At 40.9% G+C, this 142928-nt stretch overlaps 8 protein-coding genes across 10 annotated transcripts in view; 1 reads left to right on the top strand and 7 right to left on the bottom strand.

Annotated features, from left to right (window-relative positions):
* Positions 1-8898, bottom strand: part of cyld3 (cylindromatosis (turban tumor syndrome) 3) — a 14609-nt gene extending 5711 nt beyond the window's left edge. Inside the window, exons 1-9 of one of the 3 annotated variants that reach the window (XM_085396159.1) lie at positions 8806-8898; positions 8337-8559; positions 7734-7851; positions 7239-7396; positions 4019-4519; positions 3734-3839; positions 2005-2465; positions 345-510; positions 50-191 (exon numbers count right to left, since the gene is read on the bottom strand). In XM_085396159.1, the coding sequence (XP_085252285.1) occupies positions 50-191; positions 345-510; positions 2005-2465; positions 3734-3839; positions 4019-4519; positions 7239-7396; positions 7734-7851; positions 8337-8504 (1820 nt within the window). In that variant the 5' untranslated portion in view covers positions 8505-8559; positions 8806-8898. Of the gene's footprint in view, positions 1-49; positions 192-344; positions 511-2004; positions 2466-3733; positions 3840-4018; positions 4520-7238; positions 7397-7733; positions 7852-8336; positions 8560-8629; positions 8770-8805 lie in introns of those variants that run through there. The other 2 variants (XM_085396176.1, XM_085396168.1) reach the window with 2 other exon arrangements.
* A 195-nt stretch (positions 8899-9093) lies between these two features.
* LOC146674475 (adenylate cyclase type 2) lies at positions 9094-38605 on the bottom strand. The gene is made up of 26 exons (XM_085396151.1): positions 38322-38605; positions 35523-36773; positions 32683-32880; positions 32322-32483; positions 30172-30321; positions 29341-29495; positions 27873-27984; positions 27628-27755; positions 24336-24494; positions 24095-24254; positions 20944-21081; positions 20770-20795; positions 20571-20624; positions 19681-19744; positions 19474-19571; positions 19289-19373; positions 18588-18725; positions 17485-17562; positions 16982-17157; positions 14950-15034; positions 14682-14840; positions 13290-13436; positions 13066-13173; positions 12758-12872; positions 12401-12525; positions 9094-10477 (listed from the first exon to the last, which is right to left on the bottom strand). The coding sequence occupies exons 2-26, from the start codon at positions 36417-36419 to the stop codon at positions 10343-10345; spliced, it is 3852 nt and encodes a 1283-aa protein (XP_085252277.1). The 5' UTR covers positions 36420-36773; positions 38322-38605; the 3' UTR covers positions 9094-10342.
* Positions 38606-48996: 10391 nt separating this feature from the next.
* On the bottom strand, positions 48997-66818 carry khnyn (KH and NYN domain containing). Its single transcript, XM_085396138.1, has 9 exons — positions 66504-66818; positions 64277-64535; positions 61021-61155; positions 57253-59069; positions 54878-55008; positions 52836-52932; positions 52590-52697; positions 52262-52363; positions 48997-52175 (listed from the first exon to the last, which is right to left on the bottom strand). Exons 2-9 carry the CDS (start codon positions 64496-64498, stop codon positions 51782-51784), a joined length of 3006 nt encoding a protein of 1001 aa, XP_085252264.1. The 5' UTR covers positions 64499-64535; positions 66504-66818; the 3' UTR covers positions 48997-51781.
* A 4930-nt stretch (positions 66819-71748) lies between these two features.
* On the top strand, positions 71749-86700 carry ripk3 (receptor-interacting serine-threonine kinase 3). The gene is made up of 13 exons (XM_085396126.1): positions 71749-71819; positions 72659-72822; positions 72899-73064; positions 74044-74199; positions 75669-75820; positions 76224-76273; positions 77731-77892; positions 78578-78660; positions 79102-79165; positions 80404-80468; positions 82639-82690; positions 82814-83004; positions 84782-86700. The coding sequence occupies exons 2-13, from the start codon at positions 72665-72667 to the stop codon at positions 85001-85003; spliced, it is 1521 nt and encodes a 506-aa protein (XP_085252252.1). The 5' UTR covers positions 71749-71819; positions 72659-72664; the 3' UTR covers positions 85004-86700.
* Positions 86701-92976: 6276 nt separating this feature from the next.
* LOC146674472 (cerebellin-1) lies at positions 92977-97061 on the bottom strand. Its single transcript, XM_085402397.1, has 3 exons — positions 96505-97061; positions 94262-94381; positions 92977-93194 (listed from the first exon to the last, which is right to left on the bottom strand). The coding sequence occupies exons 1-3, from the start codon at positions 96808-96810 to the stop codon at positions 92997-92999; spliced, it is 624 nt and encodes a 207-aa protein (XP_085258523.1). The 5' UTR covers positions 96811-97061; the 3' UTR covers positions 92977-92996.
* Positions 97062-98711: 1650 nt separating this feature from the next.
* LOC146674471 (E3 ubiquitin-protein ligase TRIM39-like) lies at positions 98712-105134 on the bottom strand. Its single transcript, XM_085396093.1, has 10 exons — positions 104924-105134; positions 103585-103819; positions 102619-102985; positions 102398-102493; positions 102070-102303; positions 101834-101981; positions 101723-101749; positions 101563-101627; positions 101287-101409; positions 98712-100997 (listed from the first exon to the last, which is right to left on the bottom strand). Exons 1-10 carry the CDS (start codon positions 104937-104939, stop codon positions 100596-100598), a joined length of 1713 nt encoding a protein of 570 aa, XP_085252219.1. The 5' UTR covers positions 104940-105134; the 3' UTR covers positions 98712-100595.
* A 7696-nt stretch (positions 105135-112830) lies between these two features.
* LOC146674470 (zinc-binding protein A33-like) lies at positions 112831-120367 on the bottom strand. The gene is made up of 10 exons (XM_085396103.1): positions 120342-120367; positions 119072-119302; positions 118887-118980; positions 118684-118788; positions 117680-117913; positions 117378-117525; positions 117058-117084; positions 116672-116736; positions 116136-116258; positions 112831-114036 (listed from the first exon to the last, which is right to left on the bottom strand). The coding sequence occupies exons 2-10, from the start codon at positions 119296-119298 to the stop codon at positions 113650-113652; spliced, it is 1410 nt and encodes a 469-aa protein (XP_085252229.1). The 5' UTR covers positions 119299-119302; positions 120342-120367; the 3' UTR covers positions 112831-113649.
* Positions 120368-129382: 9015 nt separating this feature from the next.
* LOC146674469 (nuclear factor 7, ovary-like) lies at positions 129383-134127 on the bottom strand. Its single transcript, XM_085402396.1, has 9 exons — positions 133900-134127; positions 133715-133808; positions 133512-133616; positions 132508-132741; positions 132207-132354; positions 131887-131913; positions 131500-131564; positions 130964-131086; positions 129383-130576 (listed from the first exon to the last, which is right to left on the bottom strand). The coding sequence occupies exons 1-9, from the start codon at positions 134124-134126 to the stop codon at positions 130190-130192; spliced, it is 1410 nt and encodes a 469-aa protein (XP_085258522.1). The 5' UTR covers position 134127; the 3' UTR covers positions 129383-130189.
* Between the last annotated feature and the right edge of the window lie 8801 nt (positions 134128-142928).

Below are 142928 nucleotides of genomic sequence, written 5' to 3'. Positions count from 1 at the left end.
GTCTTCTTTCTATGAGATGTAGGACAGTAACTAATGTCTCAGATGTTACCTGAACAGCGTGGCATCCAGGTAGCAGGAGTTGAGGTGACCCTGGATGCCTTTCTTCCAGCCCTGGTAGAGCTCCCGGGCCTCATCCCCCTCCACAGGAGGAGTGTGCTCCTCCACGCGCTCACTGCCCCACTCTGCAAAGGCTGGCAGCCACAGACACAGAAGATGGTATTAGATATCAGAGCGTCATAAATGCTGCTTTAACAGCGATCATCAGCATGTATGCAAAAATGAGACAGAGAGCTTTGACGGCGAGGTGCTGGCGTGGCCTTGTGCCAGATTACAGCCTACTTTACCTATAGAGTTGCATCGCTCCACTTGATTGACAGGCATCTCGGGGGCGGGGAATCTGGAGTCCCGTCTACAGTTGCGAAGCTTTACGAAAAGCCCCTTGTTGGCCGGGCAACGAAAGTGACGCTCCCCGAGGTAACTGCCATCCGTTCCAGCAGACAGCTCCTGTTCCTGACACACACACACACACACACACACACACACACACACACACACACACACACACACACACACACACACACACACACACACACACACACACACACACACACAGTGGGGATTTATTAGCCTATTGCAAACCAGCATGATAGGAGGTCATTAAACTAATGGAGTGAAACCTGTGACCTGCTCCAGGCAGGCAGCCTGAGCCCTACGTACTGACCTGCCTTGCAAATCAAAGACATCCTCCCTCTGGGGCTCATATCACCCCCCTGTGTGATATGCGGCATATTTGTGCCTAGAGCCCACACATCAAACTCCAAGTTTCCTCTGCTGCTGTAACAAAGTATTTGATTCAGCTGTTGATGGTAAAAATGAATCCATTGGAACAATATACTGGAAGAAATCAGTTTCTGTACTGATGCTTGATGCGCCATTACAACTGCTATAGATTAAAAAACAAACAAACAATTAATGTAGCTGAAGCTGTAACCTCTGTAACAAAAAGGTGAAACCACAGCACAAGTGCCAAAAACTGCAGTACCTCTAATGTCCACTTGAGGCTGTCTCTCAGGATGAGTCAGTCCCCACAGACTCCTACATAGCAGATCTATCTCTATAACCTTAAGCTAATCTATACTTGGAGTGATTCATAGTCACATGGCCACCAGATACCACAGACAGTGAGCAGCATACTGCAACTTCAAGTGCAGGGGGCTAAGTAGTTGATGAGTTCCTGATGCCTTCATCTCTTCTTTTCAGTGCATGTGTAGGTCAAACATTTGTATATCCTCTTTTGAATCTGCGAGTTCAGCAACTCAAACCCTGCTTTGTTTGACCTATTTCACTCTTAATGGGACGATAATTTACAAAATGGACATCATGTTGTAGTAATTCAAACTCCTTACTAAAGACTGGGCCCATGAACCCGCCAGGTAAAAAATTGCTGAGGTCATGGATCAAGTGACAAGAAAAATATATACAGAGTATTTATGTAATAGGAGCTGTCCTCCAAAAACGCAGCATTAAAGCACTTCTGCAGAGGCTTCTCAGACCACCTGCAGCCAGCAGAACACAGAACAGGATCAAGAACAGGCAAGACTTTATCAGGAATCAATCCACAAGAACTGCCAACAGTTTCTTTGAAAAGAGAACATGCAGAAACATGGATGCTTGGTATGAAAGGTATCCTTTAACAAAGAGCGAATGATCTTCTTAAGTGTAAACAAACTGCGGCTTCCTTTTCCATTGCCCTCATAAAAGTTAACAGGAAGTTTGTGTAATAATGAAAAAGGATATGTGGTGACAAATGTGGTGATGGAAATAACCCGTTTTTGTTTAAATAATAATGCTAACACGACTTTACCGGCATAAGAAAACAATGATTCAGTTATAAGTAGCAACTGCTTTCAATCCGTCTGGGAAGTAAAAAACTGATGTAGAAAACTCTGTATGAGTGTACAACCTCAATAAGGGAATAAAAACTGAGGCACAAACTGTCCTTACCAGTTCGATTCCTGCCACTGGCTCTGAAATCCCGTTTATCCATCCAATCCAGCGGATAACTCCAAACAGCGGCGGATCATTCACTTCAACCATCGACCCGACCTCCAGATTGCTGCCCGATCCTGCCTCTCCATTCTCTGCTGCGTCGTCACCGTTACCCGGAGCCCTCAGCGGTGAGGCGGGTCCGTGAGTACCATTGGTGTGCTGCTGCTGGCCGGCTGTCAGGCCTTGCGGTTTGGGAGGGGGTAGAGGAGGAGGGGGAGGAAGCCCGGATTTCTGGGCGGGTTTTGGCAGAGGCAGAGGGGGAGATTTAAGTGCTGGTTTGATTGGGGGCATCAGGGCTATCTTTGGTGCAGAGGCAGGCGGCGATACAGGGACTGATTTAGTAACTGGGGGGAGTGCCACCTTCAGGACGGTTCTGGAAGATTTCTGAGTGGGGTTGGTTCGATGGGACTTTGGTTCTGAGGACGCAGAAGTGAAGATGTTAGACGTTTATTTTTACTGTTATGCTCCTGCAACGCTTCGTCTCTACAAAGCTCAGGTGTAAACACAGTTGTGTCCACATAGCCCTCATTCACGTCCACTCGGCCCTTATGACAAAACACAATTCCTTGTTTTGACTGCGTTTTCATTTGGTTCAGTTACACATCTCTGTATTGCTTTTACTTAGTGATTGTTGGTGTTAATTGTTTCTTTTCTGCAAGATGTTTATAAAAAGGTGAGGTCAAAAAAAAAATGTGGCAAGTGACCCATTACAAGCAAAAACACTTCACAATTTGATGTAAACTTGGTAAGTGCCTCCTTCAAAGTTGTCATTTGCTGCTTTCTAGCTCTTCTAGCATAAAGAAAAAAGACAGCGACTTATCGAGCTTCGTTTCATTTTAGGAAGTGTATTGATTCACAGTTCATTTTAATTCCATATTTATTCATATAGTGCCAAATCACAAAAACAATATTGCAAGTGAAAGAGCCTACAATAATACAGAGAAAACCCCAACAATCATATAACCCCTCTGAGCAAGAGCTTTGGCAAAAGTGGGAAAGAGAAACTCCCTTTTAACAGGAAGAAACCAGAACTGCTGTCAGGTCGATCTGTGCACGTTAGGTGGACAGAAAAGAGGCACTTGTCTTTTCCCTCTTGGTGACTTCAGTTTATGAGGGAAAAGCAAAATTATTTCATCACCTCATGTAAACAGTTTAAACGTGTCTTAGTAAACCAATGAAAAGAATCCCCCTTAAGACACTGTGTGGTTATGTAGGCCCAAGGTTTATATGGTTGACGTGATGCAGGTAACACAAAAGTAATACAAGTATTGTAATGACTTACTTTCTGTAATGAAAGAAAAAAGCTAGATTTGCGTAGTTTGTAAAAGTTAACAAAGTCAGGTGTAATACAGGGTTTTTTGTTTGTGTTTCTGACTCAACCACAGAATCTAAAAATGGAAGCAGTGCTGAAAAAGGCACAAGGAAATTACCTTGATGTGGACAGCTGCCAAATTTAGGCAGGTTAGCCTTATTGTTTCTATGTTTCTCGGTCTATTCTCATTTGACCGTATTAATTGTGGAAAAATACTGGAACTAAATCTGCCATTTTTTAATTAAATTTTTCTATATAGAAGTCAATTTATGTTAAGAAGAGTGATTAAAATCTAAAGTTTAAAATCTAAATTTGTTGAGTAACCTGAAATAACTGAGGCCTGAACTTTCTGAGTGTAAACAGCTGCTTTACCTAAGGAAACCTTGTTGACTGACACCAGCGCTCCATAAAGGACTGAAGGAATGTGGCAGAGCTTCTCTCCCTTGTAAGTCCCGTCCCAGCTACCATCAGGAGTGTCCTAATGTACAACACAGAGTCAAACATTAAATGCAAATAGAACGGCTTCACCATTACACTGTATAAGACCGTCAAAGCGAGGGAAAATATTTTTTGCTAACAGTTAAAACATGTCCTATTTTCTACAAAAAAACAAAACAAACAAACAAACATCTTCTCTCTCTCATGGGTCATACTGACCAGAATGGCTCCCACGTACATTCCTGATGAGGCCCGGCCTGGCAGGGGCCCACAGAACACCACTTCCCCTGCACAGACTTTGTCATCCAGGGGGAAACACACACGCTGACCAGGGCGAAACAGCGGGGGTGACGCAGGGCCTCGGACATGGTTTTGAGCTGTGATGGGTGCTGAGTCTGCAGTTCGTGGAAGGATGCTAAAGGGGGACACCTGAGAAGAGCTGTTGGGTGGATGCTGGTGGAAACTAATGTGACGACTGTGCTGATGCTGCTGCTGCTGGGGCGGCAGCTGAAAATGGTTTGGGCGGCCATTGCTGCTATGGTGACCGTTGCTGCTGCGGTGTTCTCGCTCACGGGGTCGCTGGTGTCCCTCGGAGCTGCTGGACCACTGGCGGGGCCTGATGTGACTGGCCGGGACGAAGAGGGCGCAAGCTTCGGGGCAGGTGAATAACCTCTGGCCTTTGTAAGTGCCGTTGCTTTTTCCCCTACCCACCGCTGAGCCCTGGAGGACAATCACACACACAGTTAACATAGTTACACTGCAAGTGACACAGCAACTCAGCTCCTACATCTGTGGTTTGTATATAAACCTATGATTTGATTCCCCGGATATTTTGGTGCAGTTTTATGCTCGCAAACTTTGGAGCTTTATGTATGCAGTAATTGTGATGATTGTGCCAGCCACTGATTATTGTTGGCAATGGCACTCCCTGATGGCTGCAGCCTCCCCATCAGGACAGCAAACTGTAGGAAAAGTGTGAATTAATGAGTTACATTATTTATTTTTATGAACTTCCAAATGTTTCTTTTCAGATAAATGTAGCTTTGGTTAGTCTCCACCCTGTTCATTTTAGCTTTTATTTATTTATTTTGTTTTTTAGAAATGTTCAATAGAACACATTTAAGAAACTAATAACAAGTACTACAACATAAACACTTGAGTTAAAGTCACACCAAAGCCTCCTCACACAGGTTGACATAATTATCTGAAGAGCGTTCATGTGTACTATTGTTTTATTTTAGTGAGTACACATCTAGTTTTTATTTGTATTTCTGATACCTGTATCTTTTTGTCATATTTCATTTTAGTTAGCTACAAGTCAAAGTCAGAGTCAACTTTACTGCAGCAGACATGAGGACTGCACAGTGGACTCAACAGCTTTACAAATATAAAAACACAGCACAACAGCAATGAAGGTTAGTCATCATATGTGAATGTCTGTACTGATGAATATTAAACTAAAGTTATGCAAACAAAACTATTGCACAAGCCAGCAACAGTTAAAAAGGAAGCATTGTGGAGGATGACTGTGTGTTTTCATGTATACAAACAATTATAGGATTGTGTGTCTGTAGTGCATGATTATGTGTATTTAAAATGAGTACACAATCCTGACTGCCTGTGGGAAGAAGCTCTTGCAGAACCTGGCAACCTGGTGCCTCAGGCTGTGACAGCGTTTGTCAGATGAACAAGGTCCAAACTGGCCAGATCGCAGCCTGATCAAGCATTGCTTGAACGAACCTCATCCATGGAGGCCTCACCCAACAACAACAACCTTTAGGACACAAAGAATCAGCTGCCAACACCACACTGCCGAAGGTATAGGACACTCCCAGAGGTTCACATCCCAAAGGTCTGCAGATAGTTTGGCAGCACAGGGGCAACCTGAACAACATTAGGAAGGATTTTTATAAATATCTGTGGGTCACTTGATTTCACACACAGGGGTGAGGATCCAGTGGTTATTTTATGTAATCTGATGTGAGGAAAATACAGTCAATGGACGACATGTATAACCAGCATTTAAAGTGGATATTTTCCAAATAGGTTTAAAAAAAATTAATTTCTAATTTAATTTCTTCCTGTACTTAAGTACAAGGATTTCAGATGTGTCACCATTTTGCCAATGTCTGGCAGAAGATGGGAAAAACAAAAACAAAACAAGAAACCTCTGATGGAAGGAAACTGGTTGGGATGTTTAGGAGCCACCAAGGCTCAAGCCTGACATGGAGTGGAAACTGCTGCATGACCAGTGCTTCTGTCCACAGTGAAGACAGCGTGACCTAACAATGCACTCAGAGGGTGCTGACCAAGAAAGAAGCCCCTGCTCCATAACTGACACCTTCAAGCGCGATTGAAATGGGGAACTTTTTTTATAGTCAGACATGCAAACCAAAGAACACTGTAACAACTGTAAAGCATGGTGGTGATAGCATCATGCTCTTAGGCTGTTTTACTGCCAGTGATACTGATACATTGTCCTAAGTGGATGGAATAATGAAGGAGGGCTCCCTCCAAATTTTTCAACTTCCCCTCAAAACAGCTGGACAGTTGAAAGTTTACATAGTTGGGTGTCATCAGGACAATGTTCCCAAACACACATTAAAACTGGAATGGATGGATGAAGCTCACACTGAGCTTCTTGAATGGTATTCCCAAATCTCTCACCTCAACCCTAATAAAAATCTACGAACTACACTTAAAAGCTGGGCCTTGGCCAGGAAACCAACAAGTTTAAATAAACTCTACCAATTCTGCCAGAACAGTGGCCAAACATTCAACCAGAATAATGCCAGAAGCTTGCTGATGGCTACCAATAGAGTCTGGTCATGGTGCAACTTGCAAAGCGATCCTTAAATATATATTAGTGGGGTGTATGTATATATTTGAGCCTGTATTTATACTTTTGACAATGTGCATATTAGAGAAAATCCAAACATTTTTTAAAACTTGTGCACCCAATTCTTGTTTTTTTTTAAGTCATTAAAGATGTATGCTGTACAATTATCCCACCCTGGAAAAAGAACAACTGAAAGATATAATTATGAGTCCAAAATTACCCTGACATTCAGTGGATGTAAACTTCTGACCACAACTGTAAATATTCTGCTGTGGAGGGTGGTTTTAACAGTGTAGCTGACTGGTGTACAGCTAGCACCCACAGAGCAATATCAGCACTGATCCTGTGAAGCTTCTGGGTAATGAGTCAAAAAAAGATCCCAGGAAGTCTCTTCTTTTAGCGATTTTATACTCTGGCTCTTTAGCTGCCATCTTTTTTTTTTGCCCAGGTTTGGTAACGAACAGCTATTGTAGGTAGTGAGAAACCGCAAAGCAGGTTCAACAGTATCAGCTATACCATGCAACGCATAAGTAGTTCAAACTGCTGATTAAAGCAACTTAAAATATTTGAAAATTCAATCAATCCAATGATTAAGCCAACCTTGAGTTGGACCCCAAAATACACAGCGCTGCTTCCTCTGGTTAAGGGCCCGATGTACTTCAGCTCTGCCTCTGCCAGCTCATCCTGCTGACCTATTTGGACCCACAGCGGGGAGTCAGACGGCAGAGAAGCCAACTGCTGCAGCTTCCCAGGCTGGTCTGAAAAACACAGAACAATACAACAAACAAACAAATAATTAGCAGATTACAAACTTCTAATTACATTTGATTAACATCCTCTGGGACAGTTTTTGGTCACATTTCAGGCCATAAATGTACTTATAATAGAGAAAAGCTTCAGTGTGCTCTACAATTACTGCGATAAACAGCCATTACAGTGTGCACAGTGTGCAGTAAAAACAGGGCAGCTTATGAGTAACTGGCAGCACTTAAGAGACACAAATCTGAACTCTCTCTCCTTAGAAAGTGAGTTAAATCAAGCTTCGAGCACATTTTAAGTAAGCAGCTGTAAAATCTGCAGTATTTTGCTTCTTACTTAGAAGTTTTATTCGAGCCTCTGGATCTCTAACAGCCTCCAGCAAGCCAGTGAGGTCAGTTGGGACATCAATTAAGACTCTCCTTTCTATTTTTCCCATGAAGTCATTGTCCAACACCTGCAGGAAAAGAGGAAAAACACATGTGGGAGAAAGAAACAGGGAGAGGAGGGATGGTGGTGTGGAGTATGAAAGAAAAATTAAGAACAAAACAACAGGAAATTTAACTCTGACGATTTTAAAAGCAGGAACTCAGCAGCGGCTGGTGGATGCTCGAATCTGAAGTGGAACATAGTGAATGTGTTAGGAGCAACATAAGACATGGGCCACCCAAGTGATGCATAATGTATATAATTAACTGAGATTGCACAAAAACACCACTTTAAAAGTCTTTTCGAAATATTATCGCAAAATACTCAAGATTACTCCACCAATGTTAATTAATTTTAATCATTCTAAGTAAGAGAAATAAAAACAGCTTGTATTAGTAAAGTTGACGCTGACAAATGGTAGCACCTTTCAGACTCTCCTCCTAGCACTACACAACAAGTTCCTCCATGTGTCAAATCTTGTGTAAATCTGTGAATGCAAATATATGTTAATACCTTAACCCAGGGGCTGTCCCCTTTTTTATCCAAATCTTGCTCCTGGCAGATGAACCCCCGCTGTAGCGAAATGGTACCTTCCAGCTGGTCGCGCACCTTTATGTCGGTCGAGATCAAGAACGTTTTGGGGGGGCGGCGCTTCCTGATCTGCTCATGGGCCCCTGACATCTTACGTGTGTGTGAAGTGTGGCTGGTTCACAGTCGAATTAACCCCTTCATTTTTCTAAAAATTTGAGAAAAATAGTTAATTAAAAGATACGTAAAGAGGGTTTAAAAAGAAAAAAAGAAACAACCTGTCTGTCGGGCCAAGTGGCAGCAGCGGCAGGTAACGTTTAAATTTTCCTCACTGGCGTTCAAACTCAAGGTTTGTCAAAAGAAATGGCAAAAGGCTAACTTTCCGTCATTTCCTCAACAGACAAAGACACACGGTTAGTTTTGTAAGTTTTGTAGGCGTCTATCAGAAACTCACCAACTTCATGGGCTCCGACCGTCAACATTTCCCCTCACATTTAAAGGAGCTTCGCTGCAATAACAAACCATACTGTGAAGCAGGAAGCGGGCTGACTGACACCGGCGGGGGCCAATAGCAAGTTAGAAGCCATAACCGAGGGAGGAGCGTAGACCAATCAGAGCACTTGTGGGCGTTACCATGTTAGGCAAAGGGGGAAATTCCACAGTTCTTGTTAAAGTGCTCACTGATGCACGTAGGAAGCTTCCACACACACACACAAACACCACATGTGTTTTTTTTTTAATTTTTTATTAGCTTATAAATAGAGTGAATTCTTCAACTTACACAGAAATACACATCCAAAAAAAGAAGACGAAGAAATATTCTGAGCACAATCAGAATAGGATCCTTTAAAACATAAAATAAGTCTTTTTAAAGTGCAAAATTTCCAAATGTGCATCATGTGACTCTTTTTTAATGGCGTAATTATACTGATATTCTGATGTTTTACAGCATAATTAATGACAGCTATGGGGCCACACTCGATAAATAAATCATATTTCAGAGCTATATGGTTTTATTAAATCTCTCTGGCTCCAGCAGTGAGGACATATGACCAGCCAGTCCTTTTTTTTTTCAGAATTTCACAATAAAAGCACAGGTTAGAGAATAATAACAATAACTAAAAAAAAAATCGCAAAAATAAATATATTTTACACAAATATTTTTCTTTCCTATCCCATGGAACAGCTTGTGATTCCCTCAGGTTAAAGCAAAAATATTACCAAACCTGTTTCCAGCTGCACATATAAACCCTTTTCACAGGCGTAGCTAAAGTTATGAGCAGTGCCAGTGTTTTTCCTTCAATGACGAGTCATTATATCAGAAAACAGCAAATGCAGCAATACAGTAAAAAAAAAAAAAAAAAAGTGAAAAATGTAAAGATATCTGAGCTAAAACCTAAATGTCTGTAGTGAAAAACATAAATAATCTAAAATAAAATCCTCTAAATGTAAATCCTATATGATCCTTCATATAACAGCAGTGATCTTTGGTACCTTCTAACTTCATACACGAGTACTGTGTGATTCAGCCACGACCAATGTACCAAAAAAAGCATATTTCATTTAATGTTTTGATAATAATACAATGAAAAGTGTCTGCAGCAGTTTCACATGAAACACAGATACAGTACAGAAACAGTAGGCAGCATGCGTGGAAAGCTCCCTGCTTTCGGCTGCTTGCTCGCAGTTGTGCGCCTTCCTTTGACCAGTCTGAGGTGGCTTCTCTTCGGTGAATGTGAATGATTGCCGGGTGTTGACCTTTGCCGTCACATCACACAGAGGCCGTGCAGGTGTCTATAATGACTGCCGGCCTGGCTGAACATACAGTGGTGTTTTATTTTAAGTCCTTCACACTGATTGTGTTTCTCCGTGTGGAAAAAGAAAAAAAGAAAACCCCAGAATGAGTCATGCAAGTGTGAGCTTGGCTGCTACAGACAAACAACAAGCACCTGCAGCTTGTGTCTGGGCCGTGGCCTGCAGTGAAGGCTTGATCAGAAATCAGGAGACGTGTGATCCGTGTTAACAAAGTAGGTGGTGAGCTCCCCCTTCCCCTTCACATTCACTTTTCCTCTGAGAGTGACGCCGTATCCCACAGTCTGAACCATCTGGGACGTCTCCTCGGTCACCTGCGAGCCAGAAAATGACAATAAAAAGAGTTAGGTTATATGTCTCTCCAGGCATCTTTAAGCTGCTGTGCCAAAAAAAAAACCACACCTGAGGCAACAGAAAAGCACAAGAGGCAACGAGCTGCCAAGGCAGAGCTCACAGCTCAGTATGAAAGAAAAGATGGTGTTGTGCTGGAGTCACATTAAGAAAAGTCCTGACCCCAGTTAATTCGATTATATGAATCCGACCACGTCCTGTCACTCAGCACGTCCAACCAATGACGAGGGGAGTAGACATCAAGACCTTATTGTAACGAGAACCCGATGGTGCTATCTATCTATCTATCTATCTATACATGGTACAGTATGATGTTAAAGCCTTAGATTTGCTTCCAAAGAGTCAGCTTTCTTGTCATTCTTAAAATGCTCTTGGACAGTAGTTCTCCAGGTTTTATGAAGGTATTTCAAAGTTTTCTTTGGACATTGGCTGCTTTTTCACTCGTTTTCAGTTCATTCTTTTTGCCTTTTAAGAGTAATGTTTGTTGTTTTTATGCTTGAATCCTTCAAGCATAAAAAAGGCTCCCAAACAAAAAGCAAGGGACCAAATTTAGCCACTTTGTTACTAACAACCTGTTGTAAAAACACTTAATTTGTTTTTCATTTCTTTAGTTGAATCTATTGAAAAAAAGCCAAAGATAGCATAGCTTGTGTCATGGTTCTGGGTCAATTTGACCCTACATTTTGAGTCTCTTGTGTTTTGGTAATATTTTGTATTATGGTTTATGTTCTGGTTCACTAGTAGTCTCTGTTTAGTTCCTTGATTATTAGATTCCCTCTTGTGTCTTGTTTTTCTTGCGTTCCACTCTACGTTTCCCCCAGCCCGTCATGTCCCCCCTTTGTCTGCCGTTCCTCCGCTCTGTCAAACTCCTGTGTCAGTCTTGCATTCCTTCATTTCCTGTTTTATTGTGAAGGTCTTATGTTCCATGTTCAGTGTGCTTACTTTAGCTTCCCTGGTCTCGTCATGTCTAATTTGTCTCAGCTGTGTTCCCATGTGTTTTCTGTTCCCTCGTCGTTGTACTGTGTATCTAAGCCTCTGTCTCCCTCTGTCCAGTGTTGCGTCTCCTTCATTCCCTGCTGTGTGTTCTGCCTGCCTGCCTGCCTGCCTGCTTAGTTACTTGTACATTCCAGTTTTAGTTAGTTTTGCATTGTCTGATATTCTGCAATAAATTATAATTAACTTAAAAAATTTATTATTTGCCTCCATGAGTCTGCGCTTGAGTCCTCTCTTGCCTGCTTCACACAACCAGCACATGGCAGCTTGACATACATGAAATAGTGTTTTTGGACCAACAAGGTGATTCACAGGCAGCTATTGGCTGAAAACTTGGCATATCTCAGCCTGATGAGCGGGATGTCCTTAAAATACTGAGGAAACCGGACAAAGGAAGAAGTTGCAGGCCTAGAAAACCATTACATTTATTGTAGTGTTGTTGTGTGGCATTCTTACCAGAAAACTAAAAATACCCCTAAAAAACACACAACAAAAATAGTCTCCATTAAAATTTTATTAGATTTTTTTTCTATCTAATAGAACTTTACCTTGAAATATTTGTTTTGTCGTATTGTGTCCTTATGTCATTTTATTGAGCCATATATTTTGTTCTTCTTCTATAAGCTATTTTAGGTCGTGTTTGAGTTGTAGCCGCTGTAACAAACGACTTTCCTAACCTTTGAGAGTCAGTAAATAAAGTTTATCTTATCTTACTGAACAATATTGAAACTTTCATCAGACTGGCGTCCTTTAATAATGCATTAATGCCTTTACAAACATCAATAAACCACCATACAATATTTTATTATCATATTATAGGCTTGTTACACCAAATCCATCAAACACTGGTGAGAGAAACAGACTCAGGATATATTCCAAAAAACAAAACTGACCTGGATCTTGTCCAGTACTCCTGTACTGTCCATCCTGCTGGCCACGTTAACAGAGTTCCCCCAGATATCATACTGAGGTTTATGGGCTCCGATAACTCCTGCAATCACTGGGCCGTGGTTGATCCCTGAAGGTGAACAGCAGACAGAAGTTATTTCAGGGTTATCAAGACTGTCTGAGGAGGTGAGATCAGCACCATCCATGCACCCGTGTTGTCTTTCTTTAAATCATTTAGCTGTTTATAAAAATGAAAAATAAACAGACATCATGCAACTTCTGATTCGACTCTGAAAATAACAATAAATAACCAGACTATAAATAATCTGTAACATCTGCATTATTCTTCTGCAGAGACTCACCAATCCTCAATTTAAAGCTGTTAAAAGAGTGTGTGTTGATGTTTTCTAGCTTGGCCATCAAAGCGATGGCGAACTCCACCATGGAGCGCACGTGGCTGTAGGACATGTCACATTTCTGTAGGGGGAGCCAGAGATCACAGTATTCAGTCAGAGGGAGCGTGTGCAGTTTGTTTACACTTTAAAAGTGGACCAGAAGACGGCTTTGCAAGCCTGGATTTGCAAATCCAAATTCCTTTCCTGAGTATGTCAGTCATCCTGTGTGCAACCTGCAGGTAATAACCTAAAGCTGTGACTTCAGGGTCACAAACCTTTCTTTCATCCCCCGGAGCCAACTGTGTCAGCCCTGCAGCGGCCATGTAGGTGCTGCCGATGGTCTTAATCTTCTCCACCGAGGAGAACTTGGGCTTTGAAAGAAGCTGCGTGAAAGAGACACAAAGAGGAAGAGAGAGTGAGAAAGAGGCAGAAAAGACAAAACGTTCCAGCAGGCTGGTGCTGACAGCAGCAGGACTTCACACCGTCAGCTTCCTCATACCTCATCGAAGTCTGATATGATTTCGTTGAGGAATCGCAAACACTCCAGGCCGTCTTTGTTTTCGCTCGTCTCGTTGTAAAACTCCTTGAACTGAGGCACCGATGCAAACATCACGCACACGCAGTCATATGACTGACTGTACAGGTCCTGAAAGGATGTAAAATAAAATTATGATTAAAAAAATAATTCCAGCATAAGCCTATTTTCATCCAATTTGCATGCAGGAGCCAAGTCAAACCTGCTCTGCTGCTTTTTGCACATGAAACTCCAAAAAGGTTTCATAACTGGAAACTAGCGTGTTGGTGCCAACACTCAACTCACTCAACATCCAAAAATCATTGATTTTTTTTCCCTCCACAGTGTTTTCAGACTAACTACTCTCAAATATGGCTGACTGAATGATTGAGGTGGTACAAATAGTAAGAAAAATATATGAAGCAGAAACTTTTTTCCCTTTATTTCCTGTCAAATATGTGCTGTTAACCAATAATTCACACGAGGTCAGAGTATGTACAAGTAAAGGCCATGAGAATTAAAACCACTCTAAGCACTGTTTTTGAGATTGTCGTCTACTCTTTCACTGTATGATGTCAAACAGAGTGGACATCCGTAATATGGCCATCTCAGCCAAGAATGCCCATCGTTCACAAACCTTCTGTTTGCAGGGGACAGCCAATCAGAAGAAAACTGGCTTAAAGGCAGAGATAAAGCAGCTTGTCTTTGATAGAGGATGAACTGAGGAGCTGCACCAAAGCCAAAAGACAAATATAGGGGTGTGCAACCGACTAGATTTAAACCTAAATTCTCTTTTTTGGCTTTCAAATAAAGTTTTTTTTCCCCATCAATCCATCCGTCTTCTGTCATTTATCCAATTCAGGGCTGCAGGTGGGTGGCCGAAGCCTATCCAAGCTGCCACAGGGTGAGAGGAAGGGTACATCCTGGACAAGTCACCAATCTGTCACAGAGCTAACACAGAGGGAAGAACATGCAAGCTCCACACATAGAAAGACCAGATGGTGGATTTAAACCCAGGACCTTCTTGCTGTGTGGCTAAATCGCTAACCACTGTACCACCGTGCCGGTTTGTTAAAAATATTCCTTAAATCTATGTTCAATTGTGCCAAATAATCAAACGGGATAACTGATTTTTGCCTCAATCGAGCAGTTCTTGATAAATAAGAATTATTTTGAACTGTGAATCATGCAAAGCTCCAAGGACAAAAATGTGGTGCTGCAAATCCTCCTTACACACCCACTTTCATATTTCCTCATTAAATTCCTCGGAATGTCACACAGTGGAAGATAAATATGAATATCAGGCTTGTTTCCAACTGGATCTGTATTGAACAGATAAAGGACAGAAGCTGTGCACCTTGGGAATGTCTTACTTACCTGGTTATTGATGTTTTTGCCCACGAAGAAAGAGGCGACGTGGAGTGGCAAGACGTTCTGCAGGAGGAGCTTGTTGACGTTCTCCATGGTCTCCATCTCATCTCTCTCTGTCTTGAAGCAGCGCTCCAGCAGGAAATCTACACGGCAGCTCAGCTCATCCTGAGAGAGAAGCGAAGAAGCATTGGTTTAAACCCGGATGTGACATGCACGGCATTTCCTTTGTTAAAGAACTTCTTGCACACGGACACACACAAACACACACACTCACCTGTCTGGCCAGTATGATGCATACAATGTAAAAGATGGACAGCCAAATCCCAGACATGATTTGAGGGTCCTTCAGGACTCCGGGCCTGTGGAAAATCCCATGCATGTTATTATTTGTAGAACCGTGCAGGCTTCTAACATGTTTCCATTACATATGTTCAAAGACCAGTGTCTTGTATCACACACAGCCGATGCGGCCGGCGCCCCCAGGCGGGCCTCAGTCGACGTGGAGTGAAAGCCGATGAATAAGTAATGCTGATGTGAAACTCCAGACCAGGATTCACAATCTGGACTCTCAGAGGTAGACAAAGAGTAGGAAATCCAACACTTTGGCTTGGCAAAGCACACTATGGCCCAGTTCCACCTCATCTCCTACACCCTCTCCCTGCACACTTTTACTTCCTGTGGAGGCTCGTCCACATTCAGTGCTGTTCTAAAACAAATAGCTTAAAGCTGAAGTGGATAATTAAGACCCCCCCTATTAAAGATTAGCAGCACACTTCTAAAGTGGAGCGGCTGATTTGTGTCCGATCATTTATAAACCAAAATCCTGGTGATGTGTTTACCTTTTTTTTTTTTCAAAAAGGTCATGCTTCTCAACTGGAAAAGGGTGGAGGACTTAGGCTACGTCCACACTAATGGGTTTTCATTTGAAAACGCATCGTTTTCTCTCAGTTTTGGCCTCCCGTCCACATTGACATCGAGCATTTCGAAAACGCTCACGAAAACACATACATTTGAAAACGGAGCTGTCCCGTCGCAGTGCGGACACTCGAAAATGGAAACTTTCTAAAACGATGACGCATTTTAGTCATGTGATGCCGTCATGTGACCAATTAAACAAAGATAGCGGAGGGCATTATACAGCAGTTGTTTTGATTGCTCTCAATTTTGACAGTCCTAAAAAAGATTAACATCAGTTTGTACATGCTCCGGATAGCTTTTCAAACTCTTTAATTCTCACTCGCTTTTGCGCATGCGCTGTACTGGAACGTAAGCGTTTTAGCCGTTTCAATGTGGACGCACAACTCTGTGAAAATGACTGAAAACGCTAGTGTGGATTTTCAAATCTATCCGGGCGAGTGTGGACGTAGCCCCAGAGTTAGGAGCTCAGGGGCTCAGAGTAGACCCAATACTCCACATAAAAGGAGGCAGTTGAGGTGGTTCAGGTATTTGACTGGGATGCTTCCTACATGAAGTGTTTTGTTTGTAGATTACATCTGTCAGCCAGCTTGAGAACACCAGGGTGTCACACTAGATAAACTGAGACTAGAGGAGGCAGCCTGGGGGTTGAGGGAGGTCTGGGCTTGTCTGCTTAGACTATTCTTATTGTGGAGGGGAGGGTGGTGGTGGTGGTGGGGCTGGGGGGTGTTAGTAAAATACTGTTACACTTTTCTTTCATTTTTGGCTTTTTAAAAAGACACATGAAAACACATGTAGATGTTAGTTGCAGCTTTATTTATCATGAAAAGTTTAACATAAGAGGAAAAGTTCTGTCTTTAAAATCACATTTACAGCTTAAATGTGGTTGCCAACATTTAAAAATACTAACCACCACCCCTCATGTCCTGTTATTTGAAAATCGTTCCTTCCCAGTCATCGTGTTCACAGCATTTTCTGAAAACCTGAGATTGACCTTGAGGTTAAGATTCAAACTCATTCAAGATTTATTTATTTTATAATTAAATTTTATCATTTTATTTTATTTATTTGTTTATTTATTTATTTGCATTTCATTATTATTATTATTATTATTATTATTATTGATCGTTTTTACAATTCTTTATTTTTTTAAACATATTTATTTTTATTATTTTTTTCATTTTCATTTAGACACTATGGTATCAACTGATGCAATAGTGCCTTTTGAAATCTATTTATTAAAATCTGCTACAAACATGAGATATTGGAGGACTTGAACCTTGCAAAGTTATTGTAACCATTGCTCTGGGAAATGTGGAGAATGAGGCGAGTGCTTTGCTTGTTTATCAGCGTTGGCTTTTTCCATATGTGGAGAAGTGAAATGTACTCACTTGGAACCATTATAAAACAGTTCGATGAGGCAGGTTGATCTTGACTCGAAAACATAGAGGAAGAGGGCGAGGTAAACCACGACAGCCAGCGTGAGCAGCAGTGTTTTCACAGACATGCACGTCCTGGTGAACACAATCACTCCCAGCATGGCCAGCAGGCAGCAGTACAGGTAATACTGCATGTTTGGACAGAGGGAGGTAGCAGGAGAAATATGTGAGTACAACAGGTTAGGCGTGACTTGGAATACTTCGAGTGAAATGTTCCAATAAGTTCAAGCAGCTATGTAACTCTCTTGGCCAAATATCTTTCAGAAATGTAGGAGCTAAATGTCAAGTATTTTAGCAACGTTCAAGTCTGTGCAGAGACAAAAAAACAAGTCACATAGATCTATAGATAACAATGTTATGAAGAAATCTAACAAACTATCATACTGCCCCAAAGAAATGATAAAGTACATTATTTAACATGTAATAAAGGTGCAGTGAAGCATTTATTTACTCACAGGCAGCGTGTGGAGTTTCAAACTTTCCCACACTGTGGTGTTGGCTATGCTGGTGCAGTTATTTCCAGGAAGGAAGTGCTGCAAGAAATTTAAAGTTAAAACAGTAAATGAGATATAACAGAGTAAAGAGGCCCATTTAGTTAATCTACAAAAGATCAATAATTATTTAGCCATAAACTGTTTTGTTTTGAATGAATTTATAGCTAAACGCTATTCTGTGCCAAAGTCTTGAGTCACCCCTAATTTCTTTTTATTTTGTTAGGAATATAGGAAATAATTGCAGTGATTTACTGAAACAGATGCAAACGTGCTTTGAAATACATTATATAGGGCATATGTTGAGATCTGGGAGAGTTCTGGGGAGGCTGATACTGTTTCTACACTGAACAAAAATATAAACACAACACTTTTGTTTTTGCTCCCATTTTTCATGAGCTGAACTTAAAGATCTGAAACCTTTTCTACAGACACAAAGGACCCATTACTACCAAATACTGTTCACAAATCTGTCTAAATCTGTGTTAGTGAGAACTTCTCGTTTGCCGAGATAATCCGTCCCACCTCACAGGTGTCAAGGTGCTGATTAGACAGCACGAATACTGCACAGGTGTGCCTTAGACTGCCCACAACAACAGGCCACTCTGAAATATGCAGAGAAAAGTAGATTGGTGGATTTTTTCTCTAAGGATCATCTGCTGGTGTCCAGTGTGTCCTTAAAAAAGGTAACACTCATTATAATGAGATATAGCAGGTTTTCAGCTCTTTGGCAATAACCTTGTTGATACAAAAACACAATTTTTATGTCTGTCAGACTGAGTTATCTTTCACATTTTTAATAGATTCAACTAAAGAAATGGGAACAAATGTGTTTATTACGACCAGCTGCTAGTAGAAAACAGAAAATTTCCTCTAAAAGTAAAACGACTGGACTGAAAATGAATGAAAAAGCACCCGATGTCCAACTTTGAAAGAACTTCAGGAAGCCTGGAGAACTGTTGGTCAAGAGCACTTTAAAAAAATAAAAATAAATAAAAATGAAACAAAAAGAGAGTTGTTTTTTACTCTGAGACGTTACTGGCAGAACGACCGATGAAGGAACTTACAAGGTTGAGCATGGCCATCAGCAGAGTGATGAGCACACAGATAATGATCACAAACAACCGCAGCACAGCCCTGGTGGCGACGCCGCGGGATAGCCCAGATATCCACTGGACACCCACCGGCATCTTGGAACGCCATTTCTGTGAAACAATAAAAAAAAATGCTATCTTAATAAAGCTATTTGCAGCGATTTTAGTTGCTTTAACTGTGCATAAACAAGTGTCTGCATATTGAGACGTTTGCACTTTCCATCCAAACTGTGAAGCACTATTTAATTAAATTAAACTGAATTTAAATCGCTGCTCTTTTCAGAGTTAAAGTGAGATGATAACGTTGATAACACTCGGTAAAAGTGAAGGGGTACTCTTGTGCAGAAACGGACTGAGGAGATGGACAGAGGCGTGTTAAATGTGTCTCAGCGAGAGTTGGTATAAGATTGGGGTGTGCATGGTTTGGTTTTCATTGTTTTCTTTGCTTTTGTCTTGTATTAAAAATAAAAAATGCAGGACTAAATGTGCAAAAGCTCCTGTGTGTTCCTCTGGAGCCGTCGGTCAACCCTGAACCTGGACCGTTCATACCGCAGGTGCACGTACGCGTGTTTTCTCTTCATTTGAAGAACCACTGACACTGAAACCTGGACTGTCGATAAAAGGCGGATCACCTGTTGATATGTATTAAACACAGCCCGCCTGGGTTTGTTTACCTCCAAGTATCCAGTGAAAGCAATGAACAAGAACACCACCATCACTGCAAAGGTCACACCGTAGGACACCGCCATCACGAAGTTCCTGTGGAAGAGTGAAAATTCATAGTTCACACCACTTTCTCCCCAAATAATAAAAGACGTGTGCGCTTGTGAGACGGCAAGCAGGAAACAGTATTACTCACGTCTTAGAGACCAGCATCTGGACGGTGAAAAGAGCGACGAAAATTAAACCTAAGCAGCTCATTGAGTGGTGCAAACCTTCCACTTCTGAAAAGCGGAACTGAAAACAAACAAACAAAAAAATAGTGTAAATGGCTTAAAAATGCTCAATAGAACCTTAAAGGCGCTTAAAAGTCCAGTAATCTCATCTTTGACCTGAATGAATCTACCTGTTTCTCTAAGTTGATATCGTTGAACAGCAGAGTCAAACAGTTGAGCTTCTTTGCTCTCTTCCTGAGTGAAAGATTGGAAAACAATCAGAGGACGAATCACAGAAGCCAGAAATATTCAACAAATCAAGTTTCTTAAATTAATTTTAATGAAAAGCTACATACACCCCCACGGCGTCCACAGGAGTTAAGAGGGTACGGTTGGAGTCAGGCACTGTTAATGTCAAATGTCCTTAATTAACTGAACATCAGCAGGTGTCAGAGCACCTAATTTGCTGCTCTGGAGCAGTCAGGTGTTTGTTAACACAATGACATGATCTGACAGCAAATTCACCCCCGAGGTCAGACTGTGCTATGTTCAGAGAAACTGCACAAAGCTCAGACTCTACAGGCCTCAGTTGGCATGTTAAATGTTAAAGTTCATGACAGCACAGTTAGAAAAAGATTGAACATGTATGGAAGGCCTCTTCTCTCAAAAATGAACAGGTTAGGTTTACAAAGCGCAGCCAAACACAGACTATCAGCTGTGAAGCACGGTGGTGGAGGGGTCATGATTTGGGCTTGTTTTACAACCACAGGGCAACTTGTGCTCGCTGAGTCGACCGTGAACTCCTCTGTTTGCCAAAGTGTTCTAGAGTCAAATTTGAGGCCATCTATCAGTCACCTAAAGCCTGGCTGAAACTGGTTGATGCAACACAACACTGGTCCCAAGCAAAGTCCAGACCTCAACCTGAAACAAATGCTTGACTGTGCATAAATAAATCCTCACTGCCAAGAACAGTGGACCAAAAAAGTTCTACGAGCGACTGAATCGTGGGGTGTGCTGAGTTTTTCAGAGGACTGTTAAAACCGTTTTAACTCTACAGGAGCACAAAAACAATAAATCTTACCTTTTAATGTCCAGCGTGTCCAGCGATCCCCTAACACTGTTATCAATGACCAAACTGGGAAAGAAAGAGGAACATGTTAGACACATCCAGGGATTAAAGGATGGATGTTATTGTTCTATTTATTTCTATTAAACTTGAATAAACAACTAATGCTTTTTTGCATGACTTCTCTAGTGATCTTTGGTGATCTTTTACTAACCAGTCATCTTGTGAAACCGGGCGTTCCTGAATCAATCACACAAACAAACAAAGATAAACACAATGGAGTTAATAATGAAACGCTGATTAGAGGCCAAGCAAAGGAGGTGATGTGACACGCTGCATTTCTGAGGGAGAAACTAAGCAGCAACAGCACAAATGCACAGATACGTACGGTGGTTGACTTCTTGGGCCGTCTGGCCTCGGGGTTGCTTAGGCCTTCGAAGGGGTTGACGCTCTTCCAGGACTGGAGGTACTGAGACATCCGCAGTGACGCTCGCTGCCTGTTCTCCCCTGGTGTAAGATGGCTGGGCTGAAATTGGGGCAAATATTACAGCTTAACATGATTTGAACTGTGATTCATTTTCCTAACAGCTACAATACACGCAACAGAGGGTTTCCAGAGGGGACACCACTATCATCTTCCTTTTTCTTTTTTTTTTTTTTTTTTTTGCCTGTCCCGTTTGGCTCTTTTGCCCTCAGAATTGTTGTCTAAAGGCAAAGAAAGATGCCCAACAGATTTACTTTACCAAACTGACCATCCCAGCCTTGCCATAATGGTCCATTTGATTCACCTTTTATTGTTTATTTTATTTTCACTTACTGAATACGGGACAGACTTGACTGGGGGAAAGAAGGGGAGAAAGAAAGAGGGAAAGAGAAACAGCTGAGAAGAGGGACGGGGGAGAAGGGCAAAAGACAAAAACCAACAGAATGAGCAGAGAAAAAAAATGCATATATCAATCACCTGGATCACCTGCTGAGAAAGAAAAAAGAAAGCAAGCAGAAGAGAACAAGAGTAATAGAATAAACAACATCACAATGATATATGGGAATATGACAGTAAATACTAAATGTTAAACATTATTGTGCAGCACATAAGATCAACAGAACACAGTGTGCTTTGAGGTAGGAGCCAAAAAGGGTGTAGTTTGTGGGTGTGATCACCCGTGTGTACACCTGTGAGCATGGACGTGCTTGGTTTTTTGTTTTTTTAAAAGGTTCCTTCATGTAATAATCTGCTAGAGGGTGTGGGGGGGCCACAGCCCCGTCCTCCAGGGCGTGAAGCAGGTGTGGAGGAGATCAAAACTCCAGACATCCAGAGGCCCCCAGAACACAAGAGACCAAGGAAGACCAACAGAGGGGCAGCTGCGCCACTGTCCCGGAAAGAGCTGAGGAGAGTCCCAGATGAGGGCTCACTCAGCAGCCGCGGAGCAGAAGCCAGGGGGAGTTGCAGTGACGCGCCCGTGAGCTCCGCCGGCAGCCAGCTGCGCCTGAGTGACCGAGCCCCAGGCCGAGAGGCCGGGGGCACCCCACCTCCGAAGTGGCCCGAGCGAGCCCCAGGCTCCAGGCCCCGATAAGCGGCCGCCAAGGAGTGAGCCGGTGTGTACCTGGACGCCCACCCCCGGACACAAAGAACCACCAACGCACCGATGTCTGAGGGGGTCCGCCACTGGCAGGGGAAGTGGTGGTAGGGGGAGATAGGCCTCCAAACCTTGGAGGGCCTGAGATGTCCCCAGAGAGGTGGTGTCTGATACCCAACCTGACATATAGACACAGACATACAGGCACACACAGATACAAACATCCATTCCCACCCTCATGCTCTCATATGCACTCACTCCACACTCAACCAACGTGGAGACAGACATAAAGAGACGTTGTACACACGATCACACTCCCCAAGCGTACTCTACAAACCGGGTCTAGGTGCCCCCGCCCCTGGAGGGGGGAACTGCACCCAGACCCAGGTGGTGTTTCCCTTTTCCCTGCGGTGGGGGGAGGCAGACCGCCCCGACTCCGCAGCAGCAGGAAGGCTCCACACTCCAGACCGCAGTCGGACGGCCAACTCCTCCTCCTAGTCCTAGCCCCCCTGCTCCAGCAGGTCGCAGAGAATGGGGGTGAGAGAAGACTCCGAACCTCCCTCCACCCGCTCATTGTAGTGTTGATGCATGTGTGTTCTAAGGTGCATTTAAAACCCAGGAGGGCTTGGAGCTACCTGCCAGAGAGCAGCAGGTAAGCGCATGGTCCCTCCTGCTAGCCCTCAATGTCTACGTGTATTTAACATTGAGAGGTGGGCAACGATGCCAGGGGTGGGGTGTACACCCTGATGGTACTTTGGACTCCGTGTATCGTGCCCACCCCCAAGATCCTATATGTATGTGTAATGAGAGTGTGAGTAATGTGAATGTCTAAGTTGTGGGATAAAATTGAGGCAGAGGCAGCCAGAAGGGGACAGAGGGGGGGGGGGGGGGGTAGCCTCCTCTGCACCCTGGTGACATACCCCTACTCCAAGGCCCTGCATGTGTGGGTGGTTGTGGTGGAGCGGGAAGAGGGAGGCAGCTGGAGATGGGGAGGGAAGGAAGGGAGGGGCAAGTGACCCCTCCCTGGGGCCAGCTCCCCCGCTGACCCCAGTAGGCACCCCCATACTCCGCGACCCGCCAGGGAAAGGGGGCCCAGGCCCATCAGAGCCCGGGACAGTCCACCCAACCCCACCACAGAGAAAACTGCACCCACCCCACCATCCACTCATCTTCCAGACTACATAAGACAATAAACACCCAGGCTGAGATCTTCCTCCACCTCTCCTGTATCTCCCCCTCCTGCAGAGGGAGCTCCTGAGGAGAGGAAAGCTCTATCATCTTCCTAACAGCTTTTAATCTAACAGCTTCCCTTTTTACACGTAACGGTTTACATTGTGGTTGCTGTTGTGAAATTACATATTACAGCAACGTGTTGATTCCTTAAGCTGGGCACAAACACGGCTGAAATTCCTAACATGGAATGAGGCACAACATGTTTGATCTTCTGGCGCGGCACTAGAGCGAGAAAACACTCGAAAGATTCAATCTGGCACCTTCTGCCTTTTAAAGACAACGTGTCACAAGTTTGTTTAGTCGCGGGTCAAGTGAGCGGGAACAGTGATGGTATTTTCACGAGTCCTTTTGAGATGATTTCCCCGCAGTTGTAAAGAAATTCACAAGAAGACAAACACGTGTTTTATTTGAAGTCAGAGGTTGGGATTTCCAAGGTTCGAGGAAATGAAAGGTGTTTCAGCTTGATTGGCTGCAGTATTTTTAACAGGAAAATTTAATGTGGGTATTAATAAGGTTACCAGGGATCAAAAATACTACAAAAATTTGACTGATAAAATAAAAACATAACACACTGTAAACTGAAAACCAAAGTATAAGAAAAAACCAAACAGCTTCTGTGAATATCTGTATTTACCACATAGTTTATAAACTTGGAAAGGAGTAGGATGAAGTTCACATTTGTTTGATATAAATACCTGACCCGTGCCTCATAGATGGGCAGACACCTACCAGTCCGTGCCTCCTGGGAGGACGGTGTGGCTTCTTGGGGTCGATCACCAGGTATGTTTTTCTGCCCTTCAGAAGATGGTCCCGACTCCCCCCGTCCCCATCCTCAACTTCGTACGCTCCGTCCAAATGTTGGAGCGTCTCCTCTGTGATGTGGACCCGCCTATAGATGAACAGTAGAAATAATAAAATACACACAGCTCAGAGTTTCATTATGTTTAAACTGACTTTAAGCGTCTCTCACCCAGGGAGACCTCCGGACTCCATGTGGTTGGCTAAGGTGACGTCATCTGACCACACGTCGTACTGCCACTTCTGCAAGCCAATTACGCCGCAGAGCACGTTGCCCGTGTGAACGCCTACTCGCATGTTGATCTGCACCCCGGTTGCCTCTCGCAGGTTACTACAGGGAGACAAAGGCATGAATCAAATCAGTAAAGTTCAGCCCTGATCATTTCTGGCCTTGTTTCGTCCACAGTGCTAAGAAGATAAAAAAAAGTACCAAAAGACAAATAAAACAATATATATAAGTGTATACAGTGGGGCAAAAAAGTATTTAGTCAGCCACCGATTGTGCAAGTTCCCCCACTTAAAATGATGACAGAGGTCAGTAATTTGCACCAGAGGTACACTTCAACTGTGAGAGACAGAATGTGAAAAAAAAATCCATGAATTCACATGGTAGGATTTGTAAAGAATTTATTCGTAAATCAGGGTGGAAAATAAGTATTTGGTCACCTCAAACATGGAAAATCTCTGGCTCTCACAGACCTGTAACGTCTTCTGTAAGAAGCTTTTCTGTCTCCCACTCGTTACCTGTATGAATGGCACCTGTTTGAACTCATCATCTGTATAAAAGACACCTGTCCACAGCCTCAAACAGTCAGACTCCAAACTCCGCCATGGCCAAGACCAAAGAGCTTTCGAAGGACACCAGGAAAAGTATTGTAGACCTGCACCAGACTGGGAAGAGTGAATCTACAATAGGCAAGCAGCTTGGTGTGAAAAAATCAACTGTGGGAGCAATCATCAGAAAATGGAAGACATACAAGACCACTGATAATCTCCCTCGATCTGGGGCTCCACGCAAGATCTCATCCCGTGGGGTCAAAATGATCATGAGAACGGTGAGCAAAGATCCCAGAACCACACGGGGGGACCTGGTGAATGAGCTGCAGAGAGCTGGGACCAAAGTAACAAAGGTCACCATCAGTAACACACTACAACGGCAGGGAATCAAATCCCGCAGTGCCAGACGTGTTCCGCTGCTGAAGCCAGTGCATGTCCAGGCCCGTCTGAAGTTTGCCAGAGAGCACATGGATGATACAGCAGAGGATTGGGAGAATGTCATGTGGTCAGATGAAACCAAAGTAGAACTTTTTGGTATAAACTCAACTCGTCGTGTTTGGAGGAAGAAGAATACTGAGTTGCATCCCAAGAACACCATACCTACTGTGAAGCATGGGGGTGGAAACATCATGCTATGGGGCTGTTTTTCTGCCAAGGGGACAGGACGACTGATCCGTGTTAAGGACAGAATGAATGGGGCCATGTATCGTGAGATTTTGAGCCAAAACCTCCTTCCATCAGTGAGAACTTTGAAGATGAAACGAGGCTGGGTCTTCCAACATGACAATGATCCAAAACACACCGCCCGGGCAACAAAGGAGTGGCTCCGTAAGAAGCATTTGAAAGTCCTGGAGTGGCCTAGCCAGTCTCCAGACCTCAACCCCATAGAAAATCTGTGGCGGGAGTTGAAAGTCCGTGTTGCTCGGCGACAGCCCCAAAACATCACTGCTCTCGAGAAGATCTGCATGGAGGAATGGGCCAAAATACCAGCTACTGTGTGTGCAAACCTGGTAAAGACCTATAGTAAACGTTTGACCTCTGTTATTGCCAACAAAGGTTATGTTACAAAGTATTGAGTTGTATTTTTGTTATTGACCAAATACTTATTTTCCACCCTGATTTACGAATAAATTCTTTACAAATCCTACCATGTGAATTCATGGATTTTTTTTTCACATTCTGTCTCTCACAGTTGAAGTGTACCTCTGGTGCAAATTACTGACCTCTGTCATCATTTTAGGTGGGGGAACTTGCACAATCGGTGGCTGACTAAATACTTTTTTGCCCCACTGTATATATATTATATACATTGCTTCAAAGACCCTTCAATAATACGGAGAAAACGCCAACAATCAGACAGCCCGTATTTGAAAGCACTTGGTGACAGTGGGAAGGAAAAACTCCGGACCTGCTCCAGACTAGGTTTTGTGTTCAGCATCAGTTACCATGGTGATTTAGCTAGGTCAGAAACGAGCAATTTTCCTGACATGGAAAACTCTGACGTCAAGCTCAACACAGCTCGCTGAGCCGTTAATCTCATAGTGCACCACTGTGGACCTCAACAAAGGGCAGAGACGGAAAGACAAGTCAACAGGTGACAACAATGAGTGAGGGGGAAACGGGAGAGGAAGGAATAGAAAGTAAAACCAGATCAGGTCACATGCAAAAGCAAACCTTCAAAGTAAAACAAGGAGCCAGTGAGACAGACAAACCCAGAAACAAAAGAAAGGAAAATAAGAAGAAATCAAAAATCAAAAACATCCAGCACTTCCGTTCCTTTGTGTTTTATCTTTAAAACATCCATTGTGTGTGTTTTATCTTTTTCCTTTTTTTTTTTCTTCCGTTGCGTTTAAAAAAAAAGAAACTTCTGTTCTGTTATTCTCTACTTCCATTTCTATTTTTTTTACACTGTATTTTATTAAACTTCTGTTCTTGGGAACTGCTAATGATGAAAGCAACAAAAATAAGAAACAAAGGGCTGCAAATACTTTGCAGAAGTGGCAATCCCCTGTTTGTGCAGTGAAACACAAGAAAAGATGGTGATGCAGCGGAAGAACATTATAATCTCATGTTAACGTTTCGTTAGTTTAAACAATAACCCACACTGACCGCCCTGTAGAAGCTGCTTCTGTACAAAATGTTGTTTTTAATTTATGCCTTAGAGGGGAAATCAAAAATGAAAGACTATTAAAATAACCCCCAATCATTAATGTCAATCACTAATCTTCCCATCAGACTGACACATGACACTGTAATGTAAATTTATACACCTATTTTTATCCAAATGTGAGCAAAACCGTGCAAACAAAGCCAGATATTTTGACATTTCATGAACATTGTGGGACAAAATCACACAAGACCTCACTGAAATAAACAGCACCAGTGTATTATGGACTCTTTATAGTTGCCACTGTATGCTCCCAGCAGCAGGATAAAGTCTGCTTTCAGTCGTACATTTGAATATGAGCGCAACAAGCACAAAGAGGAACTTAAACAGGGTACATCACATGCAAATTCACAAAACCGACGTGCTTCACTCAGATGGAAAATTATTTTTGGCACGTCAGACGTTTTAAACAAACGTAAAGCACATTTCTTTTTCTTACAGTCGTCTGTATGTGTGGAGAAAAACAAAATTGCCTGAAATACATATGAGTAAAACTTGAAATAACTTGAGATAAACTGACCTGATGGCAGTGCACATGTCCAACCCCATCTTAACACAGTTCTTGGCGTGGGTGGGAATGGGGTCAGGCAGACCAGACACACAATAGTAGCAATCCCCCAGGATCTTAATGCGAAGACACCCATTCCTCTACATATGAAAAGAAAGGGACGAGAAAGTGAGTCCGGGAGGTCAGAGCTGACACAAAGCAAGTCTTTGTGGGGAAATGAAAGGGTTATTTCAGGGTGGGTGAGCTGGTATTTGCACCTTGGCGATCTCGTCGAATCTGCCGAAGAGCTTGTTGAGCACAGCGACCAGCTCTTCGGGTGTGCAGGTGCTCGCCAGCTTCGTGAAGCCCACGATGTCGGCGTACAGGATGCTACATGAACCCACACAGACAAACACACCACTTTACTTTAAGCCTTATTAACTGACACTCATCCATTCATTAAAGGATCTGTTCTATGCCTTAAAGTCCTTCTAATCATCATAATCATTGCACGCCACCCTCACACCTTCCCATTTCTGGCGACTAACGAATAAACTGCCTTCATCGTCACCTCTGAGGTTTCCACAAGTGCACTGCAAGACTGTGTTAGCCTGCTACCAAGCTAAAATCAGGATGTTTTATAAGCATTTAGATAAAACTGCTAAGATACCTTATCAGCTAACTCAAACTCTTTTTACACACATAAGAACAGGTGTGTAAATGTTAAAGGTGTAGCCCTATTGTACAATCTAAATATAGACCTTTCTATGTTTAGATTGTACATTTGGTCATAATTTGGTAAGTCTGAACTAACAGCACCCTGCGGTAATGTTAAAGAACAACGTAAATATCACATATATGACGCCATAACAAAGTTGGTGCCATGTGGTTACAGATGATTATGTTTCTCTAGATCAAAGTGGTTCACAAACACAGCGCTGTGTTTGTGTTGTCTTCAGGAAGGGGCCCGGGCCTTGTTCTCACGTCAGCATTATGTCATTTGATCAGACATCAGACACAAACAGATGACGCTACTACTACATTTGTTTGTGGAGGGGGGGGTGGTATAAACAGCAGAACCGTGTGCTGGAAACTTTCACTGTGACCTCACCCGTCCACACCTGAATTTGAGACAATTTAATACAGGCGTGCCAAACATAAGGGCCGTGTGCCGGAATTGGGCCGGTAAAGACGCCAATCGAATCTGACCCACTTTTAACTGTATTTTCACGAGTTTTACAGCTTTTCTGTCAGCTAACAAAAACCTTCTGTTTTATAATTACGGGTCAGTCTCATTAATGACCACCCAGAGCTTTTTCTGATATTTGACACATTTACTCCTATTAGATTTCTTACAGCAGCATTGCTTTGTCATGTAAACCTTCTTTTTCTTATATTAAGGTATGTCAGCGATTCAAAGAGTAGTTAAACGTCTTCTTAGGAGAGTTTCTGACCCCCTTAAGATCAGTGCTTGCGTCCCACGATGCAAAGTCAGCTTGACATCCCTGATTTCCTACTTTTGAAGTCTTTTCTTGGTACACGTGTGTACAGCCGGCGAGTCCGCCCCACTAACCTGCTTGAAAATGTCTGCTATCTCTTATTCTGATGTCATTCACTGCATATTTTTACATTTTCAGGACTTTGTGTACTTCTTGAGATAGTTAATCCCACCAAACATGAATAATAGAACGATATCACAGTCGACATCACGAAAGGACAATCAGCACTTTCTCCGGCGATGCTCACCTGACGTCTCTGTGCTGCCGTACATACAGGCTGTGAAAGTTGTTTGAAGTTGATTTATTCTCGTCGTCGCTCTTGGGATTCGACAGCCTGCTTATTACCTCCGTCTTCAGCTCCACGGCGATGTACCGTGGCAACACGGACAGCAGGAGCTGCTCCTGTTGCCGGGGAAACAGACAGGACGGGGGTTACGTGTGTGTGTGTAGAGAAGGTGGGTGAGGAGTTCACAATGGCTGTAAAAGAAAGAGATGGCCATCAAAAGCCTCCTTGAAGCGCTGCCATGTTTACTCGGTGGATCAAGTTTCATCTATTTGTTTACTTGCTGTAAATGGTTCCCATTCAGGCTCGCCTATTATATACACTGCTCGACTTCAGACAAGTGAATGATTAATCTATTGGAGTAATAGCAAGAAAAGCATACAGTGTCACATAAAGAGGACTTTAATGAGAGCGATTACACATACGAGTCAATTAAATGAGCTGCCCCCAAGAGGAATGGAGGAGAGATTAATTTATCAAATTATCTCATTTGTTTATTTTACTACTTTAGCTGTAGGATGGATTAAAGCACACTCTTGTATCTTTATTTCGGAAATTTGAAGCAGGAGCGAAGAAAATTAACTTTCTGGCTCGTCACGCTGGCAGCGAAAGAGACATCGAAACAAAATTATATTTCATTAAAGTTTTGTGTCATTCATGTAAGCAAATAACTGCAATGTGCTAAACAAAGGTAAGCAGAGCGGACGAATGCTCTGCCCAAATGAAACGACAATGAAACGGGTCTGAAAGGAATTCGTGGGCCTGATGTGAGTCACGTCTGTTTGAGAAGCTGACCTGCTGATATTTCTTTATTTCCTTCTGGGAGCGTATGGCGCTGAACTCCTCTCGCTTCTGATTGGATATCCGGAGGTCTTTCTCAGTCCTGTACAGGTGAAAAACTCCCACGGCGTTCACGCATGCAAACAGCACAGCGTTCGCCACCAGCTGAGAGAAGAAACAGTCAGAGGAGAGGGGGTGTTTATACTTAAAGCCGTCCTCTCATATGCGCTGTTATATGAAAATTAGAGACACAGATCACGAGATATGTTTCACTAACTGAGAACTGCAAACTGCACAGCTGCTTACAAACACATTTAATTTGATTTGATCCATGGATCATGAGCTTGAATGAATGCCGTGGCAATTTTTGGACTTTTAATGATTTCTTTGAGCTGTTCTTTGTCCAGGGTGGACAAGGTTGAACATATACTGCTTAAAAGTATACATAGAGGCTCAAATATATACATGCACTCACTTAAACATTTAATATGTTCTACAGTGTCTTCTCACTAACTTCTCGTAAGTGGTCATGACTGACTCCAACTGGTAGTTTCTCTTTGCAGCATAAAAATGATTTGTTTGATAGAACTCATCGAGAAGATCTGAGAAGGAAAGATTGTAGACTTACAAAAGCTCATCAGTTTAAATGATTTTATGTAAGTACAAGTTATCCGATGTGTCACCACTAAGACCTGAGAGAAGACCCACGGATGTTCAGGAATAACCCACGAACCACCAAGGCTCAAGACTAACATGAAGTGGAAACTGCTGGAACACCAGCATCACTGTCCACAGTTTGAAGCCAATATTACATCATGGATTGAGAGGGCGTTGACCAAGGGAGAAGCCTCTGCTTCAATCTCGACAGGAATTTGCAGCTCTCCACATGGACGAGCCAAATGCCATCCAGAGAAAAGTTTTCTTGTCAGATGAGGCTGTTATGAATTGCAAAGCACGTACCCAAATACAGACTCAAAAGCTGAGCTGAATAAACAGACACTGACCTTTGTTTACAGAAGCAGAAAAATCCCAGACCCCCAAAACAAAGTCCTCAAATCCAAATGCGGAAACATGCAGGCAATGTACAGGAAACAGAGGAGGAAAAACAGTAAAACAAACACAGGCAAACAAAGGCTTTAAATAGACACGAGAGTTATCGGGAAAAACCAAACAGCAGGGCAATTACGAACCAGATGAACCTAAACCAGGACAGGAAAGGAAGGAAAACTAAACACAATGTACATGAGGCAAAAGACTAGCAAACAAAACAGAAGGGCCGCTAAGCCACTTACAAACAACTTGACATGAAGTAACCCTAGATACTGAGATTTCCAAACATACATAAAAACTGGTTTTGGATCCGATAGAGTAGGCTAACATTAAACTTCTGGAAAGACCTTCAAAAGTCCCCTCGACCACCTTATTGAGGCCAGGGGCTACTTATCTTCGCTAGCAGGCCTACCACTTATATTACTGCAGAGGTCCATGACCTTCGTAACACACAGTTATTACTGCTTTCTAGGGGATGCCTTCTTTGGGGATCTGCCAGGCCCGGGAGCCGCTGCCAGTCCCCATCCTCACTATGCTTAAAAGCCGGGTCTGTGCCAGGAAACCAACTTATTTAAATGAATTCTAGTGATTCTGCCAAGATAAGTAGTCACACATCTAGCCAGAATTATGCCAGAAGCTTGTTGATGGATATCAAAAGACCCAACATGTCAAGAGACAGTAACCCAATTATTAGTGGGGGGTGTGTCTATATCTGACCCTTGAAAATCCAAAAGAAATCATTAAAAGTCACGCACATGATGAGTGAATATGAACATCTGACCACAACTGCATGTGTTTATGACTTCACTAATAATAACAACAGGTGATTTACATTTTTCCAAAGTAACTGAGCCCTGTTGATACCGCTGTATCACTCTATTTGAATTTGAGGTTTGTTTTTTTTCTTTTCTGGCTCATGCAAAAGGAAGCATCTCTCCAAAATTTACATATGAACTTCCAAAGCACACACACCAATTATAATTTCAGCACGACCAAACCCTTTTCATTAATAAGAAATAGGGAAAAACAATTAACGTCACAAGAGGAAGGTTAACATGACCCTCGTGCCGTTAGAAACTAGTTTAAATATATTCAAATATGATATGTGTGTGAACCTGCACAGCCAGATCTGGTGTCTCTGGTCTGGTGACAGGAACGTAGACGCTGATGATGATGACGTGCGAAACACTGGTCCCTATCCCGACCATGAGGGCCCAGGCCAGCGAGAGAGGCAGCACCGTGTACACGCTGAGAGAGAGGAAGAGGAAGAACGCAACCTAAGAAGAAAGAAACATGCAGCAGTTTAGAGCTTATCCCAGCTGTCCTGGGCGTCTTTTCACTTTTAACTTCTCCTTTGTTTTCCAAGGAGTTGCCACCACGGATAGATGTGTACGTTTATTTGGCGCAGATTTTACACCGGAGCCCATCCTGATGTAACCCTCCCATTTATCTGTGCTCAGGACCATTGGGACTCACCTGTTCCCACGCTGTCACTTGTCCGCCCGTGAAGACGAAGACCATCGCAGTGATGTATAGTATCCCCCAGACGAAGAGGGCCAGCGCTCCTCGACAGCGCCTCACCGTGGCCAGCCAGGGCAGGCAGACGAGCAGCATCGTGCTCAGGCAAAGAACAATGCTAACAATGGACAGAGCGCCCACATGTTCGCTTATTGTCTGTGAAGCGACAGAAAAAGTGAAATAGTGCTTTAATGTCACCAACATCTTAGCTGTTTGAAAGTTTTAAAAAATGCTCTAAAAGAAAACTAAAGTGTCTGCTCCTGCACAAACTCCTGCACAGCATTAACAGTGGCAGGGAAAGGAGCACTTCCTATTAATATTAATGCATTTGGAAGAGCTTACTTTGCTGTTTACTATATCCAAAAAACACCTGCCTGCTTAGCACAAAGGAGCAAAATTAAAATGCTTGTATTCATCAGACGTGAAAGCCGGGCTCAGCTTCAAACAGGTGGTGCCATGTTTTTAATCTGCTTCAGCCACAGGAAGTAAAGGTATTTTAATTTTCACAATGACAGGGAGGATTGGTTATTTTTAAAATGGAAATATTAGTTTTGACTAAGGGTTATGGTCATCTATCCACTTTAAAAGTTGGTATTTATAAATTAAACAGGAGGGAGATTAACATGCTAGCTTGGTGATGCACATGCAGTGTGCGGCTAGCGTTAGCACTAAATACTGCTGTGCAAACACAAGACTGGACAGTATTATGACTCAAATGTAGGTTTATGTGTTTCAGAGAACATAAAGTGAATTGAAATTCACGAGTACAATGAAAAGAAGTGCTTTCTCCTTTGTCATTATATAGCTTAGCTGGGCTATAAATGAGAAGCAAAATGTGATTATATCTTATTTAACTTCTTAGATGTCTTTTAGACCTCAAAACAGAAAACTTGTTGAGCAGGTAAAGGTGAATAGTGAATGTTTGGGATAAGCTCGAGTGAAAGCCTCTGTTCAAGCCTAAAAAGGCGATTAATCAACTTTCTCCCCCCCACCCAAAATTTAGACATAAAGGGAAGCCTTTGTAAATACCATTAGCGAAAATGTTACCTTGCATATATGTACATTTTATCTTGTATAATATTATTGTTCTTTGGTTATACTGGATCTATTTATTCTTGCTCTGTCCAATCTACTGCTGTAATGATATGAATGTACCTATCTACCTATCATTTATGGGACTAATAAATAGGGGTGGGGGAAAAAATCGATACTGTGTAGTATCGTGATATTTTGTTTGCTAATAATGTATCAATACAGGGACAGCAGAAATCGATATTTTGTTACAAAAAAAGTTTTTGTGGACTGGAACATGCTCTGACTTCAGAGCATGTTGATCCTTTTTCTGAGCAAGAATCCTGACATTCCTTCACTGTCCAAATGTGTTTAACTTTTTTTATGGCAGCAATAAACATGACAGTTTACTTATTTTAATTTAAGACATGTTTTATTTTAATTAAGTTTAAAACTTTTTTATTTAATGTAAAATTATATTTTGTTTTAATTTACTTTCAAATTCTTCAGTTGCTGAAGGGGCTGCATAGTTTTCATAAATTGCATAGTTCAGAATAGCTATAATTGTACCAGATGGTTGCATTGAGTTAAGTTGGAGTGTGAGACTTTGATATTAGATAAAATGAATATTGATAAAGTTTACCTTTATGTACAGAATCTGAATATCGCAAAATATTTTAAAAAATTGCAATAATATCATATCGTGCGTTAAGTATTGTGATAATATCGTATCGAGGAATGTATGGTGATTCCCACCTCTACTAATAAAGGATATCTTAACTTATATGATCTTATCTGAAAATGATAATTTTTTTTAGCTTTTTAGATAATTTGATGTTTTACTTTTATTGTATCGTCTGATACGATAGCAACCGGTTCTTACAGATCACCCTTTTTTAGAGACAGAAAACAGTACTTAAAACAGACTTTTCAAAGGCAGGTAATACTTGTATGTACGGCTTTCATGTACAACAGTGACTTGCAATTGTAAGAAGTCATGTGGTCTAAGTGAAGTGCAACAGGAATGCTGTTGCGTTTTGGTGAAACAGGTTTAATCCTCCATTTTCTTGGTGCCGCTGGCTGTAAGATTTCTCCTTTGCTTACGCTCATGTTGATAATCTCAAAAGTGGCAGTTCTGATCTTTTCTTTTAATTCTTTGGCATCTACGTGACTTGCACTTATCTGACTCTATATGCTGGCTATGTTTTGCTGCTTTAGGTCTCAGTCACAGGCCACCTACTGGCAACCATCTGCGCAACAGAAGTCAGATTCACACACACACACAGTTATAGAGCTCTTTACTGTTTACTGAACTCTAAGAACTTTTAATCTCTCACCCTATCACACCTCGATGGATGCATTTTGGGGTGAAGTATCTTGCCCAGGGAAACTTGGACTAAAATAGCCATCAATGAGGCTACTCTGCGTTAAGATAAGATAAGATAAGATAACCTTTATTAGTCCCACACGTGGGAAATTTGTTCTGTTACAGCAGAAAGTGGACAGTGCAAAGTTACATAGCAAAAACTAGAAAAAACTCTGAATACGGTAAGAATAAGATACTGATTATGTTGTCTGATCTACAATTTCAATCAAATTTTGAACTCAAGAAACTACAGATCCACGTTCTTTTATTTTGGAAACAGCAACTGTGTGTGATGTGGACATCTACTTCCCTCTTGCATCAAAATCAGACATAAAGGGACCAGGAAATGGACCTCTGGTGCTCAGTGGGGTGCATTTCCCAAACTGAAGCATGGCTGGTTAGTGTTCACTTTAATTCTCACCCTTGTGGCGGCGAGGACGATGATAATGACCAAACTGAAGACCAATGTCAGCACCAGTCCAGACACCATTAACGGAGTCTCCTCCACGCACTGCAGACAAGCCCTGTGGGTGGCCTGATAGCAGCAGCACACGCCCTCTATCACAGTCTGCCTGGACAGGTTGCTTCGTCGGTCGTCATCTTCGTTGGCCCACCTGATGTCGATGCTGTCCCCGGATTGGCTGGCCCTGGGGGAAACACTGGGTAATTCTGGTGAGCTTCCACTCAGTGAATTTTTCGTTTTTGCTTTAGTAGTTATGTCAGTTTTAGAATCAATGCTATAGTTGTCATGACTGTTTTTAGGGGTTTGCTCAAGCTGAGAGGTGTTCAAGCTGGATTCAGACAGATTGATGGGAGAGATCCGGCTAGCCTTTTCGAATACATTTCCATCGAGCTCAGACAGCTCTTCATCACAGGAATCAGCGCTTAAACTTGCGCCACCGTAACCGGGAAGGGATTTTGAGCTGCCGTAGTCCGAATCACTGCAGCTGTTCTTTTGCATCGAATCCCTGCTGTCACTTTGTAGCTTATCACGATCTGCACCTGCTCCCCTCACCAAAGAGTTGGCTTTGTTTGGTTCGGGGGCCTGTCCAGTCTTGGCCACTCCCACCTCTACGGAAACCTGGGATGCACTGAGTCCTGACTCGCCTCCGATGACAAGGCTGCCTGTGCTACCATTTCTGCTTTTAGCAGAGCGCTTTAAGTTGTCTGTGAAGTCCTCCAGCTCAATGATGTTGCGCCCGTTGACTTTGCCCTCCCCGTCGTTGGAGACGACAACAATATTTGGCACCAAGGACAGCTGCGAAGCTTCTGCTCCAGGCTTCCCCTCGTCCTGGATGCCTCGGGACTCGTCTGGCATGGTGACCCAGTGTGAGTGCGAGGGCTTTCACAGTCTGCCAACCTGTCACTTTGCTTTTCCCCTTGTGCCCGTCAGCTCCTCTGCATGACAAAAACACACTAGAACAGTGTTTGTTTGTCTTTACTTTCCCTTGTCGGATGCTGTTAACGTCTGAGCAGCAAGGAGAAGAGTCAGAGAGTATTTCAGAGAGAGTCCAGCTCCTCTGTTTTCAGCACTCTGCAAGTCAGGCGATGAGGCTAAAGACGCTCCCTCTGGATGTGTTACGGACCCAAAGATTGTCGATAAGGAATCTTAAACTGCAAGATAACCTCTTTAGATGAGCTCTGATCCATACTGGGGGGAAGAAGGGTCTCCCTGTCAACAAGAAAAAGACAGAAAGACCACACATTCAGCAAAGGTTAAACCAAGCCAAGCCTTCACCTTCAGCTTCCAAAGCCTGATAACACGCGCACTCAGTTTGTACCTGCCCTCGGTTTTAATGCTATTTTAATGACTGACTTCTTCTAGTCCTTTCCCCATTATGCAAAAAAAACTTGTTAGTCTGGCTGCAGGCACTTCCCCAGTAACACACTGTTACCCTGTTCAGGTGTGTACTGGAATGACACGCAGCTGACGCACTCACTGAGCATTGGAAACATTTTTTCAAGCCACCACCTAGATGCAGTGGTTTGCTCTGATCTGCCTCTTCCCCTTTCCTCACTCTATCTGATTAGTGTGCAAAACATCATGACTGTCACTTCCAAGTCCCCATCAATTCACAGATTAAAATATTCTTTTGATCTGTCCAGTCTGCTGCAAAAAAAACATCAGATATCAGATTTAATAGCAGAGTCATGGAGGGATTACCCAGTAATTCATCTGATTCAAACCGCTCACCTTGACCAACCTGCACCCGGCGCAGGAGGTCAGCTTTAAGCCGCACACTTTGAGATTGAATGACAACAGCGTGGTTTCTTTCATTCACTCTCTAACACAGGAGCACTGTGTCTGCTCATGTGGCAGAGACAGCGCAGTTATTGTTCTTACTTTGTGGTCCTTTTCCCATGCCTGCTGGTTTCACTACTCTATTCTGTGTCTGTGAAGCACTTTACAGAAAGAAGAAGGGGCTTTCCAAGAAAATCAATGCAGATACCTGGTCCAGGTTCTCAAAACTGTGTAAAAGACTATTTCATAGTTAAGATTGACAGTTTAATAAAGTGTACAAAACAGGATCTCTTTTTTAACACTTACAGGACACTTAAAGCCATTTTAAACCACCTTTTTTAGGTTATATAACAAAGAAAGGCAATTTGAAAGCATACAAAAAAAAATCTCGTTATAAAATTATTTTAAACTTAATTCTGTGTGCTGAATGCCACAAACTCGACCCACTGTCTTGACTTTGGCGACTAAAAATCATTGGTCAAGCCAAAGAAAGTCCCACAATTTAAGGATTTCTCGCACAAGTTCAAGGGCAGCTGGTGAAGTTTAGAAAGAGCCTCTCACAGAGAGATTTTACCTGCACGGAAAACCTGGAAATCAGAGTTTGTAGAGAGCTTTAAAAGCAAATTCAGACAAAAAAGATAAAAGGGGGAAGGTAACAAAGCCACCTCTGTCTCTGTTTCTGATGGATGATGGAAGCATCTGTCAGAGTTTAATAAACTAGTAATTGGCTAAAACGAGAGGGATAAAATATTAAGGAGTGAGAACAGTTTAAAATAGGTCTATCCGTTTGACGTGCGGCTCTTGCTTTTGTTGGGTGGTTATTGTCGCTTTAAAACCGATTTAACTGTAATAAATTAAAGCGGCGACGTGAACTGTGCGTCAAGGCGGAAAAAAGGCGCTTTTGCGCATTAACATCTGCGCTACAGTTACTCGATTTAAACGGCGTCAGTGTGTTAGAAAGACAGGTGAGATTCTTACCTCATTTTTTAATGATGTTAACGTCTCACTCACTGTCACTTACAGCCTTAGATCCCCACCACACAGTAAACCTCATTTCCCTCTTTACGCGTAACTTCCTCCGTCATCCACGGAGCGCTCACACGCAGGCTTCACTTTCACAGAAGTTCACAAAAATTAATAATAAAATAAAAAAGGTGAAAAATATCCTGTGAATTTAGTCCTTTCTTTTCGAGAACAGACGTCAGAAACTTGCTGTATGTCTGTGCGCACCGAGCGACCGCTGGATTGGTTCTGGCGCGAGGCAGGCAGGTGAGCGGGGGCGGGGGCGTGTGTGAGCACGCGAGGACGAGCGCTCCGGTCAGGCAGCAGCAGCTATGCAAATATGATGAAGGTAAACAGAGAGGCAGAGACTGTCGAGGAGGACGGGTCAAAGGTCAGGCTGCAGGTGTGTCGTGTTTTCCTCAGCGATCCTGCGTGGAAGCTGAAGATCTGACGCTGTTTCGGGGTTTTAGAGGTGATATTAGCTAATGAGAGAGCTGCAGTGAACCTGGACTGTTTTCAGCAAAGCAAACCTCAGCTCTGGAATTTTGGATTCTTGTTTAAAATAACTGAATTCTGACTCCTGTGTGGATTTCACAGATGCCCCCCCCCCCCCCCCCCCCCCCCCCCCCCAGTTGCTGATTCTAATCTTTAGCTTTTGTGATCTTCCCGATTTCTTTGGGTCCCCCCCCCCATATTTATCATGACTTCAAGTTTCAGATCACGAATCAAGTTTTAATATAAGACAAAGATAACAAGTAATTAAAAAAAGCAGTTTTTAAATAACGGTTTCATTTATTAGAGACAAAAGCTACCAAAACTGAACCCACACTTCATGCAGAAACTCAGATGGGATCTTCTCTTTGGTCAGAAAAATGGTTCTTCTATTTCTTTTGTAACTGTAGACTGCAAAACAACTGGAGACATGAGATGAAAACAGTGCAAAAAAGAGTACACTGTGTGGAAAACTGGTGACAAAAAGTGGCCAACAGGAAACGCAAATATATGATGAAAACAGTATAGCTCAGCAGAAACAGCAAAGATGTAGGAAAAGAGAGAAAATGGGAGGTACAAATAGTTCACAAGGAGTAAAAATATGCAACGAAAGGGGAAAACATCACAGCTGTTTCATTGCATAGATGTAAGAGGTCGAAATCACTGCACCAACTTGCAGGTATACATAGAGCCTGTTTGTTGACCCCTCTCAGAGGAATATTTCTGCTATTTGTTGAATCACTTCACACTGACCTCTGAATCATTCAAATTCAAATTCAAATTTTAAATTTTATTTGTCACGTACACAGTCATACACAGTACGATATGTAGTGAAATGCTTGGACAACTGCTCGTGACCTAAAGAAAACAAAAAAGGAAAAGGCTATGAATAAGATAGGAAATAAATATGAAAAATTAAAAAGGGTAAATTTAACTAGGAAGGAATAGAATATAAATTAAGGTTAAAAATGAAATAACTGTACAACACAAATTAGAATGAAGGGTAAATTTAACTGGGAAGAATAAGATAAAGATAAATATATAAATTAAAGTTGAAAATAAAATAACTGTACAACAAAATACACAATACACAATATAGAACTATATAAGAATGTATGAAGAAATCTAAATCTAAATAAATATATACACAATAACAGCAGCTGTACAAGTATTAACCGGAAATGAAGAATATAGTGACCAGTGACCATTCAAGCATAAAACAGGGATGAACCAGTGTTGTGACAGCAAATAACCAATTTTAAATTGTATCTTTAGGCCAAAGATATAATAGATTGAAAGGCACACACCGCACATATAGTACGTAAGTAATATACATTTAAATCTAGTATCTTTCAAATCAGGTTTATTGGTCAACTAATATTTTTTCTATATTGGCAAACCAGTCATTTTATGACATCAGCAAACACACACATTCGTACCATGGTGCAGCTGCTGGTTTTACAATCCTGCAGAGCGTGCGTGATGAATGCGGGTGCTAAGATCAGGTATGCATGATAACACTAAATCTCAAATTACAAACACACAGCAGTGTGCTAATTGTGTACTGACAGGGACTAGAAAGAGAGAGCAGATTTCTCCTGTATTGGCTTCCTGTTAAATCCAGAATTGAATTCAAAATCCTGCTCCTCACATACAAGGTCTTAAATAATCAGGCCCCATCTTATCTTAATAACCTTGTAGTACCATATCACCCTATTAGAGCGCTTCGCTCTCGCTCTGCAGGCCTACTTGTTGTTCCTAGAGTATTTAAAAGTAGAATGGGAGGCAGAGCCTTTAGTTTTCAGGCCCCTCTTCTGTGGAACCAGCTTCCAGTTTGGATTCGGGAGACAGACACTATCTCTACTTTCAAGATTAGGCTTAAAACTTTCCTTTTTGCTAAAGCATATAGTTAGGGCTGGACCAGGTGACCCTGAATCCTCCCTTAGTTATGCTGCAGTATGCCTAGACTGGTGGCGACTTCCCACGATGCACTGAATGTATCTTCCTCAGTCATCTTTCTCACTCACTATATGTTAATACACCTCTCTGCATCGAATCATTACTTGTTATTAATCTCTGGTGGCAAACCTGACCTGGTTCTGCTGGAGGTTTCTTCCTCTTAAAAGGGATTTTTTTCCTTTCCACTTTCACCAAAGTGCTTCCTCTTAGGGGGGTTTTCTCTGTTTTCTTTCTATTATTGTAGGGTCTTTACCTTACAGTATAAAACTGAACTGACTTGATCTGAATTCTAAGAAACAGAGAAGAAGTTTACTTGATGTGTTTGATTTATTTCAGTGAAACTTTGTTTTTTTGCTGAGCCAGTTTAACGTTTCCATAAAAGCAGTCAGTTTCTCAGGAGTTGCTTAACGCAGTTGGGTGGAACCACATTACACAACTTCTTAAAATAAAACTAAAGATGATTCTTTAAACCAGCAACAGTGAGATTTCATGTTTTTTGAGTGTATGCAATCTACAGTCCATGTCAGCACATTTGAAGCTCTATTATGAAACCTCATGTATAAATTTGTTTGCAGGCTCAACACTTTTGAGAATGGGATCATCATGGCCCTGATGGATATCAGGTTAATGTTATCGGTTTTTATTATGGAGACACTGGTGTGGATGTCTCGTCATGGTGATTACGCTGTCTTTTTTATTTTTATTTAACTTGTTTTTTGTGTTTTGTGACTTATTTTTGGCTTCTGGAATAAATAAAGAATGATTATTTTTCTTTTAAACTTTTTATGTGCTAAAGGTGGCACTGTGGTGCAGCTGTTCTGGCTTTTACATGAGTTTCCTCCATCCAAAGATGTAGCTGAAGCTTAGATTCGGTGTATCCTATGTAGGCTGGACGGATGGCACTTCTGATCAGCTCTATGTAAACACCAATCAGTCTCAAGACGACTCAGAGTCAGAAGTGTTTTGGGGTGAAAATGCTGAATTGACAATGAGGCGATCTGTCACTTGACACAACTGTTAAAGCAGAATCAAGGTCCTACGCTTAAAAAAGCACTTTTAAAAAAATGTTTTGTACCTCTCAGAAGGAGTTTTTAAAAGCAGAATGGGAGGCACAGCCTTCAGCTTTGTGGCAACACCTCCCAGTTTCGATTTTGGGAATTTGCACTGTCTCTACTTTTGAAATTATGCTTGAAACTTTCCTTTTTGATAATGCTTATAGTTGGGGCTGGATCAGGGGATCCTGAATCAACTTTTTAGTCACGTTGCTGTAGGTTCAGATTACAGCTTGATCTTGCATGATGCACTCCCAGCACTACTGCTGGCGACAGATGGCCGTTCCTACCCGAGCCTGGTTTTGCTGAAGGTTTCTTTCTGTTAAAAGAGAGTTTTTCCTCCCCACTGTCACCAAGTGCTTACACATGTAGATTTGTTTTATTCTTTGGCTTTATCTAAATCGGTGTAAGAGGACTGCTGTTGTGATCTGGCGCTATGTAAATAAGATGAACTCAGAGCCAGCCCAAGGTTTCATGGAGCCCCGAGGTGAACTTGATTTGCAGCCCCTGTCTCTAGCGAAACCTATTACCATCCACCATTGTCCATACCTGATCATTTGTGTATTATACAGCTAAATACAGCCATTATCGTGGCTTGCTAGTGTGCTAGAAAGAAATAAAATAAACAGAGTGCATTTTTAAAACAAATGAAGTGTTTTTGAAATGTCCCAAAGGGCAGAACAGTCGCAAAGAATTTAACATAGACCTGAATTTATGATTTAAATAAATGTAAATAAATGAAACAGACACTACGTAACTGACTAGAGAGCTAACAACATCATCAGCATCACCTAAGCGCACCACACCTTGAATGACGTGAATGTGCGTCTGGTGCTTCTGTTGAACCCTTTAAAACCTGAACCAAGTTAAATATCAACTTGACGAGTTTTAATTTGTATCGTATTTACTACATTTTCATTTTTGGTGCATTTTATTGCTGAAACATGTATTGTGAAACTTTAAATTTAGGTTTTTGTAAAGGGGAAAAAACGAAACACTGACGCCAAAATAAAACAGGAAGCATGAACACTGAGACAGAGACCAAAGCACAAACTTTGCAGAGATGAAACGTAAACATGGGGAAGAAACAAAGGAAACAAGAAGGGAAATAACTAAATGGAAACGTAACATATACACGAATCGACTAAATGCAAGGGAACTGACACAGGAGGAAGGGGACATAGAGAAATTTAACTAAACACAATGCACACAAGACAAGGAAGTGACAAAGTAAGACAGGAAGTACAGACTACAGAGACAAACTGACACACAGACAGAAAGGGAAACAAACACGGAGACAAGACTGACTGCATACGGGGGACGCAAGGGAGGACACACGGAGACGAGACTAAGACAGACTGGACATGAAAGGGAACAAAATTAAACATCTAGAAACACGAATAACTAAACTAGGAGAATACAGACGAGACAATAATCACAGTAACTCCAAACTGGATGAAGAACACAGGAAAAAAACCTGAGAACCATGACATGCATCACATGTGATACACATGGAGTTACAGGGTTAACTAATGTCACTGATCTTAGTGAATATTAATGATAAATAGCTATATGTAGTAATTCATGGAGCCACTCTACTTTAAACCCCACTTACTATTGTCCACAAGGACGTCATTACTTTATTGTCTTACTTAGATATGATTTCAAACCATCTGCGTGTCCACCATCATGTGACAGGTGTCCAAAAAGGCAGCGAGTGCTGAAAAGTTCCCCCATAGAGGCTAATTCCCCCCTAACCAATGCCTGTCTTTTGTGCCTGGATACAGCCCAACATACAACACAATGGCAGCCGGTCATGGAGAGAGAGCAGGATTTCAGAACAGGCCAACAGGAAACAAGCTGCTTTCAGGAGACCTTTGCGACGTGTGATTCACTAACCAGCGTCACTCCATCAGTGCTGCTGATTCAAGCAAATGAAAGTTCACACTTATTTTAGTGGAACTGACACAATCTGATGAAATGAAACTGCGCAAGTTAAATCAGGAATCACAGAGGTGGAAAGTTACAGCCGATGATGCTGCTGTATCTCTTTTTTGGGTACCAGGCCTTAGAACAGCAGTGAACCGCTTGACTTTTTATGCATTATGAGTAAAGTTTATCGCAATATTGACAGTTTTTTCTCACGCTGTCTGTACCTGTCAGTCACTGGGATGCAGGGAGATGGGTTAAACTGGTTTTGCAAAGGCTGAGCAGACCTACAGTCTCCACCTTAAGCTCCTGCAGGGGTGACTAAGACGCTGCTGAATAATTTATGACAGGCAAGTTAATTAAGTGACCTTTAGTTTCTCTCTTTATGCCCGAGGGCCTGTGTGAGAACGCTCCCCACGTTGCTCAGTATGATCCTAAAATAGATGTGAGTGTATTTTCTCTATTGTTCCAAACTCAACCAACCAGTTTAAAAAGCATCTATTCTCAGCAACAGGTGGATGACACGTCCAAAAAAAGTAGCAAGTCATAATCTCTACCTCTTGTTGTATACAAACAAAGAGAGCATATGCATTGTTGAGTCTTTTAGTTTTCTTATCTGCAAGAGAGCAACTAAACAAACTAACAATAGCAGAAAAGGAAGCAACAGAAGGGAAAGAAACCAAAAAAGCAATACAATAAACAGGCCAGGATTCTTTGGAAAAACAAAACAAAACAAAAACCAAGATCTTTATCCTTTTGAACTATCCCGGAGAAAACATGTCTGAACTTCATCCCAAAATCGAGCTGCTTCGGGGTAGAAAGTTTGTGAAACCTCGTCCTGTAACTCTGCAGCTCCACGTAGAGCAGAGCAGGTTCTAATGTAGGCTAATTACACTGATAAAAACACAACATCTGTTTAAAGTCACTGCAGAGAGGTATGAACCTGAAACTGCAGCAAGGATCAAAGCCTGGTGTGCACAGACATGATAGCGGCTGAATCAGGTCTCAAAACGTGACAGAGAGCGACCTCTGGTGGGAACTCTTGCAAACTGCTAGTTTATTTCAAATAGAGATTAATGAAGTGATTCACCAGCTTAAAGTAAACCTGAATCTTATGTTTTATGTTTTTAACAGGCGACTGTTGTTGTGATTTGGTGCTATATAAATAAAATTGAATTGAATTTTTATTTTTATCGAAAGGCATGAAAGTTTTTACGTTTAAAGAAGCCCTGACGAGGTGGATGATAACAGAATCAAGTTGGAGTAAACTGAAAGCGACGTGCAGTACTGTGCGAAAATCCCATCACCTCAATATTTCTTTATATTTTGCTGTAAAAATAGCAAAATAAAAATAAATAGGTTTATTGAAAAATGTGCAAACATACTTGGGAATACCGTATATAATAGGGCAAACACAGAGTTTGTACAGTTCTATCAAGTTTGAAAGTCTTCTTCATTCGTCAGTTAAAGAACAAATGATCTGTTTTGTGACAGGCTGCTAGTAACAAAGTAAAGACACAATTTAAACTATTATGTGTAGATTTAGGTAAGCAGTAGGTGTGGACTTGTATAGCTGCCGTGAAGCAGAGACGCAGGGCTTTTAAGTTTGTTTCCCCACTGCATTTCCTGTATACAGCCCCATGTTCTTCTCATGTCCAAACTGATGCTGACTGAAAAGACACCACATATGCAAATGAGTTATAATGCCCCTTTAAATTTACTCTCACATGCCTTTTAATGTTTCTCTGTCTGGTGCCAAGGCTCCAAAATGATGATTAGGGGAAAATATAATGCAAATCTAAACCTTAATGAATGGTTGGTTTGTTCAAACAGGACTGGAACTAATATTATCCATGGCTGTGTTCCTCTCATTTCTGAAACAGAGCCGTCGTTATCAAAATTAATAATTCCCCTCTGGGTTATTCCTGTTGTTTATGGCTGCTGATATAAAAGTCTATAAATCTGATTCATTTGGGAAAGATAAAAAAAATACAGCTTTTCCTTATTTGGGTTTTACAACATGTGTTTGTGTACTCAAAAAATATGAACAAATCCAACATGAGACCTATCTTTTACTCTAGATTACAAAAAATACGAAGCATAATGCTTTATTAAAAACAAACTACATTTTGAACTGCTTTAATTCTTCATGGCATAGATTCAACGAGGTGCTGGAAACATTCGTCAGAGACTTTGTTCGACACTGACATGACAGCATCACACAGTTGGACTGAGATCTGGTGACTGTGGAGGTCTTTTGAGGACAGTGAAGCAATTTTCATGCTCAAAAATAAGTTTGAGATTATCTAAACTTTGTGACACGGTGCGTTATTTTACAGGAAGCAGTCATCAGAGGAGAGTACACTGTGGTCATACAGGGATGGACGTGATCAGCAATAACACTCAATTAGGTTGTGTTTTTAAAAAATGATTCCCATACAATTTATTCCTGGGCCTTGGTATGGATATGCTCTCTGTTCCTTTAAGACAGCCTTCTTCTCATTGGCTGGTCCTCACAAATAGGAGGTGTCAGTAGCACATCATGATAGTTATGTGCATATACCTACAAGTTCAATAGCCTTCGGAAGCCTGAGCTCCTTGTTTACAGAGATTACATCCACACTACATGTTCCCTGTTTCACTTAAACTTTTAGCCATGTTCCAAAATTGTAAGTGTAAAAATGATAGAAGGTAAGAAAAAGAAGAGAGTGCTGGTTTTAGGATTTTTCTATTACAATATGATGACATCAGCTTTTATGGCACCAATGGGACATTATAGGGCAAGATATTGAAAAAATAAATCTTCTCTTTCATATGATATATTACTCAATATGGTTTCTTCATATTGGCTTTTTCTACTGGTCGATCTACAGTGGCTTGCAAAAGTATTCGGCCCCCTTGAACTTTCCCACATTTTGTCACATTACAGCCACAAACATGAATCAATTTCATTGGAATTCCACATGAAAGACAAATACAAAGTAGTGTACACGTGAGAAGTGGAACGAAAATCATACATGATTCTAAACAGTTTTTACAAATAAATAACTGCAAAGTGGGGTGTGCGTAATTATTCAGCCCCCTTTGGTCTGAGTGCAGTCAGTTGCCCATAGATATTGCCTGATGAGTGCTAATGACTAAATAGAGTGCACCTGTGTGTAATCTAATATCAGTACAAATACAGCTGCTCTGTGACGGCCTCAGAGGTTGTCTAGGAGAATATTTGGAGCAACAACACCATGAAGTCCAAAGAAAACACCAGACAGGTCAGGGATAAAGTTATTGACAAATTTAAAGCAGGCTTAGGCTACAAAAAGATTTCCCAAGCCTTGAACATCCCACGGAGCACTGTTCAAGCGATCATTCAGAAATGGAAGGAGTATGGCACAACTGTAAACCTACCAAGACAAGGCCGTCCACCTAAACTCACAGGCCGAACAAGGAGAGCGCTGATCAGAAATGCAGCCAAGAGGCCCATGGTGACTCTGGACGAGCTGCAGAGATCTACAGCTCAGGTGGGGGAATCTGTCCATAGGACAACTACTAGTCGTGCACTGCATAAAGTTGGCCTTTATGGAAGAGTGGCAAGAAGAAAGCCATTGTTAACAGAAAACTATGAGAAGTCCCGTTTGCAGTTTGCCACAGGCCATGTGGGGGACACAGCAAACATGTGGAAGAAGGTGCTCTGGTCAGATGAGACCAAAATGGAACTTTTTGGCCAAAATGCAAAACGCTATGTGTGGCGGAAAACTAAGACTGCACATCACTCTGAACACACCATCCCCTCTGTCAAATATGGTGGTGGCAGCATCATGCTCTGGGGGTGCTTCTCTTCAGCAGGGACAGGAAGCTGGTCAGAGTTGATGGGAAGATGGATGGAGCCAAATACAGGGCAATCTTGGAAGAAAACCTCTTGGAGTCTGCAAAAGACTTGAGACTGGGCGGAGGTTCACCTTCCAGCAGGACAACGACCCCAAACATAAAGCCAGGGCAACAATGGAATGGTTTAAAACAAAACATATCCATGTGTTAGAACGGCCCAGTCAAAGTCCAGATCCAAAGCCAATCGAGAACCTGTGGCAAGATCTAAAACTGCAGTTCACAAACGCTGTCCATCTAATCTGACTGAGCTGGAGCTGTTTTGCAAAGAAGAATGGGCAAGAATTTCAGTCTCTAGATGTGCAAAGCTGGTAGAGACATGCCCTAAAAGACTTGCAGCAAAAGGTGGTTCTACAAAGTATTGACTCAGGGGGTTGAATAATTACGCACACCCCACTTTTCAGTTATTTATTTGTAAAAAATGTTTGGAATCATGTATGATTTTCGTTCCACTTCTCACGTGTACACCACTTTGTATTGGTCTTTAACGAGGAATTCCAATAAAATTGATTCATGTTTGTGGCTGTAATGTGACAAAATGTGGAAAAGTTCAAGGGGGCCGAATACTTTTGCAAGCCACGTCCCTACCCTCACCTATGGTCACGAGCTGTGGGTAGTGACGGTGGAAATGAGCTTCCTCCGAAGGGTGGCTGGCCTCTCCCTTAGAGATAGGGTGAGAAGCTTGTCCATCCGAAAGGGGCTCAGAGTAGAGCTGCTGTTCTTCGCATTGGAAGGAGCCAGCTGAGGTGGTTCGGGCAACTGACAAATATATCCCCTGGGCGCCTCCTGGGTGAGGTGTTCCGGGCAAGTCCCACCAGGAGGAAGCCCCTGGTCAGACCCAGGAAATGCTGGAGAAATTATATCTCTTGGCTTGCCTACGAATGCCTGGGTGTTCCCCGGACAAGCTGGAGGAGGTGGCTGGGGAGAGGGAGGTCTGGGCCTCTCTGTTTAGGCCACTGCCCCCGCGACCCGGCCCTGGATAAAGAGCACGAAGATGGATGGACGGTTTCTTCATATATTTCTTGAAGGTGAGCTTTGATCTTGGGGACGAACAATGAAGGTTAAGATCAAATGCTTAGCCCTCCTAGGCCTTACATCTCCCAAGGCCTGGATTATTGTTGTGAGGCTTGAAGATGATCGAGTAAGCTGTGGGTAATATACAGCTGTTTTTAGCAATCTACCGTCACACAAAATTTCAAAAATGATATCTCAAAAACCAGACTGCTAAGAAACAGACGGACAGACAAACAAACGCAATTGATTACATACTCCCTCGCTTTAGCTGGAGAACAATACATCCTGATGGACACAGGACAGAAATTGACAGAGGACAATAGAAACACCATTTAAAAAATATTTTAATTAAGAACAAGAATAAAATATATAAATATTAACAATACAAATAAGATTACGGCTATTTACTCACACGGAAGTAGCCCACATTAACAATGACATTTGGATGAAGAATGAATTTTCCATGTTTTGGTTTGCTCTTAATTTCTTCATCCAGACATACCTTAAAGATATAATTATAGACTCATAACCAAAGTTATGCGAAACAAAAGACCTAATTAAAATAAGTTAAAATATATAATTGTGCAGATTTTTGCAAAGTTGGGTTTTTACTTTCTCAGCATGACACACTCTTACACCAGTTACTGTATATCCAAAAATCTATTCTCAGTGCCAACTATGTACCTCTGAGAAATCTTTCAACCTATTTTCTAAGTAAACCGGTGGCTGTAAAATTAAAGGAAAAACAACAGAAAAATACACAAAATATGTAATTTTATATTACCCAAAGCAGACTAACTGTTTATAAAATGGCTCTGTTATGATACCATGGGATTCACAATCGTTTTCCCAGAGTTAAAACTACCCGGAGAAAGATAGTTAATAGGTGTCATTACGCAATGACTATATTAGTCTTATAAAAATACAAAAAAATAAAAATAAGACTCTGTTGCTGAGCTAGTGTCTCTAAGGCTGGTTTTATGGTCACAAATGTGTCCATCTGCGTACAGCTTTTGGTCAAACAGGGGGGTTTTCCCCCACCCAAGACGCTCTCCCATGCAGTCCTTTGAGATCTAGGCTGCAGGTCGCTGTAAGTGGATGATATTTGCAACTGCAGAATGCTGACTGGTTGACAAGTGGGCTGGAATAGAGAAGGGAGCAATAGAAGAGTTCACCAGGAATCGGAGAACCTCGAAAAATGACTAAAAAAATAAAGCACGAATAGCACAGACAGTGGCTGCAGTAATATTTTCATAGTTTTTAACACTCGGTTTCACTTCAGCTCTCTGTATGTAAAAAATTCGCTCACAGACAAACAAAAGTAGCCTGCACAATGGCGGTAACATACCTTGTACACTGCCTCCATCTGACAACAGCGCTCACTGCAGGTGGACGGGCAGTCCCTGCTACTTCTGCTCAACCATAAAACCAACTTAAACCTAGGAAGCTGTACTAAAGCTAAATGTCAATATTAGCATGCTAACCAATATGTTTATATATATTTACATTAATTTGGTGTGTCAGAACCAAAATGTTAATTTGGTGTTTTTGCATGCTAAAACGCTAACTATGTATGTTAACATTCTAGCTAATATATTCATGCTAATGTGTTAGTTTGGTAATTAGCAAGCTAACTAAGGCGTTAACCATATGTTTGTGTGTCAATTAGGTGATTTAGCATCCTAACTTATGTCTTGACCAAATTTTTGGATGTCAATTTAATGCGTCAGAATGCTAACTAATGTATTAACCATATATTCACATTAGTTTGGTGTGTTAGCATGCCAGTATTTGGCATTAAAGCTACACTGGAATGTCTTCAGTTTTACTGGTGCTTTGACAGAAATCAGACTAACATAAAATACACAATAAACACTGACAGCAATGCATAAATGTAGAAGAATAATACATCTGTATAGTTCTGAAAGAAAAATCAAAACAACAAACACAAATAATGAACTGACAATCACTGAGGGATTTTTCTGGTTCAGTTGACAGAGCAGGTCTAGTTTTAGCTTTATCTATCTATCTATCTATCTATCTATCTATCTATCTATCTATCTATCTATCTATCTATCTATCTATCTATCTATCTATCTATCTATCTTTGTAGTTGCTGTTGTGCTATATCCATACAGACTGTATATGGGAGATGGATGTAACCTCCGAATTTGAAATGTGAAGCCAAAACCAGTGTTGCCAACTCCTCAGTAAGGAAAATCGCTGTCCTAAAAGTTGCTAAATAATGTCATTACCTAATTTGCACAATTGGTCATGCTTATGTAATTGTAACCTATGTTGTAGGAGAGAGAAATATCGTGGAAGAGACATAAAGTGAGTAAAAAACACAATAAATTAATTTAGAATATATTTAGAACTACAAATTAAATTTCTTTTAGCAATTATTGTTTTTTTATGTCACAATTCTAACCCACCTCCTGTGTCTGGGCTGGGTACTGGCAAAAGTGACCTGAAATAGGCACTCTGGCAGAATTACTTTGTGTGTGTGTAGCTTTAAACTTTGTGATTTGCAAAAAGTTGGAGTAAAAGAAGAACTGACTGTGTTACAGTCAGTCACTCATGCGCCATTCATTTGCAGTTTTGGAGGCGTAGGGGGTCAACATCTCCTGCTCTGACAGCAGCTGGGTTGCGACTGCTGCGTGACAACAATCCGTCACCTGTGAGCGCTTTGGCACAGGCGAGGTGCCCATGGCGACATCCGCTGCTTGTTGAGAGAAAGAGTGATACGTGCTTTCACGTCAAAAAGTGGTTCTAAGTCTTCCTAATAACACCACCAAAAGTCGCCAGATTTGTCGCTAGTCGCTTTTTAGAAAGAAAGATGCTGAGGAGGCCTGAAAACTCACTATATATAGTGACAAAGTCGCTAAGTTGGCAACACTGGCCAAAACTGAGTGTACAATATTCTAATTTTCTCAGCTAAATCCACTTCACCTTCATTGGTTCTGATTAAAAAACAAACAAACCACAAACCAATGGATGATGTCACAGTTGCTAAAATCCATCTTTTACATAGAGTCTATAGTCACACGAGAAAATGAATAACAACTCTGTGAGAAAACTCTATGGTGAAACACTAAAACTGAGAGATTTCTAGTTTGTTGATTGCTGCTCCAAAATCAGATCAGACAGCACGTTGATGTCCGTCTCTGCCGAGTGGCACTGCAGCACCAGCGTCACCATGTTGTCCTGATTAGGGAAAACCTGACAGAGCTGCTCTCTCAGGCTGGCTGTTTCTTCAGGACTCCTCTCGGTCCGGACCCCCTGGCCATGACCTGTAGCACCATACTGCTTCTGCTTCTGTCCCATGTCCCATCCCTTTCCTTGTCCCCTTCCTCTACCCCTGCCGGCTGCTCCCAAAGCGTCCAGTGCGCCCCCTAGTGTTCGGTCACGGAAGTTGATGACCTCTGTTTGGGAGCGTGGCTGTTTGGAGGAACTGAAAGATGAGGCAGAGCCAGCAAAAGAGTGATTTCCTGGATTTGGACTCCTGAAAGATGTTGAGAAGGAAAATGAAGCATCATGTGAAATTATTCTCAAAGGATTGGATAAGATCGGATATCTTGGGTCTGTTACCTATGCTCTGAACGCAGGAAGTCATCCAGGTGAGGCCCTCCTCTTCCAAGAGGGTCATCAGGGACCATGAAGTGATCCCCGACAAAAGTGTACTGAAGAAGACTGGACGAGCAGCAACAGATCACAGAGGAAAAATGTATTTAGTGAAAAACATTGTGTAGGGTTGTGTTGACAGTATTTTCTGTCAACCCAACTTTTTGGATCTTTTAGATAAAAATGGACAAAAACGTCCGGAGACTGATTTTTTATTACATTTGGTAAATGTGAGTGAAACCATTTCAGTGCAAATCAAAATTTCAGTCCCCCTGACTGCGCAGCACTGCCCTACCTCTTTTTAATGATGTCCCTCCATACGGGGGACTCGTCCAAGAGGTCCCTCAGGTTGTCGTTGGTCACGATCACTCCGCCTGTCTTCTGTGCGTGCTGCAGTATCATTCTGCATAAACACAAAGACATGGGTATCAATTTTTGGCTTATCTGAACTGTATCCAGATAGACTGGAGTGTGTACAGCAACAAAACCACATGAAATGTGATGGGTTGTGTAAACAAAACAATATCTCAGTGTCTTGTACCTGTCATCATACGAGCTGATCCTCTTGCCTTGGACCTCTCTGGATGGTGTGTAGGAGAGCAGGCCCAGCTGCTGCAGCTCTGTCAGATAGTGCTTCTCTGAGAGACAGACACAAACAACTCTTTGTTTACGAAGCAGTCTGCTATGAGGGGAAACACCCACACGCATGCTGAAAGCTCACATGAAGTCTGCATTCACCAAGCATGACTTGTTTTCTCGTTTGAAGTCTTTTGCAGAATCCAGAGTTAGCAGGAGCAAGGAGCAAACACGCACAACAATGGGGTCACAGCCTGACCCCAATGAGATGCTAGCTACACACTCATAGAGCGGAAGTTATAGCCATGAAGTAGAATTTTTGGAATTAAACCTTTTAGTGAAATATTTTCTAAAGCTGCAGTTTCAATCACTCATTTAAATTGAGCTTCATCAACAGTAAAGCTTTGTTTTTATTAACTGAGTTTAACACATTTGCTTAGCAAGCAAAAGTTGCTGGTTCGATTGTGATCGGAGACACGGTGTCTTATGCAACACATTTGTTACCTCTGACAGACTAAACTAAGTTTCTTACTTCAACAAAAAAATTATCAAGAAATGAATCATAAATCAAGATTTTTCTTAGCTGGGGCCCTAAAGTCTACACACGTCACTCTTCCAGTGCTTTATATTTATCTGACTTTAACCTGTCAGCTCCTTTGTGGCAACTATGTGAGAACAGAAGGAAGTATTGGCCAGTAAACTCTGGCAGTAAAAGCAGGAAGGTGTCATGTAAGCTGAGAGCTGCATGCTCTCGGCTTACACAGCTCTCCTACCTACACCAGTGCTCTGAAAAATTAAATACACCCTTCATGCTTCCATAGTCTAGCAGGTTTTTCCCAGCACACAAACACTTGGACACAGTGCTTGGCTTTGCCTGTGTTCTTTATTTTCTTGTTGACTTCCACTTTTCAAAATTGTCTTCTCAAATAATGCCCAGTTTTCGCTCAGTCCTTCTGACTTCTCCAGCTGCCACCCGTGAGGTTCTCTCCCAGCCCGAGGATGCTACTGTGTTAAATGGGACACCGAAAACGCATACTAGTCTCTCCTGGCACTGCCCCCTGAAACCTCTGCTCTACAGCTGAGCCAGATTAGCCAGGCATTCACTTATGATGACAAAAATGTAATGACTTGAATAATAATAATTTATCCACAGAAACTGTAAAAAAAAAAAAACCACACAAAAAAAAACAACAACCAATGGCTACATCTCAGACTCTACAGGGCTCAGTTAGCAAGTTCGTGACAGCACAGTTAGAAAAAGACTAAATAAGTATGGTTTGTTTTCTAAGGGCGGCCAGAAGAAAGACTCATCTCTCTAAAAAGAACATGACAGCACAGCTTAGATTTAAAAGGCTACATCTGAAAAAACAACAAGATTTCTGGTGTAGATGCTAATATAATACCATAATGCACAGCATGGGGTTGGCTGTAGCCCAGGAGGTAGAGCAGCTCATCTGCTAATATCCTTGGGCATGTTGCCCAAGCTTCTATCTATGGATGCTAACATCCATAGATAGATGCATCCATCAGGGAATGAATGCATGTGAATGTTAGATAGAAAGCACTTGCAGCAAATCTACAACAAAATAGCTGAAAAAGAAAAAAATCAAGGTGCTGTGAAAAAACTCCAGACTTTAACCCGACTGAAATGTTGTGAATAGACCTTAACAGAGCTGCGCACCAACTCATGCCTGAAAACCTCAACGAACTGAAGCAATTTTGTAACGTGGGCCAAAATTCCTCCACAATGATATGAGAGACTGATAAAGTCAACAATTCATTGGGTGTACCTAATTATTCACACAGTCATGTGAAAGACTTTCTTTTTCACATGTCTGTAAGTCAAAACTTAAACCAAGTATATTCCAGTAATAAAAAAACTGCTCACATTTCCTGCTGTGTGCTACGTGTGAGAGAAGAGAACATCATTATGTGATAACGTTATGACACTCTCCTGACACTGACAAGAGTTCAATTTCAGCAATACATTAAGTTTTAAAGCGTTACCTTTGACCCTGGGGTCGCTCTTTTGCCTCCACTGTGGAATTAGGGCGCTGATTTGACGATGGCCTCGGTCCCAGAAGTGCTGTACAGCCAGAGCGATTCCCCGACAGGAGAAGAAATGACCCAGTCCGTGACTGTGGAAAAATGAAGATTGCCATTAAAGTGTTACAAATAATGCTTCATATGATCACAGTTCACTGGACTTTCTTTCTCTTTTATCACTATGTGCGTCTCCAACAAACATTAACATTGAAGTTGAAGTGCAGTGAAGAATAATATGCTGACTTCCAGTTCTTGGAACCTCTGACTTTTGACGATTGTGCTGTCCAATCAAAAGCAACAGATAAAAATACATCTAAGAGGAACTAGGCTACATGTCACTATGCTAATTGAAGGAAAAAAATGTCCATCCCGGTTTTCCCTCCAAGGCACGAGCGATAAGCAGAGTTCTGTCCTTTCCTTCTAAGATTCCTAATTATTTAAAGTAACACTCAGGTATGCCATTCAGCGTGTTAGTACGAGCTCGGGAGCAGCTTGGGAGAACAAGAAAACAGAGACTGCTTTAGGTTGCCTTCCCAATCGACTCAAAGGTTTATTTAGTACATAACAGCTTATATAGAGGAAAAAAAAGGTTCGTGTGTCAGCAAGTTCTCAGTTCAAACCGGTACAGACCAAATAAGGAAACGTCTTCCTGCCTTGTGAGCAAAGAAGTATCCTGTGTGTAGTTTATCAGTTCAGCTACAATTTATGATCATCCCAGCAAAATACACTCCTAGACATAGAATACAGAGTTCTTTCATTAGTGAATTCTGAAACAAACCACCTGGCCTTTAACGAGCCTTTTTCTAAGAGATAAAGAAGGGAGGATGGGAGTAAGGAAGTGGTCTCGTCTCTGTGGTATTTTCGACCTTGGGGTACCAGCCTGTGAGTCTTACACATCAATTCTTGGGTCAGAGAGAAAGAGAAAAACAACTAGTAAATGGGCCTTATTGAGTAACAGTTTTCACTACAAAGCAATATCCTGTAAATGCTACCGTGGTATCAAAATATCACAACACTAATCATGAAACAGTTCCTAATCCCCTGCAGTATCGGACCTTGTGACCTTATCACCCCTTTGTTTGACATCTGTATCTCTGATGATATGTTGCACTTATATTTTCCACCAGAATAACCCTTCAAGTTGGAATTTCCACTCGAAAAGTCAGAGAAGGCCCACCAAACCAGACTTCCCAATCCAGGATAGCAAAACAGTAGTGAAACTGCAAAACTAGCACTCGCTATTACCACTATTGTGTATTTGTGGTTCACCAAATAAGCCATACGAAGAGCATCAGGCTTTACCCATCCAGTTCGAAGAAACCAAAATGTGTTGCTACGTCCCTCTGCAGCCCTAATCTCTTCAGTGTGTTCAGCTGATGGTAATTGGCCACACCTAGTCAGGTGTTGATAAAAGCATATCTGAGGCAGGCTTTCAAAAAGCCTCACCAGCCGTGCCTTGGTGGTACCAGCCATGTTAGCCAACCTGCTATGCATTTTAGGATTAAAACCTCTTCTCACCTACAATCTGGTATTCGTCTCCTCTCTTTTTTGTTGCGGCTTTTGAGCCGGGTCGTAACTGTGTAACACGGTCAAATCGGGACCAATGCAACTCCCAGCTCTGAGGTAAAAATGACTGCAGCATATGCATTTGTTGATGGTGCCTACTCTTACCCATCAAACCCTTTAAAAAACTGTTTAGCACCTACATGCATAGATCTCTGTTCCTTCCCTTCGCTTTGTGTTTCTGTGTAAACGTCATGCTTCGCCAATAGTTCTGGGTCAGTTTATCTTCCTGCTCCCACTCGCTGGGTAGGTAAGCCCATCGCAGACTACAATTATTAATGAACACACTGCCATCACAACTTTATAAATCTTTAAACAGAGTCTACACATCAGCCACAGGTGTTCCTTTACCATCTATTACATGAGAAAATACAATCACCATTCCTGGAAAGTTTACAGAGGCCCACTGCAGCATGGGTATCTTATTAATGCACAATTCCATTGTTATAACATGTTTAAATGTGTAAACATGCACTCAACTAATCATGCACATTCATAAACTGTGGCATAATGTACTACTAAGATGGAATAATAACTATATCTTTCATTTTAAGCTTTTACTTTTAGAGCAAAAGGACACAAAGAGTAGATCCTCATTTCTAAATATGTTTTCAAATTCTCAAGAAGTCCTTCACATTTGGCCTAACAGGACTATCTATATTTCCTGTTCTCATATTCCCTTCTCATAAACACCCCACCAAAATAAATCTTCTACTCTATTGTATACCTTACCGCATTTTCCCAGTACGACCTTTATTTGCTGTAATTCTTACCTCATAGCCACGTTACTCCCATCAATTATGATCGTCCTCAGTGTTGGGTCTCCGGGCTGGTCTGTCAGCTTGAGTTCAAAGGGGATCTGCAGGCTCTCCAAGAATCGCTGCTCTCCTGTCACCACCACTGAAGGAGTAGACACGAAACCCCGTTTGTCCATCGCTCTGGTGGGAGACGAGTCCTTCGTGCCAGGGAATAAAGGCTGAGGAGCTTGAAGGGCTTGCTTAAAGGAGTGCTTTGAGCCATTGTTCTGAGCATGATGATTCTGTTTTGTGGGAGATGGATTAGGCAAGTAGTTGGTGTTGCCTTGTTGCTTATGAGATTGGAAATTGGTGAGCTGAGGATCCATGGATGAGGCATAAGTAGGCATTGGTGGCCCTTTGACCCCAGGTAGGATGATGTGGTGAGGAGTTTGTGACTTTGAAGGCTGGTGTTGCTTTTGCTGTGAGGTGTACAAGGTCACCGGTGACTGCTGGGGTTTATTATTCCAAATATCTCGTCCCTCAATAGGGACACTACTATCAATCCTTGACACCCTTATCTTTTCTCGACCATCGAATTCTCTCTCTTCTGGAGGTGTATAAGGCTGAAGTTCTGGTATTATTTGAAGTTTTGACCCGCCAGAGTCCAAGACCACATCATCCATCTCTCTCGGTCCTTCTCTGAAGGCTCCTGCCTCTTTGACTCCCTCTTTCTGCAGCTGCAGGAGCAGCTGGTGAGTCGATCCATCAGGCAACAAGTTGTACAGTTTGGTTACGTTCTGTTCGGGGTACCCACAGCTGGCTGCCGCTTTCTTCAACACCCCCAGCACAAAGTCTTCCTCTTGCTCTTTATTCATTACGTCTGCACTGACTTTTCCCTGATTGTGTCTTGCATCCCCTGTTGCGTCTTCCCCCTCTCGTCCTTCTTCTGTTTCTCCATCGCTACGTATGGCTCCACCGCCTCCTGCTATTTCTCCCCCATCTTCTCTGTGTTCTGTCTCACAGGGTCGGTTTTTCTCTGTCTGATTCAGGTCGACAGCGTCTTCCCTCTTTGGGTTTGGGAGAACCCGATTCCTCTGCTCTTGGTCACTGCGGTCCTGCTCCTGTTGAACTAAGTCCAGAATCTGCGATGCCTCTTTAGGTCCTGTTCTGGCAAGCACTCGTTTCACAACCTCCTCTGTGTATCCCATGGCGGTAAAGAATTTCAAAAGAAGCCAAAACTCCTTGTTTCCCATCGACAGCTGCAACTCCTGCTCTTTTTCCTTCCCGGATGCTGTTGCTTGGCCCAAGTGCTCTTCTCCTACCTCCTGTGGTGAATGCGCGGGTCTTTCTTCAGCACCCTCTGCCCTCCCTCGGGTGCCTGCAGACATGTAAAAACCCTGGAAGGAGTCTTTATTTGCAAAGTCATTTCCTGTGCCTGCAGCCATCCCTTCAGCCCATCGCTCAGTAGTGGTAGAAGGATCAGGGACTGTTTGCTTTAGGGCACTGGGTATTTTAGACCTATCCTCTGAATCCCCATGTGGCCTTGCCTCTGTATTTACATCAGTCAGTGATGAACTAGGGCTTGATCCAAGTCCCGTTTCTTTCACCAAGTCCAACAGGATTTCCTTTACTGATCCTGGCAGCACAAGAAGATCCAGGATGTGCCTGTCTTCCCACTTCTCCACCAGAGTTTTAAAGGCCCGTCGTGAATCCAGGGACTCACCTGAGCCTCCGTCCCCCATGCGCTTGGACTGTGTGCCCTCATACCTCTCTACCAGGTCTGTAATAAGAGAGTAGGCTCGCACCACCGGCTCCACCAGGCCAGATATGAGCAGGAATCCTGGAGAGACGACCTGATTTGGTAGGAGAAAGACAGAAAGGCATTAATCTGAGTTCTACCAATGACTGAAAAATAATAATATAACAGATCATTTAAACCAAAAAAGACCAAAACAAAAGAATAAAAGAATTCTACTTAAACAGATCAATGTTTAATTTATTTATTTTGCCTTTGCTGTTTCCTTTAATGGATTGTGGACCAACTGTTAATTTTCAGGTCTTGTATCCACTGACCATTATATCATACAATGAATGAAAATTCAATAAAAACTTAATAGAAAGACAAATCATTGTCTGACAGTATCCAATGAGTATTTCAGTATTTGCATTTCAACATAAACCATCACTACTTGAAAGACTGGATGATTCACCTGCGTGCAACCAAAACTATAAGCAGACTCCAAACAGAGTAAATACCATTCTCGCCTACAAATTCTTCATATTCAAATACAGAATCTATTTAAGAAAGACTGAGAAAATAAAAAAAAGGAAGCAGGATGGTGACGGCTGTAATGGTAAAGTTAAGTCATGGAATTATGAACCCATGGGAGAGGCCAATGGTAGGTGTCAGGGTGGCAATGTTTTCATTACAGTCTATGGCTTCTCCAGGTGTGGAAATCTGCCAGTACAGTTACATACACTTACAGGGCACTTTGTTAGGTACACTTGTTCAACTGTTCATTAAAGCAGATGTCTAATCAGCCAGTCACATGGCAACAACCCGTTCAAGTTCAAACCAAGCATCAACCAAGCAAGTGATTTTGAATGTGCATGGTGCCAGTGGTTTGAAAAGCCAGATGTCAGAGGAGAATGGCCAGACGACCTCAAGCTCATAGTAAAGCAAAAGTGCACCATATGGACAAAACTACTGGGCCACATCTCCTCCGGTCCTGCATGGACATGGACTTAGCTCAGGTAGTCACCCATAAAACTCACTCCTTAAGCCTTAATTTAAACATTTACACACATTAAAATGGGGACCTCAAAATATTCTTACTGGAGTTTCCTCTTCCTCTTAAGTAAGATTATTAAAATACGTTCCAAGAAATTTACGGGCAACAAATCATACTGAAAAAGAAAGTTGTCAGAATGCAGAGTTGCATTTTTATGTTCTATAAGTCGTCTTAAGAATAGACCAGAAGTTCCCAAAAACTGTTTCACGGTCTTGGTTTTGAAGGCAGTTTTTAACTTGTGGAAGGCGTGTGACACATTTCCATCTGATGGCGTAAAACTGATATTGACTAATAATGTGATTTCTTATTGGAATAACAGGACTGTAATCTCTTGATATCACACTATTAGTCACTTTGTTGCATCATCAGTGAATAATGGCACACTAAGCTTGTTAATGTATTACACCCTCTAAACCTTTTTACTTTCATTTAACGTGTTTTTTTCATTTTAAGTCTCTGAGACCCAGAAATGAACTTCTGTACACTCCCAATGGGTTCTAGATATCATGACTAGAGACAATCCATAACAAATTGAAACTGGTGAACACAATTCTTGTTTTTAAGTTATTAAAGATTATATATGCTGTGCTTATCCCACCCTGGGAAAAGAACACTTCAAAGAAATCATTAAATGCCCCAAATGACCATGACATTAATACCCATAATTATATGCACATCAGTTGTGTCACATTGGTTGCTATCTGTTAAAAATTGGGCAATGACAAACTGAAAGGCTTTAAAACAGATCAGGTATTGTTTATAAGGAGGATTTCTTTGCTTATTTGGGGCAAAAGTGGAAATAAATACAAAAAAAGAAAAAAAAAACTGTTGTTATTCTAATATCAATATCAGCTCAGATTTCTACAATTTGTGCATCTTTAATAAAAATCTATTCAGTAATAATGAAGTTATTAAAAGGTTAGAGAACCAATGTAGTAGACAAACAAAGGTGTAACAAATGCCTCTCTATAGTAACTATTACTGTGAAACCGGCCTGTTGTTGAGCTCTTACCACTATATGTGCTGAGGTGCTTTTGATCAGGCTGTCCATGAACAGGCCTTTGGCTCCGCAGAAGACACAGTGAAGCACCCCAGGATACTTAATCTCCTGCTGTTCCTCCTGGTTCACAACTCCTTTCACAAATAACTGAAAAAAATAAACAAAAAAACAAAATAGTGTTGTTAAACTTTAGTAATTATGAAAAAGAAGCTCCATGGGAAGAGCCAGAGTTGAATGCTCTGTCCATGCATCGTGCTGGGAATATTTAAGGTTTTGATTATTTTCTACACTTAGAGAGAAAGGTGGAAGTTCAGAGACACCAAAGGACTGACTGCACGAGAACGGTCAGTCCACTTACTAGCCGGATGTGTCTAGGTATTGTGTACTACCTAGTGGATAACGTGGATAAATTTGTGTTTATCTGGGAAACACTTTACATTTCGTAAAGCATATCTAGCTACGCGAAGGCGTTTAGCTCAAACATGCAGTCAGATTGAGGTCAGATGACGTTCTCACCATAAACACGCTTCGTAGTCTGTTTGGGACCGAGCCAAGACCACCTCCTCTAAATGGTCTCGGTGCAGTTGTTTTGCTGTGATCACCGTGTTCACATCTGCACAAACGAATCGCACCGAGGGGGAAAACAAACCAGAGTTCGATTTAATCGTCTCACAACAAAACCACAAGCAGCGCTCCAGTGTCGTTTTGGCTGATGATGAACCTCTAGATTTTTGTAACCTCGTACCATTTGCTGTTGCTGCAAAAGCTGTGGCGAGCATAAATGGCTCTGGCTGTGTGATGATGTCACCGTTGGCGCACAAAGAGACCGATGCGGTGGGTACGAATGACTGAACCCTGACCCCACTGAAGTCCATCCACAGGAGATCCACCTTCCCCTATTTGTGCTAAAGTTTCAAAGTCTGCAACGTCCACGCTCTAATCTAGCTGCGGACGTTAAAGAACGCAGGAAAGGTAATAAGCAGTTTATTATAGTTTATGTTTATAAAATCATCTCGCTGACTGCAGCTGCAGCAGATCCACTGACTGACTCTATCTCCACCTCCGTTGGTCATTTTTACACCTACTATTCTCGTTTGAACCTCCACAGCTGCGGTCTGCACATGAAGGAGAATTGTTTTTAGACACAGCTAACACAGGACAGTAAAACAATATAAAAATAAATAAAACACAATACACTGACATATCACTCAGTCAAGCTGATATATGCGTCTCCCAAAATGGCCTTTAGCAAAGAGGAAGTCCACCTACGTATGGTTTGCATGTCTTCTCAAACTGCCTATATGCCCGACAATGGTGTGATTACAGCTACTACTGTAACACTACAGCGACTGACTTTGCAGTGCATCAGTCTGCTAGTCTTTGTATGAGTGAACGAATCTTTCTGACTGCATGTGTCAACAGGCGCTTGCATATGTGGAATGAAACCTAACGGGTGAAACAACACTTAAAAAACTTTGATGAGTCATTACCTGGGAATGGTCCCTTAACACTCAGTAGACTGTAGACACAAAAAACCCAAATAAATTTACAGCTGGATTAATGACAAAAGTGGGTTAGCCCTGCACGAGGATGCAGAGATATGGTGCACAATGGAGAAAGCGGGGCGGTCGACGATACTGAAAAAATAGTAAAATCTGAATGATTGCACAGGAAACTTGTTTACTTGAGTGTTAAGGAAAATATTCTAAAACACTTCTTCAGTAAAGACTCAGAGAAGAGAAACACACAGAGTTCTTGCTAGCAAGGGCAGCTCCCTACTGAGAGACTCCGGTGAGGAACTGCCCTGGTCTTTATTTTATACTCCATTGAACGTATGTGTGTGTGTGTGTGTGTTACTGCTGATCAAAGGGTCAAACATCCTTGGTCAGGAAGAGGGTAGCCTCCCCCTCACCCTAGATGGTTCACCCTAGATAACACAGTGAGGAAGTCCTGCAGTTCATCTAAACAAAAGAGCACTTAACTAAAACAAACGTAGCTACGTTAATCCTACCATAAAACAATAAGAGAAAGTACGATCTTTCTCGTGCTCCCAGGATGTGGGTGTGCATCCTAGTGTGGAATACACACCAAGCCTTTGCAGCCTGTTAAAGATCACACACAATTAATTATATGCCTCTAAGTATACATGGTTGAATATTTCCTAATACAAATAACTACATGCAGTATTCTACCATATGCAAACTTATATCACTAAAAGATTATACTGACTACTAAATACAATTTTCCATTAACATTGAGTGATTAGGTTAAAAAAAAAGCCAAAAACTGGCTTAGGCAGCCCCGGAGATAAAGGCTGTGATTCGGATAAAGAAGAAAAGATTTCCTGTGAAAGTTGATGCAAGAAAGATTAAATACTAAAAGAGAAAGAAAAGGCCTCCTGATCTGACAGATCGTGATGAGAAGCTCAAAGTAACGAACGGGCAAATAATCCTTAAAAGGGATATTGCCGAGAAATGAGAGTAGGGGTGATGAAAGCGCTTCAGTTTCACAGCTCTTAAGTAATTTCCAGCTACCGAACGCAAATATTTGACTACTCAGACGCACACTTTATCTCGTACCTCCCTCCTGCTTGATTAGCAGCAGCGAGGTGTGCTTTTTGAACATTTTGATGTCTCTCTGGCTCTCTTTGCAGTACTTCTAAGTAAGTCACAGCACATACATTAATTCAGTTCAGTTTTATTAATATGGAGCCAAATCACAACAACAGTGGCCTCAAGACTCTTTATATTGTAATGTAAAGATGATACAATAATAGAAAGAAACACGTAACTAAGGTCACCTGATCCAGCTCTAAATAGAAGGTGTATAATTCATCACAGTGAGTTTGTTGTGGTTATAAAGCAAATATGGGTCATTGTCTCGCCCCTCCCACCGTCACGCCCCTCCCACTCTGGTAACAGAGTGGCGTTTGAGCTATCAGCTGATGATTACTACTTAACTGCTAAAGCTCCCCATAAATGGTATTCTGGCTTGTTTTCTTTCACTGCTGTGGCAACTTTTTAAACTAAAGCTTAAAATCAATGGAGTAACACTGGATAAGGAAAAATTAGCACCACTAATGTGAACTCGAGTCCAGTTTCAGTTACCAGTTAGAATTACTGATAAGTGAAACTGGACTTGGCCAGAGGTTACTGCAGAGAGCAACCTCTGGCAAAGTCAACTTCCATCGTGTTTATGAGCCACACTGCCTAATAACTTATCTCTGTTCTGGACTGATAGGGCATTATAAACAAGAGCAGGGCCTCACCTTGGCGGCTTTCACACTGGCGCTCGGCCCTCGCAGTTTCAGCCATATTTGGCCGTTGCTGCCGTGAGGCAAATCGTCCGCCCCGATGCTGAACGCCACACTGAATATCCGCTCCACCGTGCTGTGCAGGGAGGTCAGAGACCCCCGCAGCATCCCGGCGCACGCAAACTCATCCTCCAACTCCGCCTCTCCTCCGCCTGCGTCGCTTCTCTCGTCATCCATCCTTTCTTCTTAAATTGGTGACAGACGGTCGAACATACTGCGAAAAACACATTTCAGTATCCGTCGGGTTAAAAAAGGTTAAAGGAAGAAAACATATAAACTAAGACTGCTGCCAGTCAATATCTTAGTTATTAGAGTGTCTGGTGTTTTGGATAACTACAGCTGGCTTTTTTCTAACATGGGTAAAAAGATGTTTACAGTTTTAGAAAGGTGAACTCACATAGTCCAAAAAAAGCATGAGAGATAACCAGGTCTCACAGTAGATTTTAACTATCTTTAAGCAGCTCCTGCTGAAAACCAGTTACGAATTTTCCCGTCTGAGGGAAGCTTGTCATTTCCTCTATTTCATTCTGCTGGGAATCTTTCCTGACATCAGCGAAAGACAGGAGTTTCAAGTCAGTGCAGCTTTTGGACACCTCAGTCACATGCTGACCTTTTCTCTCTTCCGACCGTAAATGATGTAAAGAAATATCTAAAAATAGTTCAATAGTCCAAAATCTAAACATAATCAGTTTACCATCAAAATAGTTACTGGTTAGTAAATGTTGTCAGCCTATTCCATGCCTGAAACTGCACATGGAACCTGAGGGTCTTGGCTCACCCAGTTCAGAGTATAGCTTGTGGTTTCAACTGTTAGGCTTCTGAGGTCTAGATCAGCTGGATAACTCTTCTTCTTCCTACTTCAGATGCTCTCTTTAGAGGTTGCCTCCCTCTTTCTGCCTGTTCTCCATCACTATTATCCAAAACGTCCTCTGCGGTCTTCCTCTTTTTCTCCTCTGCTCGTGTCCAAACCATCTCAGCCTTGCCTCCAAACCTGTCAAGCTGAGCTGCCCATGTTTATACTCATTCCTCATTTATCCATAAAAAGAGGACCTATGAAAACCTAACCCTACCTCAACCTGATGCAGGTCACTAGCAACCCGGTCTATCTTCAACCTAAACATAGAGCCCTGCGTCGGGCCTGCATAGAACCTACAAAATAACTGACACAAGCAGGTACCAGCATGTATACCTGTGCGGTTGCAATCACTTAATTTCTAGGGTTTGCCGTTATGACTTGCTTATTGGGTGTAGATTTCAAGCAGACTCAAAAACACAATTCATAAACATGATGCAATAATTCTGAATAAAATGCAAGTGAAATATATAAAATCAACAGTTCATTTATTTTACATGATAAGAAATCAAGGAAAATATCCTCACTATTCAAGTACATGTCATTTGGCCAGATTACAATAAATGTAACAACTACAGTGTACTCAAAATGACATTTACGTGTATATTTTCTGCTCAAGCCTTCTGTTTGCCAGATGTAGCCAATGAGAAGAAAGCTATCCTAAACTGAGGGAAGCTCCAATGGCCTGTTATCAATAAACACGGGTATAACTGATGCAAACACGCTCTAGAAGAGTCTAACAACTAAAATATGAAGCTGGAAATAATGGGAGCCCTGTGATACCGAGGCAGTGTTTGAATGCAGCAGGTCTTGGCTGGAGGGGAACCGTTTCCCCTTTTTTTGTGGAAATACTCATATAGTAACTCACAGTCATCTGCAACAAGTCAAACGGCTAGGGGAACACCCGCTGTAATGCAGGCTTACCCACATTTCAAAGCAGGGGGCACAGAATGACAGCATTACAAATACGTCTCCGCCACCTTTGTACCTGAAATCATCGGAGTTCATGTAAACAAGACTCATATAGTATTACCAGCTCCATACAAAACATCCGCTTTAACGGCCAATCCGCCACTCCAGCTCCCACCCAGCCAAAGATCTAATTTATAGAAATAAACTGTAATCTAGCAGCAGCAGCCTGTAAACAATGGCCCGATGATTCGGCTCTATTAGGACCTGCCTGAGTGTTTGGGAAACGCTTTTCTATTAGATCTGAATTCCAGGAAACGATCTCGCTTCTCTTAGCGGAACACACAAAAAATGTTTTCTAAACATATAAAAGCATCAAATAATAACGATAACAGTAACGCGTCGGTGTCGTTTTCTTACGTGAGCTCGATCCGCGCCGTTAAAGTTTCGTTTCCAGGAGAAACAGCGGCGGCAGCTCCCCTTCAGTCTTCCGCAACCGTAAAACAAAAACAACTACGCAAGCGGTCCAAAGTTTACCACATGCTCCTCGACGCTCACTGCTCGGAAGCACAGCTCACAGTCACGTCCCTGCAGCGGCGGCGGCAGCAGGGGACGGGCGGATGAGGAAGCCAGTGAGCGCCGGGCAGGGACATCATACCAACCGGTGAAAACCCCCGAGCACAAAACCGAAACTAAACCAGCGAGCGAGGCCCGGGTGGTTACCTCTTACTGGGTCACCTGTAGTAATACCCTGATGATAATAACCCTGCCGAGGCCGTGCGCGGCTGCAAGGGAGAATTACCGGACACAGAAAGAATTGACGGTATGCTCCTTTATTGATTCAAATAAAGGAGGGCTCATAGGTTTTGTCTTTTGTTTATGTGAAGCTGGACAAAAATATACGACTGTGTGATTAAACCACGCATCGGAACATGTGTTTTAAAATACATTTAGGTGTTGACTTTTGTCAGAGTCACAATGGAGATAGAGGGGATTTCCACTGACGTCAGAACGGGTTTTTCTGTCGCTCCTTTTCTAGTTTTTCTAAAAAATTTTCACTTTGCTCACTGACCGGCTTTGTAAAGTGGAAAGCTGGGCTGTTTGGTAACGCATTTCTCTGTCAGTAGCTCAAATTTTAAAAAAAAGATATTTGTTTTTAAATTTGCAGGTTTTTAATAAAAGTCTCCGTCCACGGTTCGAGGTGGAAAAAAGGGGGGTAGTTTGTCTGTCTCGAAGACAGGAAGAGAGCTGCTACCTCCTACACTACATCCGGTGTCAACAAATCCAAAATGAATGACAATGAGCTCATCCCCTTTAAAGCTTTTCTGTGTGGGTAAAGTCTGATTTAGGTCATATCGCTGAGCTGAGGAGCTTCCCTAAAACCAAAGTATACATTTATTATCCTAAAGTCTGGGAAAACTGTGTTTATAAAGGAAGTAAGATCTGCTGAATAGCAGAAAATATGATGAGGTGACAGCTTTACTCATTTTTCTACCATGACATTTATTTAAAAACAAAAACAAGCAAAGAACTTCAACAGCTGTTGTTCATAGACCCTTTTTAACCACTCACATGCCATGTCATTAGGTACGCTTGTTCAACCGCTTGTTACCACAGATGTCTGATCGGCCAATCACTCAGCAGCAGCTAGGTGCAGATAATATTGAGACAAATGGCTGAAGTTCAAACTGAGCATCAGAATGAGGAATGAGGAAGAAAGGGGATTTAGGGTGACAGTGAACATGGCATGGTTGTTGGTGCCAGGCTTGTCTGAGTATTTCACACACTGCTGATCTACTGTATATTTGCACACAACCATCTCTAGTGTTTACAGAGAACCGCCTAAAAAGGGAAAATATCCAGCGAGTGGCAGTTCTGTGTGCAAAAATGCCTTGTTGATGCCGACAGTAACCCAAATAACATCTCGTTACAACCAAGTTTGCAGAAAAGCATCTTTGGATGCACAGCAGTCTGGTAGCAGACTACAGCAGCAGAAGACCGCAACGGGTGTCGTTCTTGTCAGCTAAAAGCAGGAAACTGAGGCTACAGTTCAAAACTGGAGGAGAGAAGATTGAAAAACATTACCTGCACTGATTAGTCTCAAATTCTCATAGGTTTATGTTTTCCCTTTATTCTGTCACCCCTCTGTTATTTGCTGAGTGACAGCTAACAGCTTACTGTACAGCCTCATACATTTCTCTTGCTCTCATGATTTACCTCACAGAATCACTGTTTCACACGTCTTTGAGTTACCACCAACCATAACCTCCATTGTGTGACATAATGAGCTCTGTATACACTAGAACCCCCATATGATGTGTGTTAAGCAGTTTCTGTGGAAGATACTTGTGCATCAACAATCAACTGCCCTTCCAAGTCATTTTTTCTTCTTTACATCTTGATAAAGAATCAGAAACAACTGAGCATGCTCACTAGATGCTTCCACCCCACAGATGCAACTACATGACTGTATGAAAATCAATGCCTTCCTGCAACACGAAGTGCATGTACACGTGTTGCGTTTATCTCTAGTTTATCTCCTGCATGACACGTCACTGAGGAAGACAAACACTTGTTATCAGTGGTTATATCGTGTCTGTTCAGAGAATAGTGGTTTATGTTGGTAAGCATCATTTTTGTTTTAGACGTGCTGCAACATTTACCACGTGTTGTGTCATTCTTATGTAGGTTTGATAGCCAGCCAAACACAGCACAGCAGTGCAAATCCTCCTTGTCAGGCCTGCAGACCTGATTAAAATGTTTCCAAAATCTTGAGTTGTAATCTGAAAATTCTGACTCACGAACTTAAACGTCTGAGAAAAAGCTCAATATTAAGAAAATAACTTGAAGTTTAAAGATTATAACCCATTGGTTTTGCAGAAAATTCTAGATTTTTATTTCTGTCCACCTATGACACCTCATGTTGCCCTCCTCAGGTGAGACATCCCCCTTCATGTCCCCAATAAATCAAATCAAATCAAAATCAAATCACTTTTATTGTCACATCACATGTGCAGGTACACTGGCACAGCACATGTGAGTGAAATTCTTGTGTGCGAGCTTCACGAGCAACAGAGTTGTGCAAAATACAATAATGTAAACAAGCAAAATACAAGAATGGCTACATCTGAAACTAATAAATATATGTACAATATATAATAGTATATGCATTTCTGGATGTGTATACTAAATATTTTTCTACGTGTGTGTGTGTGTGTGTGTGTGTGTGTGTGTGTGTGTGTGTGTGTATACACATATTTTACAAATTAAATAGAGTAAACAATAAATAAAATATATAAAAATATACAGAGTTGAGACGTGCAAAACAGTGGCGTTACTGTACAGTATGGAGTGCATAATGTTGAAGTTCCAGTAGTGAAGCTGAGGTGTCTATGAAGTGTTCAGCAGTCTGACGGCCTGGTGGAAGAAGCTGTCTCTCAGTCTGCTGGTACGGGACCGGATGCTGCAGAACCTCCTTCCTGATGGAAGCAGTCTGAACAGTTTATGGCTGGGGTGACTGGAGTCCTTGATGATCCTCCCCGCTTTCCTCAGGCACCGCTTCCTGTAGATGTCTTGGAGGGAGGGAAGCTCACCTCCAATTATCCGTTCAGAGCACCGCACTACTCGCTGGAGAACTTTGCAGTTGTAGGCGGTGCTGTTGCCATACCAGGTGGTGATGCATCCAGTGAGGATGCTCTCAATGGCACAGTGATAGAAGGTCCTGAGGATGCGGGGGCTCATGCCGAATCTTTTCAGTCTCCTGAGAAAGAAGAGGCGCTGCTGCGCCTTCTTCACTGTTTTGTTTATGTGTACTGACCACGTAAGATCCTCAGCCAGGTGTACGCCAAGGAACCGGAAGCTGCTCACTCTCTCCACAGCAGCGCCGCTGATGGTGATGGGGGTGTGTACTTCTCTGCACCTCCGGAAGTCCACTATCAACTCCTTTGTCTTTGCGACGTTGAGGGTGAGATGGTTGTCTTGACACCAGTGGGTCAGGGTGCTGACCTCCTCCCTGTAAGCTGTCTCATCACCATTGGTGATAAGACCCAATAAACATTTGCAGCTGTGCAAACAGAGAGGTGCTCTTTCTGCACACCTGCATGCTCAGTACCTGGCTAACACAAAAAGCCTTGAAAAAATGAAAGGTGACAAGCAAGGTGATGGTTTTTGATAGTGAGGAACATTCAGTGGATTCTTTTTCACTGAGGCAGTCTTTGTTTTTCAAGAGCAAAGCCTGTTTGAACACTTTTATGTGCAGCTAGTTTCTTGAAGGGCTGGCTGTACCCAGCGTGATCGTACACTTTATGAAGGTCAGTTTGAAAAAGCAACCCAAAGATGATCACAGTAGCTGAACTAACAGTTAGAACTTTAACCTGAATAGTCTGCTTGTTTTTTTCTGCTAGATCAGGTTTGTCAGACATAACCCCCGTGGGCCAGAACTGGCTGGACGAAGACTCCAATCCTCCAATCCAGTCATGCTACACCAAAGCAATTAGCTAATAGATAAACAATTAAAGGACAGAAAAAGGCACTGTTTTTTTTACAATCTGCTATAGAAATTTCAGTCTTTTTTGGCAATGGGTCTAAACATAAATCATGTCACTATAGATTAATTTTGCTTTATGTCCCTGTATGTCATTGTGATTCAGCATGGCCTTCATTCAACCTGAGTTTGACGTTCCTGCTCTACAGGACAAGAATGCTCAGCACACACGCCCTGATTCTTCTACAGGACAAGAATGCTCAGCACACACGCCCTGATTCTTTAGCATATGATTGCAGAGCAAATTATCAGTCTTGCTTTCAGGCTTGCATCGAATGACAACATGTCAGGTGTGTGTTCAGACACACCTGTAATAAAAAAGCAAGACACAGGAATGTCTGAACTGGGGCGGTGTTGTCATTATTTTAATCATCTGGAAACAAAGCCTGTTGATGCGAACCTATAAACTGTTGTCATTACATAATGACGTGTTTGGCTTTTAATGCCAGTGTTTTTAATTGATCATGTTACAAAGTTAGGGCTAGTTAACCTGCATCTATAATGTTTAACCAACCTTTAATGAAATTACCCTAAGAAAAAAAAAAGATCAACACAGGACGCTATCTTTTCTTACCTGTTTTATTTTTAAATGTATTTTATCTGTATTTATTGGTGGGTATTTATTTATTTTAATTTCAGGATTATCTTTACTTCCTGGTCTTTATTTGTCTCATTTGTGTTTTAGCCCTGATTCATCCACATAAAGAAGCTCAGGCCAAGACAAAAGCGTGTGATGCCTGTTTTGTCAGTCCTCCGTACTTGCGGTGTTGTGATTTTGTAAAACCCTCCCATTTACTATAACTCAGCTGACATTACTGACACACTGAGTTGAGCACCATCTGCTGGCCAAATTAAAAAAAAAATCTTACAGAATGATTATTACTCTCACAGCAACAAAAAAGTCTTTTGTAACTTTTCACCTGATTATTTCTCCTCTTCCCTTTTTTTTGGTGATAAATAACACTTAAAGATTTAAATCTGTGAAATAAAACTAGGGTTAAAAAAATAAAAAAGGAGCAGGACAGAAGCAGAAGTTAAAAAAAAAGACATTTATTGGTCGGAGCTGAACTTTCGCTTCTGCTTCCACCAGGTCCAGCCTCTAGTAGCGAGTAGAAAGTCACTGAATAAGCACAAGGGTTTTCACACTTACTCGGTATGATTGAATGATGACAGAGAGGAGCGAATAACTAAGGGTGAGTAATTCCCCATGTTTTGAAAAATCCACTAGATTCTCTTACTAGTGTTTATGTGAGTGTCTTGCAATGAGTTCGTAATGGTTTCAAACTTTAATGTAGTGTCAGTCTGGTTCAAAGAAGACACAACATTAGGCATCCTTTAAATTAGTATAAATCGCAGTTTAGGGGAACAACCGAAGCTACTAAAGTCTCTAATACTTCACAGTGTTCACTAAAACAAAGTCTACAGAGGTAGCTTTCACAGCAGGGCTGTTGTGTTTCTGCATTGTTGACACGTTTCTTTTATTTTGCCGACTTTCTGGAATTTTTGTAGCGTGTCAAGGCCCCTGAAAAACAAAGAGTGTGGTTTCCTGTGTATATGTTGAGGTGTGTGTTGAAAAGCTAGTTCTCTGAATTTTACCTTTTAAAATGGACATTACCAGAGGCACTTTAGTTCCTCCTAACATACGGTTCAACTTCCTCAATGACTGAAGCAATAAAGAAAATCAGTATTTATGATGCTGCTGGCAGCAAATTGAACAGATGACCACATAACAAGGTAACACCTGACAGAAGTAAACATTTTTCAAAGGGGAACACATTCAAACTCCATGACGTGAAAGTCTTTAGCTAACACTTCTGCTCTTTGGGTACCAATTTTGGCATTTCAAGCCAAATAAACCCAGAAAAGTATTTATTTTACCTACTTCTTATTTGTATATGGGTAGGCATGTTGAATGAAGCAGTGCCACACTGAATGCCATTCACACACACGTTCACACACTGGTGGAGGCAAGCTACAGTTGTATAATAACAAAATAAATTTCCCTGCTGTCTTCATTTATATAATATTCTAGTGAAATATGGCACTGCACAGCTCTCCCACTCACGCGGAGATTGGAGACTCTGATCTGGATGACTGGGAAGTAAAAGGCTCTGGAGGTTTCGGACAAGTCTACAAGGCCAGACATCAAATGTGGTGCTGCGATGTGGCCGTTAAACTGCTCCACGATGACGATGGGTAAGTGGTTACCCAAACTGTTTTTAGATAATAACAAGAGTTGGATTTTACTGACGGGGGAATCCGACACACACAGGACCAGTTCATCCTTGCTGCGTGAAGTCAGAATGATGTGTAAAGGAAGCAGCCCATACGTCATTCCAGTCCTTGGGGTCTTTAAAGGTCATAGTCCCTCTTTTGGACCAGTAAAGCTTGGGCTGGTCATGGAGTTCATGGAGAGAGGATCACTTGCCAACCTGCAGGTAAACAACATACCTGATCCACTTAGATGAAGGCCAAAAGGCTTGACGAATTATAGTGTCTCAAAATTTATTGGATAGATTGGCCTAAAATTTCCTAAACAAGCCCTTCTAAAATGCTGTACTGTTTTTTTCAACATGTAAACTACCTCTCCTTGGGTCAGGGAAATGTCATGTTTTAAGTTAAGGGCTTGTTTGGTTGAGCTTAGATATAAATTGTTTTTTTCAGTGTACAAGAATCATTGCCATCATGGTAACAAGTCATGTGCTTAAAGCTAGGAACCACTCATAAGAAGAAATCAATGTTAGTTAATAGTAAATAAATCTTGGTTTGATATTGTTTAGGTTCAGCTGAACAATACAACTCCCAATAATGATTATGGCAGTGTGGGTTATTTCATTACAAAAAGTCCATTACTGTCTTTTATCCATATGGACAGGAGAGTAGACAAGGGGACTTTGTAGCTAACCCTAGCACTCGCTAATTATGCATACTGTAACTTCAAGTCTTAAAAGTAGAGCATTATAACATGGAAGTCTATTGGGATTCACCTTTAGGGAAATCCACACATATTTGTGACTCAGTTTACGGTCAGTAGTTCAGACTTTATCAGTATGTCTGGTTACAAAATAATTAGCTTTACCTTAGCTGATGCTAACATGCTAAATTATCATGTCAGTTGCAATCATATAGACATTGTGTCTTTAAGCTCAACCTCAAAGAGCCTTTAGGGTGGCTCTAGACTAATATTGATTGTTCTCTTTCTTGAAATTGTTATAAGGATTAAAGGTTAGGCCGGTTTTCATTTGTAACATCTTTAAACAACAAAGCAGCTGAACTGGAAGAGTCCAGTTACAAATACCTGGGTTTAAATTGAGAAATTATGTATGAGTAGGAGATTATACTGAGCTAGATGAGAAAAATGTAAGACAAGAGATTGTCAAAGTGTAAAGCCAAAATGATCTGCCCTTACTCTAACAGAGAACTTTACAAGGACCCCCGCCCTGGCCACTGGCCTTCAGACTGACCCACCAGGTGGCCCTAGGTATAAACTTCCTCCACAATCTCTCTCCTGCTCTGCTGCACCTGGACCTAAAGCCGAGCAACGTGCTGCTGGACTCCTTTCTGAATGCCAAGGTGATTGTTTAGACTTTAAAATGGTGCTCTGCTGATTTAGAAGTAATTATTTTCTATAAATTTTGGAAGGAAAAATACAAACAGCTGCGTTTTCTTCTTCACATTGAAAACTCAAACCTTTGAATCACCAGCAGAGGTCTTATATTAGGGTGACCATATTTTGATTTCCAAAAAAGGGGACACTTGGCCCAGTCATAAAGAAATTTAATAATACTATTTGCTTAAAGAAAATTGTATTTTCTCTAATGCTTTCCATCTGACTTTGAGCCCCACTCTTTAGCCTAACCACAATGACATCATGGTGTTTACCACAAAAGGCTTTGCACAACTGTAAACAGACTTTAATGCGTAAAACTGGTGGAGTTTCCTCTTGGAAGAGTCCCAAACCTCATCCAACTGTATTTACTGTGACTGAATCAGAGACGTTATGAGAAACAGGACTTCCAAAGTATCTTGAGTAAAGATGTTGGCAGGATTGTTCGCGATGGAGAGCATCCACCCAGACAACTGAATACTTGTCAATCACAAGCCGTTAGCCAACAATTCTTTATTTGATAAATCTCCTTTGGTACCAACCAAGTTGACCTTGTGTTCATCTGTTGATGATTAAATTTAGGTCCTTTTCAAGCTTTGAAGAGACAAAGCATGAATTGGACACGTTTATTACATGTTTGAGTGTTTTATTGGTGACTCTACAAATACAATAATGATAGCCAGAGTCTAGACTACCTCTTACCCTGTGACAGCGGCAATAGGTCCAACTTTCTCAACGAAGCTAAATTTTGATGATTTTGGTGAATAGATGGGTTTATTTTTTAATATGTTAGCAGATATTAGATTGATTTGAATAAAGGGTTTTAAATCCATTTCTTACTATTGTTAGCTTAATATTGAGACCACTTGACTACTTTATTATGAAGCACACCTGTAATAATTGGGTTATTAAAAGGTTTTTGGTGAATAAAAATGGTTTAAAATTAGCTTACATATGATTTTATTACTACTATTATTTTTTCTAATTAATAATATCCTCTAAAACTCTTAATACATCTAAAGACATTTAAAAACATTTGTTCTGTGATGTGTTTATAAAATTAAAATGTAAGATTTTCAGAAAGTTGGCCAATATAATTAATTTTGGGGGGTTTTTACAAAGTAGTTTTACTTCAGCATTTCACATGGATTTTTTGCTTTGTCATTTCAGGGGTTACTCAAGTGCAACTTACATACTCCACAAGTCATGAATGTAATTTTAAATAATTATCCATGACTGTTTTCATGGATAACATCAAAGACCGGAAAGATTGCAGTAAAATGAGATAGATAACAGTTTGAGCAGTTTCTTTTAAGGTGTCTTTAATAAAGCAGTAATATTTTTAATACAATGCACTGTAGGTTTGTGTAAAATACAGTATTTTTGTCCAAACAAACTGCCTGATTGTCTTCTCCTTCCCTCTGTTTCCGTCTAGCTTACAGATTTCGGCCTTGCCAAGTTTTCCCAAAGTGTCACACGGAAATCTAAGAAGTACAGCGACGAAGAAGAAGGGGGAACTATCAGCTACATGCCCCCAGAGGCATTTAGCATCTCATACAACCCAACTCGGGCATCTGATATCTACAGGTAAAAGAGTCAATTTTTCCTTTGATATTTAGGAATTAGTACCAATGCCAAATTTCACCTTCACACTCATCTTAAAACATTAGATGGTGAACTTTGCATTCTAATCCACAGCCATTAACCACAGGCTCATTGCTGGTGGGTAAATAAAAATACGAGTGGTAACACACGAGGTTAACAGGTTCCAGGGAACTTGGCTGAGGAATAATGTATCGTAATTGTAATCATGTGACTTCCTCATTTGACGAACTGCAGCCAGTTGCTTAACTCCTCCCTCTGTAATCTGGTCGTGTTGTTGTTACTGATGTCATGGAGCAGACTGACAAACTGATAGCCAAACTCGACAATGACTGCAGATATACATTATTATAATTGCTGTGTTTGATTTTCTCCATCTCTCTTTCAGCTATGGTATACTGTTGTGGTCCATTGTCACAGGAAAAGAACCATATCCACGTAGGTAGCTTCCATAATCTTCCCCCTCCTTGGCTCAAAAACAGTTTCTATCCTTATTTGACTCTGAGCTTCACATGATTGAATGCATATTGACAGAGCCCCCTTTATAGCCAGTGTTTTTGATTCTAACTGGCAGCAAACTGAAGCCACATAGTGGAAATTCACCATGTGTAACCAGAAGATAGAATAACTAAACTAAAGACTCCACTGACTGTTTTTAGACAATGAACCAACAGTCAAACAGAAAGTTTGACGGTCTGTGATCAGCATAGAGTCTTAGGCTACGTTCACAATGCAGGCGAAAGCGCATCAAATCGACTTTTTTGACCCTATGCGACACATATCCGATCATGGTATGACAGTTTGAACAGAACAAATCTGATATTTTCAAATCCGACCTGGGTCACTTTCGTATGTGGTACTGAATCCGATACATATCTGATGTTTTAGAAAGCGACTGCTGTTTGAATGGTCATCATCATCAAACAGACAAAAAAAAATCGGATTTGATCAAAAAATAGGAATTGAGCATTAAGACTTGCAGTGTGAACGTAGCATAACAGATGGCAGTTACTCCCAGTCTAAAAAGTGAAGCCCAGTTGGCCATCATAGAACCACTGGTTGCTAGGGAAAAATGTGTATTTCGCAAAATTGGTGGATCCTGAATGTTTCTGTTAGTGAGTGAAATCAGTTGCAAAGAAAGTTCAGCTGTGATTGCCTTGATTGCTGGCAGATTGCAATAATTTCCTTTAGTTTTTCATGTTAAATTTTTTGTTCAGGAATTTTTAGTAAAACTTGTGTCTCAGCTCTGTATCACAACAACATAACAAGTATGTCTGTGCAGGTTCTCAGTCATCCAGATCATCATAGTCTAAAACATGCAGCTTTTACTTTGTAAGCAAACCTTCTCCAATCTCGCTTTGTGTCGCACTTCAGTTACAGCTCTGAGAGCAGCGGGACAGTGTTTGTAGATAAATCTGTCGCTTCCATTCAAACTATGCAGCAATATTCTTCTTCTTAAGTGATTTGTAGGATGGCATTGGCAGTCGTGGTCCTCCAAGATACCCTCTCTCACATAGAGTGCAGCATCTCATTTGGTGTTTTCGTCACCAAATGTCACCTTAATCTCACACCTCTAAGTGGCTCACTGTTAACAGTACATGGTTAGCAATCACATGTCTGCAAAACTGAAGTGAAGTCATGCTTTTTGCCACTCAATAAGCTTAAGTGCTAACACTTATGTTATAGCATAAGTGTTATGCTACCCTGGAAGAGGGCAGAGAGTGTCCCATAATAGTAAGGTAAATTTAGCAAACCAAAAAACACTTTACTTTTAGTCCTTTGTTCATATGAAGCTATTTGTTAGAGAAAATTTAAACACATCACTTCAAAATAATCATCAGTGCAGAAACGTAAAATGTTGATGCTCTCCTGACGCACACATCCCTCTGATGCAGATGCATTGTCCAGCATAGTTCGTCTCCGCATCCCGCAGGGAGACCGTCCATCGCTGGACGAGATCCGTTGTTTGGCTGCAGGGCGTGCCGGGTTAGCAAGACTAATGGAGCTCATGCAGAAATGCTGGGAGGCTAAACCTGCTCAAAGACCCACTTCTCATGGTAAGAAAACTGGGTGGGATGGTTGTCTTAGAGCCTGAGGTGGGTCTCTACTGACTCTGCAAAGGCTTAAATCTGAAGGTCCTTTTGTCATCAGGGTCCCTCAGATTTTTAATGATGTGCCTGAGGAGATGAGGCTTGCAGAATCAGTGAAACAGTTTTATAAACTTCCTTTTATGTCATGCGGTCTTTCTGTTCACCCTTTTTATTGCTTTTTAAATTTCTTATGTGTATTATCTGTTTTTATGCTATTTTATACTTAATGCAGTAAAGTAGTTTTTGAACCACAGAGGTTGAACATTAGCATTATTCTTAAAGCATCTAGCATAGCTGGAGACTCTTGTTATTGATTAGAACAGGACTAAGCAAAGAAATGGAGATTTTATTTCTATAACACATTTTAAACCAAAGTGCTTTACATGCACACAAAACCCAGCTTCCTTAAGAAGCTCAAATTTGGGTAAATTTGATTATAAATTTGTGAATTCAGTTCATTATTTGGCTAATAAATAACAGCATAACTTTTAGTTTTAAACGGGTGGACTAATAAATTTGTTAAGGACAGTATTTACTTTATATTTCACAATTTTAATTGCTGAAGAAATATTTCAAACCAGGTTATCTAAACTCTAAAGAAAACCAGAGCAGCTTGGCTGGCCCTAATGTTTTGTCTTCACACCCTCTGCAGTGTGCACAATTGTGACAGAAGAGCTGTATAAGATGCACAAACGTGCAATTATTGACGCCGTTCATGGAGTGCTGAAGAAACTGGTGAGGGACAAACCTCTTGTTTTCATAGACATAAGTAATTTTGTTACTATGTGAAACTTTGACATGACGCAGCATATTTTTTTGTTTTTTCTTAACCTCCTAGGACCTGGCGTCCACATATGTGGACATCACATTTTGGGTTATTTAGACCAAAATACTCAATTTTGCTCTAGAAGGGCCTGATATCCACTGACGAGGACGTTATACTGCTACTGTTCTATCAACATTTTAAACAAATATCCTCATATGTGGCTCTGATTTTTCATAAAAACAAAAATAAGGTTAAAAAAAAATCTGGTAATTCTTTGTTTTTACATTCATTGGGCCCCAATATGCCCAAATATCAAAGAGAAATTAAAAATGCATGCCGTGGAAGAGTTCGGGTCTTAGGAGGTTAATTTACGTCACGGACTGATTTTTTGTTTCTTTTCCTCTTTCCAGGACCAAACGGAAACAGAGGAAATGACTGAGCAGTTTGAGAGGTTTTCTATTGCTCAGTCTGCAGGTCTGTTTTACCATAATCAGCGTATATTAGATTCTGTGATATTGTTTTGTATGTTTCGCACCATGTTTAACACCACACATTTAAAGCGTACTTGTGAATACATTACAACTTGGTTATTTAATAGGTGTCACAGCAAGAAGAGCAATACGCCCTGGTTCAGATATTTATACCAATATCTGAAGCCAATAAGCATATTTTTGATTGAGTGCATTAAAGAAAAAGTCTACAATATTTGAAAATGCACTCATTACATTTTTTCTTGTCTGTTGCTATGTCAGATTAGAGACTCAAGTCAATGCAAAGATAAGCTAATTTCTCACTTAGTGTCTAAAACATGATTTTTTCTAAAGCTTCCACTTAAAGTTTCTACGGAGCCCCACAGGGGACATGGGAGAAAAAAAATTAAGACGGACTTTTGCGAGATCTCGCAAAACTAACTCGGGATCTCGCAAAAGTTTTGCGAGATCTTGCAAAACAAACTCGGGATCTCGCAAAGCCTTTGCGAGATCTCGCAAAAGTTGAATTCCAACAATGGCGGCAGCTACTTAGTTGTAATATTATTCTTTCTGGGTCACAAAATAAACTTTTAAGATGTTTTGAGGCGTGAATGTAGTTGTGTAAACGTCAGATATCTGCTTGGTTTACAAGACATCACATATTTGCAAAAGTGCTCCGACGTTTTCGGAGATCTGACACCCACCATCTCGAAGTTAACGGGAGGTCGAGACGTACTACAGCTGGGAGGAACACCGCTTTCCCGGCACATCGTGCCTCGACCTCCCGGTCGGCTTCGAGTTGGCGGCTAAAACTTTTGCGAGAGCTCGCAAATTTTGCGAGATCCCGAGTTTATTTTGCGAGATCTTGCAAAACATTTACGAGATCCCGACTTAGTTTTGCGAGATCTCGCAAAACTAAGTCGGGATCTCGCAAAACTTTTGCGAGATCTTGCAAAAGTCCGTCTTAATTTTTTTTCTTCCATGTCCCCTGCGGGGCTCCGTAAGTTTCTGTGTGAAACAGAGCAAAAAAACAAAACAAAAAACCAACAGATTTGTCAAAACCAAACTTCGCTACAGCTTTCATGTTCTTCTAATTGTCATCAACATGTAGCAGTGTGAACTCTATTTGTCTTTCCGGCTAGAAAATGAACTGATGCTAAAGAACTACAAAAGAAAACTACAATAAAAGCTTGTTTTATCTATATAATAACAATAATAACAATAGCAGTATATTTTTTGCAGTGAGCACCATAGTGAAACCTGCAAACATTTGTGAAGATGTCCCTACAGGGCGCCCGCCCATTCAGGTGAGCAGAGAGAGTCACGTTTGCTTCAGTTCAACGCTGACAAATTATATATAGTTGTCAGAAAGGATTAGCTCCAAACACCATGTAGGTTTGAAATTATAAACCAACCATCAGTGTTGTAGTCAGAATGAGCTGAGTGGCAAAAAACAACATTCAAATACTCAAAATGTGCTCTATGCCATTTCTTTCCCTTTTGTCATGAATTGGCCAATACAGTATTGTTTCAACACTGCGCTTCTTCAATCACGGGGAAATACTGTGTGCATCACTTCCTACTGCACTAGGGGAATTTTCAAAGAGGAATCCTGAACACAGCAAATGTAAAATAAGCACGACAACCTAAGCATTACATGTACAAGTCATGGAAACCCATGCATGGGGCTCCTTGTGCACAGGTTTTGTGCTGACGGTAATGCCAGAGGAGGTTTGCAACTTTTAGACTCAGTGACCCCGCTCTGTAACGCTACGTGGTCTGAGGTACTCTGGTTCTTAAACACAGGGGATTGTTGACTAACTGGGAGGCAAGAAACTTCATAACCTGACTTGTTGCAACGATGGCGTCCTGTTAACAGCACCACACTGTAATTCAGTGAGGTCTTCAGAATGATCCACTCTTTCACATATGTTTGTAAAGGCAGACTTTATGGCCAGAGGCAGGACTTTATATACCTGCGCACATGAGACTGAAAGCACCTGAATTCAAAGATTAAGAGGTGAAGACCGATACTGTTGTCCACTATATTTAATTTTAAAATTAAGGACATGTGTGTTCTGTCCTGTCTTCCTCCCTTCACCCACAACCGGTCGCAGCAGATGGCCGCATGGTCCATGCACCTGGTTCTGCCCGAGGTTTCTTCCTGTTAAAAGGGAGTTTTTCCTTTCCACTCTCACCATGTGCTTGGTTGTAAGGAGTTGTCTGATGGCTGGGTTTTTCTTTGGATTATTTTAGGGTTTTTTCCTTACAACAGGGGTGTCGAACTCCAGGCCTTGAGGGCCGGTGTCCTGCAGGTTTTAGATCTCACCCAGGGTCAACACACCTGAATCAAATTATTAGTTCATTACCAGGCCTCTGGAGAACTTCAAGACATGTCGAGGAGGTAATTTAGCCATTTAAATCAGCTGTGATGGATCAAGGACACATCTAAAACCTGCCGGACAGCGGCCCTTGAGGCCTGGAGTTCCCACACCCCCTGGTTTAAGAAGCCATCAACCTGGAAAAATCCCTTAGTGACTATGGTTGCTCCCCTCCCCATAACAGACTGATAGACTTTCACTTCAGGTTACATTTTTATTAGAATCATAAAGCATACTTTTCTTGAAGGACTAACTAATGATTAATATCTAGAACTGCTGGTCTAGTGGTTTTTTACATTAAGGTTCACATTGGGCCATCACTGAACAAAAAAAAAATCAAAAATACCCCTTCAACATATTGTAATTCAAGTGGTCTGAATGGTAACTAGACTTCTGCAATACATTGTGGTTTAAATTTCATAATAGAAAATAGTCCATATAGGAAGTAAGACCAAGTGGTGCAATCATCTAAGTAGAGGACTTTCATATGGGGGGATGGAAATGGACTCTTACGTTAAGCCAAAATGTAACGCTGACTATGAATCACATACATGTAATCATAGTTGTGTAATGAGAGGGGCGTAGATGTAGATCTGTCTACCACACATTTAATTATATTGTTTCACTTAAAAAAAACAAGAAAAAACTAAAGTTTAAAACATTACAGTAAGTGTAGATGCTTTCCAAGATGTGGATTTTATAGATTTACTCATAAAAGAAATACGTTAATCTTGTTTGTACATTTTTAGCATATCTTGTGAAAGAACGACAATCGTGAGAGACTTTTAGTGGAAAGCATGTGTGTTTTTAGTACCATTATTAGTATCAGTGTTACTTATCTTGAGCCCTAATCCAAGGGAAGTTACACTGCGGTAAAGCTCATCAGCCACTGTCGTCACAGTTTTACACACTGTCACTACACCAAAGCCACAGGAAGCATCTAAATAATTTTCACTACACTCGGATCCCATTGAGACCCTGTAAGAACTGTGAGAAAATGAGGCCGGTAAAGATTGTTTATCCTCACTTTATTCCACATTCTTCATCTTTGCTGTAACTTGCAACAGAGCAATTCTTTTATTTCCTTTTCTTACAGGAAGTGGCTGGCAGTTGGCCTGCAAATCAAAGAGACAACACTAGAGTCAAAGGTAAGAAGGAAGTTGTTGCTGAAGCAGAACAGAAACGGTTGACTGAAGGGGGAACCGTTTGTTGTAGTCAAATAAAGTGCCTGTTGTGGCTTCATGTCTGAAGATAAATGTGTTGCCTTCCAGAATCACCTTCACATCGAACTGCCAATGTGTCTCAGGTGGACCAACCCCACTCAGCAGGCTATAAAATGAAACCATCCTCTGTTCAGCCCATTCAGTCGCAGCCCCCGTCAGCTCCATCGAGGAAGCCGCAAAATAGATCATCGAAAAACATTTGCCCACCTTTTAAGCAAAACCATTTCTCTCAGTACCAGGTGTGTGTGTTCGTTGTTTTTCACCGACTTAAAGACTTTTTCCACAATGAGCAGGTCTAATGTTTTTCAATTAAAAGAGCTTGAATATACTAATTAACTTCATAAGTTAACCTAATTCAAAACTTACCAGTTCACCAGCAGAGACGGGCAGTAACATGTTAAAAGAAGTATGTTACTGTAATCCAATTACTTTTTTCAAGTAACAAGTAAAGGGATTATTATTGCAAAAAAAGTAATTGAGTTACTGTTACTTTCCCATAAGCACGCTGTGTTAGTGCGTTACTAAAAATTCAATTGTATATGATGGATTATGCAGAAAAAAAGAATTGGACTGAAAGGACCATTGCTTTGTTACATATTCAAGTTTTGTATCATGTTTTTAAAAAGTAATGAAGTTACTAATTACTTGCAGAAACTAAGTAATTTGTAAAGTAACTGGATGACTTTCTTGGAGAATTAATCTGTAATTAGTAACTAATTACTATTTTCAAGTAACTTGACCAGCACTGGTCACCAGTGACCTGGCAAGGGTTATGTTCATGTCTACCCTTTTTTCCTATATGGTACACCCAGTCTGGAATCTCAGATGGCCAAATGCATGTATAATATGTGATTTAATGAATGTGTGTGAATGTTAGATAGTAAGGAAAAAAGCGGTTGTATGGATGGCTGTGAATGAGGCATGTTGTATAAAGCGCTTTGGGTCCTTCAGTACAGTAGAAAAACAATATATGAGAACTGGTCCACTTTCCATAACTATTTTATGAAGATCTGCTTGTTTAGCATGCAGCTACATAACCCAAATGTTTCTTGCATGTTGTGCCTCATAAATGTTAAAATGTGTCAAAATAAAAGCAATTCTAGTAAAAATATATGTAGGCAGTAGTTAAAAACCCGAAAAGAGCAAACTTCTCCAAAGCTCTGCTGACTCAGTAACTACAGAGCTCCAAACATCATCTGGCACTAATATCAGCACGAACATATACAACAGGAGCTTCATAGCATGTGTTTCCATGTCTGAGCAGGTCCTGTAGGTGGTATGTGAAGGTGTCCCATTACTTTTGTCCACAGAGGGCCAAAATCTTCAGTTAGATTTGAGCTTCAGTCATCAATTCTTGTGCTAAGAAATGTTTTGATTAAAAAAAAAGATTAAAAGGTTTACTGCATGATACACAATTTTTAGCCACGAGATGAAACATGGTACGCTCCATTCCAGCTTCATGTTCAAATTTTTACTTTAACTTTGTATCATTTACAGTTCACAGCGGTGTCTGTGGCTCAGGAGGTAGAGCAGGTCGTCTACCAATCGGACGGTTGGTGTTTTGATCTCAGGCTTCTGTTGGTTGCATGTAGAAGTATGTTTGAGCAAAATACTGACCCCCGATGTATCCACTGAACAATGAATGTATGAATATTAGGTTAAAAACACTTAGAACGTAGGAAAAAAGTGCGTGTGTGTAAATGACTGAATCAGGTTTGTAGTAAGAAAGTGCTTTGAGGGTTCAGTGGGGTTACTGTATTAGGGACATCGGCTCTCAGTGACATCATAGAGGTCCAAAAGTAGAAAAACTGAAAAACAAAAAGAGCTGTCTGAAGCTAAGAAAACCAAATGAAATGTTTCCAAAATAGTTCTTAGCAAAGACAAAAAAAGACTGAATTTTAAGTGCTGGAAAATGAATGTAAACATTTTTGTTCAATCTTACAGCGGCTCAAACTAACATGATTTTCTTTTATTCTGAACCGCTTTAAACAAATATTCTTCTTCTTTTCTCTGCAGCGTCAGTCCTCCAGCCCTGGTAATTTCTGCTATCCTGCCACACCTAGAATCAACATGCACTTCTGCAACGTAGTTGGATTACAACTTGGTGACAACAACACCATGCACATCTGCGCCACAGATCCTTTAGAGCGGAAGAGGCACCCAACAGCACCATCTGCCGTTAACGTCCCTCTGCCACACTTGAGAGGCTGGGGGAACAAGGCTGGAGGAGTTGGCTGAGTGTATTGTCTAATCTTCCCTCTTTCTTTTTAACTTCTCAAATTTGAGATCATATTTAAGGGGTTTTTTTTGCATGTTTTTTTTTTTTAATCTGTTGTAGTGGATTTTTATATCTGGACAGGTTTCTGAAAAAGCTTTTTGTTTTCTATTATTTTCTGTATTTATTCTGTTTATTTTGTTTGAAATGCTGAAACCAGTGAAAAAAACATCACACCTTTCTTTTGCACTGTCAGCAGTAGAATTATGGGCCAAGTCTGGTCATATGGTTGATGCTTTTTCACCTACTGTGGTCAACAAATATCCAAAGACACAGTGCCAGGAAATCATCTTAAGCCAGAAATTGCCTTAACGGCAGACTGACTGTTAATCACAACAAGTCAATATGTGTTATAAAACCAAACGTAGGATTTGCATTAATGCACAGGTCTTCGACTCCAGGCCTCAAGGGCCGGTGTCCTGCAGGTTTTAGATGTGTCCTTGATCCAACACAGCTGATTTAATTGGCTAAATTACCTCCTCATCATGTCTTGAAGTTCTCCAGAGGCCTGGTAATAAACTAATCATTTGATTCAGGTGTGTTGACCCAGGGTGAGATCTGAAACCTGCAGGACACCAGCCCTTGAGGCCTGGAGTTTGACACCCCTGCAATAATCCATGGATACGGGTGGGACTTCTTTGGCTTGTCAAGGAGGTTAAAATTAAACACATGCCTTTCAGCATATACTGTTTGTATTACTGTATTTTTCGGACCATAAGGTGCACCGGATTATAAGGCACACTGTTGATGAATGGGTCTGTTTTCATACTAAGGTGCACCGGAATATAAGGCGCATTAGGCAAAACAAAATCAGATCAAACTTTACTCAACTCATTCTTCTTGTTTCCCCCACTTCCGTACCATTGATTCATTAATGTTGAATTCTGTTGCAGCTGCTCTATTCCCGTGTTTTTGCAGCATAATAATGACTAACTTCGTGTTGTGGATGTATTATGTCAGCTGTTCTCGTGACTGAAATTTGGTCCATTGACAGCATCAGGAACCCTCACATTAACTTTTATCGAGTGGAAAAAAGTTAGCGTTCACCCTCCAGCTTCATTGTGTTTATGCTATGCTAACATAGCTGCGTCGCTCGTAGCGCATCATTATATAGCTAGCCAAACTTCAGCAACCCTACAAACATCACTGCTGTTTAGTATACGGTATGTGCAAAAACCTGGTTTGTACTGTATTTGTATGTTTGCTTACACATGCTGTTTTGTTGGCGCATTAAGTGCAGCCGAGATGTTAAAAAATAAAGGAGCTGCATTAAAATTGGCCCATTATGGACTGTCCAACCTCCATATTTTAAGAGGGCAGCTTTGCAGCGTTCACAGTTGAAAATAATCTTTATTTATCTTAAACTGTGCCTTGGTGGAGACCGCCCATTTTAGCAAATCTCCCCTTAGCAAGGTTTGAATAGCAGGTGGGTCACATTGGGGATATCCACTCTCTTGTTAAATCAAAGAGTGATTTTTAAGTTGAAACTTTTCTCTCACAGTGATAAACTGCATGTACAGTGTCCTCATTATTTAATTTTTTCTATACACATGCTTTTCCTTCATTACATGATAATCAGTTAGATTAAAGTGTCACCTTAACTTAAATTTCAATCAAGAATTTGTTTTTGTTTCTTGCCCAAGAAACACATTTTTCATTGCGCAGACAATGGCGTGTCCAGCGGGGTGGCCTGGGGGGGCACAGGCCACCCCCCAAACCAGACTGGCCACCCCAGGTGCCACCCCAAAGGCAAAACAATAAAATTCAATCAAATATCAAATGTCCGATTATGTTTTCACGGTGACGCTCAGATATCCGAGTGTAAGTGAATGCAGCATCGCTTCTGCGCTGTGCGCATCACGTTAGCAAAGGTAGGAGAGCCAAGCGCGAAAGACGGCACTGCAGGAAACAATTTTTCGGTGAAAGAAAATGAGGACAGAATAAATGTCCCGGTAAGTAATATTAAGTTTGTTGAGTTTAGTAAACTTCGGTGAAATTAGAATACCAAGGAAAAAAAATAACACTTAAAGAATTATTGCAGCTGTGGAATATTTCAGACAGTAGGCTACTGAGGGCAGCTAACATAAGAGTTATGAGTTATAAGATATCATCTAAGTCGTAACATTGCTGTATGGAGCTGCAGATTTGGTTGCAGGTTAACATAGCTGGACTGGCCATCGGGCATACCGGGCATGTGCCCGGTGACTTATTATTATTTTTTTTTTTTTGTAATGGCATGAACAATGAGAGGTGGTGGATTGGCCAGATGCAGGTCGATGTGTAGAAATAACTCCGTTGTTTGGTGGTGGCTATGACGGGGCTTCCACAGAGGCAACAGGTGGATGAGGGAAGGGGAGGCAGGAGGAGAGACCCGAGGCAGCCACCAGTCCGAGTGTCAGGTGAACTGAACTTCAGGTAAGAAGTTATGACCTGCAGTCTATCTGGGTCAGATATAAACCAAGTTTAGGTGGAGTTTATTTTCATGTTGCTGACTTTTTACTGTCAGTTGCAATAACTCATACTGCGTTCTAGCCAGTTTGACGGAGTTTTTATACAGCTGGGTGGGTGCTATGATGTTACTGATAGTGAACTTTATTTTATTCATAAGGTTAGTAGAGTTGCCAACGGCTCCTTAAAAAAATGGAATGGTCCCTCATTCAGAGAAAATATTACGCGTTTCGTATTGAGCTGAGAAGAGACGCAGTTTGTCCCGGACTTTAGCTAGACTGGAAAAAAGACACAAAGCTGGATTTATTCTGTCTTTATGCTGCACAGCTGCCTCTTCTTCTCTCATTCTCTCCCCCTCCCTCTCCTGTTGCTACTTCAATCATGAAACTGATCAATGATCAGCTGATCGGCTTTTCTCTCTTGTTTGTTTATCGCCCACTTTGCGCCAGAAAGAGGAAACCAGCGGATATTGCGCTAAACAACAGCAGCACGTTTAAGCTTGATCAGCTGTTGTTAGAATGTATTTAATATTAATTTCTAGTATCAGCTGATGTTTGCTGGAGCCACAGCTGTAAAGCTGCTGGTCATGATGTCTGTTTAGATATGTGGTGAGAGGGAAACATGAAGATGAAACCAGGAGATGTCCTTACTGAATCATCAGAGCTGAACAGGTGATGGAGAAACAGGTTTACCTTTTAGGTGACATGAATGAGTTGAAGTTATGAACTGTTTCTGAGAGACAAATAACACCAGGATCCTTTTTTATGTAGCTGACAGCTGGTAACTGTGCAGGGGCGGGTCTAGCAAAGTTTTGCCAGGGGGCCAGGTAGGGCATTAACAGGGAAAGGTGGGCACAAAGAAATACTTTTCTTTCTTATTCTCATTTAAAATACCTAGTTTTTATTAAATAATTATCTAAATCTTACAACCAAAGTTTTTATCTGACGTAAAATGTATAGAAATCATACATATACCAAAAAGACTGTACATCACTGTCACAACAGCATTTGTTTTCATTCAAAGGCTTTATGGCTTTAATACCTGGTGGGTCGGTCTGTAGTAAAAATGCCCAATTTTTTTGTCCCAGTCCAGCCCTGCAGGTTAATACTGGCAGTGTCACCATGCCAGCTGACTGTATTTTATCATCAGCCAGTGTTGTTCTTTATCAATATTACCAAAGTTTACCATAAGGCAGCATAGAAAGTATTTACTTGCTTTCAGGTTTTATTCAAATGTTAGTCTTTTCATTTGTTTCCCCACTTTTTTCCTGTTTCAAAATCAAACACCAGTTTGTGAGAAGATTATCTTCTTTTTTTAACAGGCAGATAAAGTTTTGCATTGGCATTGGCTAATTTGTCAATTGTTTGTTACAAATGTTCGTATTTTAATTTTCAAAAATGTTTTTGCCCAAAACATATGTGCACTACATGTCAGTAAAAATGCTATGCAAATATTGATGTCCTTGAATGCTGAGTAAACACTGACAAAGCACTGATTGTATCTCTTGTACTTTATCAACGCAGTATCTAAAAACTTTGCACCGTAGTGGTTAAAATCTCATTCTAATAAGAGTTAAAAGTGCATTTGGTTATTAGGTTTATAGGATTATTGAATTATGGTTAAGGGTTGGTAGAATTTTTTTTTTAAACATTATCTGCCAATTAAATCTGCCACCCTTCTCCAAATCTGTGCCCCTACCTGGCCCCCCCAACAAAAATTTTCTAGACACGCCACTGTGCGCAGAAGCATGATGTAGCTTCAATGAAGTGCTGGAACAATGCTGTGTGAAATATTTATTTGGTACGGTTGTGTTGTATGTGTACAATGTTCTCATATTAGGATGGTTTTTATCTGAACTTTACCACTTTTTGAAATCATCCTAATGTGTATCTGATTTATTTTAAATGATGGGTAGGTGATGTCCAGAAACTGGACTTTTTAAGAAACAGGACGCAAAAAACATTTCTTTTTTGCCTTCTATATGTTGTAATTTCAGATTTTTATCTCAAAACTTACAGTTAAATGTCTCAAATTTTCTACGTATTCAAAAGTTTGAATTTTGAGATAATAACTTGAAATGTTAAACCTTATGTTCAGCCTTAATTTTTTTTCCTGTGAATTTTGTGAAAGAAAAAGGAAAAAATCTGATGTTGCTTTAAAGAAAAATCTGACAATTTAATAAAAAGTTCATTTATACTAAGAAGTTATTGGTGTTGTATTTCCTTTACATTTTTTATGTTTTGTTATCTGCTCTTTTCTTATTTCAGACACCAACATAAGCAAGTTCTTGAACGATGCAGGTAAGGTAATTTTTAAGCTATCAGTCAGAAAGTTGTTTAAGTATTTCATTTTTATATTGCTTTGAGTAATGTCTCTGCAGAGGATTTTTAGGTCCACCTTGAGAAAAATGAAAGTATTCCTCCAAAAGTTGATTCTGTTAAACCTGAGATGTTGAACATACTGAACAGAGACCAGAACTGCTACAGGGTCCAGTACAGTCATGTGGATGGCTTTGCAAAATGTGAAAGTTACAAAAGAAGGCACAGATTCGGGAGTTTTCACTATATTTTCATCTGAACTGCTAACTTAATCTTATCTATAAAAAAACATCTCCAACACCTTGTGTTAACTTTAACATTTATTATAGAATAAAATCAAGGCAATAAGCAGCTGGTTCTTTCTATGTGATTTTATATAAGCTGCACTGATAACAGTAGCTTTTCTTTACAATGTGGAAAACAGAAGCCCCAAAATTGCATTTATTTTTCTTAAGACACATCAGGTATGTCATTAGAATAATTTATTAAGCATTTTAAACAGTTAAAGAATCCACTAAGACTTTAATATGTGTTTATTTTAGGTTATTATTTATTTTGTTTTACCATGCTTAACAAATTCATTAGACCACTTGTCATAAAACAAGAACAGTGAAAACCTGTTTAAAACACATATTATTTTGTTATTTATCCAGCAAGGGAAAAAAAAAAAATGTTTATACCCAAATTTGAGCGAACACAGCGGGCTTACATATGAGAGGAGTCAGAAATGAATCAACCACTAAAACTAACGTTTCTCTTAATAAACATGAGTAAATAACTATAATTCTAATCAAAAAAATAAGAATCTGCTTCACTATTTTTTTACAGCTTTTATTTGGTTGGTAAAATAGTGCATTGGAAAATTTATAGATGACAACAATAATTGTATGTCATGGTCCTGGTCTGTGACTTTTGATTCTTGTATATTTTATATTCTGAGGTTAGGATTCTGTCCCTAGTTTTGGTTATTACAGTATAGTTGTAATCCCTCCGTTTATACTGGTATCTTAAGTCTTAGTTTTGTATTTCTGTTATCATTTCTGTTACCATGTTACCATGCCTCCCCTGTCTGTAGGGGGCACTGCTGTTTTTTTTGTTCAGTGATTCAGCCCAATCACTGATGTATAGCCATGTCTTTTGTAATCTACATCAGTAATTGTACTTTAGCTGTGGTGGTGTTTTTATGAATGTTCCCTGTCACATTTTCTGTGTTTGTCTTTAACTTTGAAGAGTTTATCTCGCTTTTGGAACCAAAGTCTTCACTTCATGTTGTTTTTGTACTCCAGACACGACTCTCTAAAGTGCTAACACAGGCCTCTGCTGTGCACCGGGACGTTGACACTAATAGGTTGTGAAGGTCCAGTGTGAACTCAGCAGGCTCCTGGCAATGGTTTCATTTTCTACTGCCAGCCCTCCATCTGTCACCGGATCCACCGCTGAGAGGTGCACTGTCGCTGTGCGCACTGTGCGTCAGAGGGAGCGACGAATACAGACAGAAATTCATGTATAATTTATGACTTTTACAAAAAAAGCTGCAGTTTTCATGACTGAACACCTTTTCTATGTGAGAAAAGTACCTGCATTTTTTATGGGCATAGTAAAACTCTCAATAGTACAATATCTCTTACCTTCAGGACAGCTCTTGGGACAAACAGCAGGGAGGCCTGCTATTTTCAGAACAACCTTCTGTTTGTACAGAGCGATTTATAGAGCATATGTAAAGTGTGATAGAGGGTGTTTGGGGGCCACAATTGTGTCAGCATTTAACTAAGGACATATGTGGTAAGCAAAATGCAGCCTTTGTGAAGAAAAGGGAAACAGTATGTTCATTAAATAAACGGAAGAACGGTTAACAAGCTTGTATGGGCCTCTGTTTATTTGAATAATAATTATGGATAATTATGGATATTATAACTGGAAAGCTAAACGAGTTGATGTAGTCTACCTGTAACTTCTAAATAAAAAAGTAAGCTTATCAGTTTCACAGCTTCCTTTGAGTCACATCAGTATTTTTTTTCTGTAACTCAAGCTAGCTGTAGCTAGCTGCTCTAAGGCCTCACCTGTGCTAATTCGAGTCACTGAGCTGGACATCTCAATGTCTACTTTTGGAGTATTTTTTTATGGAAATATCTGACTCATAGCTTGGTATGCATCACTTTCACTTCTGGTATTATATAGAATACATATTATTATATGGATATATAGCACTAATTAGCATATGCCTGAGTGAAAGCTACAATCTCTATGGTCCTTGATTCAAAAACTTGTTTTAGCAGTAAGAACTTAAAGATCTGTACAATTGGCCATTATATTTTTCATCCATTCTGTTGCAGATTTGTGCTTTCAATTGTTTTTAGATGAGCCAGTTTGAGGCTAGCTTTAGCTGTCAGACAGATAGCCTCACATTTGACTTGAGGGTAATTTGGTATACAGAGGAGTTCATGGCCGTGTGAGTGACTGCACGGTGCCCTGGTTGAATAAAAGAATGAAGTCAGTGTTAGCCAATGAGTGTGCTGTTTCTCAGTCAAATATGCGTATTGCTCACATCCCATTTCAAAACACAAAGAACATTGAAAAGCTTCAGACTGGATTTTCACAAAACATCTAATCTTTGTATGTCTGCTAGCTAGCAAGCTTGCATACTGCTAACTTTGCCCAAATTTGTCAATCCTCTTTATTATAGCAGTCTGTATACTTAAGACAACAATGAAGTGCTACACTGAACATTTTAATGAAAGTGAAGTATCTTGGATCATATTCTCCTTCGTACCTTTCTGAGATAAAGCATTTTAACTAGCAAGCTAGCACTGAAAATATTAATTTGTTAGTGCTAATAGATTGATGCAGTCAGTAGACACAATTATTTTCTTTATTGGCCATTTCTTATTTCATGCATTAAAAGGAAAACTGCAAGCAACCACAGACTAATGACAGAAAAACACACAATAAGCCATAAAAATGCAATGGAAATGGAAAATACATCCAAGATTATTTGGTGCAAGGTGAATTCACCAATTCATCGATACACATCAAGATGCGTCAGTGCAGTTCAATGTATCAGTTAATTCCTCTTCCTTCGTGTTGATGGCTGTGAAAGTAACAAAGAACTCTTTATGTAACACCCACCCTCCCCTCCACACCTGTGACTATGGTCAGAACACCAGCTCTCATAATCCTACCTCAGTCAACCCTACAACGGGAACACCAGAAACCCAGAGAAGGTGGAGTACTTCCACCCTCCCATTAGGTTCCCCCGCTCCAGTTTGAGGTAAGCCTTGTCCCCCCTCTCCATAATCACCAGACCCGCATTGGTGGCAGCTTCCCTGGTCACATCCTGGTCGCCTGCGAAGGCTGAGATCACAGGCCAGCCATTGAGAACCAAACTCACCTGGGAAAGCAGGATGTAAGATTTGTACGGAAAGTTTGGTTAGAAGACAGTGTTTGGTTACAGTACATACAGTATCCTGTATGTACTGTATCCTAAAACCTCCACATCAGTGCTGGTACAGGAGTAGAAGAAGTAAAAACTGAATGAAATCACATTCAGAAACTCTTCCTCTGTATAATCTGTGAATTATTCTCTCTGCACTGATATCATTAAAATAGCAGTAAGAAGTAAAACTGCACTCATGTTCTCAACTCTGGAGGCAGAGGCACAAAGTTCAATGTGATGTGTACAACTGCGACTTCATTTTTGTCGTACAGCGCAATCGCGAAAGTGAGGATAGCGTCCATAAATGGACGATTAGAAGTAAAGCTACACAGGGAAACAACCAGCTCCACTGAAATAACACTGAGATGACTGTAAATTCATTCACAGATATTAAGTCAGGGGACTGAGGCTGTTTGTGGTGAAAGATATTATTTTTAGTTATAGTTGTATTTTAACCTCCTAGGACCTGGCATCCAGATATGTGGACATCACATTTTGGGTTATTTAGATCAAAATACTCAATTTTGCTCTACAAGGGCCTGATATCCACTTAAGAGGACATTATACTGCTACTGTTCTATCAAAATTTTAAACAAATATCCTCATATGTGGCGCTCATTTTTCTTAGAAACAAAAATCAGGTAAAAAGAAAAATCTGGTAATTCTTTGTTTTTCCATTCATCGGGTCCCAATCAGCCCAAATATCAAAGAGAAATTAAAAATGCATGCAGTGGAAGAGTTCGGGTCTTAGGAGGTTAAAGGAACACAACCTTTAGTGGCCTTGTGAATGAGTGCATGTAAAACAGAATCAGGTATGTTTGGACGCTGATGCAGTTTTGATGATTGTGTCTATACATCAGTAGAATCTGGTACTGTGTGGACATCACAGAAGAACCAGACTTTAGCACCTCTCTGTCTGTTGTTAATTCACAAACCTTAGAACAGCAATAAGTCTAACTTTTCTTTGAGAAACAAACAGATCCGTTCAGTGTTACGTGACGCTTTTACATTTTTGTTCTTACTTGTATCGTCTGCCGGTTGTAAACTTTGACAACATGAAAGCTGAAACTGTAGACTCCTTTTCTGGGTGCCACAAAGATGCTTGTTGCTGGATCGAAATGGCTGCCAACGTTCACTATGATCTAAGAAGGAAAAGAGAGAAGCAAAGAGTTTAACAAATTCAACCAACCAACTAGCCACAAATGTGTAATCCATAATCTTTCACTGAGCCTCCACTGTGGTTTATTATTCTTATTTTTCTGACCTAAATTTTTCTAATGTTTCTCTTTTACAAGAAAGTTGGTCTGCTCGTCCTCGCAGGAGAACAAGAAAAGGAGGGAGAGAACTGGCAGTGAGTCACTCCGTCGTAATAATGCTTTTCTGTGAAGGCCTTTTTTCTGTTTGTACAGTGTGATCAGTAACTGGGGACTTTGATGGCAATAAATCAAGTTTAGTAACAGCAGAAGAGGCTGTATCTATAAATGGCGATGGCAGTCTGTTCTGGTTATTATAAAACTGGCTGGTTGGTCAGTTCACCACATTGGTTTCTCAGTAAACTGTCTATGCATGAGATTTTCTCACAGACATCAATGCTCCTCTTTTATCGACTGTTTCTTGTAGTCTTATTTGAGAGTCCTGAAAGTCATGCAAACTGTAACTTGCAAAATTTGCCTGCTGACCTGCTATTTCTATGTATATGGATAGAGGTCTTTAGTGTAGTGGTTTACCTAACAAGCTGGAGACAAAATTAAAACAACAAAGTTGAGATGGTTTGGACTTGTGCAGAGGAGGGATAGGGGACAAAGGGAATGAATATGGGGAAAGGGAAGCCCACAGAGGAGGTTCGTGGGTGTAGTGAAGGAGGACACGCAGAGGGTTGGTGTGACAGAGGAGGATGGTAAGGATGGAGTGAGATGGAGACAGAGGAGGAGACAGATGATCCACTGTAGTGATCCCTAAATGGAGCAGCCAAAAGAAGAATGGCCTGCATTTGTATAGCGCCTTTCTAGTCCCTAAGGACCCCAAAGCACTTCACGCTACATTCAGTCATTCACCCATTCACACACAGATGGCAAGCCACACTGTAGCCACAGCTGCCCTGGGGCGCACTGACAGAGGCGAGGCTGCCGGACACTGGCTCCACCGGGCCCTCTGACCACCACCAGTAGGCAAACGTGGGGTTAGTATCTTGCCCAAGGATATTTGGCATGCAGTCAGGAGGGAGCCTGGGATCAAACCACCAACCTTCTGATTAGTGGCTGACTTGCTCTGCCACCTGAGCTACAGCCACCCCAGAAGGAGGTTTACATCTAACAAGCCAGAAATCTCAGTTTGATCCTGGGTGGAGACACAAATCTCTTTGTGGTTACATCAGGAAGTGCATCTGGTGTAAAAATCTGCCAAATCAAACATGCAGAGCTATCTGCTGTGGTGGCTCCTTGCAAATAATGGAGCTGACGTAGATTCTACACAGAGGTTTTTAGTTTTTAGTTGGGACCTATTGTCCCAGGTTTGCAGTTTATTTATATTTTTACTTTTTTATTCCACTATGAAAATTCACCTGTGCACAAAGGGACATAAGCTCAGAGGCTGAATGACCTACACATACATTTATTTATTTATTTATTTATTTAAATTGATTAATTTAGGGGGTTTAGAAATACACTTTATCTTTTACTTATTTAAAAGCTTCCTCAGTTTTAAGTTGGAAATTTTGAAACAAAGATAATCTGGTCTGGTATACAAATGTGTCGTCAGTGGTTTCCATCTTTCTGTGTCCAAACAAATGCATGTTTCCTTTGCGCTGTTTCCTTGTGTGATGCTTATTTAATATTTGCATTAATTTCTGTATCATTCCTTTTTGGTTGTTTCCTGTCTTACTTTGAAAGTTTGTTTTCTTTCCTCTCCTGTGTTAGTTTTGTTTACTGTCCTTCCTTGTCCTGTTGGCCATTCCCTAATCAGCTCTCAGTCTTTGTCACAGTGTCTATGCTTCCCCGCATGTTTCTCTGTGTTGACTGGACTTCTGTTTGACATTTTGGATATTTTTTTAAAAATAAAATACTAGCTTTCTGCCTGCAGTGTCCAGGATTTGGATCCTCTCCAGATTCAATACAAAATGAGGTCTATGTCCTTTGAAACATAAGTTTCTGTTGACCGTTTTTAGAGTGCAGCAGAAGGTGAAGCGTCATTTTTGGTTGAACTCGTGAAATTCAACCAAAACCTTAACTTGCACCACACCTTTCCAAAAACAAGCCTTAAAACCCACCTGGTCAAAGTAGATGGTCATGGTTCGGTTGCTCATCTCTGAGGGTTCGTGGTTGGTGTTACGAATGGCCGAAAATGCCACCCGCCCAGTTCCTGACCTCACTGACATGCCCAGGGCATTACCTGACGGCTCCGCCGACGGGGTGGAGTCGCACACCACCAGACACTTTCCCTCCAACACGATCGGCTCCGTGTCATTCTGGCAGCTGACCTCGGAGGGCCCCCGGTGGACGAGCAGCAGCAGTCCAACGACAAAGACGGAGTGGGCATCAAGGTAGAGTGCAGGGGTAAATGACAGACAAGACATCTTTTTTTTCTTCGCGTTTCTACTGCAGAATGGTCACCACAGCTCTTTAGCGAGACTCTTCTTGGCGCGCACCTCACTTTACCAGCAGGGTCATAATTTCACCTGGAAAGAAAACATCAGCCAGGGCTTTGTCTCATCTCTTTGGAGATTAAACGATTCAGGGACTCCTCAGCTGGCTTACTACGACTGACAGGAAGTCCATAAATGCGCGGAATAAGTGGTGGCGTCCGGTCCCTCACACCAGGGCAGGAGTGGCCATCAGCCAAGTGTGCTGAGTCAGAAGTCCAGACTGGATTGAAGCTTCAGGCCTGCGAGTCAGTGACACAGTTATTCACATGAAAACATTGCACGAATCTCAATATGACTGGACGACCTGATCATCTTTAGTTTGCAAATAAACTTACTGGTGAACAATGGCAACAGCTGTTAAAAAACCTGAACCTTGGTGAACTCCTGCCCCTAGTTTGCTTCAACAACCCATACTGTTGGAGAATCCACCATTTTTACATATGTTTAGCCCTTTAAAACAAGTTCATGCATCAAAATATTAAGTATACAAAACCACTATGCTCGTTCTTGTTCTGCGTTTTAATAACAGAACATGACGACTGAAAACAGGCTGAAAACACAGCACGGTGCTGCTGGAGAAAAGTTGTGTGCCTCAGCACAGTTAAAATCTATCAAACCAGCACTGCTGTAAATGTAATAAAAAACCCATCCCGGTGCTCTGCCACATCACTGCTTAATTAAACGGTGAGAATATTAATAGAAAACCGCTTTATATTGAAGCAGAAAATAAATAGAAGTGATGAGGTAATGCTTTGGCCAGGAAGAGGCCCGCGTGAGCGACGCCAGCTGGACTCAGGAGGGGGTACAGCGGACTATCACAATCCCACCGCCGAGAGGCCATCTGTGGGTAAACACTCCCACTCATTCACCTCGTGCACCTTTCCAATTTAATCCCTGTCTCTCTCTTTGCACTTGCATTCCTTTACACAAACACGCTTACTATTAAAAAAGCCACTGTTTTAAGAAGCAAACACAAGAATTCAGACAGTACTTTGATAAATTATAAAAGAACCTTTTAGCATTTCCTTGTGTGACATTAGAGATGTTGCTCCGAAAAATCCTCAAAAGCATGGACAATAAGTGCAATGATAAAAAGTACAATTGCTCTAACGAGAGTGACCCTCAAAGAAAGAATCTGCAGATGCTCCATCACCCACCTTTCACGTCGTCAGCGTTGCTCCTGCAGCAACATACAGAAGCCAGCTTGGCTCAGTAAAGTTAGAGCTTCGTTTCACACTCACCTTCAGCTTTATCTCTCCTCCTCTCCCCCTCTCTCTCTCTCATTCTCTCTCTCTCTCTCACTACATCTCTGTTCCAGGGGACCCCTGCGTTCGAGCAGACGTTTAATCACATCACGAGCGTTGCCATCCTTCTGTTTTCACTGTTCCTCAAACCCACCCCCACTCTACCTTTTTCTCCCTCCTTCTCATCTAACCTCAGATATTACAGAAAATGCGCTGGGACTTAAAGGATTCATCACGAACTCACGCGTATCCCTGCTATAATTAAAAAATGTTTTGTTTTTTAATTAGTAAATGACTATTAATGGGTGATAGCGAGTACAAATAGCTTTTCCCCCCTTTTAAACATTCATCAATTTAGACAGGTATATCGCCATGGTAACTTATGCTGTGAACAGGGTATGTTTCGGATTAGAGATCAAGAGGTATGAAATCACCGCCTACTGATGGACCAGTGCTCCAGAAAATCACCATCCCTGAAGATTCCTCAGACTTCTGAGTGGGTGTAAATTTTTAACAGCATCTAAAGTGTTGATGTCTTCCCGATGAGCATCAGTAATAAACATTCATAGACACATCTTTATTCCCAACTTTACTGGTTTTATTTCCTTTATTGTTCCATAAATATCCTAAAACAGAGCAGGTACTTGCAGTATTTTTATGTAGTTGTGGATCTAATTCACTCAGAGAGTTACATTTATTCTTTACTCTCAGATCATTAAAGACACTCAAGCCTGCAGCTGAGAATAAAAAGTAAAACTTGCTCGACATTAATTTAATTACATACTTTACTGTAATCCATCAGACTGTGCTTTGTCCAAATGAGAGAGCTCTGTTAGAGAGATACGTTAATTTACACAGTTTGTATTTTTCCCTTTTTTTCCTGCCTTTCAAAAAGCTAAAATGTGTTAGCATAGTGGCGCTCTTCCAGTCTTTCTCACCAAAGCTTTTCCTCGCACACACACCCACGCTGCAGCTTTGTCTTTCAGTCCGCATTGTGTGTTTAACCTCTACACCACCATTTGTGATTGGTCACATACTGACACCTGCTCAGTGGAAACACTGAGTTAACTTATCATGTTGATAACCAGCTTTGTGTGTCCGCTTATCCTGATTGTCAATGTTAGGTTCAGCACACTCGGGGTATTTTCCATTATCTGGATCTGCTCACTGTGACTCAGAACAGGGCCCAGGCCTAGTAAAATGAGCAGAGCAACAATTATAGGAGGGAGGAACAAAACCATAAAGATGCCGAGTACTTACGTCTGCTCACATCCAGCAGAACTGTGCTCTGACGTCAGACTCAGAATCGCTTAAATATTTATAATACTCTGTTACTGTTTGATGTAATTTTTTTTACTGAACACACACCACATCTGTTTAATCCTTTTTCTGTTAACAGGGTCTAAATAAACTTTTAACTAACTGTTATATGACCTGTGCACATTTTTTTGTTTGCATGATGGGTCTGATGGTGGATGATCTCTATCATATGGTTCAGTGTTTCTAAGGAGGTAATAAAGGAAGCACTAAAGCATGTTTTTAAGTAGTTACAGGAGCTCTTATGAGGCCTTCTGGATCATGCACTCATAGGGCCCTCTGTTGATGTGATCTGTGTGTGTACTGAGGTGCCGGGATTTATGTTTTACTGTGTGCAAGTGCAGGAAAATAAGTTGTTCAGTTTGTTGTCTGGGCACTGATATAGGATATGTTTCAGGGTGAGCTTTAGGTACTTTCAGCACAAATGTGATGAAATGCAAGAGTTTTTAAAGTCAGAACGTCTCAGTATGCCTTAGAAGAAACCAAAAATTAAAATGTATATTCTGACAAACCTGTCTGATGACAGAACATCTGAACAACAACGTCTGAAAAATACAAAAAACAAATACTAATTCAAGGCCTTAATGTTCAAACATTAAAGCTGGATTTCTCCTCTATGTGAAGCCTGATGTGCAGCTTATTTAGACCTCACATTAAAATATACAACAAATCAGCTTCCTTCAAAATAACAGGACCCAAAAACGCATATTTGAGTTTTGTTTGTTTTTCTTTTTTCCCCCCAAAAAACTAGAATTTATTTTCAGTTTCAACTTTTGCATCTCAAGTACAGTAAATACTAGTCTAGTAGTATTTTGTGAAGATTTGAATAATAAAAGTTAAAAACCCACACACTTCATGACAGAGAGAGCAAAACTTACTCCCATCTTACAGGCTGTACAGGTTATGCTAGGGTTTGCACACTCAAACAGAAGTAACTTGCTATGTTAGCCAGTGGCAGGGTTGCTTAATAACATTGTGCACACTGTTCACATCACCTGTGGAACAAAGACGCATGCGTGAGACGAGTGTTAGTGCCTCTTGCAGCTGGACTGCCTGCTAACTCAGACATGTGACATGTGGTTTCTGTAGGAACAACCATTTTAATCATCTAGGGGAAGCACAGGAATGAGATCTAAAACATTAGTTAGCGTCACATCATACGGTTAAATCGATGCCTGTGTCCTGTTCTTCCCTGACACCTCCCTCGAGAGGACAGATAACCAGCGGGGCCACGTTTCTCCCGTTGTTTTGAACACAGGGGTTGAAATACGGGTAGAGAGGCTCACTGAAGCTGCATCCACCGTAAGTATAAATGTGAGTCTTTGCCTCTGCGTCATAGAAGGACACCGACCTTTCCTCATAGTCCAGGAATATGCTGACTTTCTTGGGGATTTCGTGAAGGTTGAGGGTGACCGAGGGCCCGGCGCAGGCGCTCAGACTGCCACCTTTTCGCCGGCAGATGGCCCAGTAACCGTTTTCAGGACGAACTGTGATGGCGCCTTTCCTGTTGATGGACTCCTGGGCCACACCAAGATCCCAGTCTGATTTATCCCCAACCTGAAACACGGTGTACAAAGAATTAGATGGAAAAAGCAAGAGGAAGAGAAAATAATAACCACTATGAATAATAGCTTTTCCCCCCAGTTGTGTTGAAAACTACATTACTTTCTTTATATTTTGCTAAGAAAATGGGACATTGGTGAAGAGATTTATTAAATTGTGCAATCATACATGTAAATACAGTATATAATGCAAAAACATCAACTGAAGGGCTAGAAGCATCTCTGGTATTTGTTGGATTTTTTTTCTATTTCTTAAGGACATGACTTCCAGATCCTGATCCCACCTGAACTACCCAGTAGCGTCTTCCAAATGTGAAGCTTTGTTTCCCCAAAATGCAGACGCAGGAGTCAAACCGCTGGGGACTGTCTGGGAGCAGAGTCTTCTTCTTCTGGCTGGCGAGGCTCACCTGAGGATCAACAATGGGCTCATCATCGCTGCCAAAGAAACTTTCATTCTGAATCTCCTTCTCCACTTGAGCATAAAAAGCTTACAAAATCAGCATGTCCATCTAAGTGTGTTTACTGTTATCGTGATAGAGTCAGTGATTATAGGCTGATACCTTCTTTTTATCTGGGGACAGGACCAGCCAGCCTGAAGCTGTCTCGGGATCCAGGGTCACATTGACTGCAGATACAAGAAGAAAACAGCAGGTCAGGTACTGATGAAGCTCAAAAAAAATTTATAGGAAAAACTGTCTCACTATATATTTGTGATCATACCTGCATATGCACTCATCTTGTCCACTTCTGCATGACAAAGAAGTTAAAGAATTAGATAATATATTTATTTTTACAATGATTTGTTGTTCATGTTGCTGTAGGGTTACTCACCCTCTGCTGAGAGTTTGTTTGCAACTTCCTGGCACATGTCCCCCAGCATAGAAACGGCTCTCCTGACCATCCCCAGGGAGTTATCAGAGTGCACTGCCACCTCTGACCAATCTCTGGTGGCCGGGAGCCTGCTCAGAGACGGGAAACTCTAAAAGCAGAAGGGAGCTTTTTGTGAGCACCAGCTTTAAGATGCGGATGCAGCAGAGAGACGGTAAAATGCAGCAGATAAATCTGACCTGTAGGAGGTGGAGCGAGCTCCGCGTGAGCTCCAGGTGCTGCAGCTCGCTGCTCCTCGTCTGCAGTTCGTGGATTTCCTTCTCCAGCTCTTCGAGCAGCTCCTCAGCTTTCCTCTCGGCTTCCAGCTGCCTCTCCTCGAGATCCTTGGCGAGCTCGGCCTGCTGCCTCTCGATGGCGGTTATCAGCATGCTGCAGATCTGAGAACTGCTCTGGATCTCTCTCTCTGTGGCCCTCTATTGATTAAAATGATCAACTAGATAAATAAATAAACTGATAAATGAACTACTTGGTTGCAAGCCTGACTTTTTGAACCAATCAACGACCTACTTTGCTTAGATCCACTGGACTTTTGATGTCTTCCATTTTTTTCAGCCTGTCCTGGATCATCTGTTGGATGTCGGACTTTGTCTCCCTCAGATTCATCTGGAGAAGATCAAACAATGTAAAAATGAGACAGCGAGAAGAAGAACACACAAAAATCTGTGAGCTCAGGAAACCCCCCCTCCCTCCCAAAAAACGCAGGGCAAAGGAAGAAGCTTTTCCCTCACCTTCACCCTCCTGCTCTCCTTCTCCATGGGGACAATCTTGTGGTGCTTGTGGTCGCCCTCTGTGCATTTCGAGCACACAGTTGTGTGATCCTGCTTGCAGAACATCGTCAGGGGCTTGTTGTGCTTTCTGCACAGGTGGCTGGTGTTGAAGATTGCTGGATCTGTGAGGCAGTGTCTCTGCAGCGCTGGATCTCTCTGGTGAGGCACGAGGTGAATCTCACAGTAAGACGCCTGACACACCAGGCACGACTTCACCGACGGCGCCTTGTTCCCGTGGCAGACGTCACAGGGCACGTCTTCACAGTCTGATAGCTGGTGTGCCGGGGGCTTGACGTCCTCCCCATGCATCAGTGTGGGTGACAAAGACCTTTTGAAGATAATGTTAAATATCATTGAATATATTCAAATATATCTGCCATCTGGAAGAGAACACAAAACGGAACAAGACAATAAATTCAAATTAAGGGACTCTGGTGTGCCAGAAACACAATGCATAGCCAGCTGGACATGGTGTAAACATGCACTGTATGTGACATTGCACTTCATGGTCAATATATGTGGCATTTAAGGTAGAGTAAGGCTCTATAATCAAGTTAGGTTGGATATTAGCCAAATTAAGATATGTCGGTTTCCTTGTGAAAGTTTTTAATAGAGCTAACTTCTTGGCTAATGCTAACTAAATGGGCAGACAACGTGATTGGTCAGTTGAGCCTGGATCTGCTTCCTACTCCACAGCCATGAAACCACACACAATTAAAGCAGTTTTAAGAAATTAATTCTAATTCAGCATCGTGAATGCAGGGACTGGTGTACACACATTTACTGTATGTCTCTCATTTTGTATATTATTATCGCTATTTATTTATTTTTAACACCGTACATTACCGCCCTCACTTTTGTTGCACTTGTACATTGGCAATAAAGATACTGGGATTGGGACACAAAGAGTATGGAAGTAAAACAGACCTTTTAAAGAATTCAATCATGTCGGAAAAAGCTCTGTTGATCCTCAGCTCCGGTCGCTCTTTGAACGTCTCTTTGCACAGCGGACATTCCGACTTGTCCTTCGTGTCCCAGTAGCCTTCGATGCAATCCAGGCAGAAGTTGTGTCCACACGGGATTGAGACGGGATCCGTGTAGGTGTCCAGGCAGATGCAGCACCGGAACTGATTCTCCAATGGTACCGAGGCCATGTTTGTCACTGGAAAATACCACAAAAAGAGTCAGTCCTGTCTGTCCTGTTTGCAGATGGTAGCTGGAGGCATAGTTCAAAAGTATATTTAACATCTTGACAGATCCTGGCAGCCTTTTTCTTTTTTTGTGTTGTGGTTGATTTGTTTTGAATCACATGTCAAATATGTGAGATCACATGTCTGCTCAAGATAATAGACTCTGGATTGTTTTTGTCTGCTTTAAATAGAAAACTTGAAGTCTGAAAATGCTGCTTTATCCATCCTTTCATTAAATTTAAAACATCCATTTTTGTTTTTGAGTCAAAAAGCAATGAAAGCTCGCAGTAACAGAGCAATAAAAAGTCCCAACACAGACTGCAAACTACAGATGAACCTCATTTAATGGTGTTAACTGAGCTGTGATCATGTAACGTCTGGTTCTGCTTCTACCAGCCAAAAAAGCTGCAGAATGGATTTTAAGATCATCATTGAAGACGTCTAGAGGGGACCTAAATCTGACTATTTGTTTCCAACAAATATTCCAACATGTTGCACCAACAAAAAATCAAGACAAAGTGCACTTTTACAAATACTCAGTGTGAATACTGCAATAAAAGTGTGTCATGTTACAGAGGCACCACTTACACTTAACAGACTAGTTTGTTTCCACTTTTAGCGCAATATGTCGCTTTGAATCATACTTTGCAAATCGGCTCTTTTTCAGGACAGGTTCAGTTGTTTTAAGCTCCCTGTGCTGATTGTCCGACTTCTTACTGCTCATTATTCCAAGACACCACAGAGGGATCACCCACCCAGCACAAGTATTTTCTATATTTACCAATGCGTATAAAATACTGAAACTCAGACAGATTGTTGTAGATTCCTGTTTCCCACACCAGAAAACTGACCTTAAAAACCTAAATGCGACTGATTAAGTAGCTCATTTTTGTTGTGTTGTTTTAAAACATGTTTCTAACCATTCATGCCATTTACTATAACTCAGTAACTACATTTTTGAGTAAAAGTAATCTGATACATTTAAAGAAAAGCCTCAACTTGGTATACATTGTTTCCTCTCACAGTTTACAGTTTCATCTTCCAGTTTCTGCAGTGTAATAATAATAACATTGTACCTGTTTGGGTGGACATGCTGGCAGCCCCGATCCTCACAGATGCAGCTCGTACTGTGTAGTTCACATTCAGCCTACAGACACTTAAATACTCCTCACAGGTGCTCTTTGTTTGTGCTGAGATTATTTACACGAGCTCCTCCCTGAGTTCATTCTCGCAGGTTTTGCAGTCAGTCTGGTGTTTCTGGTTCTTCAGCTTCAGCTGCTGACTCCACTGTAGGTAATCCATAGCAAGAAATAAGGCGCAGTGATTGAGCAAACAGAGGTTAAAGCAGGGACTATCACATGTTTATATTGATTAAACATAATGATATAGAATAAAACAAAAAGTACTGTCACAGTAACTACTTACAGTAAAATCTCAGTAAATACAATTTAATAATATTGTTCAGAATAGTTTTCTCTTCTTTTCTGTGTAATTCATAGAAGGTTAACAAACTTAAATGCTTTTTAGTTTTAACTAACTTGCATTTTTGTCACATGACACAAGTTCGCCTTTGCACCCGCAGCTCGTTTAACCTCGGATCTTGAAAATCGATGCAGAGGAGGAGCCGTCTATGAGCATGCACATCACAGATTTGTTGCTTTGTCAGGTCGCAAGTGGCAACTTCAGCTTATCAGCTCCGAGTTGCAGAAAGATTTTCAGAGAGCCAAACCGGTTTTGTAGAGCTCCATCTTATCTTTGAGAGAAGAATAAACAGAACACCCCGGCTCAGTCACACATTGGAGGGAACGTTGGTCCTTCTCTGTGTGCCATCATACAATGTGTCTGTCAGTTCCAGCAGACTCAGTTGCAGATTAATGATGCGTATTGTGCATTAATCTGAAGTTAATCATTAATATTAGTAATTATTATTTAGTGTGCACACTAACTTCATGATGTTGCAAGTGCCATTTATCAAGTGTCCTGCACAAAGTTTTATCAGCGCTTAGGGAAAAAAAAGGAAATATTTCCCAATATTGGCTTTTTCAGAGGTGTGTTCTCTCTGTTCTTAGTTTAGTTTCAATTCACATGAAATTGAAACTTCTAGCTACTCTGGTACACACCAAAGCTATCTGTGCAACATGATGAGATTTCTTACACTGAATAACATCGAATTCGAATTAATATCAAAATCTTGTAGAACTCTCTGTGTCCTTTTGTCACTTTAGCACTAAATCTTTTCTCTTGTTCTGGTTAACACTCGCTCCATCGTCAGCTCAGAGGACAAAATCTAAGATCAACCAGAAAAACAAAATCCTTCAAAATCAAAACCTAAAATTCAGGCCAGCCGTAGGAAAGACACAGTACGTGTTCATTTGCATTCATTTATCAATCATTCAAGTCACTTATGCACATGTACACAGCTGTGCTCAAATAAATGAGTCACATCCACACAATGAGTCCAGCTGAACGTCTTGTGTGTAAAGCGGAGTGTTTAAAGGTATGTTATGAATAAACGGTCAGATTAATTATTAATGTGTCTTTGTTGTATTATTACATAAGCAACGTTTCACTGTTTGCATCTTGATGAAGTACACAGAGCTCAGTATTACACATAATAATGTTCTTATATAATATAATCTTATATAAGTGATGCCACTGTTACCCCTGTTCACATATCTTATTTAGGAACAGCAAAACCAGTGTGTTTGGATCCTTAAACATCTTAGTAACAGGAAGGAAGTGGGACAAGGAGCATTTTTTGAATTACTAAATTGCCACTGAACAGAACAGGAAGCTCATTTGTTAAAATGTGATGCTAAGGTGCTCTGACCAAGCTCTGCACGTTACTACATTTTGGAAGTGATGTATGACCACAGCAGGCTGCACAGTGTCCGGAGAGGAACGGCTGCTCCCAATTTTCAGGAGTCCATTCAATACTTGTTGACACAAATCACCGGTGCAGCCTCATGTTGGTTCAGTGTGAAGTAGCAGTAGTTCAGCTGATGAAGAAAACTCTGAACACAAGTAAGCGCAAAGTGAAGTACTTCAACATTGCTCTACACGTACTTTTTCCTTGTTACTGTTTCAGTCAACAAACCACAAGATCTCATCAAAAGGCACGAACATAAAACAGCCCACAGCGTTGTGCTAACCTGACTCACATCTGAAGAATGTTTAATGTTCCCGGCGCTGCCAAAACCTCCACATACCAGCTGGATCAGGTGATACCTGGTCGTGGTTACAGATCAGGAAACATCCCTACCTCACAACATGAAGCAGACATTATCACCAGGTTGAAATGGGGGCCTTTTCTTAATTTAGATCCAGCTTTTATATTGTTTAGATCAGGTGTGTCATTTGTTGTTAGCTCACCTGAATAAGAGAAACAAACTTGTAAAGAGAGAGCAGGTTTTGCCTCTCAGACCTCTTATACTTACACACCTGCTCTACTGCTAACACAAGGATCTAATTGGCCAATCAGATGGAAGTAACTGAGGGCATTTAGGCATGTAGGCATATAGACATGGTCAAGGTGACCTGAGAGAACTCCTGATTGAGGGCCTTCGGTGTGAGCCTTGAGTCTTAATACAGATTTATTATCTGAAACAAACACAAGACCTTAGCTAAATGTTCTCAGCATGTAACATGTGGTTAATGTTGTGAACAAGATTATATTTAATCCAAGCAACAATCTTTATCTTGTCTTAACTAAGAAAAAAATATCAATATTTTGCATTTTTACACAGGATACAGACTCTGGCCTTCAGTCTGAAAGTCTGGTAGTTTAACCATTAACACACATCATGTTTCGTTAACCAATAATAAGCTTTGTACACTTACAGACCACTTTATTAGAAACACATGTGCACCTGCTCACTGATGCAGTCATGTGGCAGCACCGAGAGTCCTAAACTCCTGCCGACAGACGTGAAGAGCTGCAGTCAATGTTCACATCCAAGATCAGAAAGGTGAAAACACAAGATCGCCGACTGAAACTTCATCATTAGTGACAGAACTGGCTCAACATTTAACATCAGCAGTACAAATCCATAACCCAGACATTTTGATCAGCTTAATGTCAGTGAACGAGGGGTTGAATATCAGTCAGTTTGTTATCAGTCAATTTGAAGTGGCTTTTATCAGTTTTCTCTCCCCTAGATATTGGTAATATTGGTCGACTCCTTCACCTATTAGCAGACTCGGGAGACTGCTGTCACCTCCTTTGATTATGCAAACAAGACGACTGAAACTCCTCCTCTCTAAAAACAGCAACTAAATGTAGTATGAGGGGGTCAGAGGGGCGGCGTAAGTTTTGGGTTTACACACAGGCTGATTCAGTTGGTTTAAACAACAAACTGAGGTTTGTAAATTACACAGGTATGAGTTAGAACACAGTTGCTCACAACCAAATGTAAAAAGTCCAGATTTTATTAGGTTGTCAAGCATCAACTAGGCATAACAGCCGTGTGGTGGCCTGACATTAACTTTTAGTGTACAAACTGGAGATGCCACAAAGTCTAAAACTGGTTCCATGATCAGGACAATGAGTTCACTGTGAGAGTGTCTGTGTTCACCTGAGAAGTGGGATGTGGTAGTACGGGTCATTGACAGGATGGATGAATGTGAATGCTCTAAATGTTTTTGCTTCTTTCCTGTTGAAAGAAGGAGCTGAAAGCCAAGATTGCAGAGGGTAAAGAGTCCTACAGACGGAGGCTGGAAAACAAACTGCAGGAAAACAACACTAGGGAGGTGTGGAATGGAATGCGGGCTATCACTGGCCTGAGACAAAAGAGAGGTGTTGGGATGGATGGGGACGTGGAAAGTGCTAACAACCTTAATCTGCACTTCAATAGGTTTGACTGCCCTGCGTCTCCTGTTTCCACACCCAGCTCTTCTCCCCTCTCCTGCCCCCTCAGACTGTCTCACCCTGTCCCTCTCAGCAGATGACATCAAAAAAAAATTGGGCAGACTCCACTCTAGCAAAGCTGCTGGCCCTGATGGTGTCAGTCCCAGGGCCCTCAGGTGCTGTGCTTCCCAGCTGTCTGGAGTTCTACAACGGATCTTCAACATGAGCCTGGAAATGCGGAGAGTCCCATCACTCTGGAAGACATCCTGCGTGGTTCCTGTCCCTAAAAAGATCAACCCGCCGACCCTCAGTGACTACAGGCCAGTGGCTCTGACCTCACATGTCATGAAGACGCTGGAGAGACTCATCCTGAAACATCTGCGTCTGCTGGTGGAGCCTTGGCTGGACCCCCTGCAGTTTGCTTATCAACCTCGTATCGGTGTGGAGGAGGCCATCATCTACCTGCTGGACCAGGCTTATTCTCATCTGGACATTGTTGGGAGCGCTGTGAGGGTCATGCTCTTTGACTTCTCCAGTGCTTTTAACACAATCAGACCATCACTGCTGGGGAATAAGCTCATGGAAATGCAGGTGGACGCCCCACTGGTTGGTTGGATTACGGACTATTTAACAAGTCGACCACAGCATGTCTGACTAAAGAACTGCCGCTCAGATAACATCCTGAGCAGCACGGGAGCGCCGCAGGGGACGGTCCTATCACCCTTCCTCTTCACTCTCTACACATCTGACTTCAGGTACAAGTCTCAGTCATGTCATCTGCAGAAATTCTCAGATGACTCTACCATTGTGGGCTTTATCAGGGATGGACAAGAGGAGGAGTACAGGAGTGTGGTAGACAGCTTTGTCGAGTGGTGTGAGCTAAACCACCTACAACTTAACATCACAAAGACAAAGGAACTGATTATGGACTTTAGGAAGCAGGCTCCTCCTCCTACCCCTGTCACCATCAGAGGGGCTGATGTGGAAAAAATCATCTTTTTTAAGCTTACTTCCTGCTGTTTATTTGGGAAGATAGAGAGCTTTCGATTAAGTGTTTTTTTTTATCATTTTTTTTTTTTTTACTTGTCAACAAGGATAAATCTATGTGTACCTCTTCTATAGATAAATATGTCTGCTAGTGTAAGACTACTGTGCTGGGATGTAAGCGATTTAATAGACCTGGGAAATATTTATATAAGTGGTGTATATGCCGTTGCTTTAAATATCACTGTAAACTGTAAATTTAGTGTAAAGTGTTGTTATGGAGATCTGAGTGGCACTGGTGGGGAGTAGATTTCTGTCCCAGGCAGGGCTGGAGAGGCCACAGGGAGCACTAGTTTATTTCTTGGTGACCTGAGGTTTGTTTCGACCTGCCGAGAAAATTCAGTCAGCAAATAGTTTACAGATCGCCCAGAATCCATCCAGTCCAACACATGAGCTGAAACACAAAATAAGGAGTAATCATCTGCACAAACAGAGCAGCCTGGGATGATGTCCTGGCCTGTGTCAATCAGGCGCCTGGAAAAAAAGGAGGACATGACGATTCTCACTCTCGCAGTGGAAAAATCAGAAATTTCTGAACATATTTGAGTCGTAGCCAAAATCTTGGAAAAAAACCTGCGACTGGTTCTTGTGATACAACCTGATAAAAGATGAGGAAATCAGCAAAACCGGCATCATTGTTCCTCTGGGAAAGATTTGAATGTCTGTAACAAGTCTTGTGCTGAAGCATCACAGAGACGGTGGCATTCAAATCAAAGCATGGCTAAAAAGGGAGAGCTGTCTATATACTGCATATTTGTGCTTTGTCCCTCCACAGCATTATTATACAACAGTTTTCTTTTCACAGATGCCAGTCTGGACTTTTATGCCAGACAGTCAGGATGCGATCTGTGCATCCCAGTTCAGGGTCTCATGAGGATACTGCCTTGTCTACTTCAAAAGCCCCTTCAGTGCTTTTGTCCACATTTATCACAGCTGCTGCTTAATTGTGCACTCCTCAGTGTCTGTTATACTGGAGACTGTTGTTAGTGTGGCAGTCAGGTGATGGTCAGCTGTAACCGAAACCAAAACACATATCAGGTTTAGTCAAAGCTGCAATAAATTAAAAAAAAAAATAAAAATAAAAATCTTTAACCCTTTGCTGTCACAGATGTGCAACATCCTGTTTGGGATCGGTGAGCAATATTTTTATTTTGACAGGAGCTCGATGGTCTCCAAATGCTTTCCGCCTTGAAGCAGTGACAGCAAAGTGGATAGTGTTCATGCCTCAGTCTGTTCCCCACCCACACACTCAGAGATGTACAGGCAGAGCAGAGCCAGTGTTTCCGGGACTTTTATCCTTCACATGGGTTTATCTGTTAAATCACGCCACTTGCCGAATGTTTCAGTCATCAGCAGCTTTTAGTGGAGACAACAGAAAGCTACAATCACTGCTTCATTCTGCGCTTACGGTCAATAAGTTCTATGTGAATTTTAGGGCTACAGCGACACCTAGTGGTCAATAAAAATGTTACTGTGGGTCAGTGTCTGCTCCCATGTGTGCTCCACTCAACGACAAACTGCTGCTCATTTCATTCAGTCACAGTTCAGACTACAGATGTTTTTTAGGTCCACACTTAAAGAAAATATAAACTGGCAGAAAAACGATCCACATTTGAACTGACAGAATGTCACCGTACCTAACTGTGCTGTTCAGAAACTATTAGTGTACAGAAAATGAGAAAAGGAGTATTTTTTGGTACCAAAACCCTATCTTATCTGCATATTTTCTCATTCTAAGTAAGCTGCATTGTAAATAAACTCTTTAACTTTTGTTCAGGACTCCTGCATTTGAGCCCCTTTTCATTCATCTGACTACAAATTCAGATATGCTTAGTATAATGCCCAACGGCAGAAGGTTGTGACTTTCTGTACAACATGTTTAAGCACAAGACAAAGAAGTGCAATTGTCACTTAATACAACACACAGGGTATAGCACAACATTTGTGAAAAAGCAAAGAGCAAAATGCAAGTGTAACCTATAATGCAAGTGTTACTGTAAAATGTAAATATAAGTTATATTTTACACTTCGCTTACATTTACACTGTAAAATGTTAGTGTAACTGTACAATTTAACTGTAACTTGCATTTTACATTTTGTTTACTTTTACACTGTAAAATGTGTAAATGTAAGTGAAGTGTAAAATATAAGTGTAATGTAAAAGCACCTGTGCACAAATGTAAGTTGCACTAAGTGTAAGAAATATTAAGCAGTGTGAGATTCTGTGAAAAGGAAATGATATATATTTTTTCTCCCACTGCAGTTGCTGTTGCTACAAGTCAGTTATGAATTTTGAATGTATGACCTTTGAGCCGTGCTACTCAAGCAGGATAAAGCACACTTTTTTATTGTAGTTATTGGGATACAAATACACAAATATAATTAAGTAGCAGAAGTAGGATTTAAGAAAGTATTTCTATTGGTAAATAACAGGAAAGAAACCCTTGTTCAAATAAACTCATTAAAGTGCTGCTTCTTTAACGATAAACCTACAAGCAAACACTGTACATCATCTATAAACATAATACATGAAGACATTTTAAAAAGATCTTCCAGCACCTCCAGCACTGAAAGCAGCTTCAGTGCAGCTTCAGTGCTCTGCCCCACATAAGATACTCTAAAGTTCAATACAGTGCTGACACAGAATGAGTCTGACTCACCATCCATGATGCAAAGAAACGCAGCGTGCAGACAACGTGGTTTGATGTCAGCTTTTGTGTCGGTCTTTGATGACTTGTTGCTTATGGAGGTATGTTCCTGTGCTCTGTCTGTCACCAGTGGTTTGACTACCCCACGAGAGGTTGTTGAGTCATTTTTCTTTTTGTTTTAATTGTATTTTTTCTTAGTTTGATCCTGTTTACATTCTAGTATCTGAAACCTTTATTGTTGCTAATGCTGTAGTTAGGATTTAGTTTGTGGAGTTACTTGTTTTTTGTTTCCAGAGTATTACTTTTGTACCATGAACAGTGTGTCATGACTTTCTGCTTGTTATCTTTTGTTTTCTGTGCTCCATTTTCTAATTCTAACTTTAGAATTTGTCTAAACTCTGTGTTGGGATAAAAAGTTAAAAGAACACAGCAGACTCTCAGGGATTCAGTTCACATTTATTTCAGCTTAAATACATCACAATAATCCAAATTTTTACAATAATGACAAGAAATTATATATACTCAATGTCTTACATGCACATGATATACTGATGTTAATATACTATTGTGGTACTATGATCTACGTGCTACCAACTAAAACAGACTTGCACCTCTGAACTCATAAGACCATGTGACGTGTCCCTGATCTTAAACCAAAGATCCAAACAAAGTTGGATTCATAAAGTTCTTTTAAATCAGGCCTTGAGCTATAATATAAGTTATACCATATTAATAAATTACCAAAGAACGAGTAGTGTAAAAACGTAGGCAGGATTCATGCAGTGCTATCCACCGTAGTGATCGTGTATAGGTGCATCTTATAGTTCCTAAACCATCACTAATGTGTCGTTGTCAGATAACTGTGGACTTATCAGTGGAAGTTTTATCCTCATTTACATACATTTGTCCTCCCTTAGCAGACATAAGTGGATGGTTCAGACGAACCCTCGCTTGGGTCTTTAGCTCTTTTTAAAAACCTCTTTATAGATATCATCAGGAAGATTAAGAGACATTAGCAAACCTTGTGGTTAACTTATAGCTTTTGACTGGAATAAATAAATAAATATATCCAAACACCTTGCAGGAGCTAAGCTTGGGCTTGCAGTCTGTACCAGGACAATATTCAGGGTGTTCGCTTTACACTTGGGAGAAGAATATTTTCTCCTGTTCTTGGTCTTTTGTTTGCATTTACAGATTACAACTTATCCAGACAATGAATGTGGATGCTCTCGAGGTTTTAAAAAGGATCCTCCGAGTCTCTCGCTCAACGTGCTGAAGTGTCTACAGTGATCCCAGCCTCGATCGGGCAGATGACCAGCTGGGCCGTGTTCTTCCCGTTGTCATGTATGCAGGGGTTAAAGTACGGATACAGCGGCTCAGCGAAAGTGAGCCCGCTGTAAGTATAAATGTGAGTCTTTGCCTCTGTGTTGTAGAAGGACACCGAGCCTTCTTCATAGTCCAGGAATATACCGACTTTCTGAGGAATTTCTTTAAGGTGAAGAGTGACGGCGGGCCCAGCGCAGGCATACAGGCTTCCACCGTTACGTCGGCATATCGCCCAGTAACCGTTATCAGGGCGAACTGTGATGGCGCCCTTCCTGTTGATGGACTCCTGGGCCACCCCAAGATCCCAGTCTGTTTTATCCCCAACCTGAAACACAAAGAAGGACAAAATGATGCTAAACTGCAGAGTAGAGCTTCATTTCTTTAGGTTGCTTTTTAAATGATAATAAATTTTTACTGAGAGTAAACACAGCAGATATAAAATCAGAAGTGAACATCATGTAGCCACCAGGGGGCGTAAAGAGTTTTATTTTCCTGCTTGTTTAGATCATATACATTATACAGTCCTAGTCACAGGTTGTGTCGTTGTGTTCATGTGTAATTTTCTTTGGTGTATTTCAATCCAAATCTTACTCTAAATAAAGCTGTTGTGTTCCACTTTGGATAATATTCACACTGATCACGACTATAAGCTGTTTAGCAGCAGGCACGTGCAGAGGGGGGGGGCTAGAGGGGCTTGAGCACCCGCCCCTTTCCTGATGGGTGCCAAAAGTGCCCTTTTGTTGAGGCAACTTTAAAAAAAAAAAAAAAAAAAAAAAATATATATATATATATATATATATATATATTTTATGTGTGTGTGCGTGCGGAGTCCTGTCTGTGCCCCTCAACAATAATATTTAACTATTAATCACAGTTTTGCTAAATAAAAGGATCTGGCTTGCATCAGTCACATGATCCATTTAACCAATGATCGCCCTTGACGGCAGAACGCGCTGGTTACGAGCCGGGAACGAGCTCACAAAGAGCACGCGCATTTTTAGCGGTCCGGAGCTGTAGGAGAAACACAAGTTAACTCAGAGACACAGACTGATGCGACAAAACTAGTAAGTAGGTGTACAGCGTACACTGTAGTGTGTAGCACCCAGGAGTATTGGCTTATTACGTACACGTTGGTAAGATGTCTTGTTGCAACTGACGAACTGAAACAAACGAGCGTGCTGTGTGTGCAACAGCGCGACAAACATTACCTGTCCTTTTATTAACTGCACAAGTAGTGCTGGTCACAGCTGCTGGCTACCTGTGTAAGGCTGTCATGGGTCTGTAGCTCTGTCACCGTTTTAGGGAACATATTTAGTTTTAAAGTATTTAGAAACATATTTAGTTTTAAAGTATTTAGAAACATATTTAGTTTTAAAGTAAGTTACAGGGCTTTTCCTGCCTTTCTGGAGGGATTATATTTCACTAAAAAACGATCTAATATCCATGTCCACATAATAATTATTATAATTATAATATATTAAAAACACACGCTGTATTTTAAAGAACATACATTAAGAAGCAGATTATATTAGATTTATATTTTAAATAAGACAAAAGTTGGATTTTACAGCAGTAAAATGATTGTATATCTACAGTTTAAAAATGTAATAAGCTTTGCCCCTGCACAGAGTGGATAGTGAAACAAATGGAATCATCATAAATACATTATTTCATATTTATTACTTCCCCCTCCTCATTGCTTTATTATTGTAGCTCTAGTAATAAATAATAATGTAAGGATTCTGGATCAGCACTGTGATGCCCATAGTATATACAGTATTCTGAAGAAGGTCTAACATGTCACTGTGTGTGCATGCATGTGTGTGTTTTATTTAGATGGATTTTAAAAAAAAATATTACTCATGATATAACATTGTCCAGACATGGCTGGTAAGGACATGAGGAGGAAACAGTAGGAGCTGTGTGAGGCTACTAAAGGCAGTGCTATAACATTTTTCTCTCATCATTTAGATTAAGTGCTGGAGTTGTTAGGTGTGGATAATTAGATTATAGTTTATTGCAATAACAAGTTGTGCCTTGTTCTCAGATAGACAGCAAGTGGAGAGTGATATATGAAATGATGGGATGGAAGGAAGAAGAGAAGCAAAGAGTGATTCACAGGCAGAGCCTAAATTATTTCTCACAGTTTTTGTTGCCTTATGGTTCCAAGCGCTGTCACCAATCTTTGCATTTTGTTATTATCTCATGACATTTAATCAGCTACCATCTCTCCTATGGACTTTTTAATGTCTACAGTCTCAGACCAACACAGCCCTGCCCTTCCCATTATAGATTCTTGATGAATGTGTGTTGTTGTTATTCAGCCTGGTTCAATGTGCCCCTTTTTAACTTTGAGCACCCGCCCCTTTAAACCTCTCTGCACGGCCCTGTTTAGCAGTTATTTATTTTATCCTTTTATCCTACCTGAACCACCCAGTAACGTTTCCCAGATGTGAAGCTTTGTTTTCCCAGCACGGCGACGCAGGAGTTGAACCTGCGGGGGTCGTCAGGTAGCGGGGTCCTCCACTGCTGGTAGCTCATGCTCACCTGTGGATTGCCACGATCACATTCATACAACAACTACTGATGCCGTACTTGTCATTATTTTGCATCTGCCTGACTTCTGATCCACTAGTTTCCGTCATTTTAGTTCCTGCATAATATTTGTCGTCCATTAGCTGTTGTCTGTAATTCACAGACTCTAATTTCACAGACAAGAAATGCAATTTCTCAATAATAGGTGTTTTAATAAGTGTTTTCCCAATAATATTACAGGGCTAAACTGAACTGGTGTGTATAACTAACTAAGCAAATGACTTTACACTTAATTATACAAACAGCTGCACATGTATCAACACTTTGTTGGATCATTTTTTACAGCAGGACAAGACTTTGTTTAACTCCGAGCTCTTGTTAAGGTGTTACAGTCAGGAATCATGCAGCTGATAATTACAGCTCACCTTTTTATTATCCGGGGACAGGACCACCCAGCCAGCAGCAGTAGCAGGATCCAGAGTTACATCCACTGGAGACAGAAACAGAAAAAAACACATAAAAAGATTTGCTATTTCAGATTTATTCAAATTTTCAGGATTAAAGAAATAATATGAAAAAATAACCCTGTTGTTTTGAAGCATATTATTACTGAAGTCACCTTTTTTGGCAACAGAGTATCTGTATTCTGAGTCATTTAAATGTATAAAGATTATTTGAATCAGTGTGAAGAGCCACTTTCTTTCTACTGACATCAGTAAGAGTCTTTATTAGATATGGTGGTGACAAATTTTCAGTCTTGTGTAATCCATATAACGTAATCACAATATAAATATCATATCCATACACATACCTGCATATTTATTCATCTTGTTTACCTCTGCAAAAGATCAGAAAAGAAACTGTGTCATTTTAGTGTCATTAAACATTAACGTAGAACAATTAAAATATTCACTAATATTTTAGCGAATGTTACGAGATTTATTTTTGGACCCTAAGTGTATCACTAAAGTTAGTTATGTGCAGACTTATAGTGTAAAATATGATATAAATATATATGCAATGCAAAAAGTGGCAGGATTATAATAAAACCAAAGGAACCGGTGATGCAAAGAAAGTCTTGTGTTCTAAAATCAGAGACTATAATGTCATGTCATCATAAGGATTACAGACCTTCTGCACACAGCTTCCTCTCCAGTTCTTGGCAGATGTCGACCAGTTTGGAGAAATTTCTCCTCACAGTCCGTGCGTAGCTCTCCGATTGGACTCCGACGTCAGCCCAGTGCTTGACGGACATCGGAGCGTCCAGATGTAAAAAGTTCTAAAACAGCATCAGTGACAGAAATGAGCACAAATAAATGATTTCACTAACAAGCAGACAGGCCGGTTTGTATTCATATCATATTACAATCACTTTAGATGCTTTAAACTTGCTTGGCTGTGCAGAAATATTAAACATAAATACTGATTCTGACCTGCTGGAGCTGAACTGGGTTCTCAATGTGCTCCAGGAGGTGCAGCTCACTGCGTCTCTTCTGCAGCTCATTGATCTCCTGGCTGATCTCCTTGAGAAGCTCCTCTGCTCTCTTCTCAGCCACCTCCTGCTTCCGTTCGATCTCCTCGATGAGCAAAGCCTGGTTTCTCTCAATGGCAATTACCATCATTGTGGCAGCCTGAACGCTGGCCTGTATCTCTCTTTCTTTATTTCTCTGCAGAGATGAAAAGAGTTTAATTAATATGTGAAATATGTTAAAATGCACCACCTTTGTACTTTGCTACCCCTTCTTCAATGAAATTCAAAACAAATTAAACTTAGGGTAAAGCTGCTTATATACGATGATTCTTATTAATATGCCCATAATTTAGCACATTTCCCCCAAAAAGAAGACAAAGAAGATGATCTCAGTGAGAGCAGCCTGCAGTCCTCTGATAACAGTTGATCTATTGTCCCAACCCACCTCCAGCCCTGCTTTTCCATGTCTCTTTATGTCCACATAATGAAGGTTTATTATATCAATAAAAACAACTAATAAAAGATCACAAGAGCTCTTAAAACAGAGCCACGCTGCCATATATGAATTACTAAAGATGGAAAAATACTTTGACTGAAGTAATCCTGACTTTAGAAGATATGCAAGGATTTTAGCTTTTGAGTTTCCATAGTTTCTCTGCCCTGTAATCAGAGTCTTTTGTGCACAAGGTTACTTACACTCTGCATGGATATTATAGCAGGATAAACTGCAAATAAAAGCCAAAAGTGGATTCCAGGCTTGAAAAGTGAAGCTAATGCATTTTTTAAAATGACCAGCAGGGGGAGTCTCCTCTGTCTTTTAAATACAGTCTACATGAAGCAGAACAACACTGCTGTTTTTCTTCTGATGTGAGCTTCTACAAACAAATTGGTTGAAGTTTTGTTTCTTAGAGAGCAAACAGGCCGAGAAATGTTCATGTCTGTAAATGATCAAAAAGCAATGCTCACTTTGCTCAGCTCCATTGACTGTTTGATCTCCTCGGTCTTTCTGATTCGGATCTGGATCATCTGTTGATACTGCTCTTGGGTCTTCTTTATCCGAGTCTGCAGAGGCTGAAGTTGAAAACATGTATTTTACATCTTGGATTATCTGGAGTTCCTTACAAGATAATCCATGAGCATCGTTACATTTAACCACTTCTTTCTCCCACCTTGATCTTGATCTCCTTCTCTCCTCCAGACCTATTTGGCAGTAGTGGAATGACGGGTCTCTTTGGTTTGAATCCTGGCATTTCTTTTAACAAGCTTTAAGATGATGATGTACATCTGATTAGTTTCAACCAAATGTGCTAAAACGTTGAAATAAAGCACTATAGTATAGTTACAGTCAACCAACCTTGGAAATCTTTCAGTGATTTCTTTTAAGGCCCAATTCACCCTGAGTTCGGGGCGACTGCTGAAGGATTCTTTGCACAGCGGACAATCCGACTTTTGCGCCACATCCCAATAACGTTTGATGCACTCCAGGCAGAAATTGTGCCCACATGGGATAGAGACAGGGTTTTTGAAGCTGTACAAACAGATGCTGCACTGAAATTGCTCTTCAGACAATGTTGAGGCCATGTTTCTGACAGAGAAATAACATTTTGTTACCCACACATGTTGAAATTCTTCTGTACACTATGCTCTTAAGGTCAGATTGTAAAGATGCAGGTTTATAAATCTAAGTTTAAAAAAAAATCTAAATGGCAAAGCAAGAAGACTAAAGGATATTTTTAAACATAAGATCAAAGTAAAGCATCCAGTGTGCCCTTTTCACTTATATTTCACAGAACAGGGCAAAACACATGAAAGCTCATCATGCTGTAGCGCAGAGAAAAGTGGACAGATTTATTTCAGATGCTTCTAAGACAACAACTACGTTTAAGTTCAATCTGCAGACTGCAAATATACAAGGGTTCACAAACAGAGTCTGAAGGTCCTAGTGGCAACATATTGTTACATTTTTATGAATCTAATGGATTTACCAGTAAAGAGATCAAAAAATGGGCTGTGAAAGAGGCAATAGAAGGAGAAAATCTCAGACTTTTCATTGACTGAATTCTTGACTACAATAATTTTCTTTGTAGTCAAATTTAAAATCAAAGAAATGCTCATTATTTCAGCGTAGATTAACTAAATTAAAAGAAAGAAATTCTGAGACAATGGGTAAAATTCAAATGAAAGCAATATAAAGAGAAATTGTTTCTGAACCTTTTCTTACAATTTCATCACTATATTAACTATTTTACTTACTTACTTTAATTTTTCCCCAATAAATCAGCCCTCAGCTCTTTATTAATGCATTTTATTTAGCCACTGCTCTCCCCTTACTGAGTTCTCTCTGACACTCAAACTCCAGTCAATGTGTTAAAAATGTAAAAGTAGTAGTAGTTGTTGCTCTATTTTAAAGATTGAAACCTGAGATTACATCCAGAATACACACACCTACATTTTACACATCATCTCTGAGATATCCACTTTTACTATTTCTGTGCCTCTAATTAAAAATATTGCCGTCAATATTTGGATCAAAAGTCAGTCTATCTTGAAGAAAAGGCAGCTGATGTCTTGTTTCATGTATTTTTATTCTCTATGCTATCTGCTTGGTATAAATAATCACTTACTTGTTTAGGTCATGCAGGTAGACGGTCCTTGAAAGATATGAAGAATAAATATCCACAAAACACGCTTGTCTCTCTATAAAATAAAACATGGTACAAAGTTCCTCCCACAGTGGAGTTTCCCAATGAGTTATACCGGTTATTCTTGTTCTGCCTGTTAGCTTTTCCTGGTATTTACTCTACATTTTAATTGCTATAATAATCTAATAATCTACCTTCCTACACAGATGCTGGTTAAAATGTACAAATAGAACTAGAACAATGGAAATACAAATAGTATAAATAAATAAATGGAGAGAAAAATTGAAATGTTAAATAGATTTGTGTGCAAAAGAGCTACGAGCTTAATATGCTGGTTTAATATGTAAGATGACCTTATGTGCCAAAATTATTATGTTACCTTATATTATCTTGGGAAGAGGGATGATAGTTGTGGTCTTGAAGCATGTGGGGACGGTACTCTGGCTGAGGGAGAGGTTGAAGACGGGAGTGAGAACATCAGCCAACAACTAGCACATGCTTTAAGGACCCGTCCTGTCTGGTCCTGCTGCCTCAATACATTGAGGTCATCTAGCAGACTGCCTGCAGAGCTGATGGTGCTGATGTACCCGGTCACATATTCAGCATAATCCTGTATATTGACAGAGCAGATCTCCTGTGTGGCTGCAGTTTGAAACACATCCCAGTCTGTTTGGGCAAAACAGTGCTGTAGGATGCTCTCAGACTCTGGGGTCCACAGTTTAACAGGTGTGATGACAGGGTTCGATTGTTTCAGTTTCTGTCTGTAAGCCGGGTACATGAACAGAGAGATGTAGTCAGACTGTCCAAAGTGGGGCTGTGGTGCAGCCCTGTATGCACCGTGTATGTTGCTGTAGACGTGATCCAGGGTGTTAAGTAATGTTGCTGCGAGATGCCACAAATCGTAAAATCTTTCATTGTTAAGTTTGTAGTCATTTTAAATCTGTAAACAGAGTAATTCATTCGAGGAAGCTCTGTGTCACAGAGGCCTTGATGAACACACCCATGGTTGTTGGGATGAATCATTCCCAGGTCAGAGCTGGATTTTTTTAATCCATCCTATGTGACACAAAGCCAGCTAAAAATATGCAGCAATGCTTTTCAGGTCATTTACAGTAATTGCATTAGTGGCATATCGGTATAAACACACCCAAATAAAGACAATAAACACCATCAGCAGCCAGCACACAGACTGGCTCCCTGATACCAGCACCTGTTAAAGCTTCAATTATTCCTAGCTTATGTAGAAGAAGAAATGAGGTGCTACAGCTCCTGCTTCTGTTAGAAATATCACTGTTCCTACTCTGCTCTGTTTTGTTTCACTGGGTCACACTCATACTGTGTCATGACGCGTCCTGTTTAACCTTTCAGCTGAATGCCACACCAAACTCACGTGTTTCACACTTCCAGTACAATAAGTATTAATTCTATTGTTCTTGATTGTTCTCTGCACGAGCGTTGCCAATATGCACGTGTGTAAACCTGGTACACTGTCACAGCATTGCACTTTGAACTAGGAAGTCATTTTTACAATGACAATTTTGGTTTCCAGTAATCTTCTAAAACAGTTACCCCAAAAGAGATGACAGGTGAAACTGCTAGTGTAAAACTTCCTGGTATTTTTTGTTATTCAGCTCTTCACGTGCTATCTATAAATATACTGAACAGTGATGTGGGTATAACAGACTGGTAAAGAGGACCAGCTCTGTCTTGGCCAGTCCCCTAGACTCCAAAGAGGAGGATGTTAGCCAAGCAAAGGTTTATTATGGACAACACTGCAAACCCCCTGCATGATACTGCAGAGGCCCTGAGCAGCTCCTTCAGCAACAGACTCTTCCTGGCACTGTGTAGGAGACAGGTTCTTTATTCCTGCCTGTCTGGTTAGGCTCCTCCTACGCTCACCAGACAAAACATGACACACATGCTTACCAAATCCTTGATGAGAAGGAAGAATGAGGCTTTGGGAATTTAGGCCACGTAGTGAAAAGATTGACAAACACAAGGATTAGCTCATGTGGACGTCAAAGTTCACTTCCAGTTGGATGACACAGTTTTATTTGTTTGAGCTATTAGCATTAATTTTTCAGTTTTTAGTGAAGTTTTATTTGACTTGCTTCCCTTACAACTACCAGAAAAAAAATCACAGTTTGGTGTTAAAGTACTTCCTGGTACTCTGAAAGGCCTAAAGTGAAACTCCACACGTGTTCCTCTGATCCCCAACACAGCTGTCAGGAACAATGACAGAATGATAAATCATCTTGTAAACGTTTTCTCACGTGGCTGTTACGCCCATGTTTTTAGCCTTGCTAACTGTTCCTGTTGTGCTGCTCACAAATATGCAAGCCTTATTTACGTGTAACACACTTAAATATAAAGTCTGGAATTCTCGGGATTCAACACACTAACAAACTATTTCTTTGTTGATTTTCAAAGCAGACTAACCTGACATAACAAACAATATGCTATCTCCATTCTGGAAGTAAGGAGCACAACCTGCCTGTTTTGTTAAGAAAGCTATTATGATAACTTCAAATATCCCAGTCTCAACTAGTTTGGGTCAAGTTAATGGTTGATATGACTTCAAACACTGAGGCGTCCTCCCTAACTGATGTGAAAAGCACCTGATAAAATACAGAACAGATTTTTGAGTTAAATTAAAAAAGTGATGCCTGTGAAACCAATTCAAACCTACTTCCTGTCAACATTATGCCAGTGTGATTGTGTAAAAGGAAGCAACGATTCAATATTAATAACTATAAATGATTAAAAAAGGAAACCCAGAATGGACAAAAAAAAATGCAAGTAGATAAAAGGGATTTTAAATGATTAAAGCAGCTGACATGGAAAAAGAGACAGAACAAAGTACTTTCATTATTATTATACATATTGGTTATGCTCATCAAAGAAAAAACACAAGAACAACAAAAGCAAACACTCTTCCATCACTTTGGACGCCAGTATTTGTCCCAAAATGAACAATGTTGGACTCTGTGGATAAAAGGCAGTATACTGGTGCATACAGTATACAGTATACTATATTGACAGTAAATTCTGTCTGTAGACAGAATTTAGAAAACAAGAAAGAGCTAAAACATTGTATTTACTTCTTTCTAATCAAAACCATAAATTAGATCAGCGGACTCAAATGTTACTGAACCTCATCTCAAAGTTCACAACTGTATTTAAAAAAAATGATAGCATATAGTCAAAGTCAAAGTCAAATTTCTTTATATAGCACATTTACAACAACAACCGTTGACCAAAGTGCTGTACAATTAAGACAATTAAAAGAAATAAAAACATGACAAGAGTTAAGAAAAAGAATCATAAAATTAGAAGATTTGAGTGAGAAATAAGATAAATAAAAGTAATACAAACTCATTCTGATTTAAAAGCCAAGGAATAAAAGATACAGCAAATGAACAACAATCAACTACGTATTCTTACTAGGTGACGTCAACATTTTTTAATGAGTGAATGAGTCACAGCTCATTGTTTGGTGACTTAACAAAAACAGATTCCTCTGAAGATGGTCAGGTACAAGTACTGAAAGTGAACAAGCATGAATGAAGAAACAGCCAAGAAACAAACAAACAAAAACAACAACATTTATTTTTCACTTCCCGTTTTACACTTTCAAGTAAAAGATCCACGCAGGATCAGTCCCCTTCCTCCTGACATGTAAGAACTGAAGTCTCTCTCACAGGTTGAGACAGTGGTTCCCAAACTTTTTTTGCTAACCCCCCTTTGTTGTGAAAGAAAATTGTTGCCCCCCCCCCCACCTAAACACCCCCGCACAAACACATCCTCCAACCACACACACCCATATTTTGTTTTCAAACTCCATTGAAGTTTATTTCACACCTCAAACATTTAGTAAACAATTAAGCAAATAGACGTAAACTGCAATAAATTACAGGTAGTAATAAATAAATTACTAACTCTTTTACGATACGTCAGGGGTCGGCAACCCTGGGCAGCTACTGACAAAACAGCAAATAAACATCAAATGTGTCATCTGTGACATTTGTGAGGTTACCTCAACCACACTCTGTCAGTCCTGTTGCTGTTGAACAACCAAATGTTTAAAAATGTCACGAGTTTACCTGGTGATATCCTCATCCAGGAGGCGATCACAAAAAAAGCTTTCTGCAGAAGGTGGTACCACACTGTGTGTGTGGACGTCCCCTGTACAGAAGGCGACTATAAATGTTGTGCATGCTAAATAAACAGAAACAAATGATCCCTGTTGTCATTGCTTAATGATTGTTTTTAATCTTGACAATTAATGTTGCTGGCATTGCATCTTTCAATATGTTTGTGGGTGGATTTGAATGCACCAGGGTAAGTGCAGCCACTCAGACTCTACTCAATGTGGTCATAGAAACAGGTGCAGATGTGTCACAAGTTAATCTAGTAGTAGGCAGGCTTTGGCACTTGGCCACAGGTGGCAGTAGAATAGAATAGAATAGAATTCAACTTTATTGTCATTGCACAGGTACAGGGCAACGAAATGCAGTTTGCATCCATCCAGAAGTGCTTTAGTGATATAGATATATTACAATATATATTAGCAATAGTATAGATATGCAAGTATATTACAGAAATGGGTCTATTATGGTATGTTATAATGTACACGGTATGAAGTATGTTGTGAATATTCTATAACTATAAGTATGTACAGGCTGTAGTGAGTACAAGCTATGTACAGGATATGAACAGGATACAAATATGAAAAACTATACAGAATATGAAATAAATAACTTTACAGAAATCTGAGATATACAGCTATACAGAAATGGGAACTATGCAAGTTGTAAACAGTTGTAGGATTAAAGATTATCGAATGTACAGAATGATTATTTACACAGAGCTATACAGTAGTGCAGTTAAGATAAGTGAGGGTGTAGATAGTTTCTACAGAGGCTATATAAAGTGCTAGTGGTTGTGAGTGGTGGTTCAGTCCATGTTATTATTGTGTGTTTGAGGGTACAGTTGTCCATTGTGGGTGTGTGTATGTTCAGTCCATGAGTTTAACGTGGGTCAGATGTCAGGAGGCAGAGTTCAGGAGTCTGACAGCTGTGGGGAAGAAGCTGGTGGCCTTAGTCCGGAGGCTCCTGTGGTGCCTCCCAGAGGGCAGGAGGGTGAAGAGTCCATGTGATGGGTGACTGGGGTCTTTGATGATTTTCCCAGCCCTTTTCAGACACCGCTTCCTGTAGATGTCTTTTATGGCAGGAAGTGGTGCTCCGGCGATGCGCTGGGAAATTTTCACGACCCTCTGCAACGCCTTCCGGTCCGAGGCAGAGCAGTTCCCGTACCAGACTGTTATACAGTTGGTCAGGATGCTCTCGATGGTGCAGCGATAGAAGTTCACCAGGATGTCTGAGGACAGGTGGTTCTTCCTCAGAGTCCTCAAGAAGAAGAGGCGCTGGTGAGCCTTCTTGACCAGCTTGGAGCAGTTGGTCGTCCAGGTGAGATCCTCGGAGATGTGGACTCCCAGGAACTTGAAGCTGCTCACACGCTCCACAGCCGTCCCCTTAATGTGGATGGGTGGATGTGGGTCCTGTAGTCGACGATGAGCTCCTTGGTCTTCTCGGTGTTAAGCAGCAGGTTGTTTGTGTCGCACCACTCAGCCAGTCGATCCACCTCCTCCCTGTAGGCGGCCTCATCGTTGTCACTGATGAGGCCAATCACCGTGGTCTCATCTGCAAACTTAATGATGGTGTTGGAACCATCAGCAGGTCTGCAGTCGTGCAGTAGTGGACTGACCTCCATTTGAGACTGCTCCAGCTGCTATGTGATAGTCAGTAGATCTGCTACAAATTGCAGATCATATGCAAATTTTGGAAATTATATTTTGAATATTCCTAACATAGCTTTAAAACCAAGAAATTCTAACTCTCCCCCACACTCAAAAACAGATGACACACCAACTGACACACCTGAGTCACTCACTTTCTTAAATCCACTCACTCTCACTGGCTGTTTATTACTAATCACTGTGTAACTGCTGTAAATTCATAGTAACTGCAATGTTGTTCAACAGCAACAGGACTGAAGGACTGTGTTTGAGGTATTCTCACAAGTGTCACAGATGACACATTTGGCGTTTTTTTTGCTGGTTTGTCGGTAGCAGCTCCTGAAAGGCAAGTCTGCCACACATCTGTTGGACCAAAGCCAGTTAATCTGTCAGGTGAACTGAACTTCTATGGGATCAGAACGATGCCACCGTGAAATGAAACCTAAAGAATTATTGAAATGGAAAAAAAATATTGTAGCTGAAATAAATGTACTGAAAAATCTTGTATTGAAACTGAAAAAAAAATTTATAGTAAAAAACAATTAATTAAGCTGTAAATGTTTTGTTTCGCTTTTTTTTCCAGCTTCCATCCACTTTTTTCAGTTTCAATCCACTTTTTTCAGTTTCAATCCACTTTTTTCAGTTTCAATCTGCTGGCAGTGTTTTGGCATCTGGGGGCGGGGCTTCCGACCCGCATGTATTTGCATACATTATAGAGGCCACTAGTGCTGACCAAGCTGCCATCCTTCTCTCTTCCCGTCTTTCAATGGCTGCTTCAATTTCAGCTTGACCCTCTAAACCGCAGGTAAGTAATCGTTTTTTGTCATCTTTCCTTGCTGTCCCGCTGGACTGGACATTAGTTTAGTTTTTTTAGCTACATCTGGTGAAGTTGTGGTAAAATGCTGGTATTAGCCTATCCGTCGTAGCAAGCTAGCCTGAAGCTAATATTTGCTAAATTTAGGGACACCCGTGTCTCTTTAGGAGTTGGAGGCCGGTGTTTTAGGAGCGGCACAAGATCTCATCAACAGGCAGTGTTGGGCAGTAACGTAATACATGCACCGGAGTTACGTATTTAAAATACAAAATATGAGTAAATGTATCCGTTACAGTTACCGTTTAATAGGTGATATTCAGAATACAGTTACTTTGTTGAAATAAATGGATTACATGGCGGTATTTATCTGTTTCATATGTTAGGCTATGGTCTCTCTATTTTTGGTAATTCCACGCCGGTGGGAACCCAAACAAAACACACAATAAGAGGCTCTAATGCCTGTCTCTCTATCTCGCGGCCCATGTCACCCCTACTTACGGCCCGTGAGTGAAGAAATATTTTTAAAAATTATTAGGCTCTTACACTCAAACAGATATACGTGTGTTTGCTATACCATATATCAATGAGAGAAGATACGACCTCTCTCATGACCCTAGGAGGTGTGTGATCTATGCCAGAACACTCTGTAGAGGAGTGAACACACTCCCCTCTTCACGCTACTCAGAGTTGTTACAGACCCCCTAGGATGAGACATTCTTTCAATATGCAATCAACTATATATTTCTAAATGATTATTAATTTCTAAGAATATATGAATATGTATTTCTAAGAATAAATGACAACCCAACAATGTAAACCTTACAGTCACTGTTTTTCTTTTTGTTTTAATTGTATTTTTTCTTAGTTTGATCCTGCTTACATTCTAGTATCTGAAACATTTATTGTTGCTAATGCTGTAGTTAGGATTTTGTTTGTGGAGTTACTTGTTTTTTGTTTCCAGAGTATTACTTTTGTACTATGAACAGTGTGTCATGACTTTGTGCTTATTATCTTTTGGGCCATTTCCTGTTTTCCTTTTGTAGTTGGTCATCTGTCTTGCTTTGAGTTCTCCTTCACTAATGTGGTTATCTTGATTTTCTACATTTGGATGGCGTTTTTCCGACTCTAACTGCTTCCATAATGCAGCCATCTATCTGTTGAATTACTCTGTGCCTTTGAGTTTATCTTTTCTTTTTCTCTTGATTTTGGCTTTTGCCATTCAAGATTTTAGGTTCTTTATTGTCAGTGTAAAAAAAATAAAAATACAATGAAATGCAGTTGCGGTCAAGAATTGGAGTCAAGAAGGCAGCGGGTCCAGATGGCATCAGCTCAAGGGTCGTTAGGTCCTGCGCAGACCAACTGTGTGGGGTGATGGAGCCCATCTTCAACCTGAGCCTGAGGACAGTCCCACAGACTTCCACAGGCACAAATATCCTCCACTACAACCATTGAACATCCAAGGTATGGACATTGAGGCTGTGGACAGCTACAGGTACCTTGGTGTTCATCTGAACAATAAACTGGACTGGACTCATAATTCAGATGCTCTCTACAGGAAAGGGCAGAGCAGGCTGTACCTGCTGCGGAGACTCAGGTCTTTTGGAGTGAAGGACCCGCTGCTGAAGACCTTCTATGACTCTGTTGTGGCCTCAGCCATGTTTTACGGTGTGGTCTGCTGGGACGGCAGCATCTCTGCCGGGGACAAGAAGAGACTGAACAGGCTGATCTGGAGGGCCAGCTCTGTTCTAGGATGCCCTCTGGACCCAGTGGAGGTGGTGAGTGAGAGGAGAATGGTGGCTAAGCTGTCATCCCTGTTGGACAACATCTTCCACCCCATGCAGGAGACTCTGACAGCATTGAGCAGCTCCTTCAGTGGCAGGCTGCGGCACCCACGGTGTGGGACGGAGAGATTTCGCAGGTCTTTCCTTCTATCTGCTGTCAGACTCCACAACAAAGACTTCAACCGATCAAACACACATCTACACATGTGCAATAACACTAAGTGCAATATTCTTTTCTGGCATTGTTGTATTATACTCAGTTGTATATAGCATTTGTATTCTATTTTATTCTATTGTATAAAGTATTTTATTTTATTCTATTGTGTACAGTTGTGTACAGTATCTTATTCTTATTCTATTCCAATGTTTTTCTAATTTTTGCTATGTAACTTTGCACTGTCCACTTTCTGCTGTAACAAAACAAATTTCCCACGTGTGGGACTAATAAAGGTTGTCTAATCTTAAAAAAAAAAAAGGGGGGGAATATTTGGATAGTGGTTTTTGCACTCCGCACAATAGATAAGTTTTCTGTGCTCCATTTTCTAATTCTAACTTTAGAATTTGTCTAAACTCTGCGTTGGGATAAAAAGTTAAAAGAACACAGCAGACTCTCAGGGATTCAGTTCACATTTATTTCAGCTTAAATACATCACAATAATCCAAATTTTTACAATAATGACAAGAAATTATATATACTCAGTGTCTTACATGCACATGATATACTGATGTTAATATACTATTGTGGTACTATGATCTACGTGCTACCAACTAAAACAGACATGCGCCTCTGAACTCATAAGACCATGTGACGTGTCCCTGATCTTAAACCAAAGATCCAAACAAAGTTGGATTCATAAAGTTCTTTTAAATCAGGCCTTGAGCTATAATATAAGTTATACCATATTAATAAATTACCAAAGAATGAGTAGTGTAAAAATGTAGGCAGGATTCATGCAGTGCTATCCACCGTAGTGATCGTGTATAGGTGCATCTTATAGTTCCTAAATCATCACTAATGTGTCGTTGTCAGATAACTGTGGACTTATCAGTGGAAGTTTTATCCTCATTTACATACACTTGTCCTACCTTAGCAGACATAAGTGGATGGTTCAGATGAACCCTCGCTTGGGTCTTTAGCTCTTTTTAAAAACCTCTTTATAGATATCATCAGGAAGATTAAGAGACATTAGCAAACCTCGTGGTTAACTTATAGCTTTTGACTGGAATAAATAAATAAATATATCCAAACACCTTGCAGGAGCTAAGCTTGGGCTTGCAGTCTGTACCAGGACAATATTCAGAGTGTTCGCTTTACTCTTGGGAGAAGAATATTTTCTCCTGTTCTTGGTCTTTCGTTTGCATTTACAGATTACAACTTATCCAGACAATGAATGTGGATGCTATCGAGGTTTTAAAAAGGATCCTCCGAGTCTCTCGCTCAACGTGCTGAAGTGTCTACAGTGATCCCAGCCTCGATCGGGCAGATGACCAGCTGGGCCGTGTTCTTCCCGTTGTCATGTATGCAGGGGTTAAAGTACGGATACAGCGGCTCAGTGAAAGTGAGCCCGCTGTAAGTGTAAATGTGAGTCTTTGCCTCTGTGTTGTAGAAGGACACCGAGCCTTCTTCATAGTCCAGGAATATACCGACTTTCTGAGGAATTTCTTTAAGGTAAAGAGTGACGGCGGGCCCAACGCAGGCGCACAGGCTACCACCGTTACGTCGGCATATCGCCCAGTAACCGTTATCAGGGCGAACTGTGATGGCGCCCTTCCTGTTGATGGACTCCTGGGCCACCCCAAGATCCCAGTCTGTTTTATCCCCAACCTGAAACACAAAGAAGGACAAAATGATGCTAAACTGCAGAGCAGAGCTTCATTTCTTTAGGTTGCTTTTTAAATGATAATAAACTTTTTCTGACAGTAAACACAGCAGATATAAAATCAGAAGTGAACATCATGTAGCCACCAGGGGGCGTAAAGAGTTTTATTTTCCTGCTTGTTTAGATCATAATATGATCTAAACAAGCAGGAAAATAAAACTATACAGTCCTAGTCACAGATTGTGTCGTTGTGTTCATGTGTAATTTTCTTTGGTGTATTTCAATCCAAATCTTACTCTAAATAAAGCTGTTGTGTTCCACTTTGGATAATATTCACACTGATCACGACTATAAGCTGTTTAGCAGTTATTTATTTTATCCTTTTATCCTACCTGAACCACCCAGTAACGTTTCCCAGATGTGAAGCTTTGTTTTCCCAGCACGGCGACGCAGGAGTCGAACCTGCGGGGGTCGTCAGGTAGCGGGGTCCTCCACTGCTGGTAGCTCATGCTCACCTGTGGATTGCCACGATCACATTCATACAACAACTACTGATGCCGTAATTGTCGTTATTTTGCATCTTCCTGACTTCTGATCCACTAGTTTCCGTCATTATAGTTCCTGCATAATATTTGTCGTCCATTAGCTGTTGTCTGTAATTCACAGACTCTAATTTCACAGACAAGAAATGCAATTTCCCAATAATAGCTGTTTTAATAAGTGTTTTCCCAATAATATTACAGGGCTAAACTGAACTGGTGTGTATAACTAACTAAGCAAATGACTTTACACTTAATTATACAAACAGCTGCACATGTATCAACACTTTGTTGGATCATTTTTTACAGCAGGACAAGACTTTGTTTAACTCCGAGCTCTTGTTAAGGTGTTACAGTCAGGAATCATGCAGCTGATAATTACAGCTCACCTTTTTATTATCCGGGGACAGGACCACCCAGCCAGCAGCAGTAGCAGGATCCAGAGTTACATCCACTGGAGACAGAAACAGAAAAAAACACATAAAAAGATTTGCTATTTCAGATTTATTCTAAATTTTCAGGATTAAAGAAATAATATGAAAAAATAACCCTGTTGTTTTGAAGCATATTATTACTGAAGTCACCTTTTTTGGCAACAGAGTATCTGTATTCTGAGTCATTTAAATGTATAAAGATTATTTGAATCAGTGTGAAGAGCCACTTTCTTTCTACTGACATCAGTAAGAGTCTTTATTAGATATGGTGGTGACAAATTTTCAGTCTTGTGTAATCCATATAACGTAATCACAATATAAATATCATATCCATACACATACCTGCATATTTATTCATCTTGTTTACCTCTGCAAAAGATCAGAAAAGAAACTGTGTCATTTTAGTGTCATTAAACATTAACGTAGAACAATTAAAATATTCACTAATATTTTAGCGAATGTTACAAGATTTATTTTTGCACCCTAAGTGTATCACTAAAGTTAGTTATGTGCAGACTTATAGTGTAAAATATGATATAAATATATATGCAATGCAAAAAGTGGCAGGATTATAATAAAACCAAAGGAACCAGTGATGCAAAGAAAGTCTTGTGTTCTAAAATCAGAGACTATAATGTCATGTCATCATAAGGATTACAGACCTTCTGCACACAGCTTCCTCTCCAGTTCTTGGCAGATGTCGACCAGTTTGGAGAAATTTCTCCTCACAGTCCGTGCGTAGCTCTCCGATTGGACTCTGACGTCAGCCCAGTGCTTGACGGACATCGGAGCGTCCAGATGTAAAAAGTTCTAAAACAGCATCAGTGACAGAAATGAGCACAAATAATGATTTCACTAACAAGCAGACAGGCCGGTTTGTATTCATATCATATTACAATCGCTTTAGATGCTTTAAACTTGCTTGGCTGCGCAGAAATATTAAACACAAGTACTGATTCTGACCTGCTGGAGCTGAACTGGGTTCTCAATGTGCTCCAGGAGGTGCAGCTCACTGCGTCTCTTCTGCAGCTCATTGATCTCCTGGCTGATCTCCTTGAGAAGCTCCTCTGCTCTCTTCTCAGCCACCTCCTGCTTCTGTTCGATCTCCTCGATGAGCAAAGCCTGGTTTCTCTCAATGGCACTTACCATCATTGTGGCATTCTGAACGCTGGCCTGTATCTCTCTTTCTTTATTTCTCTGCAGATATGAAAAGAGTTTAATTAATATGTGAAATATGTTCAAATGCACCACCTTTGTACTTTGCTACCCCTTCTTCAGTGAAATGCAAAACAAATTAAACTTGGGGAAAAACTGCTTATATACGATGATTCTTATTAATATGTCCATAATTTAACACATTTCCCCCAAAAAGAAGACAAAGAAGATGATCTCAGTGAGAGCAGCCTGCAGTCCTCTGATAACAGTTGATCTATTGTCCCAACCCACCTCCAGCCCTGCTTTTCCATGTCTCTTTATGTCCACATAATGAAGGTTTATTATATCAATAAAAACAACTAATAAAAGATCACAAGAGCTCTTAAAACAGAGCCACGCTGCCATATATGAATTACTAAAGATGGAAAAATACTTTGACTGAAGTAATCCTGACTTTAGAAGATATGCAAGGATTTTAGCTTTTGAGTTTCCATAGTTTCTCTGCCCTGTAATCAGAGTCTTTTGTGCACAAGGTTACTTACACTCTGCATGGATATTATAGCAGGATAAACTGCAAATAAAAGCCAAAAGTGGATTCCAGGCTTGAAAAGTGAGGCTAATGCATTTTTTAAAATGACCAGCAGGGGGAGTCTCCTCTGTCTTTTAAATACAGTCTACATGAAGCAGAACAACACTGCTGTTTTTCTTCTGGTGTGCGCTTCTACAAACAAATTGGTTGAAGTTTTGTTTCTTAGAGAGCAAACAGGCCGAGAAATGTTCATGTCTGTAAATGATCAAAAAGCAATGCTCACTTTGCTCAGCTCCATTGACTGTTTGATCTCCTCGGTCTTTCTGATTCGGATCTGGATCATCTGTTGATACTGCTCTTGGGTCTTCTTTATCCGAGTCTGCAGAGGCTGAAGTTGAAAACATGTATTTTACATCTTGGATTATCTGGAGTTCCTTACAAGATAATCCATGAGCATCGTTACATTTAACCACTTCTTTCTCCCACCTTGATCTTGAACTCCATCTCTCCTCCAGACCTAATTGGCAGTAGTGGAATGACGGGTCTCTTTGGTTTGAATCCTGGCATTTCTTTTAACAAGCTTTAAGATGATGATGTACATCTGATTAGTTTCAACCAAATGTGCTAAAACGTTGAAATAAAGCACTATAGTATAGTTACAGTCAACCAACCTTGGAAATCTTTCAGTGATTTCTTTTAAGGTCCAATTCACCCTGAGTTCGGGGCGACTGCTGAAGGATTCTTTGCACAGTGGACAATCCGACTTTTGCGCCACATCCCAATAACGTTTGATGCACTCCAGGCAGAAATTGTGCCCACATGGGATAGAGACAGGGTTTTTGAAGCTGTACAAACAGATGCTGCACTGAAATTGCTCTTCAGACAATGTTGAGGCCATGTTTCTGACAGAGAAATAACATTTTGTTACCCACACATGTTGAAATTCTTCTGTACACTATGCTCTTAAGGTCAGATTGTAAAGATGCAGGTTTATAAATCTAAGTTTAAAAAATTCTAAATGGCAAAGCAAGAAGACTAAAGGATATTTTTAAACATAAGATCAAAGTAAAGCGTCCAGTGTGCCCTTTTCACTTATATTTCACAGAACAGGGCAAAACACATGAAAGCTCATCATGCTGTAGCGCAGAGAAAAGTGGACAGATTTATTTCAGATGCTTCTAAGACAACAACTATGTTTAAGTTCAATCTGCAGACTGCAAATATACAAGGGTTCACAAACAGAGTCTGAAGGTCCTAGTGGCAACATATTGTTACATTTTTATGAATCTAATGGATTTACCAGTAAAGAGATCAAAAAATGGGCTGTGAAAGAGGCAATAGAAGGAGAAAATCTCAGACTTTTCATTGACTGAATTCTTGACTACAATAATTTTCTTTGTAGTCAAATTTAAAATCAAAGAAATGCTCATTATTATTAGATTTACTAAATTAAAAGAAAGAAATTTTGAGACAATGGGTAAAATTCAAATGAAAGCAATATAAAGAGAAATTGTTTCTGAACCTTTTCTTACAATTTCATCACTATATTAACTATTTTACTTACTTACTTTAATTTTTCCCCAATAAATCAGCCCTCAGCTCTTTATTAATGCATTTTATTTAGCCACTGCTCTCCCCTTACTGAGTTCTCTCTAACACTCAAACTCCAGTCAACGTGTTAAAAATGTAAAAGTAGTCGTAGTTGTTGCTCTATTTTAAAGATTGAAACCTGAGATTACATCCACAATACACACACCTACATTTTACACATCATCTCTGAGATATCCACTTTTACTATTTCTGTGCCTCTAATTAAAAATATTGCCGTCAATATTTGGATCAAAAGTCAGTCTATCTTGAAGAAAAGGCAGCTGATGTCTTGTTTCATGTATTTTTATTCTCTATGCTATCTGCTTGGTATAAATAATCACTTACTTGTTTAGGTCCTTGAAAGATGTGAAGAAAAAATATCCGCTTGTCTCTATAAAATAAAACATGGTACAAAGTTCCTCCCACAGTGGAGTTTCCCAACGAGTTACACCGGTTATTCTTGTTCTGCCTGTTAGCTTTTCCTGGTATTTACTCTACATTTCAGAATCAGAATCAGAAAGGGTTTTATTGCCAAATGTTGAGCAGGTTTACAACATTAGGAAATTGCTGCGGTGCTTCAGTGCAAACATACTGTCATAAAAATATAAAAATAAGAATAAGAATTAAAAGTGCTAAGTAGATAGATATGTACATGATATATACATGAGTGCAGGTGGTGATCAGTGCCAAACATGGAATGATGCAGTGAACACAGCGTAGGGTCATGTGTTAGTGGTGGGAACAGTCGTACGGTTATTGTTCATGTGTCCAACAGCAGAGGGGAAGAAACTGTTCTTATGGCGAGAGGTTCTGGTGCGAATGGACCGGAGCCTCCTGCCTGAGGGGAGCAGGTCAAACAGACTGTGTCCAGGGTGAGAAGGGTCAGCTGAGATCTGAGCTGCACGCCCCAGTGTCCTGGAGGTGTACAGGTCCTGCAGAGATGCTGTTCGCTGTTGCAAATGTTTTTGTATGCAGTTATCAATTTAACTACAGATTTAATCAAAGCAATTAATAAATACAGGCTGGGAATGACAACAACGTGCACTTTGGTGCAGAAATAATCTACCTTCCTACACAGATGCTGGTTAAAATGTACAAATAAAACTAGAACAATGGAAATACAAATAGTATAAATAAATAAATGGAGACAAAAATTGAAGTATTAAATAGATTTGTGTGTAAAAGAGCTATGAGCTTAATATGCTGGTTTAATATGTAAGATGACCTTATGTGCAAAAATTATTATGTTATCTTATATTATCTTGGGAAGAGGGATGATTGTTGTGGTCTTGAAGCATGTGGGGACTCTGGCTGAGGGAGAGGTTGAAGACGGGAGTGAGAACATCAGCCAACAACTAGCACATGCTTTAAGGACCCGTCCTGTCTGGTCCTGCTGCCTCAATACATTGAGGTCATCTAGCAGACTGCCTGCAAAGCTGATGGTGCTGATGTACCCGGTCACATATTCAGCATAGTCCTGTATATTGACAGAGCAGATCTCCTGTGTGGCTGCAGTTTGAAACACATCCCAGTCTGTTTGGGCAAAACAGTGCTGTAGGATGCTGTCAGACTCTGGGGTCCACAGTTTAACAGGTGTGATGACAGGGTTCGATTGTTTCAGTTTCTGTCTGTAAGCCGGGTACATGAACAGAGAGATGTAGTCAGACTGTCCAAAGTGGGGCTGTGGTGCAGCCCTGTATGCACCGTGTATGTTGCTGTAGACGTGATCCAGGGTGTTAAGTAATGTTGCTGCGAGATGCCACAAATCGTAAAATCTTTCATTGTTAAGTTTGTAGTCATTTTAAATCTGTAAACAGAGTAATTCATTCGAGGAAGCTCTGTGTCACAGAGGCCTTGATGAACACACCCATGGTTGTTGGGATGAATCATTCCCAGGTCAGAGCTGGATTTTTCTAATCCATCCTATGTGACACATAGCCAGCTAAAAATATGCAGCAATGCTTTTCAGGTCATTTACAGTAATTGCATTAGTGGCATATCGGTATAAACACACCCAAATAAAGACAATAAACACCATCAGCAGCCAGCACACAGACTGGCTCCCTGATACCAGCATCTGTTAAAGCTTCAATTATTCCTAGTTTATGTAGAAGAAGAAAGGAGGTGCTACAGCTCCTGCTTCTGTTAGAAATATCACTGTTCCTACTCTGCTCTGTTTTGTTTCACTGGGTCACACTCATACTGTGTCATGACGCGTCCTGTTTAACCTTTCAGCTGAATGCCACACCAAACCCACGTGTTTCACACTTCCAGTACAATAAGTATTAATTCTATTGTTCTTGCTTGTTCTCTGCACGAGTGTTGCCAATATGCACGTGTGTAAACCTGGTACACTGTCACAGCATTGCGCTTTGAACTAGGAAGTCATTTTTACAATGACAATTTTGGTTTCCAGTAATCTTCTAAAACAGTTACCCCAAAAGAGATGACAGGTGAAACTGCTAGTGTAAAACTTCCTGGTATTTTTTGTTATTCAGCTCTTCACGTGCTATCTATAAATATACTGAACAGTGCTGTGGGTATAAAGACTGGTAAAGAGGGCCAGCTCTGTCTTGGCCAGTCCCCTAGACTCCAAAGAGGAAGATGTTAGCCAAGCAAAGGTTTATTATGGACAACACTGCAAACCCCCTGCATGATACTGCGGAGGCCCTGAGCAGCTCCTTCAGCAACAGACTCTTCCTGGCACTGTGTAGGAGACAGGTTCTTTATTCCTGCCTGTCTGGTTAGGCTCCTCCTACGCTCACCAGACAAAACATGACACACATGCTTACCAAATCCTTGATGAGAAGGAAGAATGAGGCTTTGGGAATTTAGGCCACGTAGTGAAAAGATTGACAAACACAAGGATTAGCTCATGTGGACGTCAAAGTTCACTTCCAGTTGGATGACACAGTTTTATTTGTTTGAGCTATTAGCATTAATTTTTCAGTTTTTAGTGAAGTTTTATTTGACTTGCTTCCCTTACAACTACCAGAAAAAAAATCACAGTTTGGTGTTAAAGTACTTCCTGGTACTCTGAAAGGCCTAAAGTGAAACTCCACACGTGTTCCTCTGATCCCCAACACAGCTGTCAGGAACAATGACAGAATGATAAATCATCTTGTAAACGTTTTCTCACGTGGCTGTTACGCCCATGTTTTTAGCCTTGCTAACTGTTCCTGTTGTGCTGCTCACAAATATGCAAGCCTTATTTACGTGTAACACACTTAAATATAAAGTCTGGAATTCTCGGGATTCAACACACTAACAAACTATTTCTTTGTTGATTTTCAAAGCAGACTAACCTGACATAACAAACAATATGCTATCTCCATTCTGGAAGTAAGGAGCACAACCTGCCTGTTTTGTTAAGAAAGCTATTATGATAACTTCAAATATCCCAGTCTCAACTAGTTTGGGTCAAGTTAATGGTTGATATGACTTCAAACACTGAGGCGTCCTCCCTAACTGATGTGAAAAGCACCTGATAAAATACAGAACAGATTTTTGAGTTAAATTAAAAAAGTCTTTGTAAAAGTGATGCCTGTGAAACCAATTCAAACCTACTTCCTGTCAACATTATGCCAGTGTGATTGTGTAAAAGGAAGCAACGATTCAATATTAATAACTATAAATGATTAAAAAAGGAAACCCAGAATGGACAAAAAAAAAATGCAAGTAGATAAAAGGGATTTTAAATGATTAAAGCAGCTGACATGGAAAAAGAGACAGAACAAAGTACTTTCATTATTATTATACACAATGGTTACGCTCATCAAAGAAAAAACACAAGAACAACAAAAGCAAACACTCTTCCATCACTTTGGACGCCAGTATTTGTCCCAAAATGAACAATGTTGGACTCTGTGGATAAAAGGCAGTATACTGGTGCATACAGTATACAGTATACTATATTGACAGTAAATTCTGTCTGTAGACAGAATTTAGAAAACAAGAAAGAGCTAAAACATTGTATTTACTTCTTTCTAATCAAAACCATAAATTAGATCAGCGGACTCAAATGTTACTGAACCTCATCTCAAAGGTCACAACTGTATTTAAAAAAAATGATAGCATATAGTCAAAGTCAAAGTCAAATTTCTTTATATAGCACATTTACAACAACAACCGTTGACCAAGGTGCTGTACAATTAAGACAATTAAAAGAAATAAAAACATGACAAGAGTTAAGAAAAAGAATCATAAAATTAGAAGATTTGAGTGAGAAATAAGATAAATAAAAGTAATACAAACTCATTCTGATTTAAAAGCCAAGGAATAAAAGATACAGCAAATGAACAACAATCAACTACGTATTCTTACTAGGTGACGCCAACATTTTTTAATGAGTGAATGAGTCACAGCTCATTGTTTGGTGACTTAACAAAAACAGATTCCTCTGAAGATGGTCAGGTACAAGTACTGAAAGTGAACAAGCATGAATGAAGAAACAGCCAAGAAACAAACAAACAAAAACAACAACATTTATTTTTCACTTCCTGTTTTACACTTTCAAGTAAAAGATCCATGCAGGATCAGTCCCCTTCCTCCTGACATGTAAGAACTGAAGTCTCTCTCACAGGTTGAGACAGTGGTTCCCAAACTTTTTTTGCTAACCCCCCTTTGTTGTGAAAGAAAATTGTTGCCCCCCCCCCCACCTAAACACCCCCGCACAAACACATCCTCCAACCACACACACCCATATTTTGTTTTCAAACTCCATTGAAGTTTATTTCACACCTCAAACATTTAGTAAACAATTAAGCAAATAGACGTAAACTGCAATAAATTACAGGTAGTAATAAATAAATTACTAACTCTTTTACGATACGTCAGGGGTCGGCAACCCTGGGCAGCTACTGACAAAACAGCAAATAAACATCAAATGTGTCATCTGTGACATTTGTGAGGTTACCTCAACCACACTCTGTCAGTCCTGTTGCTGTTGAACAACCAAATGTTTAAAAATGTCACGAGTTTACCTGGTGATATCCTCATCCAGGAGGCGATCACAAAAAAAGCTTTCTGCAGAAGGTGGTACCACACTGTGTGTGTGGACGTCCCCTGTACAGAAGGCGACTATAAATGTTGTGCATGCTAAATAAACAGAAACAAATGATCCCTGTTGTCATTGCTTAATGATTGTTTTTAATCTTGACAATTAATGTTGCTGGCATTGCATCTTTCAATATGTTTGTGGGTGGATTTGAATGCACCAGGGTAAGTGCAGCCACTCAGACTCTACTCAATGTGGTCATAGAAACAGGTGCAGATGTGTCACAAGTTAATCTAGTAGTAGGCAGGCTTTGGCACTTGGCCACAGGTGGCAGTAGAATAGAATAGAATAGAATTCAACTTTATTGTCATTGCACATGCACAGGTACAGGGCAACGAAATGCAGTTTGCATCCATCCAGAAGTGCTTTAGTGATATAGATATATTACAATATATATTAGCAATAGTATAGATATGCAAGTATATTACAGAAATGGGTCTATTATGGTATGTTATAATGTACACGGTATGAAGTATGTTGTGAATATTCTATAACTATAAGTATGTACAGGCTGTAGTGAGTACAAGCTATGTACAGGCTATGAACAGGATATAAATATGAAAAACTATACAGAATATGAAATAAATAACTTTACAGAAATCTGAGATATACAGCTATACAGAAATGGGAACTATGCAAGTTGTAAACAGTTGTAGGATTAAAGATTATCGAATGTACAGAATGATTATTTACACAGAGCTATACAGTAGTGCAGTTAAGATAAGTGAGGGTGTAGATAGTTTCTACAGAGGCTATATAAAGTGCTAGTGGTTGTGAGTGGTGGTTCAGTCCATGTTATTATTGTGTGTTTGAGGGTACAGTTGTCCATTGTGGGTGTGTGTATGTTCAGTCCATGAGTTTAACGTGGGTCAGATGTCAGGAGGCAGAGTTCAGGAGTCTGACAGCTGTGGGGAAGAAGCTGGTGGCCTTAGTCCGGAGGCTCCTGTGGCGCCTCCCAGAGGGCAGGAGGGTGAAGAGTCCATGTGATGGGTGACTGGGGTCTTTGATGATTTTCCCAGCCCTTTTCAGACACCGCTTCCTGTAGATGTCTTTTATGGCAGGAAGTGGTGCTCCGGCGATGCGCTGGGAAATTTTCACGACCCTCTGCAACGCCTTCCGGTCCGAGGCAGAGCAGTTCCCGTACCAGACTGTTATACAGTTGGTCAGGATGCTCTCGATGGTGCAGCGATAGAAGTTCACCAGGATGTCTGAGGACAGGTGGTTCTTCCTCAGAGTCCTCAAGAAGAAGAGGCGCTGGTTAGCCTTCTTGACCAGCTTGGAGCAGTTGGTCGTCCAGGTGAGATCCTCGGAGATGTGGACTCCCAGGAACTTGAAGCTGCTCACACGCTCCACAGCCGTCCCCTTAATGTGGATGGGTGGATGTGGGTCCTGTAGTCCACGATGAGCTCCTTGGTCTTCTCGGTGTTAAGCAGCAGGTTGTTTGTGTCGCACCACTCAGCCAGTCGATCCACCTCCTCCCTGTAGGCGGCCTCATCGTTGTCACTGATGAGGCCAATCACCGTGGTGTCATCTGCAAACTTAATGATGGTGTTGGAACCATCAGCAGGTCTGCAGTCGTGCAGTAGTGGACTGACCTCCATTTGAGACTGCTCCAGCTGCTATGTGATAGTCAGTAGATCTGCTACAAATTGCAGATCATATGCAAATTTTGGAAATTATATTTTGAATATTCCTAACATAGCTTTAAAACCAAGAAATTCTAACTCTCCCCCACACTCAAAAACAGATGACACACCAACTGACACACCTGAGTCACTCACTTTCTTAAATCCACTCACTCTCACTGGCTGTTTATTACTAATCACTGTGTAACTGCTGTAAATTCATAGTAACTGCAATGTTGTTCAACAGCAACAGGACTGAAGGACTGTGTTTGAGGTATTCTCACAAGTGTCACAGATGACACATTTGGCGTTTTTTTTGCTGGTTTGTCGGTAGCAGCTCCTGAAAGGCAAGTCTGCCACACATCTGTTGGACCAAAGCCAGTTAATCTGTCAGGTGAACTGAACTTCTATGGGATCAGAACGATGCCACCGTGAAATGAAACCTAAAGAATTATTGAAATGGAAAAAAAATATTGTAGCTGAAATAAATGTACTGAAAAATCTTGTATTGAAACTGAAAAAAAAATTTATAGTAAAAAACAATTAATTAAGCTGTAAATGTTTTGTTTCGCTTTTTTTTCCAGCTTCCATCCACTTTTTTCAGTTTCAATCCACTTTTTTCAGTTTCAATCCACTTTTTTCAGTTTCAATCTGCTGGCAGTGTTTTGGCATCTGGGGGCGGGGCTTCCGACCCGCATGTATTTGCATACATTATAGAGGCCACTAGTGCTGACCAAGCTGCCATCCTTCTCTCTTCCCGTCTTTCAATGGCTGCTTCAATTTCAGCTTGACCCTCTAAACCGCAGGTAAGTAATCGTTTTTTGTCATCTTTCCTTGCTGTCCCGCTGGACTGGACATTAGTTTAGTTTTTTTAGCTACATCTGGTGAAGTTGTGGTAAAATGCTGGTATTAGCCTATCCGTCGTAGCAAGCTAGCCTGAAGCTAATATTTGCTAAATTTAGGGACACGGTGTCTCTTTAGGAGTTGGAGGCCGGTGTTTTAGGAGCGGCACAAGATCTCATCAACAGGCAGTGTTGGGCAGTAACGTAATACATGCACCGGAGTTACGTATTTAAAATACAAAATATGAGTAAATGTATCCGTTACAGTTACCGTTTAATAGGTGATATTCAGAATACAGTTACTTTGTTGAAATAAATGGATTACATGGCGGTATTTATCTGTTTCATATGTTAGGCTATGGTCTCTCTATTTTTGGTAATTCCACGCCGGTGGGAACCCAAACAAAACACACAATAAGAGGCTCTAATGCCTGTCTCTCTATCTCGCGGCCCATGTCACCCCTACTTACGGCCCGTGAGTGAAGAAATATTTTTAAAAATTATTAGGCTCTTACACTCAAACAGATATACATGTGTTTGCTATACCATATATCAATGAGAGAAGATACGACCTCTCTCATGACCCT

Source organism: Rhamphochromis longiceps, linkage group LG3 (genome assembly GCF_057381845.1).
Source record: "Rhamphochromis longiceps isolate RC_006_pf linkage group LG3, R_longiceps_female_GT1.1, whole genome shotgun sequence".
Classification (NCBI taxonomy): Eukaryota; Metazoa; Chordata; class Actinopteri; order Cichliformes; family Cichlidae; genus Rhamphochromis; species Rhamphochromis longiceps.
Note: the sequence above shows the minus strand (reverse complement) of the source record. Positions and strands in the feature narration are given on the sequence as shown.

Excerpts from the sequence above, each read along its gene's own strand:
- LOC146674475 (XM_085396151.1), bottom strand. The coding sequence starts at position 36,419 with ATGCCAGACGAGTCCCGAGGCATCCAGGACGAGGGGAAGCCTGGAGCA. Across the intron at positions 29,496-30,171 it reads AAATAAAGAAATATCAGCAG|GAGCAGCTCCTGCTGTCCGT; the intron begins GTCAGCTTCTCA and ends CCCCGGCAACAG. Across the intron at positions 20,796-20,943 it reads GGCCCAAGAAGTCAACCACC|GAACGCCCGGTTTCACAAGA; the intron begins GTACGTATCTGT and ends TGATTGATTCAG.
- LOC146674470 (XM_085396103.1), bottom strand. The coding sequence starts at position 119,298 with ATGGCCTCAACATTGTCTGAAGAGCAATTTCAGTGCAGCATCTGTTTG. Across the intron at positions 118,981-119,071 it reads ATCACTGAAAGATTTCCAAG|CTTGTTAAAAGAAATGCCAG; the intron begins GTTGGTTGACTG and ends ATCATCTTAAAG. Across the intron at positions 118,789-118,886 it reads AGAAGGAGATCAAGATCAAG|CCTCTGCAGACTCGGATAAA; the intron begins GTGGGAGAAAGA and ends TTTCAACTTCAG.
- khnyn (XM_085396138.1), bottom strand. The coding sequence starts at position 64,498 with ATGGATGACGAGAGAAGCGACGCAGGCGGAGGAGAGGCGGAGTTGGAG. Across the intron at positions 55,009-57,252 it reads GGGAGTAACGTGGCTATGAG|TCACGGACTGGGTCATTTCT; the intron begins GTAAGAATTACA and ends ATTTTTCCACAG. Across the intron at positions 52,364-52,589 it reads AGGGACATCATTAAAAAGAG|TCTTCTTCAGTACACTTTTG; the intron begins GTAGGGCAGTGC and ends CTGCTCGTCCAG.
- LOC146674472 (XM_085402397.1), bottom strand. The coding sequence starts at position 96,810 with ATGTCTTGTCTGTCATTTACCCCTGCACTCTACCTTGATGCCCACTCC. Across the intron at positions 94,382-96,504 it reads TGACCATCTACTTTGACCAG|ATCATAGTGAACGTTGGCAG; the intron begins GTGGGTTTTAAG and ends TTTCCTTCTTAG. Across the intron at positions 93,195-94,261 it reads ACAACCGGCAGACGATACAA|GTGAGTTTGGTTCTCAATGG; the intron begins GTAAGAACAAAA and ends CTGCTTTCCCAG.
- LOC146674469 (XM_085402396.1), bottom strand. The coding sequence starts at position 134,126 with ATGGCCTCAACATTGTCTGAAGAGCAATTTCAGTGCAGCATCTGTTTG. Across the intron at positions 132,355-132,507 it reads ACCCAGTTCAGCTCCAGCAG|AACTTTTTACATCTGGACGC; the intron begins GTCAGAATCAGT and ends ATGCTGTTTTAG. Across the intron at positions 131,565-131,886 it reads CAAGATGAATAAATATGCAG|TGGATGTAACTCTGGATCCT; the intron begins GTATGTGTATGG and ends TTCTGTCTCCAG.
- LOC146674471 (XM_085396093.1), bottom strand. Across the intron at positions 102,494-102,618 it reads AGGAGAGCAGGAGGGTGAAG|ATGAATCTGAGGGAGACAAA; the intron begins GTGAGGGAAAAG and ends GATCTTCTCCAG. Across the intron at positions 101,982-102,069 it reads GCTCGCTCCACCTCCTACAG|AGTTTCCCGTCTCTGAGCAG; the intron begins GTCAGATTTATC and ends TTCTGCTTTTAG.
- ripk3 (XM_085396126.1), top strand. The coding sequence starts at position 72,665 with ATGGCACTGCACAGCTCTCCCACTCACGCGGAGATTGGAGACTCTGAT. Across the intron at positions 75,821-76,223 it reads CGGGCATCTGATATCTACAG|CTATGGTATACTGTTGTGGT; the intron begins GTAAAAGAGTCA and ends TCTCTCTTTCAG. Across the intron at positions 78,661-79,101 it reads ATGGAGTGCTGAAGAAACTG|GACCAAACGGAAACAGAGGA; the intron begins GTGAGGGACAAA and ends TCCTCTTTCCAG.